This window comes from Crocodylus siamensis, chromosome 2 (assembly GCF_052110815.1).
Source record: "Crocodylus siamensis isolate JL-2025a chromosome 2, ASM5211081v1, whole genome shotgun sequence".
Classification (NCBI taxonomy): domain Eukaryota; kingdom Metazoa; phylum Chordata; order Crocodylia; family Crocodylidae; genus Crocodylus; species Crocodylus siamensis.
Genome location: NC_143396.1, coordinates 151,064,320 through 151,208,498, shown reverse-complemented (window position 1 = coordinate 151,208,498; position 144,179 = coordinate 151,064,320). Strand labels below are relative to the sequence as shown.

Sequence of the window (144,179 nt, the reverse complement as noted above, 5' to 3'; positions counted from 1 at the left end):
GCAGGGGCTGCTTGCTGGCTAGCCCGCAGTGAAGCTCCCTCATATTCCAAACCAGCCCCTCTCCAGCACACTGGCCCACTGCCAGCTAGGCCTGCTTCAGCTGGGCTCCCCATGCTGCACTTAAATCAACTGCAGAGCTTATTGCTCCAGAGTTAATTGCTCCCAGGTGCACATTCAAACAGTGTGCCTGGGAGCAGAATAAACTCCAGATTTTTTATGTGCACTAATTGCACATGTAGATATGCCCAAAGTTTAGTTTTCTGTAGCTGTTTCAAATAAAAGGACCATCAACTGTTTCACAGGCAAAGGCTTTCCATCTGTGTGCATACAAAAAGAACTACAAATAAACTATTATCCCAATATGTCAGCAGCAACTGAGAGGACATAGAGAAACTGGTAGAACATGTAAGACTTGATGCTTAGGAAATAGGAGCTGATTGTTTTACTAGAGGGAAGGCCAGAAACAGGATAGGTCTTGAGATAAGATTTGCAAGGCAAAGGAAATGGCTTCAGATGACAGAAATAGTGTGGGTGAGAAAGAAAGACTGTGGATACAGAAGGAAGAGGTACTGAAAAGCCAAGCATTCAAAGAGCATATCAGATAAGGCAGAGAGGGGCAAAAAAAAAAGTGGTCAGTGAACTTCTGGGTGATCTTGAAGAAATGGGGTCCAGCCTTATTCCACCTAATGTCAATGGGAGTTTTGACATGAATTTCAATGGGACAAGGATCAGGACTAAAGAAGAGTTTCTGAAAGAGATAAGATGTAGCCAGCAACTTCAGAGGATATAGGTAAAGCATTATTTCCAGGAGTGGGTAGAGGTACGGGTCACCTTATTTTGAGCAAACTGAAGTTTGGAGTGTTAGAGATAGAGGAAGGAACTAACTTTTTGAAGATCAGAAGAGATAAAGATGCTGACATAGGGCGTATCTAATGTTTACATGCATGTGGAAACCTGAATTTAAATACAGGTTTGGGGGGCAAGAGATAGCTCAAAACCAAGCCCACTACATAGATTCATGCTAGTATTTGAGATAAGAATCAAAAGGTGAAATATCAACAAAAAAAGGATTCCAAAATGGGACAAACAAACATCAGTTATCAGCAGGGATACAGGTTTTCCGTTTCCCATGGAAAATGGACAGAAACGTGGATCTCCCCCTTTACATGAGGAAAGTGCGGCTGACTAGCCCGCAGTGAAGCTCCCTCATGTTCCAAACCAGTGAATAAGTCCGTTTCTTATTTTAATGGAGAAACCACCAGACTTCGCAGTTCTGCAAAGAGCTCTCTGTAGGCTGACAGAGTTCCAGCCTACAAGGAGCTGGGGGGGAGGGGGATCAGGCAGGGAGTGCCATATGTATATAGACATGGCCTTGAAGCAGCCTGGAAAGCAGCTCCTGCAGGTAAGTCTGTCCATGTGGAAGTAGATTGAGGCCCATATAGGGAGGGAGTTGCACAGGGCTGGGACTGCTGTGCAGCATGTGGAGCTTGAGGTCCAGGGCTGCAATACACAGCTGCAGGGGCCTGGAGAGGAGTGGAACGTGGCTGCAGACAGCTTGTCTGAAAAGCAGGACTAGCTCCCTACTGCTGTGCACACATCCCAGGATCAAGGGGGACCCATGCCCCCCCCAGATCCGTGCATGGGGACAGAGTGGACTGCCTGCTGCAGGCTTGGGTTCCTGTCCTGCTATCCTCCTACGGGACTTCTGCAGCACAGAGGGTGCTGCGGGGCACAGTGGGGCTGTGCAGGGAAGCTCATTGCCATTGTGAGCTCCGTACTGCCCTAGTCAGGTGGCCCCTACACTCATGGCAGCAGTGGGGGTGGCAGCACGGGGTTGTGCCCTTCGCTGCTTTCGCATACACAGGGGATGCATCACCAGGGGAGCAAGGAGTTTGCAGTGGCAATGAGCTTTGCATGTGGCCCTGGCACTGCAGGGAACATCGGGTTGAACCCACTGGACTGTGGAGGCCCCAGAGCAAGGCAGCAGGGCAGGAGCCCATGCCTGCCCCTGCCCCACACACAGATCAGGGGGAATGGTTTCCCCAGCCCTCCCAGGATTGTGCATAGCAGTGGGGAGCCAGCCTGTGTGCCCCCCCTGCCTCACCTGAGCCTGCAGCAGGCAGCCAGCCAGCCATTTCCTGAGAGCACAATATGGTAATGATTTGCCTGCCTGAGACTTGGGTACTCATTAGTAGGGATCCTGATTTTCTGTTTGAAAAAACAGAAATTCTTGGATAAAAAGCCTGAAATCTGTGATTAAAATGAAAAGACACATACCCACACCAACTGAACACAATGTTTTATTGATATATTTACAATTTAAGGAATTTGGAAGCCTACCAGTGCCTCAATCATGATAATAAAGTCAAGTCCAAGTACCTATATGTTTTGGTGTTTGATTTTGGATTTATCATCATCAAAAAAAATATCAGAGCTCCCCCTGCCCCCTTCACTCACCAGGATGTAAGTCCATGCCCCTCAATCTCAAGCCAAAGCCCCCAGCTCTGCTGGTGCCCCTCATTTCCCACCTACAGCCCCGCACCCCTGTGGGTACCTCTCACTCCCCACCCACAGCCCCCCACAGCTCTGCCAGTGCCCATCATTCCCTACCCACAGCCATAGCTCCTCAGCACAGCTGGTGCCCCTCATTCCCCAGCCACAGCCCCCCCTGGCTCCCCCAGCCCTGCTGGAGGGGGTCCCCAACTGCCAGGGCTACAGGGCTGTGGACTCAAGTCCACAGTCCCCCTGCTCCCGCAGCAGTGTCTGAGCCCTTGCTGCTGCCTGTGGGAGGTGGTGGCTGCTGCTGCGGTGGTGTGGAGTGCAGAGCCCAGCTCCCCCTCCTCCATGGGTGGCAAAGCTCATGGGGGAAGTGGGGGGTGGACTGCCTGCTGCAGGCTCAGGCTCCCCACCTTGCTGCCCTCCCCCTGAGGCCTCCACAGCCCAGTGGGCAGGACCTGGCATGGCAGGGTAGAGTGGGGCTGGGCAGAGAATCTGGTTGTCACTGCTGGGAGCTCTGTACAATCACAGCGAGGCACCCTCTGCCCGCCTAACAGCAGTGAGGGACACAGCTCTGTGCCACCACCCCTGCTGCTGCCAGGCAAGCAGGGGCGCATAGCCAGGGCAGTGCGGGGCTTGTAGCTGCAAGGAGCTTTCCTACCTGGCCCTGCTCTGCCCTGCTGCACCAGGTCCCACCTTCTCCCCAGGGCCCCTGCAGCCCAGAAGGCAGTAGGGCAGGAAACCTGAGCCTGCAGTGGGCAGCCCACCCCAATCCTGTGCACAAATCTTTTTTTATATGTCTGCCGTAATTAAGCTCTGATCTGAGTTATCACTGTATGATAATTCCTTCACCAAACTTCTACTGAAAGGCTTTCCCAGCCCCAAAAATCAGTCTGCTCCAAGGGTGGTGCCCAGCAGCCATGGAAAACAAAGTCAGATAGCATAATTACTTACTAGACTAAATTCATATCGCAACTTACTGATGGGATTGCTAAATAAATTGCATCTACATGTGAAATTAATGCAAATCAATAAATTCTGGTGCATACCATGCTGGAGTTTATTGCTCCCAGGTGCAGCATTGACACACATACCCAAGACTACAGTATGTTGAGCCAGGGTGGCACTGTCCTGCCTGGCAGGGGAGCTGGGGAAGGTGGGCATCAGCCTGCCAGCCTGGACCTGCTTCCCCTGGCTTAATGTGCTCAATGTGTTGAGGAGCTGTTGAGCCTGTGGCATGAAGGCAGCCCCCACACTGTGGCATCTCTGTGCTCCAGCCAGCCCCATCACCATCTACATGTGTACTGTGGCCGAGTAAAGTACATCACCTCAGGATAATACCCGTGTCTGGCAGTACTATCCTGTGGTAGATTAACTTAACTTACTCTGGTCTAGTAGTGCCACCCACGTAAACAACAACATTTTACTGTAGAGCTGATTAGCCTACTCCGCAGTATGTGGTCTCATGTAGGTGCACTCAGAGAGCTATAAATAGACTAGAGCCCGAGATATGCCTAGAGGATCTATGCCAGTCTGGAGGTTGGGGCTGTTCTAACCCAGCATCTATGTTCTTATGGGATGTGGGACAGTAAAAAGTGTTGTGAACCCAAGTTAGGACTAGACTTGGTGGATGCCATGTCACGGAACTCTTTGGCACTTCTGCAGCTGATGCCTGCAAGACCCTAATTTAGGAGGCAAGGAGCCCTTAGTGATTTTAATCCCCAAACAAACAGATGAGGCTTCTCCACTACTAACCTCGCAGTCCGACTACTTAAAAAAAAAAAAATTGTTACTGACCAGAGTGAGGTTTCATTTGCTAGGGTACTGAACAAATAGTTTTATTTACTGTAAAATAAAAGTGTGCATGCACAAGCAGCTGGGAGTGGAACTGGAAAAGCAAAGAAATTGGAACTTCACCCTTGTACTCCTAGCACAGTGCTGAGAGCACTATAGCCAGGGCTGGACACAGGCATGGGCAAACCAGGCAGCTGCCCAGGACCTGGACAGAGAGGGGGCCTAAAATGGTCATTTTTATTATCATCACCATCATCTCCTTTGGTGAAGTATTGGGTCCCCCTAAGTTTCCCCAGGGCTGCCAGGAGTTTAGGTACAGTGCTGACTGTAGCCCTTGCTCAGTCCAGAAAAAAAGGACTTCTTTAGACTAGGACCAACAGCAGAGTTTCTCCTGAGCTAACATCTTTTGCTTTTCTTGATTTAGAAGAGAACAAGAAGAGTCAATGAAGTTGAAGATACAACAGTGCTTGACTGATGAGAAGTTCAAGTCTCTTCACAAGTTCTCAGAACAGCACCAGCCTCCGATGCAGAATTGTTTAGGTTGGGAATCTTGTACCTGCTTCCTTTCTTCTACTGGAAAAAAATATGCCTTCCTGAAGATGCCCTGCCCATCTAGCATGTAGAAAGAAAGAAAATATTTTGCTTCCCTCCCCTATGCCTTAATCTCAGACAAGCAAGCTACCTACTTGTCAGTCACTTTGGGATGTGGCTGGAGTACATGGTCGCTTGCTGTGTAATTAAGCCACAAGCAAGATCTATAGGCACTTCAAGCTAAACCCCTCTGGGACTGAATGGCTGGTTGCAGAGGTGGACCTGTGGTCGAGGGGCGGGGGAGGGAAGGGGTTACAGTGGTGTAGTTGTACCCCCCCCCCTTTGGATTCCTGTTTCACCCAAATTTTAAAACCAACTGCCTGGGAGGGGTAGCAGCATACATACATTTATTCAGGCAGCACTGAGTTGAGTCAACCAGCTTCATGGTTCATTATAGTCTACGAATGCCTGCTGATAGCGCTTCATTCAATAGGTGTTAATGACCCCAATGGTTTTGATGCTCCACTATTCAAACTACCCTTTCTTGTGAATTTTTGCCATCTGTTAGCCATTCCTGGTAATGTGTCTCTTATATCACAGCCCTGCAGACTCTTTTTAGCTCTAGCTAGAAACTTTAAAACAGAGGTATATTTAATATTAAACTCAGGTGTAGAAATGACTGCCTGGGAAATACTTGAAGCACTGTCAAGACTCTCAAGAAGACTACATTTTGTTCTTACTAATTTGAATAAGAGCTGTACTTTTTACTTTAATGACTACAGGACTAATGAAACGGTCTTTTTTGATTTAGACCATTTTTGCCTAGTTGTGTGTGTGTTAACTTTATATATAATCTAGAAAATTAGCAAACATTCCAATAAAACTAAATTTGTTTTTCCTCTGACTTTGTTTTGCTTGAATCTTGATATTAGTAAAGCTTCTAGTTTCTCTTTAAACTAAATAAAGATGTGTCATGCTTTTTCAAAATCCTGATCCACCCATGGCTGGGTAGTTCCAACTTGATAACTCCTTGTAGGGTTCCACATATACCCTGCATCCATCTCATCAACTAATCTAGTCTTTTTTGAGGATCGCTTTCTAGTTAGGAGCTAGAAGAGTTGCAGATTCACCATGAATTACTCAAGTCTTGACATCTGCCAGAAAAGCTATGTTGCAGAAGCCTTTGCAGTTTGTTGTCAAAGCAAGTTACAGATGCCGAGGCAGTGATCTCAAGTAAGCCTATCCTTTGCAGTAGGCCAAAAAGCTACATATAGCTACCTACTCTTTGGAACCAATCCATCAAGTAGAAGTGCTGAGTTAGGAGCTTCATCGCAGTAAGAGATACAATGCCTGTTAGTTCCCAAGTGCCTGTGTTTTGATAACACACATTACGTTGCAGACCCAGTGATTTCAGAAAGGACTGTTATTTGATAACAACAAAGCAGAGCTGTTCAACAGAGGTGCAGGTAAACCACAAATCCATGAAGGGTTTGCAGAGCAATTGTAGAAAGTCATTTGCCAGCACTTCCATTTTTGTGGTCTGGAAATGGCATGTTACTTGCTGCAACTCCTTGAGACTAGAGCATTTATTAGAGACATACCTATAATGTAAGATTTCTTTTCTTTTCTGCTTTGCTTATAGAGATCTCCAGTGAATAAAGTAGCCATGTCCTCCGATAAGCCTGTCAGGGAGGACAGAACCTAAGTAGGGGGAGCACATGGGGGGAGAAAGAGACCTTCCTGTTTTTCTTCTATTAGACCTGGGGGATTGAGGAGGAGCCCCCAGTCTTTGGGATCTCCTGTCTCAATGCTTTAAGGGCTCACTCATCCAAAGCTTCTGCATCCCCACCTACAGCAGTTCTGCCTCAGCATGCCATGAAGCCAAACATGTCTCATGGAGTCATTCCAGTGCCAATGCTTCAGTTACTGGTCTGCTTGTCAGTCCCTTCTAGCACACAGCCCAGATGCCGCTGCAAACCACATATATTCCTGTTCATCTCTCTGTACCCCAGATCCCTCCTCGTATTCCTTCCAACCCTATAATAGCAGGCAAGCCCTGAACACAGGGACAATTCCTGATTTTTCAGAGATGCAATACCACAAAAGGTAGGGATTGTGAAGAGGGGAGAAAGAACAACCTGACAGCAAAAAGGAAGAGCGGGGTAGGGGTGGAGAGCAAGGAGGTCAAGGGAAAAAAAGAAAGAAAGGGGAAGCGGTGGGACATGGTAGGGAAATTACCCCTTACAAATATAATTTTCATAAAAAAAAAACCCATGCAAAACTCCAAATATATTTTTTCTTTCCTTGGAATAGACTTTTAAAAATAAAAATAAACTATGCATTTAAAACAAGCATAATCCTGACATGATTTTTACTGGACAACTTGAACTCTTCACTAGACTGTCTGAGACAGGGATTTTAGAAAGTTTTCCTGGCTGTCTAATAAAAATGAATCAAGATCATGGTAAACTATTTTAACAGAGAAGTCTGTTCATTGCATTCTACAATTTAGAACCATGCTGAAAAAACCTCACTGGTGACATCTAGTGTTTTGCCAAGTTACAGCACGACTTATAACATTAAGTTTTACAGTAGTTTGTATACTTGGGGCTCAAGCTGTGTACCTAAAGGACGACATAGATAATTTGATAATCTTCCTCTGACCCTGCCCCCCCAATTCCAAATTCCTGGGTACAAGCTACAACAAGCCTTAGACATCCTTAGCATGAATCACAAGAAGTTACCCCTCTTATCCTTCCTGATGCCTCAGAACTACTGAAATGCAGTAAGTATAGATAATTCACTTTCCTCCCTAAAATGCCAAATTTATCTGGGAGCTGTCAGAGGAGAAGCCTTAGTGTAGTGATTCTCAGTGTTTCTACTCTCAATGCACCTCTTGTCCCTCAAGACACCCCTTGGAAAATGCAAGCTCTTAGTTTTCACTGGTTTTTTTACTCCAGAAAAAATAGACAGGGCAATTCTTCTGTTGCAAACAAACCCTCAGGGACTCCACAACTGGTTCCAGGATGTTTTTGCACCATGCATTCCTATTAGAAGCCTCTGGGTTTATCTTGTGAATCATATGTAGGTGTTTGCACATGTAAATAATAGTGCTGCAGGGCACTACTTGAAATTAGCACCTGTTAAAGGCTCTCACAGCACACCAGGGCCTACTGCACCCTGGTGGGGAATCACTGCTTTTGTGCTAAGTGTTTGAGTCCCAAACACTTGGCATTCCTCCACAATAGGATTTTTTTTTTCTTTGGGCGCTTTCACAGATGTCGCACATAGTTCAGAGCAGATTTAAGGATTTATCCCATGATTTCCAGAGCTATGACCTATAGTTTTTCTTGGCATGTTAGTCCTCTGTGCAGTAACATGAAGCAGCTTAAAGATTCCTTTGTTGCTATTTAGGACAGGTTGATCTTTTCAGTTTTCTTCCTCTGAGATAATAGTACCTATTTTTCAAGAAGAGTGATAATAGAACAAATAAGAGGTACCTTTTATGTACATACTTAGTAAACTTCAGACACATCCATAATGCATGCAAAACCAATAATTCCTAAGCTTTAAATGAAAGGGAAAACATGTGAGGTGCATATTATCTCCATTTTACACATAAGAAAAAAAAAATTCAGCCATGGAGAAGTGAACTGATTTGTCCAAGACTGCTGAAGAGTTGCTTGCATACAAAAGTAACAGAACACAGGGGTCCAGACTCTCAGCTCTGGAGAGTTAAGAGTGTGCTTTTTCAGTATGACATTTTTAAGGCACACTGCTTTGCCTTCATCCTCTGACACAATAAACAAATTATTTATATATGCTAACTCTCTTATTGAAGAGAGAGGGTATGTATGCAAGAGAATGATGTGAATAAGATACTTTGTTATTAAGTGTGTTACTTAACAACATTGCTAAGATAATGTTAGAGCCAACAAGCTGTAAGTCAAGGTACCTGGCTTGTATTTCCACCTTGGCCACTGAACCATTGTTTGGAGTGGTGCAAGTAATGCTCTGATCAACATTTACACACCTCCAAAACTTCACTCAAACACTTAAGAAGTGCTGAAAACTAAAGAGCCCCACTGAAGCCAAGGGAGTTACAAGTACAGTCTTTGGGCACTCATCTTTGAAAGTATGAAGCTTTGTGGTTCACTGTTTTCATACATGAACTGGTAATTAAAAAATAAAGTACTGTCACCAGAGAAGTCCTACAAATTACATTAATTAATGTTGAGTAATGCATGGTGAGACTCTGGCATGAAAGGCACTGGAAGTACAGAGAATTACCACCAGCAACGATCAGCAAAAGAGACAGACTTGTGATTGTGGCTATATAATGAACAGAAACCAGCACCTTAACTCCAGTTGCCAATTTGAAAAAAAAAAAAAACAGCCAAAATTAGTTTAGTGATTATTTCTAGCAACAGGTAGACAGAAGGCCTTTTCTAGGCTGTTTGACAGTGGGAAAATAATGCAATATAAATATTTAATCAGACTGCAGTATTAAAATAAACAGCTCTAGAAATGTATTTAAATACCTCTTTTATAATCAGAGGCAAAGAGAACAACTGAAAAACTAGATACAGGCCCTTACTGTAAGAATTCCAGAGATTCTTGTTCAAAGTTAAGGACTAGATTCTATAGTTTTGTTTGTTTTGCTTTTTTTTTGGGGGGGGGGGTGTGTGAGAGGGTGGAAACTGATCCAAAGAAGAAAACCAGTATTATTTCATAGCTATTGTATCCTCTCAGGTTTTTTGGGAGAAAGATGAAGAGTGAAATGAAGCACAAGTTTCTCAACTATATTTCTCAAGATACCCATCCAAACACACAGCAGAAAAAGAGGACTAAGAATAGCATAACATGCACTTAATACAGAAAGTGTCCAGAGCAGCATATGGCATCTTACTAAGTTACAAATACTGGATGACATCCACCAGAAAAATAAATAAAATTAAGGACAAAAATTCTATTGAAAACCTTTGTAGAGTGCAGGATGAGCATGAGGACGCTAATCCAGAAGGAGGAACAATGGGCTTTGTTCCTCTTTTACCCCCCTCCCTCCCCCTGCACTCCTTACCCATACATGCAGAATTAGACCCTTATTTTATGCTGATGCTAACTTCCCTGCCCTTGCATGTCACCCATTTAATTTGACCCAAACCTACAGACCTCTGTGTTTGGTGCAGATTAGTCCACACAAAATGTAGATGCAGAGTTTATGGCAGATATATCTATGGAGATACTGCAATAGAAGCACATACTGACACAGCCTCAGCCAGTCTGTTGAATCCTTACAAGTGCCTATTTCTGGGAAAGATTGTGGTTATTTCTCTCTCATCACCACTCCACACCCACAAGTGAACAGGCAATTGGGTATTTACAGCTTAGCCCTGTCACTGGGTTGGCAGTTCGGTTGATTTAAAGTGCAGTTCCATTACGAAAAGTGATTGTAAGTGTGACACTACAGGGCTTTGTTTATTGTGTCTTGATGACTTCCAGATCAAGAGTGCTTACTTTACAAGTATGCAGATAAATTGTTCTAAGCATTATCCCTGCTAACTTAGTCTGGTATCTGAACCAAGGCAGGCATGGTGCTTTCTTACTTGCACATCATCACCAGTAATTAATATTCTGTAGGTCACATTCTGTGCTCATTTACACCTGTGGAGCACCATAGTAATTTCTGATTGTGGAAGCATAATGAAGAGTCATCTTTAAGATAAGGGATACACAACCCTGTATTGTAAACTCAGTTATATAAATCTGTTGACATTGAATGAGTAGAAGCCAGCCACAAGTACTAACTACATATGCAAAATAGGAGGAAGAATAGTTCAATGGTTAGATGCTAGCAAGTGGTTATGTCCATACAGTACCGAGCAGCAATGCTCTCAGGCACCTTATGGTATTCAAGGCAAGCTGTCTCCTAAACTAGAAGTAGCAAACAAAATGGAGAGAGTCCAGTGGAGGGCAGTGAAAATGGTTAAGGGGCTGGAGCACATGTGAGGAGATGCTGAGTGAACTGGGCTTATTGAGTCTGAAAAGAGAAGACTATGGGGGGATTTAATAACAGCCTTTAATTACCTGAAGGGTTGTTTTAAAAGAGGATGGTGCTAGACTGTTCTCCGTGGTGGCAGATGACAGAACAAGGAGCAATGGTCTCAAGTTCCAGCAAGGGAAGTTTAGACTTGATATTAGGAAGAACTCTCTCACTAGGAGGGTAGTAAAACACTGGAACAGGTTACCCAGAGGGGCTGGGGACTCTGCATCCTTGGAGGTTAAGACCTGGCTAGACAAAGCCTTGGCTGGGATGATCTAATTGGTGCTAGTTTTGCTTTGAACAGGGGGTTGGACTAAATGACCTCCTAAGGCCTCTTCCAACCCTAATTTTCTATTATTTCCCTGTAGTCATCTTCCAGGAGGCACTGGGGAAAGGCTACTTAGCACTGCTCCAAGATGACCAGTCTGTCTATATAGACATACCTATGCTGCTTCCAATTTAAAAGGCAGCCTGCCCAGAAAAGCACAGCATTCTTGAGGGTGCTGCCACTGGGCACAGTATGTTTATCATTAGGCATAGCCTAAGACTTCAAAGACCAGGATTCAATTTCTTGATCTACCACTGCCTGAGTGCATCACCCTGGGTATTTTCTTTGTAGATAAATCCCCAGAAGGGACTTGTATGTCATCATGCCAAGCAGAATTCAGAGCCCAAAAGGTACTAAACCTCCCTATATAGTGTGGGCTGAGATTTAGGCATCTCAAAAGGGGAAAGTGTCCTACACAAGGCTATAGGTATTCTCCAACTCACCTGCTGATGCTGGTCTATTCTGCATACAGTAACTTAATATACATGGACCACAGGGAGAGGGAACAAGCAGGACTGAAGCCAGTGGTATCCACCTGAAGGTGGAAAGAGAATTAAGTTCAAGTCCATACTTCAAGGATATTAAAGAATGTTTGGATGAAATTCTTAAAACATCTCCCACAAACTAACTGAATGTATAAAGAGATGATCTCCCACAGCCCTTGAGTCACTGAACAAAAGTGCTGTTACATACATGTGGCCTGATCCTATTGGCATGCTCTGAACACATCTGCCCAATCAAGCTCTTTAGGGGACATATGCAGGAGAAAGTCTGGTTTGTAAGCGAGACAGGCAGAAGTAGAGGCATGTGTGGACTTTTGTTGCCTTTGAAGTTAGGGGACAGCTGAATAGAGGCTCTGAGGATTGCACTTTCGGATTTAGGAGCCAAAATCTTGACTACGTCTTTTTGTAGGTTTAACCCTTAGTGTCTTTGTACCCATGTTCTCCATCCATCAAGTGGCACTAACAGTACTTCCTTACTTCACAGTAGGTGTTAAAGATTGCAGCACGTTCACATATGTGATGATGAGCACCATAGATAGCGATGCAGTTCCCAAAGCAAGCTGATACGATGACTGAATGTACTGCACAATTTTTAGAGGCACATGTCAGAGTAGAGTAAACTTCTAACAACACACCAATCGCAGAGGAAGAATCAGTTCAAACAGTTCCCTAGTCTTCACTTGTTCACTTGGGGGGCGGGGGGAAGGAAGGGGCTGTATTTAAGCAACCCCTCATCTTGCTTAGCCCTCAGCCTTTCACCTAGGTAGCAGCATTGTTAGTCGAGTTGTTTGTTTTCCTTTGCCACCTATGCTAGGAGTACTGTCTTTGATTACTGTTGAAATGATTCATTGGAATATTACTTGGCCTGTGTTTTTACTAGTCCGACACTCTGTTCAGCTCAGTTGCTGGACAGCTGTCCTCAGATGGCAGAAAAGCTCTTGCAGTCATTTGTCATGGTATGACAATGCAGATAGTGGACAAAAAGAAGTGCTGCTGTTGCAACCTTGGCCTGTTATCTTCTCAGTATAAGGATATATATTCTTCCTCCTATCTATCTATTGAGAGAGAGAGAGAGAGATTTGGGACAATTTTAATTGACCTTATTTCTTCGTTTAAATTATGTTTTTAGGTCTGCCTCATTTATCCTTTTTGAAAAAGCTTTTGTATGCTTCAGGTACTTCTGTTTCCTTAACAATAGTCTCACTCCCCTAGCTACTTGCACTGAACCAGATTCAGCTTGCACAGCAACATAAATCACCAACAGCTCCACTGACTTCCATGGATTGGAGCCAGTATTAGATAAAGCAAAAATCAGGCTAATTTTCTCTCCATTAATCAGCTCCATGTGTTCCCCATTTTGTTTCCTATTAGTCAAACAGACATTTTATAGCTATGCTGCTGGAATAGGAGAACCCAGTGCTGTAATAAATTACAGAGAAGGAACAAGTAATTTATTTCATTCATTATAGTTGTTTGACACCAGCAGGATTTTAAGGCTGCATCTCCATTCTGTTTATGCATGCTACTAGAATCAAGACCATATGACACTGAAGTAGTGCCCAGAAAAAAAAAAAAATTACACACTAAAGGGAAAAAAATTTCAGATAAAGTCATTGAAAAAAAACTTTGATTTTTCATACGAACTGTATGATAAGTGCTGTTTTCCATGAACTGTTTTGTAAGTTTTATAGAGTGTGCTTTTCTCTTTTTTCCCCCCATTTATATTTTTCCCATTTAGTAAGACAAAATGAAGCCTGTCAAGGGATGCCCCCACCCCCTATTTTTTAAAATGTTTCCCCATTTCCTTTCTGTGAGTTTTGAAAATTAGGAAGTGTTTTGAAAAAGGTAGAGTCTGGCAAAAGAAAAGATCTCTTCTTTTACCCATTCCCTTCCATCAGTCCTAGATATAATTAAGACATAATCTGTGACCTTAAGTAGAAAAATTAAATATACAAATTTCAAAATTTGGTATTAAAAAAGCTTCCAAAAATAGAAAGCTTGTTTTTACTTTCATGTATCAGCTCTACTTTTGTTGTTGTTAAAATGGCCTTTTCAGCTTTCTAAAAAGTTAGCCTCCTGAGTAGAGGTGATAAATTTTGACCTCTAGTTCTTTCAACTCTCCATACTGAGGAAACAGACTGGGTACTCAGATATTCTTACTCATCAATTAATTAAAAGAAGCTTTTTGTATTTCTAAGAAAAGATTACAATGTTTTTTACATAAGGGTTAATTGTGTTCACAATTCATAATGAAAAAAAAATTAGTCCCACTGATGCAAATGTTTAGTGTTCAAGACAATATTTTGGTTTCAACCTCCCTTGCTTCTGCCTTGCTGTATTAGAGCTAAATCTCTTCTGAAGTTGGCCCTGTCGAGATTACAGTAAGGAGGGCCATTCTTTTATTTCTAAAATACTCATTTTCTTTCCAACTTACACATTTCTTCTGTCCATCTCTTTCAGCAAGATTAATGATAAGTTACAGCATGTACTAGATAGAGGCACTGAAAAAGATTAATAGGAAAGCATATGGCCATTATTAATAGCTACATTTCTCATGCCTCATGTTCTAGTGTTCATTCCCTTACTATATCTTATCCATTTTGTCTGGAGCTTGGACAGATCTGGACATCTCATTCATCAGGACTCATAGAATGTTCTGTCCTTATACTCAAGAAAATTCTTGGTAATGAAGAAAATGGATGAGTACTGCTAAAACAAAACAAAACCCAACAACCCCTCACCCCAAACTTATTTATCCTCTTTTCTTCTCTTTCACATTTTCTTCCACACCTCCCTCAGCCCTTTGCTTAATCTCAGAATCTCTTCTACCTTACACCTGGTTAGAACCAGAAAAAGGTGATGAGGACAACTGTTCAGTAGGTATGAAGCAGAGTAGGACAGTCAAGTGACGGCTAAAAAATGATCTTGCTCTATGGCACACCTTATAATGGCTGACTTGGAAATGCAGACTCTCTAGCACAGAGCCTTTAAAACCTTCACAGAATCTTCACTAATTTGTCTTTGTTTTTTAGATTTCATGGCAATAGTCTCCCAACCCCTATCAATCAAATTTGCAAGAACAGTAAAGCCATTTTAGTTCCTCCTAGTCATTTATTTCAAATAGTACCATTATCATCATAAATATAGATGCATGGGTTACAGGAGGCCTTCAAATCAGTCTCCAGTTTTGAGATCATTAATAGTTCCCAGTTAGTAGCATTACTTTCTCTGGAGGTAGAGTTGAGCCCATCACATTTGGACATCTCAAAGTGAAGAGGAATAGCCATGCAATTTGTAGGTATAATGAAATAAAGAGAAACCAGCAAACTCATCCTAATCCCTGGCAGGGATGTATTATTTAAGGTTAAATCCTTACCTCTTGCATTATTATTTTAAAGCATTTGAAGAGATAAAGTATAGGCTATGTTTCTCTGTTCACAGCAACAGAAGACAAATAGATTCTACAGATACCTCCTCAGGGCACAAACAAGACCTTAAGCCACTAGTCCATGACACTGACCTCCTGGGAGTGTCAGCTTAGTTCTTTGGGACTCCATTATAATACCTCTTCTACAGCTTAGTGAAAAAAGTACACAGTCAAGCAGAAGTGAGTAGAGCATGAACATCACCAATGAACATAAGCCACCAACATGATACTATAGTTGGCAGAGCCAACAAAACACTGGCATATATCTACCGATACATCTCAAGCAAGACTAAGGATGTCATCCTTCCACTCTACTTGGCCTCGGTGAGACTGCTGCTGGAGTACTGTGACCAGTTCTGGGTGCCACACTTCAAAGAATGTGGAGAAGCTTGAGAGTCCAAAGGAGGGCCACGCACATGATTAGAGGTCTAGAGAGCAGGTCATGTGGAGAGGCTGAAAGACATGGGACTGTTCAGACTGAAGAGAAGACTTAGAGGGGACTTGGTGGCAGTATACACGGGGCATATATCAGGGCCTGGGGAGCATCTGTTCATCAAGGCACCTCAGGGCAAGACAAGAAGCAATGGACAAACTGCCTGAAGATTACTTTTGATTGGACATAAGGAGAAACTTTTATGATTTGAGTGCCTAGGGTTTGGAACAGATTCCACCCAGAGGTGATACAAATCACCTGCCCTGGAGATCTTCAAAAAAAATGACTTGAAGTGCACCTTGCTGGGGGTCATCTGACTGTCATGGTATGGGGCCCCCAGGGATGGCCATGAGGACTCCAGGGCTCCATGACCATGCCTGCTCTGCCCTGTGGGCACCTTCTAATCTTGCCTGCCATATCTTGTCGGTTGAAATAATAAATTGGGAGGCTGCCCACAAGTTTCTGTGGTCACAGTCCTGCTGAATCCCACTAGATCCTGCTGATCTTTGATCCCTTACCAAGTCTCACTCAAAATCAGTGCCTCTCAAGACACCCTAAGCCTTATGGGCTAGATGTGTGGCCTCAAAACTTCCCCTTTACCATGCCCCATACCTCACAGATTGTATCCAAACATTGGATCTTTTGATGAGGCTGTGGTCTAGTTTGGCCTCCAAGGCCTCATCCTCCCCAAATAGCCACATCCCAGTCCACTGGTTTCAAACAACATAAATACAAGCCCCTGGGCTATAACAACATTGGAGATCACACCCTGCCACTTTAAGGAGGCAAGACTTCTCCCTCAAAAATGTATCACCTAGCTCCAAATATTTTAGGAGCTCCTAGAACCCATTAGCCTTACCAGGAGCAGCATAGACAACCAAGCATCTCTGAATAGCATTTCTGCAAGCACTCCTTCCTCCAGGCTGCTGACAGAGAACTAACCTCCTATCAGCTCCAGCCCTGGGGCTTACATATGCCCAGGGCCCCCTCCCCCCGGTTCCTTCTGGTCAGGTGACCAGGTGCAGGTGGCAGCTAATACCCCAGTTAGCTTACTGCCAAGGCAACCTGCAGCTGTGGAGCCCTGCCTTGCTCTCAGGGCTCCCTAGCTATACTGCCTCTGGTCTTGACGGAGGAGGCACACCTTAGTGCCCTGTGACACTGACCCCAGCAGTCTTCCTGTCCAAGTGCAGGGGGGCTGGACCATATGATCTCATGAGGTCCCTTCCAGCCCCTAACATCTATACGTTTATGAAGTGAACTACTCTATATACTTGTCTCACAAATTGCTATGCCACTTTAACTCCTACTCTGTTCCACTGACAGCTGCGACTGTTTAGCTTCAAAAGAAGTCAGCACACAGTAATCTGGCTGTAAGGGAGTCAGCTATTGGTAGCCTCATTTACCAGCTGTGCTGCTGAAGTGAACTTGGAGGCAGCAGGGAGTGATGAAGAAACTGCTCCTCCATACAGAGACATCCAAACTGAATAAACTTGGATTGTTTCCTACAAGAGTCCACAATATATATTGAGTTGGGAGGTTATGCTCCATACTATCTACGTTTGCTTCCATTTGCAAGGGCAATTACTCATATCTCCACATAGCTTGCCTTGCCAAGTTTTCCTTCCTTTCTGCTTCTTCCCTTTTGATAGGGCAACCTAACTATAAGCAGGTAGAGTTCCTCCACTGCTTTGAATAAAATGCTCACACCATAAACTTATGTAGGCACAGTTTTCTTAGTAACTCCTACAAATAAACCTCAACCTAGGCTTGCTATTCTGACTAGGTTACTCCTAGGATTCCATACAGGACCCTCCCTCTTCCAGCTCCAAGTTGCCTCAGAGAATAAAAGCAGCCACCCTTCATATAACATGTTTGGTGTTAACAAGATGCATCTACTACTTTTAGCAATAATTACCATGCACCTATGAGGAGGGTTTAAACATCTGAAATAAGAGTAACTTAAAACAGGAAACCTGCATTTTTATGAAGGAGTCTGCTACCAGTTAACACAAACTACAGCTTTTTCATAGTAATATCTTCATTGTTGTGCTTCCCTTTTTTCTCCACTTAGTTCTTTTACTTGTGTTCTCACTGACTGGTCGGCTATGTATTGCTTTTCAAAGTGTCTGCTTATTCTCTTGTAACTGTCTCTTGCTTACTTGGTCTGTAAATTTCATATTTTACGCTCCCAACACCACAGCCAAATCTCCAGATTTGAGTTCCACTTGTAGCTTTTCAGTTCAATTGTATATTGGTCTATACATTCTTGTAGTGAAAAAAGACATTCCTCCTTGAGGGACACAGATTCACAGAAGTTTAGGGCTGGAAGGGACCTCATGGGATCATCGGGGCCAGACCCCCTGCTCACATGTTGACTTAGACTCTCATTATGTCAGCTGGATTCAAGTTTCACCTTCCTTAAATATTGCTTCAGATATCTAATACTTTCCCTGTTGCAAGTAAAAACAGAGAGACCTTTTCTCATATTTTTCACCTACTCCAGTTGATATGTAGTATAGCTGAAACCTTTGCTGAGTGTTTCTGATTGCCCCTCAAAATACAAGCCAATTGTCTGCAACTGGAACCCTATAGTTAATTCATCCATTATTAATGCAGTAGAAGATATGAAGCTCATTAATTCACTTCGAAATTGAGGAATTAGATATGGTCTGTGTGTGTTACCTAAATTCAAGAGAAATCATGTGCCATGTAGCACAGTAAATCCATAGAAAGGGTGAATTGGTGCCTGATTATTAACATTTTCCTAATTTGAGTGCTTCAAAGCAGCGTTAAAATAAGTGGTTAAACTTAAAAAAACAAAATCAACTTTCCAAATTATATTAATATATGCGACTTTTCCCTGCATAGCTTTGGTATGAAGTCTGCTGAATGTTCACCATCCTTTGTCTTTGCATGAAATACATACCTATGGAAATATACATTGAGAAATCCATGAAAAATTCCATGGAGAGAATCAGTGGATTGTTAGACAGGGTCACAAGCCCACAGTGGGATGCTTGAACTGGTCATAAATGCCATTAAGCATAAGTCAGTCCTTCAAGAATAACCATTACAGAAAGGAAGAGGACAATCCTGCTTTCACTCTTTAGGCACGTACAGATGAGCGTGCATGTAGCTTGCGGTACTTCAGACCAAGTCATGCAGGATTTACCACGCTGACACCAGGAGATCCCAGTGTCAAAGAACCCACACCAGAAAAAAGTGGGGTGGTGCACATGGTGGCAGCATGCACCACTCAAAACTAGTGTCTGGCCAGCTGGAGACATGCTCTGGCTGGCAACCAGGCTCCATGCACCTAGATTGTTGCTATTGGAGCCATGCGAGGCCCCAGGACTCCAGATAAGGCTGCCGGGGCCAGCCCAGGTGCTGGCCCCAGCCTTCCCTACTCCACCTGGAACATTTTTCCCCATGCTAACCCCATGTGCGGGGTGTACACTGTGACAAAAAGCAGCAGCACAATTTTTTTTCTCCCATGGCAACCCACACCCTGGCTTGTACGGATGTGGCCTTTGTTTCTAGAAGGAAAAAATATAGTAACCATGGATGAATTCTGAATCTAGTAAGTGTCCTGACCATTGTTTCATAGTTCTGTATTATCTGTAGGAAGATTCCCTCACTTTAGATTTAGAACATCTCAAGAGGAGGAAAAAATCCCTTTAACCTGTGACATAAAAACATACTGAATCAGAGACCAAGGCACATCAGACAGCCCTTGAAGACAGTCAAGTTTTTTGAGTTCAGCATCCTTGTAAACAGGGAAAGGTTTCTTGTTGTCAGTAGCTTTTGATTAAGTCAGTTAATCTGTTAGAAATGCACTGACGATGTCTTTAAATACAGAAAGAATATGGTTCAGGGAAGGAGAAGGTAATAGTATGTTCTGATTGGAAGAAAAATCACCAGCATTTAGAGACTGACTTTTTCTTATTCTATCCTCTTTTTTGTCAGGTTGCATCTACACTCACATCAGTTTAATGCATGGCACAGTTACAACTTGCTGTAAAGTTTCTCTGGGGAAGAAACTTCATGTTCTCTGTTACTTCATGTAATGAATGCCAGGAAACCATGCCTGTTATTTTGATAGCTAGTATTCAGACTGGGAACAATTAGTACAGTATTTCAGATAAGGGGTAAGACCAGATATGCTTAAAAGCAATAGTACTATTTTCTATCTGTGTTGTTATCTGGTCCCCATCACTACAGTATCTGGATGTCTCTCAAGTATCTAAATATAGAGTGGTCTCTTTTTCTATTTTTCTTCCATTCCAACCTGTGGGAGAAATAGTTTGATTTACTTGCATGTGTGTGAATGAGTGTGTTGAGAAATTATTGGAGAAAAAACATTAACATTTGTGCAAAAGGAACACTATATCGTATTAGGCTGCAATGGTCACTTTGGGAGACAACATGTAATTACTCATATTACATTTTGGCCTTAATGTTGTCAAATGGGTCACAGGAACGTGTCATGACCACAGACAGGCTCCAAATCTCATCTGAAAAGTGGTACTAAACGGCATGTATTTCCCACACTTTTAATATTGTATTAAAGACTGAGCCAGCAGATGGATGTCACTTACTGAATCACCAATCATTCCCTGCTATCTCACACTGTCCTATAAACCCTAAACTTGCCCAAACTTGTTCTCTTACAAGATTCAGATCATCACAGATTTTGACGGGGTTTTTTTTAGAAATCAAGGGAATACTTTGTGTATGTTTGCTTTCTTTACTTATACTAGGTAAAGTAAAAGCATTATGATCCTAAATAGACAAAGGCCTTTTTCTTTTAGGTCTGAAAGCTTGATGCAACACTGGAGAGAGGATACTCCTTTCTTAATCTGATTTGTTGTACTATAAGCCCTGCACCTGTTCTCAGACTGTCAGTGTCAGCTAGCATTGCTCTGCTTGACGTAACATGAAAGGCTGGTACTGCAGGCTCTGATTATTCTCATATTTTCACCAGGTCAAGAAGAGGACACTCACTCAGGCATATTAATCAGCTTCATCCTGATGCCATGCTGGTGGTGGAAACACTGTTATACTGGTAGTTATTGATAGCCAGTGAATTTCTGGAATGTGAACAGCAGATCGCGTGGTTACAAGTACCTTACTCTCTAGGTATGAGTACAAATCAGCTGGCTGAAGCAGGGATAGAAAATGTTGGACATATGCCAAGCACCATGTACAGCAAACCTGCAGTGTGAAAGTCAAAATATGGTCTGAACTGTGGCAGTAACTTTAGTCATGCAGTGGCTTTTAGAACTGCCCAGCATATTTTACTATTAGGTCCAGGATTTGTTCCTCTAGAGGATTAGGAGTTTTAGCTGTACTAATATGGACTCTATCACTTCAGACAAGCCACAGTTTCATGATTTCCCTTATAATGAAATATCACACTGATAAATGGTTTCCAGAAATGACAGATGACAATGGCATGACCAGATGGCTTGGGACTCTACAATACTATCATAGTTTTAAAATAGGGATTGGGGGCTTATTGAACTGTGGATATGAACAGGGAAAGTAACAGCAAATCAGACACAATTTAGGGAAATTTTAGTAAAAAAAGTGCACTGAATAATAGGTTGGAAGATGAAGCTTTCAAATTATTTAAAAATTAAGTATAGGGCATTTTAGGGAATATTAGGACAAATTCGTAGTTTTTAAATAACCTTTCTTTGATTTCTTTGTTCCTGTTGTTATTACAACCATTATAACACACCCAGGAATAAAGAAACAAAGGTGAACTTTAACCCAGAACTGACTGCTCCAATCATATATGCTGCTACTCTGTAGCAAACATACACAGACATGTAGCACAAATTTCAGTGCTGAGTGAATACGTACATTTAGACTTCAGGGTTTATTCTGGCATGGACTAAAGAAAAGGGTCACTGCCAAAGTGTATGTTCAAACGAAGATCCAATACTGTATCACCAAAATGGCTGGGGTGTTTGGATACATTGTTCTATTTTAGCCCCTCTATAACTTTTTATATTAAACCTATTCCATGAACATTAGCACTGTTTTAGGAATGAAAGATGGTCTTGTAGTGAAGGCATTATCCTGGGACCCTGAGGAGCTGGCTTTGTTCCTAGGCTGCCATATGTCTCCTGTGGAATCCTAGGTAAATCCCATAATCTCTCTATACCTCAGAGGTACAACATGTAAAAACGTTATCTATTTGAGTCATGAGGCTGAATATGTTAATGAAGAACTTGCATACTATCTTAATAGTCCCTTATAAAAAGCTACAGGTCAGTCTCAGATACTGTAGATAGCTGGTAAGTGCTGACCTTTTAATAGCAGCTGCTGCTCATGAAATATTTATTTACTGTAACTACCTCAGCTATTATAAGTAAGGAGAAGAGCTCTCTTTTAAAAGATACAAACTTAAATGTATGTGAACTTATCCTGCAAGCCACAGTAACCTAGTCCACTGCTAATTTGTCTTCCCCCTATTTCTTGGACTAAAATAATGCATAGCTGCAACTAAAAAGAAAGCTTTCCTATGGTTTGAATCAAACTCCTTTCAGTCTTAACTCGGTTCTACTCAGCAAAAGTGTATTTCCTATAAATTATTTACCTAACTATGTGATGTACTGAAAAACAGTGTAGTGTGTCTTTATTCTTTGGGAACAATTTTCATATTGGTTTAAAAAAGTGAACAGTGCCCCTATCCAAAGGGCAATTATAAAAAGAGATTGACTTTTCTCTGTGGCTGTTGGGATCAGGACTCAAAGCACTCAAACTGCAGTTGAGGAAATTTAGGTTGGAGAGTAGGAAGAACTTTCTAACTATGGGGGTGATGATCAGGCACTGGAACAAGCTATCTAGGGAGGTTGTAGAATCTCCTCCCCTGGAATTTGCAAGAACAGGTTAGGCAGACACTTGCCTTAGATGGTTCAGTTATGCACATAGGCACCGACTCCATGGGTGCTCTGGGGTTCAAGTACCCACTGAAAAAAATTAGTGGGTGCTCAGCACCCACAATTCATGGCTATTTTGGTTTTACATATTATATCTCTGTGGCTGCTTGCAGACATTAAAAAAACCTTCAAAACCGTGCTTTACCAGTAGAAGCAATGCATTATTTCAATCCAGCTCTTCAGCAACTGTAAAGATTGGGTGCTCCAGTGGGGCTTTTTGAGCTTTTGGCTGAAGCTGATTCAATCAACTATTAGATAAAACCACCAAAAAAGCCCCACTTAAGTACCTGATATTTACAGGCATTGGGTGAGTCAGATAGAAGTAACATGCTTCCTCATTTGCGTGTGCACAGGATTCAGCACCCACCAGCAAAAAAACAAACTCAGTGTCTATGGTTAGGGATGATCCTACCTTGAGCAGAGGGCTTGATTTGATGACTTCATGAAGTCCCTTCCAGCCTTATTTTTATATGATCTTTTCTACAGAGATTTTTCTAGTAAAATCCGGTTTCTCATGGAGCATCCATGCTGGTAAGTTCATCTCCGCCCGTGTATTCTAGATGTGCAAAGGCATCTGTTGGCTGATCTAATCCAGCAGGCATTAAACTAGGCTTGTCAGGGGAAGGGGAAGATGAGGGCAGGGGAAGCCTTGGACCATTAAACCAAGCGGCACCCACAAGAACAGCCCAGCCTAGACCAACGATGAGCAGAACAAATACCCAGGTAAGCAACAGGGACCTAGGTAGTACTGGGATTAGGGGTCCAGTACATGGAACATCAGGAGGCCTCAAATGCCTCTACACTAATGCTCACAGTATGGGGAACAAGCAGGAGGAACTTATCCTCCTGCTGGCTAACACCAACCTAGACATAGTGGGGCTCACCGAAACGTGCTGGGACCCAACGCACGACTGGGCAGTGAATATCAAGGGCTATAGGTTGTACAGGAGGGATGAGAGAGGGAGGAAAGGTGGGGTGTGGCGCTCTACGTCAAGGAGAAATATACCTCCTCAACGAGTGGCACTGGGTCAGAGGAGGGGCACACTGAAGTGCTCTGGGCTAGAACACAAGGAAGTCGCGAGGAAAGGGACTTAACGGTGGGGGTCTACTACAGACCACCCAACCAAAGGAAAGAGCTAGACCAGGAATTCTTAAGTCAGCGCATGGAGGTAGTTAGGTCAAAGGATGTAGTCATCATGGGTGACCTGAACTTTCCAGACATCTGCTAGGAAGAGCAGTCAGCCAGGAGTAACCGCTCACATAGGTTCCTAGCCGAGATACAGGACCTCCATCTAACCCAGGAGGTGCACAACCCCACCAGGGGAGACGCCTTGTTGAACCTGGTCTTGGCCATGAGCAATGACCTGGTGAGGTGTCTGTGGGTGCTTGACCACCTAGGTGACAGTGATTATCACCTGCTGGAAATCACCATCCAAGGTGGCAAAGGCCTGCAGCAAGAGGACGGACTTCAATGAGGTAAGGAGAATAGTCAGGGAGGTGCTGAGGTCCCGGAGGGGAGGGGAGTTGGGTGTTCAAGAAGAGTGGTTGTTCCTTAAGAAGACGATCCTCCAGGCCCAAAGGGAGGTAATCCCAACATGGATCAAAGGGGACTAGAGGGTGTAAAAGCCCCCATGGCTCACCAAAAGCATAGGGGAATGTCTCCTAGCTAAAAAGGAGGCATACACCCAATGGAAGGGAGGGGCCATCATCAGGGAGGACTATACCTCAGTTGCTCGGGGCTGCAGGGGGGCGGTCAGGAAGGCCTAGATAGAGAAAGAACTGGGACTAGCCACCCGGATCAAAGACAACAAGAAGTCCTTTTTTAAATAGGGGGTAAAAAGAAGGTACTGGGTAATGTGGGGCTTCTGCAGGACACGATACGAAATCTGGTCATCGCACTAGACAGCAAAGGTAACCTATTTAACAATTTCTTTGCCTCCATTTTTCTGAGCAGGGACCAGGTCACCGCCCCCACCAGGACCCACGAGGGAGGTGCACCCAGGCGTAGGGTCAGTGAGGATGTAGTCAGAAAACTTCTGGAGGGACTGGATGTATTTAAATCAGCAGGTCTGGATGAACTCCACCCCAGAGTGCTGAGGGAATTAGCACAGGTCATAGTGGGACCTCTGGCATGGCTTTATGAGCACTCGTGGTGCTCTGGTGTGGTGCCAGGGGACTGGAAAAGGGCCGACGTAGTTCCCATTTTGTGCTCTGGGAACAAAAAAGGGAGGAAGGAGGACCCAGGAAACTATAGGCCAGTTAATCTTACCTCGATCCTGGGTAAGTTTTTTGAGATAATTAACCTGGCGCATGTCCACGAGGGGCCAGCAGGGGAGGTTATGCTTAGGGGAAACCAACACGGGTTCATTAGAGACAGGTCCTGTCAGACCAATCTGGTGGCCTTCTATGACCAGGTCACAAAATCCTTAGATGCAGGTGTAGCAGTGGATGTAGTCTTTCTGGACTTTAGGAAGGCCTTTGACACTGTCTCTCACCTCATTCTCATTAAAAAACTAGGAGACTGTGGCATTGACACCTACACGGTCAAATGGGTCGCTAACTGGCTGGAGGGATGCACCCAGAGAGTGGTGGTGGATGGGTCGTATTCGATCTGGAGGGATGTGGGCAATGGGGTTCCACAGGGCTCAGTCCTCAGGCCTACACTGTTCAACATCTTCATCAATGACTTGGACAGGGGTGTAAAAAGCACTCTGTTCAAATCTGCAGATGACACTAAGATGTAGGGGGAAGTGGACACATTGGAGGAGAGGGACAGGCTGGAATCAGACCGAGACAGGTTACAGGGGTGGGCAGATGAGAACAGGATGGTTTCAGCACTGACAAGTGCAAGGTACTGCACCTGGGGAGGAAGAACCAGCAGCAGACCTATAGGCTGGGGAACTGCCTTCTCATCAGTGCAGAGGCAGAAAAGGATCTTGGAGTCATTATTGATGCCAAAATGAACATGGGCCAACAGTGTGGGGACTTGGTCAGGAAGGCCAACTGTACCTTGTCGTGCATCCACAGGTGCATCTCAAGCAGGTCCAAGGAGGTGATCCTCCCCATTTATGCGACACTGGTCAGGCCGCAGTTGGAGTACTGCATTCAGTTCTGGGCGCCGCACTTCAAGAGGGATGTGGACAACATGGAGATGGTCCAGAGGAGGGCCACTCGCATGATCAGGGGGCAGCAAGGCAGACCCTATGAGGAGAGGTTAAGGAACCTGTTCAGCCTCCACAAGAGAAGGCTGAAGGGGGATCTAGTGGCCATTTACAAACTAGTCAGAGAGGACCAGCAGGCACTGGGGAAGTCCTTGTTCCCCTGAGCACTACCAGGAGTGACTAGAAATAACGGTCACAAGCTGGAGAGGGTAGATTCAGACTAGACATGAGGAGGTACTACTTCACGGTCAGGGCAGCTAGGATCTGGAACCAACTTCCAAGAGCAGCAGTGCTGGCTTCTACCCTGTGGGTCTTTAAAAGGAGGCTGGATGAACACCTTGCCAGGGTTGTTTGACCCCAGTACTCTTTCCTGCCATGGCAGGGGGTTGGACTCGATGATCTGACTCAAGAAGTCTATGGGCCAACGAGAGGCAAAGCACTGCTCGACCTGGTACGGGCTACGGGGGATGACCTAATCGGCGACCTAGTGATCGATGGGAAGCTGGGTGACAGCGACCACGAGCTGATCACCTTCACCATCCGCTGTAAAGCTGGCAAGTCAGTCAGCAACACAGAAGTCCTTGACTTCAGAAAAGCCGACTTTGACAAGCTCAAGAGGCTTGTCAGTCAGGCCCTCAGGGACCATCACCCCAGGGAGATGGGAGTTCAAGAAGAGTGGTTGCTTCTCAAGGAAGCGATCCTCAATGCACAAGCCAAATCTATTCCAACACGGAGGAAAGGCAGCAAGAAGGCACAGCAGCCCTCCTGGCTCTCCAGGGACCTAGCGGACCTCCTGTGGCTAAAAAGTAAAGCCTACAAAGGATGGAGGACGGGATTCACCTCCAAGGAGGATTATTCTGCACTGGTCCGGTCCTGCAGGGAGCAAACCAGGAAAGCCAAGGCTGCAACTGAACTCCAACTAGCTTCAGGCATCAAGGACAACAAAAAGTCCTTTTTCAGATATGTGGGGAGCCGGAGGAAAAGCAAGGGCAATGTTGGACCCCTGCTAAACCAGAAGGGGCAACTGACGCCCAGGAAAAAGCCAACCTATTAAATAGGTACTTTGCGTCAGTCTTTCATCAGTCCCATGGGACACCCATGCCTGCTATGGGACAGGGAGATCCAGGTGTTGGGGATCCCCTACCCTCCATAAATGCTGACCTCGTGAAGGAACACCTTGAGAAGCTGGATACCTTCAAGTCAGCCGGCCCTGACAATCTGCACCCCAGGGTACTCAAGGAGCTGGTGAGCGTCATAGCCCAGCCCCTGGCATGGATCTTTGAAAACTCCCGGCACTCTGGTGTAGTGCCCGAAGACTGGAAGAAGGCCAATGTGGTGCCGATCTTCAAGAAAGGGAGGAGAGTGGATCCGGCTAACTATAGGCCCATTAGCCTGACTTCTATCCTGGGGAAGATCTTAGAAAAGTTTATTAAGGAGGCCATCCTTGATGGACTGGCCCAGGCTAACATCCTAAGGGATAGCCAGCATGGGTTTGTTGCGGGTAGGTCTTGTTTGACCAATCTCATTTCCTTCTGTGACCAGGTGACCTATCACCTGGACGAGGGAGATGAGATTGATGTCATATATCTTGACTTCAAAAAAGCTTTTGATCTGGTATCCCATGATCACCTCTTGGCCAAACTGGCCAGTTGTGGCCTTGGCTCCACCACGATCCGCTGGCTGGGAAACTGGCTCCGTGGTCGGACCCAGAGGGTTGTAATTGATGGCAGTCACTCATCGTGGTGCCCTGTGACCAGTGGGGTCCCTCAAGGCTCTGTTCTGGGACCCATCCTGTTCAACATCTTCATTAACGATGTGGACATTGGAGTCAGGAGTGGACTGGCCAAGTTCGCCGATGACACCAAACTTTGGGGCAAAGCATCCATGCCAGAAGATAGGTGGGTGATCCAGGCTGACCTGGACAAGCTCAGCAAATGGGCAGACAAGAACCTGATGGTGTTTAACACCGAAAAACGCAAGGTTCTCCACCTTGGGAGGAAAAACTTGCAGCATCTTTATAGGCTTGGCAGTGCTACGTTGGATAGCACTGCAGAAGAAAGAGACTTGGGGGTCATCATTGACCACAAGATGAACATGAGCCTGCAATGCGATGCTGCGGCTAATAGGGCAACCAAAACGCTGGCTTGCATCCATAGATGCTTCTCGAGCAAATCCCGGGACGTCATTCTCCCCTTGTACTCGGCCTTGGTGAGGCCGCAGCTGGAGTACTGCGTCCAGTTTTGGGCTCCACAATTCAAAAAGGATGTGGAGAAGCTTGAGAGAGTCCAGAGGAGAGCCATGGGCATGATCAGAGGTCAGGAAAACAGATCTTATGATGACAGGCTGAGAGCCATGGGGCTCTTTAGCCTGGAAAAGCGCAGGCTCAGGGGTGATCTGATGGCCACCTATAAGTTTATCAGGGGTGACCACCAGGATCTGGGGGAACGTTTGTTCACCAGAGCGCCCCAAGGGACGACTAGGTTGAACAGTCACAAACTCCTGCAAGACCGTTTCAGGCTGGACATAAGGAAGAATTTCTTTACTGTCTAAGCCCCCAAGGTCTGGAACAGTCTGCCAGCGGAGGTGGTTCAAGCGCCTACATTGAACACCTTCAAGAGTAAATTGGATGCTTTTCTTGCTGGGATCCTATGACCCCTGCTGACTTCCTGCCCTTTGGGCAGGGGGCTGGACTTGATGATCTCTCGAGGTCCCTTCCAGCCCTGATGTCTATGATATCTATGTCTATGAAAATCTGCTCAACCCTACCAACTATGAAACTATGAACTATGAAACTATGAAGCACATAGCCTTCTCTCTTGGAATATATTATTGATAGCATGTTTTAAATGAATACATCCAGAATCCTGAGCAGATTCATTCATGAACTTCCCTGAACCATGTGTTTTCCCACTTAAACAGAATTGGGCTTGTGGTGGGTTTTGCCAGCTTTCAACATTTCAGCTTTCATTTTTTTTTCAAACATTTTATCCGACTGTGTGTTCTTAAAGGCCAAGCTCCTGGAATCGTGTTTTTGCTAGAAAAACTTTAAAATGAACGTCTGCAATGGAAAAGGCAGCATATCTTTTATTGGTTAAAAAATCTTAAGATTGGGGGAGAAAAAATAACTCTCATGATTTGAGAGGGCCTGACTTATAATTGAAAATTTCTCAAATTTGAGAATTTTCTTATTGGTAATACCAAACCAGCCTTCTTAAGCATTATAGGGGTGACAGATGCATGGACAGAGTGATGGAAGAAAAGCCTTTGTCCAGCATACTGAGAACCCATCAAAAGATTTTTGCATATGTGGTACTTGTGCAGTTATGTAGATTTGTTCAAAATCTTGTTCTAAATCTGGCACTTGAGCGCCTTGCTCTTAACACAGTATGAAAATACCACTGCCTGTGGAAGGGAGAGAAAGCCTCTGAGCTTCTTCTTTGGAAATCCTAGTAAATCAATCCAACCCTGATAGGAACAATGTGCCTATAAACTTAACACAACGGAAAGTACATCACCAGAATGTGTCATGACCACCAAACTGTGAAGGACTGTCTGCCAAACACCTTCAAGAGAGCTCAGAGGTTGTTCCAGGAAATATATTCATGCAAAGAAAATAAATCCAGCCTAGCACAAAAACAAAGGCTTTCTGAGGAAGCAACCAACACTAGAAGGAACACATACCAGAGTATCCCAGAAAAACACCACAACCACTCCCAAAGGGAGCAATATAAAATAATAGTACCTCCCTGTGGTTGTCCAACTGCCTTGGTCTAATAGATCATTATATCTGGCCTACTGCCATCTAGAAGCATTAATCTTGCATCAGAAAGCTCCAGAAAACTCACAAGAGGTTTTAGCATGTCTCACTACCCTCTCTGACACTGCAGAATGAAGTCTCAAGCTGCACTGCAAATGTATATGTAATTCTGGGCAAATAAATACTCAGGAGGCCAAACCAAACACTAACACACACTGCATGGACTCCTTTTGTAGCCTGGGAATGAAAAACAATTCTCCTACTTAGGAAGATGACATATTATGCCATTTGGCAAGAGAACGGGACACAAAAAAAAGACTCTCACAATCAGCTGAAGCAGAGTTGTCAGCATCTTGTAAAATAAACTTCCTGTATTCATGGGATCCTCTTCAGGAAAGGAACCCAGCTTTTAGAATGATGATCAAACTGTTTCCCAGTCAGAAAGGATAACAGAGCTCCCGTTCATTTCCTCTGCTATCATCACACTGTAAGACAGGGTTGTCCATCTTCTGAGTGGTCAGGGGCTGCAGGCTTCCTCACTCCCTTCCACACAGCTGCCCGCTATGTGGGCTGCACGCTGCACTTGCATTACACCACACGCCTCTCCCTCACCCCTCACTGCACTATGCCAGCACCCCCATCAATCCTACTATCTCTTGCACCCCCATGCTGCGTCATACTATGTGGACCCTGCCCTGTGTTGCATGATGGCTGCACACCCTCCACTGTACTGTGCCAGCACCCCTGTACCAGCATCCCATGCCATGCTACACAAGGTTCCTGGGTCCCTCCAAGCCACCAGGATGCATCCACCCCCATGGGCCACACTTTACCACTCCACCCAATCCCCCTCCCAGGAGAAGGGGCAGGAAGAGAAAGATGAAAGAGGGTGGGGGAGCCTAGAAATACCATGGCAGCAGCAGCTGGAGTGGTAGGGTGAGGACTCAAGGGGCATGTCTACACATGCAATTAATTTGCACAAATAAACTCTGGAGCTTATTGCCCCAGAGTTTTTTGCTCCCAGTCGTGCTGTTTGAGTGTGTGCATGAGAGCAAAAAACTCTGGAGTAAGAACTCCCTGTTAGGGCAAGCCATGCCTCTGGGGCTCCACCTTTGTGCTAGGAGAACACAGCAATCAATCATGCTGCCTCTGGCTTGCAAAACAAGTACTGTATCCCCTGAAATAATACCTCAGTGGTATGGCGGTGCCTGAAATGCAGCCACTGTGGACCCCAACCTTAGCAAAATGGGAGGGTGGGGTAGCAATTGCTAGAGAATGCAGGTATCAATCCCACTACCTCTGGCAGGCTAACTGATCCCCCTACCACTTCAGCTAGCTCCCCAGTGAAGAGGAATGTGACTGGGACTGCAGTCCTGTGGGTGTCTAGGGCCAGGGACTACTCTGCCCACCAAGGGCCAGTCCCGTACTGGCCAACAAAGGATAGGGCTTATGGGAGTCTGTTTACCTGCCTGCCTAGTTCAGCTAGTTAGAGCACAGTGCTAATAATGCCAAGACCGTGGATACAATCCCCACACTGGGCATCTGTTCTTTTTACTGCTGTGCCCAGCCACTACAGGCAGGCAAGCAAGCATGCATGGGCCTAGCAAAAGGGACCAGCACCTGGAGAATAGGGGCATCAATCCCACAGCTTCTCATATACAGAATAACCACTCTACAGCTTAAGCTAATTCCCTCTTCCTGCTGTTTCCCACCCAATCAGGACAAAACATACTCCTTGGGCTCTACCCCAGCATCAGAAGAATGTGGGCACCAACTACACTACCTCCTGCATGCAAAGTGAGCACTCTACCCCTTAAAATAATCCTCTGGAGGTGCCTTGGCCCCTGGAATACAGCTAACCTGGAGACTAGCCAGGGATCCCAGCAGGGCCATGGCCTCAGCAAAACAGAAGGATGGCACAGCACCCTCTGGAGAATGCTAGCATTGGTCCCACTACTTCTTGCATGTGAAGTGAATGCTCTACTCTTCAAATAATTCCTTGGCAGCACCACAGTGCCTAGGACACAGCCACCCAGGGTCATTCACTGGAGAACAGGGGCATCAATCCTGCTATCTCTTGCATGCAAAACAAGCACTCTACCACTTGAGCTAGTTTCCCCACAGCAATAAGAAGGACCAGTGCTACTGTCCAGGGGACATATGGGAAATAGACTGTACACCATGAGCCAGGCCCATACTGGCCAAAGCAGGATTGGGCTCAGGGGAGTCTCCTTTTCTTGGCCGCCTTGTGCAGCTTGTTTCAGTTTTTAAAAAAATATTTATATATATAACTGTACCTCTAACAACCTGTCAAGTGAACCCTGTGGTTCACTTTACAGACCAAAACACATGATAACAGTTTTATTTTAGTCCCGTTACAAAGTTTGCACGGTGCACCCATCACCATTTCAGTGTTTTCACACATCATCATCATCATCATATTCACTGTTGTCGTCATCACCATCGCTGTCCTCACCATTGTCCGTCTTGTTGTTCTCTTCGGAGGGTTTGCATCTGAAGAGTCTATGTCTGTCCCCTCTCTTCCATATGAGGTCCGCCATCTCTTTCCCATCATCCTCTTCTATCTTCCTGTAGTACCAGTACATTTCACTCAGCCCAATTTTAACACAGTCCTTGACTGTGGGGTCTGAGTGTGTCCCAGCCACCTGTGGAGGGCTTGGGATTGAGAGTATGGTCGGAGGTAGAAAAGTAAGAAAGGTTTATTGACTTAACAAAAACACAACTACACATAGTAACAAGACAAACAATGACAGGCAAGAACAATTCACATCAACAACTTATCGGCAGTCCCTTCTGATGCCTGATGCACAGCAAGTTTCTCTTTCCACAAAGTTCAGTGAAGTCAGGAGTCCCTGATCAGTGCTGTCTGAGGGGTACCAGGAAGGACCCTGGAATTCAGTTCTTGGGCTCCTTGAGGTCCATGGGCCCACTGATCCAGGCAACAGCTAACTAATTCTTTTCACAGAGCTGTATCTTCCTTCTGAATGGTTTCCAGATATTCCAGCTAATTTATAGCTTCTGAAGGGCACTGATAACATACGACCACTCAGATTCTTTTTACTTCAACTGTCCTTAGACTGACCAATAGTAGTACAAGCCTTGCATTCTTTTGATAAGGTAATTTTAACTACACCACAGGGCCTTACTACTTCTAGACTTTGCTAAATTTACTAGGCCTTACTTTATACAAGGCCTCACTACATGTTAAAATTTAATTAGGCTTTTAGCAACAACATATAGCTTAATATCTAAACAAATACAGAAAAACAGATGGTCTAATCTTCATAGAGCCTTCATCAAGCACCTTTATCACACAGGCATACTTTTCAGCTGTCACAGAGTGCCTGTTTGTAAGCAGGTTCCTGGCTTTCCACAGGGCATACCTGAAGCAAGAAATGAACTGATTGAAGCAGGCTGTTCAGGTCCCTTGCTGTTTGGTTAAGTGACAATAGAAGACAGCTTCTCTGGTCAGGATTCTGAAACCTGTCATCACCGAGAGGAGTACACATACTTTCTTCCACACCTCTCTGGCATATGGGCAGTCCCAGAAGAGGTGGGCGATTGTTTCTGCCTGCTACCAGCAGGTTTGCCTTGAGCAGGTCAATAGATCTCTCTGCCCTGCGCTGTTTCTCTCTGCCTTTATGGATAGTCCCCAGTGGGCTGTCTGCCAGTTCAGGTCTCTGTGTTCCTTCCTTGTGGAAGATGTGCTTCCACATGGTCTGGCACCTGTGCAGCTTGTTAGAGCATGGTGCTAATAAGGCTGAGGCCATGGGTCCGACCTTCATGCTGGCCACCTGCCTTTTTTACCGCTGTGCCCTGCCACTACAGGCAAGCAGGCATGTGTAGGCCTAGCAAAAGGGTCTGGCCCCTGGAGAATGCAGGCATTGATCCTGCTGTCTCTCACATGCAAAGTCTGTTGCTTGAGCTCATACCCCCTCACTGTTGCTATTCCTATCTGGGCAAGTCATGCCTCTGAGGCTCTACCCTGGCACCAGGAGAATGCAGGCATTGATCACAATGCTTCTCACATGTGAAGTGAGCACTGTACCCCTTGATGTAATCCCATGGTGCCATGGCCCTGGTAAACAACTTCCTGGGATCCTGGCCAGGCACATAATTTGGGCTGCAGCCTCAGCAAAAGGAAAAAATGGCTCTGTACTCACTGGAGAACATGGGCATTAATCCTGCTAACTCTCATAAGTGAAGCAAGTGCTTTATCACTTTAGCTAGCTCCCTGGTTATAGCAAATTGGTCTGGTATTACTATCCAGGGGGTATATGGGGCTGGGGAGTAGTGTGCCCATTAAGGAACAGGCCCATATTGGCCAAAGCAGGATTGGGCTCAGGGTAGTCTTTTTGGCCCTGGCGGGTAGTTCAACTGGTTAGAGCATGGTGTTGCTAACACCAAGGCTGTGGTTTTGATCTCTATGCTAACCACCTACTGTTTGTATTGCTGCATCTTGCCATCACAGGCAGCAGGTAAGTGCAGGCCCAGCAAATGAGGCTGGCACCTGGAGAATGCGGGCATCAATCCCAGTGCCTCTTACATACAAAGTGAATGCTCTACTGCTGGAGCTAGTTGCCCCTGCCCGGCCTTGCTCCCTGTCAAGACAATGCACGCCTTGGGGGCTCTACCCAGGTGCCAGAGGAATGGGGGCAGAGATGGCACTGCCTCTAGCATGTGAAGCAAACACACCACCCCTTGAAAGAATTCCCCAGCTAATGCTGTGGTCCTGGAACACGGGCCAGGGACACAAACCAAGCTGTGGCCTCACCAAAGAGAAGGGTGCCCGGCACCTGCTACAGAATGCAGGCATCAGTTCCACTACCTCTCACATACTAAGCAAGTGCTTAATCACTTGAGCTAGATCTCCAGCAGAAAGAAGCAGCACTGATACTGCTGCAGAGGGGGTGTGTGGGGCTGGAGACTGGCCTGCCAGGTGCAGACCAGGCCCAAACTGGCCAAAGCAAAATCAGGCTCATGAGTGTTTCTTTACCTGCTAGCCTAGCTCATCTGGTTAGTGTATGCTGGTATTCAGGCCACAATTCCCACACTGGAAACCTACCCTTTTTATTGCTGCACCCTGCCACCACAGCCAGGTAGGCACAAGCAGATCCAGCAAAAGGGACCAGTACCTGAAGAATGCATGTATCAATCCCACTGCCTCTCACATGCAAAGCGCTCTGCCACTTCAGCTAATTTCCCCTGTCTGGTACTGGTCCCCATCAGGGCACAAGATATATCTGGAGCTACATCTTTGCCATGGGAGAATGAGGGCAGCAACAACACTACCTCTGGTATGTAAAGTGAGCACTGTACCCCTTGAAATAATCCCCTGGTGGCACTGTGGTGACTGGAACACAGCCACCCTGAACATGGGCCAGGGACCTGAGCCAGACTACACCCTTGGCACAAACAAAGAGAGGTCCAGGACCCCTGGAGAAGATGTGTATCACTCCCTCTCACATGAAAAGTGAGTGCTCTTCCCCCACAGTAGTATGAAGGACCAGTGCTATTGTTTAGGGTCGGAGGGTGGAGCCAGGGACTAACTGACCCACTGAGTGCCCAGCCCATTCTGGCCAAAGTAGGATCAGGCTTGAAGGAGTCTTTGTTGCCTGGCCAGATATTTTTCCTCATTACAGCATGATGCTAATAATGTGGGTTTGATCTCCACACTGGTCATCTACCTTTTTTAGTGCTGTGCTCTGCCACCACAGGTAGGCAGGCATGGAAGAACCCAGCAAAAGGGGCTGGCACCTGGAAAATGCAAGCATTAATCCTGCAGCCTCTTGTATGCAAAGCAAGGACTCTCTCACTTGAGCTAATTCCCCCTACTAGGTACTAGTCCCAGTCAGGGCAAGGAACACTCTGGAGGCTCTAGCCTGGCATTGGGAGGATGCAGGCATCAATTGCGCTGCCTCTTGCATGCAAAGCAAGCACACCATCCCTTCAAGTAACCCCCAGCAGCACATGCTCACTGGTAGAGTACTCACTTGTATGCTAAGTGAGCACTGTACCACTTCAGCTAGCTTCTCACTGGTAAAAAGCAGGACCAGCACTGCTGTCCTCTTGACCTAATTCCCCCTGCCTGCTACTGCTCCCTATCAGGGCAAGGGACACTTCTGGGGCACCACCTTGGTGGTGGGAGAATGTGAGTATCAATCACACTGCCTCTGGCATGTGAAGAGAACACACTATCCCTTCAAATAACCCTGGCAGTACTGCAGCTGAGGAAGAATAATGCCAAGGCTGTGGTTTCAATCCCCATACTGGCCACTTGTCTTTTTTACTGCTGTACCCCGCCGCCACAGGTGGGCAGGCACATTTAGGCAGAGCAAATGGGCCTTTCACCTGGAGAATACAGTCATCTAACCTGCTGCCTCTTGCATGAAAAGTGAATACTCTACCACTTGAGCTAAATACCCCTGCCAGGGTTGTCTTTCCTCAGAGCAAGGCACGCCTCTGGGGTTGACAGCTGCATGCATATAGCCTCACTGGGCAAAAGCCTGGGCAAGAGCTCAGCATCCCTACCTTGGAGCATACACTGGAGGCTGGGAAGTAGGCAGAGTGGTCCAGGCCAGGAGGGGAGGAGTGGCTACCTGGCCACTGGGGCCATAGCACCTGTTGCTGCTGCTGCAGCTGGCTACAGCACAGTGAAGAAAGAAAGGTGGGAGGTGCCAGGAGCTAAGGCAGCCACAGGCCAGAATACAGTTCTCCTTCAGAAGAGTACCTGCAGGCCAGATAGAATGCCGTGGCAGGGGGGATCCAGCCCACAGGTCATAGTTTGCCCACCCCTGTTGTAGCAGCAGACATGAATTAAGAGCACTCAAACAATGCCAAACGTTGTTTTTAAACTTAGAACACCCAAGTCCACAGAGAAAGTGAAGACTGCTGACTTAAAGAAAGATAGACTTGGCTTATAAAGTCAATGGGACTGCTGTGGTTGGCTTTATGTGGGTGTTCTAACACACTTGGTAGGCATTTCAAACTAATGGTAAAATTTGGAAAAGCACAAGGTTAATATTGCATTGTAAGAAACTTCGTTATTTTGTGAAATTAGAAGGTTAGACTCAGAAAATCTCTAGTAACAGAGGAAAGAAAATTCTGAAAAATACTAAATGTTAAGATATCCCAAAATATATAACCTGCATTTCTGTGCAAGCTAGCCTTAATCACAGAATCCTGGAATTGAAGAACTGGAAGGGACCTGCAAGATCATCAAGTCTGGTCCCCTATCATAGGCAGAAAGTTATTGGGCTCAAACAAGCTCAAAAAGGTGCTTATCTTGAACACCTCCAAGGATGGCAATGCACTACCTCTGCTAGGAATATGATCCAGATTCTGGTAACCCTTACAGAAAAGGTTTTTTCGTATGTCGAAACTAAATTTTCCCTCTGTTAGCTTGTGCCCATTGGTCCTTGTCCTCCCTTGAGGTGCCTTCCTGAAGAGTTGCTCCCCTAGATCTTGATGCTCACCCTTAATGTACTTGTAGGTGGTTATCAAGTCACCTCTCAGTCTTCTCTTACTCATACTGAACAGGCTCAGTTCCCAGAGTCTCTCCTCATAGGGCCTATCCTCCAGGCCCTGAATCATATGGGTGGCCCTTCTTTGTATCCTCTCGAGCTTATCCACATATTTCCTGAATTATGGTGCCCAGAACTGGACACAGTGCTCAGCTCTGGCCTCACCAATGCTGAACAGAGAGGGAGAAGCACTTCCCTGGATCTATGTTCATGTTCATCTTTGGGTCAATTGTGACCCCCAGGTCCTTTTCAGATACTGTGCCAGCCAGTGTACCACCACCCATCATATAGTTATGGTGAAGGTTCTTTCTACCCAGATAAAGAACCCTGCACGTCTCCCTGCTAAACCTCATCTCATTCTGTTCTGCCCATAAAACCAGTCTGTCAAGGTCATCCTGGATCTTTACCCTATCCTCTGATGTGCCTGCATTTCCCAGAGCTCAGTATCATCTGCAAAGTTAATCATTGAGCTTTCTACTCCCTAATTCAAGTCATTAATAAATATGTTAAAGAGCACTGGTCCAAGCACAGATCCCTGAGGGACATGCAAGATGAAGCCATCCCATTGATTACAACTCTCTGGGATAGGCCTCTAAGCCAGTTGTCCACCCACCTCACTGTACACTTGTCCAGCCCAGTACTCACCAATTTAGTTGAGAGAATCCCATAGTAAACAGAATCATAGGCTTTACTGAAGTCCAAGTAAATGACATCAACCTCATGTTCCTGGTCCAGATGGTTAGTTACCTGGTCATAGAAGGACACTAGGTTTGTCAGGCATGATCAACCCTCAACAAGGCCATGCTGGTTGCTTCTTAATAACCTACCAGTCACCAGATAGTCTCCTTAACAAATTTTTCAAAAACTTTTCCCAAGACCAAAGTCAGAGTGACCAGACTGTAGTTTGCAGGGTCATCACTCTTCCCTTTTTTGAAAATGGGTAGAACATTGGCCCTCTTCCTGTCATCTAGGACCACTCCCGAGTTCCACAACTCTTCGAACTGCTTTGCCAATGGCCCTGTTATAAGCTCAGCCAGCTCTTTCAGGGCTCTCAGATGCAGGTCATCTGGCTTAGCAGACTTGAAAACGTCCAAGTGTTCCAAGAGTTTCCTCACCTGTTTGGGACTGACTTGATATAGTATGGTGGCCCGCATCGTCGACTGGGTGGGGACTGGCGGGGCTGTCAGCCAGAGCCAGAAGGGCTTTATGTTGACGGAGGGTTGCTATGAACACAACTTCCCTCTCCAGATGGCCCTGGACAATGCCCGGAGGACCAGGAAGCAGTGCGTGGTGGCATGGCTGGACATCTCCAATGCCTTTGGCTCTGTGCCCCACTGCCACATCTTTGGCATCCTCCACGAGCTGGGCTTACCAGACGGTGTTGCTGACTTGGTGCGAGAGCTCTACCACAGATGCACCATGACTGTCCACGCCACAGATGGAGAGACCATGGAGATCCCCATCCAGTCCAGGGTGAGGCAGGGCTGCCCTCTCAGCCCCATCATCTTCAACCTGGCTATGGAACTGCTTCTTCAAGCCATGGCAGGCGGCCCTGGCGGGCTTGACCTGTACGGCCAGAAGTTGAGCGTCCTGGCCTACGCCAACAACCTGGTCCTCCTGGCCCCCGATGCCACCCAGCTGCAGCAGATGCTGGACGTGATGTCTCAGGTGGCCAGGTGGATGGGCCTGCGCTTCAACATTGCCAAGTGCGCCTCCTTGTACATCGACGGCAGGCAGAAGAGCCGCGTCCTGGACTCCACCCTCATGATCCAGGGCCAGGCGATGAGGCATCTGCGCAATGGTGAGCCCTACTGCCACCTGGGGATGCCCACTGGCCACTGGGCCAGGCAGACGACGGAGGAGACGATCATCGGGATTGTGCTGGACTTGTCCCTGCTGGCCCCCTGGCAGAAGATCGACGCGGTGAACACCTTCCTCATCCCCTGCATTGCATTTGTCCTGAGAGGCTTGGCGGTCCCCAAGACCCCCCCTCAAGAAGGCAGACACCGAGATCCGGTGGCTGCTCAAGAATTGGCTGCACCTGCCGCTGTGCACCAGCAACGAGGTCATGCACATCCCCTACTGGCAGGGAGGCGCCAATGTGCCCTGCATGGGAGACCTCTGCGACATTGCAGTGGTCACCCATGCCTTCTGCCTCCTGACCTGCCTGGATGCAATGGTAAGTATCATTGCTGCCAGCGCCCTTGAGGAGACCACCCGCAAGACGATCGCATGGCAGTCGACCGGACAAGACTTGGCCACCTTCCTCAGCGGCTCACTGGAGGGCGAGTTCGGCCGAGATGGCGGGGACTTTGCCTCACTGTAGAGCTGAGCCTGCAATGCTACGTGCTACCTCAGGAACCACATCGGCTGTGCCTTGACCTGGACTGAGGAGCACTGGGAGCTGGGAGTCTCCCTGCGACCAGCCCCGACCGCATCACCATGACGCCCTGCACGAGGACCTTCCTGGAGAGGTTCCTGAAGGACACTGTCCACAACAAGTACGCCAGCGACCTGAGGGCCAAACCCGACCAGGGCAAGGTCTTCGACGTCACCTCGAAAGTGGGACACTAGCAACCACTTCATGCCCAGTGGGAGCTTCACGCGCTTTGTGGACTGGCGCTTCCTCCACCACGCCCGCCTCACCTCAACTGCCTGCCTCTGAACGGGGCCATGCGCTTCAGCCACTGGGACAAGAGGTGCTGATGATGCGGCTATGCAGCATAGATCCTCCCCCACATGCTGTGCAGCTGCAAGCAGCATGCCAGAACCTGGCAGCTCCACCACAATGCTGTCCAGGACCACCTGGTGAGGGCCATCCTGGTCATGGCGGGGGAGATCTCCGTGAATCGCACCGTCCCAAGCTGCAAGAGCCAGCTGCAACCTGACAACGTCATCACTGACCAAGAGGCCAAGAAGGTTGTGATCGTAGACATCACCCATCCCCTTTGAGAACCAGCACCAAGCCTTCACCGATGCCCAGGCTCACAAGTGGGAGAAGTACGCCCTGCTGGCCGACACCCTGAGGGGCCATGGCTATGACATGATGGTCGATGAGCTAATCATGGGAATGCTCGGAGCCTGGGACCCCAGCAATGAGAGCGTTCTCCATGCCTGCCACGTCTCCCGCCGCTACGCCAAGCTGATACGCTGCCTCATGTTGTCCAACACCATCCGTTGGTCCCGCGACATCTATGTGGAGCACATCACAGGCCACCGCCAGTACACTGACCCCACCAGATGACCCACCGCCGGACCGGACCCGGAAGGCACCGCCTGAACCGGCCCCCCCTCCCCCCCCGCTTCACTTCGAGAGGATTCTTCTACCACAGACGACCTCGCTTCACCCGAAGAGGACCCCCGTGATGAGACCATATGGACTGAGACGCTTCCTCTGAGCTGCTTCCTCCACCATTGCGGAACATTGTAACGGGTTTGTGTGTATCTATCTCCTTTCTCTCTCAGCGTCACGAATTCCCTCCCTCCCTTTCCCCCACCTCCCACCCCCAGGCTTAGTTGGCTAACATTGTATCGCCTGTAACCTAGTTGTGTTCCTCTCCTCACCCCCATCCCTCTATTGTTAGTCCCTTGCTTGGGCGCTCTGTATTTCCATATCAGCTTTGTGATCTTTTTTCTGGATTCCCAATCCTAAACATCTACTAAGAAAAGTCAATCTGTAATCTTCCCCATATTCCGTGGGCCTCTGGACAGGTAAACAGCCCGTGTTTGATTTCAGGAATACCAATATGGATGATGTATTTAGGAGCTCTGCCTTTTCGTGGGGATCAATTGTAGGGTGCCTCTCTGCATTCAGTAGGTGACATGCCAGTGGAACCCGATTTTTTTCTTGCTCCCATGTGTCTATAGAAGGACTTTTTGTTGTCCTTTATTCAGGTTGCCAGCTTGATCTCCATGCCTGTCTTGGCTTTCCATGTCTCATACCTGCAGACCCTGGTGATGTACATGTACTCCTCTCTGCTGAACCATTCTTCCATTGCTTGTTAGCTTTTTTTTTTTTTTCAATAGTTCCCTAATATCTCTGTTAAGCCAAGTGGGTCTCTTGCCTCCTTTCCCGCTTTTTAGCCATGTGGGAATGGCCTCTTTTTGAAGACTGAGAATTGCCCCCCCTTAAGGAAGCAGCACCATTCCTCAACTCCAAAATTGTCCAGTCACTAGTCACAGAGGGCCTCTTCAAGTAACCTCCTTAGTTTGCCAAAGTCTGCCCTTTTGAAGTCTAGGACTTCTGTTCTACTAGCTGATTTCCCAGCCTTTTGGTGGATGGTGAACCTAAATCAAGTTGTGATCACTGTCACCCAGAGTACCTCCAATCATCTATTATTATGTTAATTACAATATTATGATTGTAAACTTGTAATAAGGTAAGGTGACTCTAGGTATGAGGATTATAGGGAAGCATTTGGCATTATAATACTGTATTTACTCAAATGTACTATATTTACTCATATAAAACAAAGTTGCCTCTTCCTGCCCCAATCAGCAGGGGGATAAAATGCTCGTCTTACATTTGCACACAAAAAAACCTTATTACATATATTGTGTATCATTAAACTACTGCCAAAAGCAGCATGTACTGGGTAATATAAACCAGCTCTGAAGTTGATTAAATGCAGCCAACTCTGATCATGACTATAAAACACATGGGCCATATTAGGCAAACATGCAGAAGGGAACCTTTTTAAATTACAAAACAACTAAACAAAACTACATTAACAGAAAACTTGACAACCTCCACTTGGCAACAATATCTTGTTTTAATTATAATCCTTTTTACCATTGACACACTAACCTCTCACAAACCACCTGCCACCCAGGCAGAAGCAACAACCTGCACGCCATCTCTTTGTTCTTTTGGAAAAAACACCACCATGCCTTTTCCCTTCAACACTTCTCTGCCTTCTTTCCCATCTCATCTGCATCTTGATTCACTTAGTATTTCAGTTCATATTGTAACAGGGGCTCAGGCAGGAGCCCGTTACTAGGTAGCCATGGGAGCAGATAGCTACAGAGAGCACCTTGCACAGGTGAAGGGAATTACACACAAACCCATCCCCCTCCCCCCGCCCCTCTGTCTGCCTTCTTTGTCTCAGCTTCACAGCATGTGATTTCTTTCTTTTCCCAATTTGGCTGTCTTCTTTTTTCTCCTGCTCTATCCTTTCTCCATGTATTATTCTTTTCTTCATGTATTGTTCTCTTCTCTCAGTCTCACCTTCTTCTCTGTCTCAAAGTCATTTTCCTCTTTTTCCATCCTCTGTTGCCAGCTGCACCACTTTACCTACTGAAATTTCACTCTCTTCCTCTCCAGCTCCTCCTTCTTGTGGTGTCTCCATTCAGCCCATCTGAATAAGGGGTGAAAAATTATTTCAGCTGGTGGTCCAGTTTTAATGAGTTTTGCTGAGCTGTCTCAGGCCACACACATAAAGGAGACTTGGGGGTCATGATTGACTGCAAGATGAGTATGAGCCACCAATCAATGCTGCAGCTGGCAAGGCAAATAAAACCTTGGCTTGCATATACTGATGCATCTCAAATAGGACCCAAGAAGTCATTGTCCCACTTTATTCAGCCTTGGTGAGGCCACAGTTGGAGTACTGCATCCAATTCTGGGCTCCACAATTTAAAAAGGATGTGGAGAAGCTTGAAAGAGTCTAGCGGAGAGCCACGCACATGATCAGAGGTCAAGAGAGCAGGCATTATGAGGAAAGGCTGAGAGGCATGGGACACTTGAGCTTGAAAAAGTGTAGGCTCAGGCAGGCCTTGGTAGCAGCCTATAAGTATATCAGGGTGTACATCAGGATCTGGGAGAACATGCTGGAAGGCCGTTTTAGATGACATAAGGAAGAACTTCTTTACCATCTGAGTGTCCAGAATTTGGCATAGATTCTCCCAAGAAGTGGTGCAAGCACCTACCCTGAACATATTCAAGTTACGTTTGGATGATTATCTTGCTGGGGTCATCTGACCCGAGCTGACTTCCTGCCCTTTGGCCAGGGGGGCTGGACCTGATGATCTTGCAAGGTCCCTTCCAGCCCTAATGTCTATGAAAGTCTATGAAATCTACAAAAAAAGAATATATCATTTAAAAAAATTATAGATTAAAAAAGCATATACTAATAATCAGGCATCTGCTATAAGGTTTTTTCAAAAAATATTTTTTCCTGATTTATGTTTTTTTGAGTAGTGTATGTATAGATGATTGCATAACAACTCTAAATAATGTCCTGCTCTTGTATGATGTGTGTGTTAGGGTGTACGTGGGGCAATGTGTGTGTGGTGAGGGGGTTGTGCATCTGTGTGGGAGGCTGCCTGCACACTAGGTCCCAGTAGCTGGCCAGGACTGACGGGAGAGAAGAATGAGGGGGCAAGAGGTACATGCAGCAGAGCCTGCCTGAGCAGTGTGGTGCAGGTGCAGGTGCTATCTGTCCCCCACCTCCCATCTGACCTGAGGCTGCCCTCATAGCACACTACATGGTGATGATCCCTGCCTGCTCCTGCCCAGGGCAGCCAGTGCTGTGCTTCTGTTTACACCCACTCCGCACCCGCTGATGGCACTTCTCTTGCCCTGGCCGGCAAGCACAGTTTCCTGGTGGTTGCTACTTGGCTCCCCCTGCCTCTAGCGACTCCTCCTCCTTCGCCTCTTGCCTCTGCCATGTCACTCCAAGCAGCAGGTAGCACAGGGCCCCAGCCAGGTAAGGGGAAAGCGGCAGTCAAATGGCTCCTGCCCCAGTGCATGGGACTCCAACTTCAGCTTTAGCTCCAGCTCCAAGCTGCCTTCTACCCAGTCATCCACCTGGTGCAACGAGCAGCCACCTGTGGGTGGCCAAGTAGGTGGAAGGCACCCCTCCCCTCCTGGGAAGCTGTGCACACGGGCTGGGGTGGTGCTGTTGGCAGGCATATGGTGGGCAGGAGCACAGCCTGGGCTGCCATGGGCAGGAGGGGGTGGGGCTTGGCCCCACACAGAGTGCTGCAGGGGCAGCTGCAGGCCTGATATAATCAATTGGTGGGCTGGATCTGGCCTACAGGATGTATTTTGCCCACCTTTTCTCTATTGACTTAGAGTTTTTTGCACTTTTTTTCAGCTCACAGACTAGGCAGGATGTGGTTTTTTTAAGTTTAGGTTATGGTGAGACTAACAAATTACAGCACCTAAAAGGGAGGCAATAGATCTACCATAACAGTGTTTCTGAAATAATTCTTTCACGTGTCCTCTCCTATCCCATGGTAAGTGGAAGCTATACCATGGAAATTTAGGTGCATTTCATTTTGGATGTTCTGCCCTGGTTTGACTTTCACTAGCTGAAAGACAGGAACAAATACATAAAATAGTCATCATGGAGCAGCTGATGTGTGGTAGGTCCCTACCTTCCCTTTTAATTCAGTATAATTTGTTTCTCTCTCCATACTCTTGGTCTAAGTAGAGACAGTCAAAATGCCAGAGGCGGAATTGATTCAATCAATACAGCTTTCTCTAAGCTGCATAGATTGGACAGTTAATGAACAGAATACATGTTCACTCATCAGTTGGCAGGCTTGCATTGGCCAAAGCCAAAAGGTGAAGGATGCTCATGAGTGCCTCCCAGCTTGCTGGGCTGCAAGTGCCTCAGCTCTGCCCCCTCTCCAGCCCTTGGAGCCCCTTCTGCTCCCCCCTACACAGCCATGGTGTGAGCGGGTGGGGGGAGGAACAGAGTCCTTCGTCTCAGCCACCTGCAATCAGGGTCTGCACAGTGGATGTAGGGGAAGCCTAGGCAGGAGCTTTCTCTCCAACATCACTCCAATGGGCTGTGAAAGCCCAAGTGTTACCCCCTCACCACTCCCTGACCTGTCATTATGGCCCTTAAGCCAGGATCCATGTAGTGGCTGGGGTGTGAAAAGCCCCTGGTGTCAGGGCCTTCCCCCCATGCAACTCTGCCAGGCTGGCAAGTCTCCAGCCCCATGCCTAGCCAGCCCCTGCCTATCAGCTTCAGGGAATTCCCCCACCACAGTGCAGACCCTGGCTGGGGTGCTGGAATGGGTATCCATTCTCCACCCTGCCTGCCCCACCCCATGGCTGACAGGTTGGGGCTGGTGAGGCAGCACGGCTGGGACATTCACAGCCCAGCACAGCCAGGCTGTGAGGGGGAAGTCCCCATTATGTGGACTTTTCCCCACTGCATCATAGGGAAGAATAGAACAGAACAGAAAAGGAACAGAAGTCCTGGACTTAAGAACACATATTTTGCCAAACTCAAGATGCTAGTTGGAGAGGCCCGCTGCAACCAGGAACTGGACGATTTGGGAGTTCAGGAGCAGTGGAGCTTCCTGTGTTAAACGCCATCAGGTTCTCATCTGCCCACTTCCTGAGCTTGTCGAGGTCAGCCTGGATTGCCTTCATGTCTTCAGGTGTGGATGCTTTACCCCAAAGTTTGGTATCATTGGTGAACTTGGCCAGTCTGCTTCTGACTCCAATGTCACCATCATTAATGAAGATGTTGCACAATATAGGTCCAAGGACAGAGCCTTGAGGGACCCCACTGCTCACAGGGCACCATGACGATTGACTTCCATCAACCACCACCCCCTGGATCCAACCACAGAGCCAATTCCCCAGCCAGCAGATTGTGGTGGACCCGAGGCTGCAGTTGGTCAGTTTTGCCAAGAGGTGATCATGGCATACCAGATCGAAGGCTTTTTTAAAGTCAAGATATACAACATCAATCTCCTCTCCCTTGTCCAGGTGATAGGTCACCTAGTCATAAAAGGAAATGAGATTGGACTAGCATGACCTACCTGCAACAAACCCATGCTGGCTATCCCTCAGGGTGTTGCCATCAGCCAGTCCATTAAGAATGGCCTCTTTGGTAATCTTTTCTAAGACCTTCCCCGGTTTGAAGTCAAGCTGATGGGCCTGTAGTTTGCCAGATCCGCTTTCCTCCCTTTCTTGAAGATAGGCACCACATCGGCTTTCTTCAAGTCTTTGGGCACTTTACCGGAGTGTCAGGAGTTCTTAAAGATCTGTGCCAGGGGCTGAGCTATGATGCTAGCCAGTTCCTTGAGTACCCCGGGGTGTAAACTGTCAGGGCCAGTTGACTTGAAGGTGTCCAGCCTCTCAAGGTGTTCCTTCACAAGACTGATGACAGACCAACGCAAAGTACCCATTTAGTAGGTTGGCTTTTTCCTTGGTTTTGGTCATTAGTCATCTGGTTTAGCAGGGGTCCAATGTTGTCCTTGCTTTTTCTCTGGCTCCCCACATATCTAAGAAAGGACTTTTCATTATCCTTGATACTAGTAGCCAGTTGGAGTTCCGTCGCAGCCTTGGTTTTTCTGGTTCACTCCCTGCAGGTCTGGGCCAGTGCAGAGTATTCCTCCTTGGAGGTGGATCCCGTCCTCCATCCTTTGTAGGTCTTTCTTTTTAGATGCAGGAGGTCTGCTTGTTCCTTGCTGAGCCAAGGGGGCTGCTGTGCCCTTTTTCTGCCTTTCCTCCAAGATGGACTAGCCTTACCTTGTGCATCTAGGATCACTCCTTTGAGGAGCAACCACTCTTCCTGAACTCCCCTCCCATTGGGATCATGGTCCCTTAGAGTCTCACCAACAAACCTTCTGAGCTTGTCAGAGTCAGTTTTCCTGAAGTTGAGGACTTCTGTATTGCTGACTGACTTGCCAGCTTTAAAGTGGATGGTGATGGTGATCAGGTTGTGGTCACTGTCACCCAGCTTCCCTTCAATCATTAGGTCACTGATTAGATTGTCTCTGGTTCCCACTACCAGGTCAAGCAGTGCTTTACCTCTCATTGGCCGATAGACTTCTTGTGTCAGATAGAGGTCATCCATGCACAAGAGGAAGATTTGCGACTGCTTGGATTTGGCCGAGTGCTCTTCCCATGAGATGTCTGGGTAGTTGAAGTCTCCCATGACAACCATGGATACAGAGCACGCAGCCTCAGCCAATTCCCTGGTGAACTCCTGGTTAAGATCTTGCTTGATCCTGGGTAGGAGGTCTGTAATACCATTGGGTCCCCTGTGCCATGTTCCCCACTGATTTTAACCCAGAAGGTCTCCAGTCATTCACTCTGGTCACCAATATTGGCTTGCACGGATGCTTAACTCTCCTTAACATTCAGAGCTACACCCCGACCCCTTTTGTCCCCTCGATCTCTCCTGTACAGAGTATAGCCGTCTATACCCGTGGTCCAGTCATGGGTGGAGTCCCACCAGGGCTCCTTTATCCCTATGACATTGTAATTATTTGTGTTTAAGCAGGAGGACAAGTTCCGCCTGTTTATTCCCCAAGCTCCTGGCATTCATGTACAGGCAGGCAAGTGTCCCCTTCGGGGCCCCTGCCTTGCCTGCAGATTATTCCCTTAAGTGGCTTGGCCTCCTGGCTTTGCAAGGGTTGCTCAGTGGGCCAGCAGTGGCGGTGGTCCCCCTGTCCCCTGGCAGGCTTAGTTAGGAGCAGATCAGCCAATCTGGCTGAGAATAGCCTCCTCCCTGGCGGAGAGAGGTGGAGGCCATCCCTTCCCAGCGCTCACTGCCTCTCTCACCAAAGAGCGGACAGTGGTCATGGAAGCCAAAGCCTTCCCGATGACACCAGCACCACAGTCTTTGGTTGACTACCTGGACTCCCTCCTCAGCCCATAGCCCGAGACTGGGAGGATTGAAGAAAACACCACCTGTGCCCCTAGACCCTTTAGCCCTGCTCCCAAATCCCTGTAGCACTTCATGATCCAGCTGGGAGCTCTCCGAGATGTTTCATTCATGCCTACATGGATAAGGAGCATAGGGTAGTGGTCAGCGGGCTGGAGAAGTTTAGGGATCTTCTCTGCAATGTCTTGGATTTGGGATCCCAGGAAGCAACAGACTTCCCAGGCTAAGGGGTCAGGGCAGCAGATTGTTCCCTCAGGATGGATTTGGCTGAGTGCTCTTCCCAGAGTCGTGGAACTGGAGAGTGGTTCCAGATGACTGGAAGAGAGCCAATGTGATGCCCATCTTCAAGAAAGAGAAGAGGGATGAGCCTGAAAACTACAGGCTGGTCAGTCTGACCTTGGTTCTGGATAAAATCTTTGAGAAATGTATTAAAGGGGCCATCATTTGCAAGCTGGAAATGGATGGAGTTTTAAGAAGTAATCAGTATGGCCTTGTCTAGGGTAGACAACAAGGTAATTAGCCATTCGGATGAGGGACACCTGGTGAACGTGATTTACTTAGACTTTAGAAAAGCCTTTGATTCTCTTTCCCACGGGATTCTCTCAAACAAGCTCTAGGGTGCTGGACTTGACCAGTCTACAGTGAGGTGGGTGGACAATTGGCTTAGAGGCTGCTCCCAGAGGGTGGTAATTGATGGAATGGCCTCATCCTGGAAGGCCATCTCCAGTGGTGTCCCGCAGGGATTGGTGCTTGGACCCATGCTCTTTAATATATTCATTTATGACTTGGATGAGGGGGTGGAAAGCTCAATTATTAAGATTGCAGATGATACCAAGCTGTGGGGAAGCACTGTGGGAACACCGGCAGATAGGGTCAAGATCCAGGATGACCTCGACAGGCTGGACTCATGGGCAAAATGGAATCAGATGAGGTTTAACAAGGATAAATGCAAAGTCCTTCATCTGGGTAGGAAGAACCCTCACCACAACTACACGATGGGTGGTGGCTGATTAGCTGGCACAGCATTTGAGCAAGACCTGGGGGTTACAATCAACCAGAAGATGAAGATGAACCAGCAGTGCAATGAGGTTGCCAGAAAAGCAAATACAAATCTGACATGCATCAGCTGACATGTGTCTAATAGATCCAGGGAACGGCTCCTCCCTCTCTATTCAGCATTGGTGAGGCTTCAGCTGGAGTACTGTGTCCAGTTCTGGGCACCACACTTCAAGAAGGACATGGATAAGCTTAAGAGGGTACAAAGAAGAGCCACCCACATGGTCAAGGACATGGAGGATAGGTCCTATGAGGAGAGACTTGGGGAATTGGGCCTGTTCAGTTTGAGTAAGAGAAGGCTGAGAGGTGACTTGATAGTCACCTACAAGTACATCGGGGTGAACACCAAGATTTAGGTGACCAACTCTTCAGGAAGACACCTCAGTGGAGGATGAGGACCACTGGACATAAGCTTATAGTGGGTAAATTCAAGCTAGATATAAGGAAGAATTTCTTCTCTGTAAGGGTTGCCAGAATCTGGAACACACTCCCAGGAGAGATGGTGTAGTCACCATCCTTGGAGGTGTTCAAGAGGAGCCTGGACAGGCACCCTGTTGAGCTTGTCTGAGCCCAATAACTTCCTGCCTGTGGCAGGAGACCAGACTTGATGATCTTACAGGTTCCTTCCGGTCTACAATTCTATGACTCTATGAGGGCTTCCCCCCGCCCCACCTACTATGCAGACCTGGGCTGGGGGGAGGTGGGGCTACGATAGAGGTCTGTTCTTCCTCTCATCTGCCCCTGTGTCACTGCTGGCAGGCCTGGGGAGCCTGCCTGTGCTCTGTGACAGCCAGGGGACATGTGGGATAGAGTTAGTGGGAGGGTGCAATGCACCCTGGGATGCCATGGGACTGAGACCTAACTTGTGTCTGGAGGGGATCTGGGACAGAAGTTTAATAGACTAGTTTAAACTAAATCAGTTAAGACTGATAATGCATCCATCCATATCCATCTTAAACCAGTTTCGGCCATTTTGACACTGATCTATGTGCACTGTACTTCTGTTCTGTTAAAGGTTTAAACCAGTTTCCAATCACTTATACCATTTATGTGTAATGCTTGTCCCTAGCCTTAAAGATAAAAGAAGAAGAGTCAGAGAAAGTACGTTTGACTTTTTTGCAATATGATGAAATACTTATACAAACAGAAAAAATAAAGAGCAAAAATTTTTGGAATAAAGCTTCAATTTTTATATCAGATTATAGAGGAATAAAATAAATTTTCTTTGTGAAATATTTTACAAGGTGTTACTAGTTTCAGTTTTAAAGGATTACATCACTCTGCTAGCACTTTTACTGTAGTGTTAGACCTGGGCCTGAATGTATACAGCAGGGATTTTTGCAGGTTATTTTTCACATACTATAAGTAAATAGCACTTACAAGGAATGACATAACTGTAACACAGAATCTTTATAAAAAGGGTCAAAGGCATTATTTTGTGGTAACTTACATTGATATTTAGAAAATATGATAGAATCAGGAAGGATAAGCATCACAGCAGTAAAAAAAACAAACAACCAAACAAAAAAACCCTACTCCACTCAAAATAGTTTGAGTATGAATACATATGCTCGAATTATAGGCAAAATGTGAAATCACCACTAGCTTACATTCAGACCACCCACCTGGGACACTACTCCCATGCCTAATATCACCCCACACTTTATCAGACACATGTTCTTGCTGTACTAAAGAGACTATCGACTAGCAATATATTTATCTAAAACAAAATGAAACAAAATGTAATTTCATAGAATTTATATTTCCTATTAAAAATGTTTCCTCTACTGCTGTATGTCATCCAGAAGGAACAGTGAAATGGCAAAGAGTTAAAAAAAAAAATCAGAGAGAGGTTTAAAAGTAACGTTTTAGTATTTTTTCTTGGTTAAGTATCGCTTGTAGAGCAGTATACAATTATTTTTCAGAAATTACATGTAGGTTTTTACTGTGATGTTTACTGTGCAGCTAACTAATTAGCTGCACAGTAAACATAGTGTGTCTACACTTGTGCCCCTATTAGGTTGGAGTAAACTATTTAACTCTGCAGCAGGTTTGTACTTGTAAATAACAAGTATTAACCTGTTGCTGAGTAAAAATACTCCACAGCAGCACGTGTAGACACTGTCTTGGTTGTCTGGGGCACAAGGTGCCTGCCAGCTAAGTCCCACACTGAAGTGTCCTTGTGCCCCAGCCAGCCCCTCCGGAGCACATTGAGCTGAATCGGAGCAGTCCCAGGCTAGCAGGCCAACTCCCCGGAGTCCCCTACCAGCGGAGGCTGCTCTGTCCCGGCTCAATGTGTTGTGGTCCTGGGTACACATACAGACATGTGCCTGGGAGCAATAAACTGTGGAGTGAAAAGCTTCAGTTTACGCTTGCAAATTAATGGCATGTGTAGACATGCCCTGTTTGTCTTAAGTTGGTATCTTTTTAAATGAGAGGTGAAAGTACATTGAAGACAAACAGTGCAGATTAGCTAAGTCTTTCCAAGACAGAAAATCAGCAATATGATTATTTCCCTGCCCCAACATGGAGGAAAATATTTCAGCGTTCAAAGGATTTAAATATATTTCTTATTCCAGATCTTTTTTTTTACCATTGCTTTAAACTATAAAAGATTAAAACATAACTTTAGTGCACTGATTCATGGTAGAAGAAAATGTTTAATAGATCTGCAGTCTAAACCTGACTTTACACATGGATCAGTTAGTACTATAAAGCCATTTTATCTAGTGTTAATGGAAACCAAAAAGAGTCAGTTAATTATAATTCAGATTACCAGCTATCAGCTATTATTTATTGACTTTGGGGAAAAAAATCTTTCACATGCCTTTCAGATCAGAAATGTCGAACTGGAAGGGGACTCAGAAGGTCATCTAGTTCAACCCCCAGCTCAAGATGGGCTCATCCAGTCTAAAACCATTCTAGACAAGTATTTATCTAACCTCCTCTTAGAAACCAAAGATTGAGATTCCAGAACAACTCTAGGTAATCTGTTCCAATACTTGATCAGACTTACAGTGTAAATACAAGTACTATCCTGCTGCAGAGATTTTTACTCTGCAGCAGTGCACATGTAGACACTGTCCCAGCTGGCTGGGCAGCACGAGGGTGCTTCAGTGTGAGGGCTGCCTGCCAGCTAGCCCCATGCTCAAGAACCCTCATGCCCCAGTCAGCCCCTCTGCAGCATGTTGAGCTGGGTCAGAACAGTCCCAGGCTGGCAGGCTGATCCCCGGGGCCTCTGGCTTGGTTCAATGTGCTGTGGTCCTGGGCACATGTTCAAATAGTGTGCCTGGGAGCAATAAACTCCAGAGCAGTAAACCCCAGTTTAATGCTTCACATTAATTGCATGTGTAGATGTACCCCTAATATCCAATTTCCTTTGCTGCAATTTAAGACAATTACTCCTTGCATGCAACTGCCCTTCAGGTATATGAAGACTATTGTCAAATCCCCCTTAATCGTCTATTCTCCAGACTGAATAATCCGATTTCCTTTTTGTAAATCATGTTTCTCAGACCTCTAATCATTTTGTTGCTCTCCAATGGACACTTTCTAATTTGTCCATCTCTTTCTTGAAGTTTGAAGTTCAGTGCCCAAAATTGGACACGATACTCCAGATGAGGCCTTAGAATGTCCAGAATAGAATGGAAAAAACATTTCCTGTGACTTGCAAACAGCAGTCCTAGTAATACAACCCAGCATGCTGTTAGATTTTATTTTTTGCAACAACAGTACGCTATTGGCTCACATTTAGCTTATGGTCTAGTATACCTCCCTTTTTTGCAATACTGCAACCTAGCCAGTCATTCCCCAGTCTGATTATTGAGGTTTAATTATAGATCTCAATGGAAGTAGCCTGATTTCCAGAAGTGCTGAATGACTGATGCTGGGGGGACTTCAGTACTAGGAATCCTTGAAAAACCATACTAATTTTACTGACACCAAGGTCTTAGACCTATGCTTGCTTAAAACTGTGTTTAACCAGCACACTTGAGAGATCCTATACACTTCAGAACTATTGCTGATCTGAGTGAAACTATTTTCATACCTAAGTGTTTGCGGGATCAGGGGCCAAGTTTGAAAAACGTCACCTCTGTTTAAAGTTCTCTCTCTCCATTCAAACTATTTCTTAAAAAAACAAGACTGAATCTAGTATGGATGTACACCTAAGGGCTTTCTAAGGGGAAAGACTTTGAAGGGAGATTGGTTAAATGGGAGACTGAGTCAATACTGTACATTTTTCTGTTTCTCCTAATCAAAAAAGGCAAACAGAGGGGGTAAGAAAAATGTGCGTGGATGAACTCTGACTCAAGAAGTCTATGGACTGACGAGACACAAAGCACTGCTCGACCTGGTACTGGCAATGGGGGATGACTTGATCAGTGACCTAAAGATGGAAGGGAAGCTGGGAGACAGTGACCATAAACTGATCACCTTCACCATCCACCATAAAGCGGGCAAGTCAGTCAGCAAAGTAGAAGTCCTTGACTTCTGGAAAGCTGACTTTGAGGTTTATTTATTGAGGTTTAATTATTTATTTATTTCAATAAATAAACTGATCACCTTCACCATCCACCATAAAGCGGGCAAGTCAGTCAGCAAAGTAGAAGTCCTTGACTTCTGGGAAGATGACTTTGACAAGCTCAGGAGGTTTGTTGGTTAGGCCCTAAGGAACCACAACCCAAAGGGAAAGGGAGTTCAGGAAAAGCAGCTGCTCCTCAAGGGAGTGATCCTGGAAGCTCAAGCAATGTCTATTCCATCTTGGAGGAAAGGCAGCAAACGGGCACAGCAGCCCCCCTGGCTCTGCAGGGAACTATTGGACCTCCTGCATCTAAAAAGGAAGACCTATAAAGGATGGAAAGATGGATCCACCCCAAAGGAGGAGTACTCTGCACTGGTCTGGACCTGTAGGGAATGAACCAGGAAAGCCAAAGCTGCAACTGAACTCCAACTGGCTACATATATAAAGGGCAATAAAAAGTCCTTTTTTTAGATACGTGGGGAGCTGGAGGAAAAGCAAAGGTAACACTGAACCTCTGCTAAACCATATGGGTCAACTGACAACTGACACCCAGGAAAAAACCAACCTGCTTAACGGGTATTTTGTGTTGGTTTTTCACCAGCCCCAAGGGATGGCCCTGCTTAATACGGTACAGGATGGCCAGAGTGAGGGAGAACTGCTACCCTTCATCAGCCATGTGAAGGAACACCTTGAGAGGCTGGACACCTTCAAATCAGCTGGCCCAGACAGCTTACACCCCAGAGTACTTAAGGAGCTGGCAAGCATCATAGCTCTGCCACTGGCACAGATCTTCAAGAACTTGTGGTGCTCAGGTGAAGTGCCCCAAGATTGGAAGAAGATTGGAAGGCCAATGTGGTGCCTATCTTCAAGAAAGGAAGGAAAGTAGATCTAGGGAACTACAGGCTCATCAGCCTTACCTCTATTCTGGGGAAGATCTTGAAAAAATCATCAAAGAGACCATTCTTGACAAACTGGCTGAAGGCAACTTCTTGAGGGATAGCCAGCACAGGTTTGTTTCAGGTAGGTCTTGCCTGACCAATCTCATCTCTTTCTACAAGCAGGTAACATATCACCTGGACAAGGGAGAAGTGATTGATGTCATATATCTTGACTTTAAAAAAGCTTTCAATCTGATATCCCACAATCTTCTTATAGAAAAACCGGCCAACTGTGGCCTCAGCTACATGACAGTCTGATGGCTGGAGAATTGGCTTTGGGGTCGGACCCGGAGAGTGGTAGTTGATGGAAGTCAATCACTGTGGTGCACCATGACCAGTGGGGTCCCCCAAGGCTCTGTCCTTGGGTCTATTCTTTTCAACATCTTCATTAATGATGGGGACATTGGTGTCAGAAGCAGACTGGCCAAGTTCACTGATGACACCAAACTTTGGGGTAAAGCGTCCACACCTGAGGACAGGATGGTAATCCAGGCCAACCTTGACAAGCTTGGAAAATGGGCAGATGAAAACCTGGTGGCCTTCAATACCAAAAAATGCAAGGTACTCCACCTTGAAAAGAAAAACCCACAGCATGCCTATAGGCTTGGCAGTGCTATGCTTGCTAGCTCCATGGCTGAAAGGGACTCGGAGGTCATGACTGACCACAAGATGAATATGAGCCACCAATGTGATGTTACAGCCAGCCAAGTGAGCAAAACTCTGGCTTGCATTCATAGATGCTTCTCTAGCAAATCCCAGGATGTCATCCATCCACTGTACTCAGCCTTGGTGAGGCCACAGCTGGAGTAGTGTATCCAATTCTGGGCTCCACAATTCAAAAGGATGTAGAGAAGCTTGAGAGAGTCCAGAGGAGAGCCACATGCATGATCAGGGGGCAGGAAAACAGGCCTTATAATGAGAGGCTGAGAGCCATGGGACTCTTCAGCCTGGAAAAGTGCAGGCTCAGACGTGACCTGGTGGCAGCCTATAAGCACATAAGGGGTGTGCATCAGGATCTAGGGGAATGCCTGTTCACCAGAGCGCCTCATGGGATGACAAGGTCAAATGGTCACAAACTTCTCCAAGACCTTTTCAGGATGGGCACAAGGAAGAACTTCTTAACAGTCCGAGCCCCCAAGGCCTGGAATAGGCTCCCTCCAGAGGTGGTGCAAGCACCTACTCTGGACTCCTTTAAGAGTCAATTGGATGTTTATCTTGCTGGGATCCTGTGACCCCAGCTGACTTCCTGCCCCTGGGGCAGGAAGCTGGACTCGATGATTCAAAGATCCTTTCCAGTCCTAATGTCTATGAATCTATGAAAAGAAAACATTTGAAAGAGTAAAGCTGGGTCAATGGCATCAGACACATCTGTGAAATGAAGATGTCAAATTGCATCCACAAGGGAAGCAGTGAAGTTCATTACAGAAGTTCAGTCCTAGAAAAGATTACTGTATGGATCACCTCCACAGATACTGGATGGAGGGTGAATCTAGGAGAAGATCTAGAAAATTCTGCTTCCAGGAAGGGGAAAACTGAAGAAAGGGTTGTATTTTAATGATGGCATACAATTAACTGAATGGCCGTGTTCATTTCACACATACTTCCAAACCAGTACTATATACTTCAAAATTAGCTATCTAATGGTATTTTAAAGCTTTACCAGGAGGTTCACTTTTATCTTCTTAAAACAGCCCCTAAGTTTGCTTAGAAACCATTTAACTTGTAAGCTTGTCACAGAAGGGACTGTTTTTTAATGTGCTTGTACAATGCCTGACAATATAGGGCTTCATCTGTGGGTGGAAGGAGGTTGAGCTCTGTGCACTACTTTAATACAAATAATATTCGCATGGTCTGGTATCCTGATAGCTAGAGCATTAAAGAATTTTACTATTATTGTAGCAAAACGCCCAGTTTTTCTTTTTTTTTTTTTAACATTCGCTCCCCTTCCCCAACCATTTCTGACTTCTTTTCTCCCTCTATATTCCCTATAGATAAGTATAAGTAAGCTAAGATGTAGGATAAGCTAAAATGTTTTTATTTTGGTAGCAGGTCTTTGGTTTTGTATCCACTATTTTATATTGTATTATTATCATTTTTGTATTGATTTTTATTGTTTCATATGGATATTGTATGGTTTAGGCCTGTGTTTGTAAGTGAACCAAAGTCATGTCAAGTTTCCATTTTATATGTCAAGCCGCCATCTTGTGTCCTCTGCCTGGGCATCCCATGTTGCAACAATATGATTCATTGGACCCCTCCCATGTAAATTGGTTCCCCGATGAATGAGTGTGATTGGGAATGACTGAAATACAACGGTAGCAGGCCTCTACTGAATGGCCTGTAATGACTGGGCCATCACCTCGCATTGATCCATCCAGGAACCACAGACCTCACCCAGGAATAGAGACAAGACCAACATTTGAAAGACAAAAGACCCTGCAGAACCAGCAACTCTCACTATTATAGACACCCAAAACTGCACATCCCTGCATGGAGAACACAGGTTCAGTATGCCAGGAGCTGACCCTTGCCTGGGCATGCCTCCTGTCACTAGGGTCACACAAGGTCTTCCCCTATAAAAAGGGGCAGTGAAGACAAGCCCAGTGAAATGCCCTCTCCATCTGGACCAGCACCATGTCACACCACCTATTTACCCAGAGGCCCTGCCGGCAACCCCGCTCTGGACATCTACTGGACAAGGACCCCTTTCCAGCCTGGATAGGTAGACATTACCTGCATACCTCCTCTTACAATTTGGACTCTCTCTCTCCTCCTAGACTTCAGTGGACTTCAGCCCCTGCACCTAGCCTCTCTAACCCCTGCTGCCATTATGTGTGTATGTGTGTGTGTACAAGGGAACCAATAAAACATTGTGTCACCATCTCCCCTGTTCAATAAAACTGAGTTGGGTCATGTTTTACTGAATCCCAGTCCCTTCCCTATAGTAAATTCCAGCCTTGTTCTTTTTCTCTCAGCTCTAGTCCCCCCCGTCTCTGCTAGTTTCCCAATCTCCTCCCAATTCCATCTCTCCTTTTCTGCCAACTCTCAGCCTCCCCTGCTCCTACTGCCTTTTCCCTGTGACTTTCTGCTACCTTTCTCTACTTTCCTGCTGCCTTGCTGCCTTTCCTGTGATTTTCTGCTGTTTTCAGGCTTCTCTGGCACCTTCTGTAGACATCCCTTCCCCCCCCAGCTTCCCAGCTCCTTGTGGCTGTCCTGCAGTTTTCTCCAGCTCCCAACACCTACTACCACTCCCTGCAACTTATCTAGCTGTCCCAGAGCCATCTTCTGGCTCCCCACACCCAAAGCCCCTCTTTAACACCCACACTTTCCCTTAGTCCCATTTTCCCCCCACCCCATCTACCTTGTCAGCTCCCCCATAGCTCTGGCTCCAGTCCCAGACTCTGTGCCGGCATGCTTCCCTGTTTCGCAGGCTTTGGGTGTTGTCTTTTAATCAATTAAGATCAATTAACCTAAAGTTACCCCTGAGCCTCAGTTCTTCAGCCCAGGTGCCTATAGTCTACCGGTTCTAATCCCAGTCCTGGTAACTTTAACTTCCTACACTTCTACTTTCTTACCTTACCCTTTCCCCGGGTATCCCAAGCACACCAAGCGCATACATACATACATATCACAATACCCAACTTAGGAACTCACTTGTGTGTATGTGTAGGCGGGTGATATGCATGTAAATTAGTGAATACACACATACATATACATATATAGCTATTGTGTGTGCGTGTAGTATATGAATTAGTAATCCACATATGTGTATTGAATGTGCAGGTGTTGGTAACTAGTAACTGATTCTGTCTAAATTTGGTGTGTGTAGCGTGTATGGGATTAAACTGGTGATAGGTGTGCATGAACCTAAACTACTTATTTTGAACGTGCGTGTATCTGACTTGTTAGTGTGTGTGTGTGTGTGTGTGTATAAATGTATATAATATATATATGGCATTGTGTGCATGATATATTAATTAGTGATCTGTGTCTAACTTCTGGGGTGTATAGTGTATGTGCTTGAATTGGTAATAGGTATGCATGTGCCTAGGCTAGTTTGGATGTGTATGTGCCTGAGCTGGTAGTGTGCATGTGTGTTTGTATATGTGCAATTGTGTTACACTCTCCTGTCTAACAGTGCACTATTGAGATCCTGAGAGTTGGCCTGACCCCACAGGGCAACATTATTTTAAGTCCCAGTAGTGCAGCATGTCAACAAGTCTCAAAGGGCATTTGTACATGCCACAGGGGTTTACTTTGGTTTAATTCTCCCTAAATTGAAGCGGTGAGTTTTTAAAAACACTTCAATTTAGGGTGAAGGAAACCTCCATGGCACGTACACAAGGCTCAGACCTGACCCTTACCTGCCTCTCTGCCAGCGGGCTGAGTTGTCCTTGAGCTGTGGGGGGAGGGGCTGGTGCTTCCCTCCGTGGCAGCAGTGGCAGCCCCCAAGTGGCACCTGCTCATAAGCACCTGGCATGAGCAGTCCTGAAAGGCACCACAACTGTGGAGGGAAGCACTGGGCCCCTGTGCAGCTCAGGCAGGCTCTGAGGAAAAAAAAGAAAAAAGATCAGGTATACTGCTTTTTATTATTTTTTCTTCAGTAGAGCCTGCCTGCACAGGCTGGTGCCCAGCTGCCTGCACCGTCCCTGAGATGCATGTGGCCTGGTGCTTCTCTCCGCGGCAAACTAAACCACCTTGGAGATGTTTTATTTTGCTGCGTCCCAAAGTCATTTAACACGCATTACGCCACTGACATGTGCAAACAGCCCGCCATTAAAGCACATTATGCTGCCAACATGTGCAAACAGCTGCACCATTAAAAAGATGCAAAATGGCAGTAAGCTGCTTTCAAGGCCAATTCTGTGGTGTGTACAAATGGCCAAGGAAACCAGAGAGAAAAGTATCCAATCCTCAGCCATCTCACTAAATCTATTAAGATTTCTTTATTGACCACATGCAGCACATTACATGCTGCTCTTCTGGATGCATTTCAATCCATACTTTGATTCTTTCACCCCAGTACTCTAGTTTCAGTCCATCTTGACTGACTGTCAGTACAGTTGCAAACTCAATTTGGATTATTTTTGTTTTAAAAAAGCCTCTGACATCTATGTGCTTTATACATCTGGAGAAAAAAGCAAGGACTAGCTCCTATGTGGTGCCAGAGAATTGGGAAATGCTTCCCATACAATTTACAGTATAATATAGTCAGTAGTATAAAATGGGAATATGAAGATTATTTAGCTCAACTGCTTGTTGCACATGTGAAGGCAGTTAAACACATTAGACCATGAAATTATAGTCATATTAAAATACACCCAGAGTAACTGTTGTTTTCAGTGGAGTTAAACTTAGGTTGTGTACAGTCATATCATTTGAAGCTTCAAATACCTTTGAAATTCTTTAAAGGGCCAGCTGTATAGATATATGTTTTGACGATGCATCCAGAAACTGCAGAAGCACTACCTGTTGATTACCTGTTGATAGGCGGTGCTCTTTAGAAGTGCTTTATTTCCTATTATGGCTGCACAGCTATAAGGAGCAGAATAGAGGGTCTTTCAGAATCCAACAGGCTTTACTTTCCTACTCACTCCACAGGGGAGGGAGGGAGGATAGGGTGAACACTCTTACTGTCTGACTTACAACTTGTCCTGTCCTCCACCCTCATGTCAATGTACCCTGACTGTTGCTCCTGCTGCTGCTGCCACCTGAGATTCCTATATTCTGAGAGCACAGACAAAAGTGACAATTTTTGCCTGATCTGGCCACAGAATACAGTCTATACCCATGACCAAACAGAAGCGCATGGCTACAGACAGCTTCAGAAATGGTTGATTGTGGGAAAATCTGAAGCCCCACTGTATGAAGGGTCAGATGAAGATGAAGACATTTCAAAACAAAGTGTCTTCTGTAATTTCTGTCTGCACTGCCTGCCAGTCTATCACTGTTTTCAGAATGGAAGGGGGAATGGGAGTGAAGGGAGTTTGGTCTGAAGGCTTTTCAGGCCCTGCAGGAGGATGGGGCAGGTGTACTGGAACCCTGCAAGGTACGACCCTTAGAACAAGGGTGAACAATTATTTTGGGCAGAGGGCTGCTTACTGAGTTTCGGCAAGCCATTGAGGGCCACACGGCAGGCAGCCTAGGGCAGATTAATATTAATTTTCTAAATTTTTTAGGGGCCCCGCGGGCTGGATAGACTGTTCTGGTGAGCTGCATCCGGCCCCCGGGTTGCATTTTGCCCACCCCTGCCTTAGAATGAGTTCCCTCTGCTCCCTTTCCCCCCTCCCATTCTGAAAACTTTAAAGCCTTGCAGGGAGAAGACACTGGCCCTTGCTAGGGGAAACTAGCTGCAGACTGCTGTCAGCAGCTAGATTCCCCTCCCTCCTGGAACCAACAGTGAACTTCTGTTTGGTCTGGGGGTACACTGCAACTAAGAACACTTCTTGCAAAGCATTCTCAGTTGCAGCATGGAGCTGCACTTCTTTCTGCCCTGAATGCTGCTGCCCCCTCTCACAAAATACTAGAAGTGCTCTGAAGAGCTCTTGGCACTTATGCTGCCAGGGCGCTACCACTCCCAGCACTTGGGGTGTTCCTGGGTCCCCGCCATAGCTGGGAGACCCCACACCTAATTGCTACCACATCAAGACCCCCACAACCTAACTACCACTGTGAAACTGGCATACCCAACACAAGGATCCTGGTTTTCTAGCTCCCAATTTCCTTGTACCTCTCTGCTAGGGGTTGGGGAGGGATGCAGGAGAAGGGGGAGAGGGGGGAAGGGTGCTCCTGGAGTGGGGAGAACAAGTAGCAGGAGAGCACTGCATGAATATCCAGGGGCTGAAGTGGTACATTTTGCACTTGGAAGTGTTTAAAATGTTATGTCCATTTCCACTTCTATATTACTTAGAGCAGAGTACGCATAGACTTTTTTGTATCCCATTTCTGAGTGTAAGAGTGAATGTGAGAGACAGGAAGGATATATTAAATTAAAAGGGAAAAGACAGAGAAAGCAAAAAAGCTAAAAGGAACAAAATGCTGAGTCACGGTAGCTGGTGTTATGGACTGAGGGTGCTACTAATGCATCCCCAGAATATAGGACATCCTCTTGGTGGGGTGGGGGAACCATTAGTCCCTTTGGCCAATCGGCGAGGGGGGGAGGGCTCCTGTCACCTTGGCCAATCAACAGGGAAGGGTGGGGCTACCACAAAGGCCACCTCTCTCCCTCCTTCCCTGACCGGTTCAGACCCCTGCTTCCCCTGGTTATGCACTGCCTTAGATCTAGGCAGAGCTATAGAATCACGGGGACAAATAATTGACATATATTTCCACCAATGAACTGAAAAACAGTGCTTTTTGCAGTCTGTTCCTCATTTAGAAATGGACAGGGGACAAAGGGTTTAAAAACAGGATAGCCCAATAGAAAATAGGACCAATGGCCACCCTATATGGATTTAAGGAAGTATTATGAACCAAAAATGAAACTAGCAACCATTATCTATAAATCAAGCTATGACCCTGCATCCTGTAGCAAACCTTGCATTTATAGTGGTACAGCAATGAAATACAATGGTCCATTGGTGGGAAGAATGCCTGTTCGGAGCTCATATCAATCAGTGGTGGTCTGGAGGTCATTCCTATATAACAGAAGAATAGAGAAGAATCACTTCTGCCCCCACTCCTCCCTCCAAAAGGAGGCAATGGAACTATAGTGCTTAGGGTTTTATTTTTGTCAATGAGCAGTTAAATTGGTTGTGAGAATCTAACCTTTGAACAGAGGATTCACTGTGGTTCCACACATACTTAAACAAGACTGTACACAAGGGGCGCTCTGCTTCCGGCCTGTGGAGCCATGGCATCTGGCCCACAGGGCTCCCCACAGGTTGGGAAATTTGGCAATGGAGGGAGTGGTGGCAATACCCCCAGCCTCCCCCACTTCCAAATTCTTATTCTGGGAAGCCATTGTGGGGCCAGATTAGAGCCAGGCCATGCCCCTTTTCTGCCCCCTCTCCAGGGCCAAGCCACACCCCCTGCCCTCCATCACGCAAAGCTGAGTCAGGGCTGGGCCACATCCCTTTCCCCCTCCAGGGGTGGGTTGAGGCTGGGCCATACATTCTTCTTCCCCCCCACAAAGCTGCACCAGGGCCAGGCCACATCCCTTTCCCCCCAACCCTAAGAGCTTAGTTGGGGCCAGGCCATGCACATTTCCTTCCCTGCAGGTGCAGGTAGGGGCTGGGCCATGCCCTCTTCTCCCCCCGCCCCACAAACCTGAGTTGGGGCTGAGCCATGCCTTCTTCTCCTTCCCCCACTTGGGGCTGGCCATGCCCTCTTCCCTCCCCCATGGTGCAGTGAGATAGGGCCCCAGTATGCCCGACCTGGGTACCAGGATCAAGACCACCAACTGGATCTGGCCCACAGATGAACTGGGCATTGTCCATCTGGCCTGCTGTGCAAAAATGTTAGGCACCACTGTTGTACACGACAGGTGGCTAACCTGCAGCATTACTACAAGTAGCCCAGATATCCTCTGTGTAGCATGTGGTGGACTGGGGAGGGGTCAGAGAACATAGAGCAGATAGGGCAGAAAGCGGAGCAGCAGCAGGGAACACAGAGCATGAAGCAGAAAGCAGAGCAGCTGCCTGATTAGGGAGCACAGGGCAGGGAACAGAAAGCTGAGCAGCAGATCAGGTAAGGGAAAGGGATCAGAGTGGCACTTGGGGAGGGTGCAGGACTAATTGGTGGCATACCTGCCACAAAGACTGGCCCTCACTACTGTACACTCTTCAATGCCTTTGCAGGTTTTTTGTAGTATAGTATCCTACAGTCTGTCAGTAATCATTTTAGATGGGTTCAATGGCTGTACTAATGTTCAGATTTAATCCAAACCTCTATCCCTTATCTTTTTTACAGCCCTCTTCTAATAGCTACATTCATATTAGCTAGTTTAGCAAAATGCCTAAGAGAAAAATAGCAAGAGATAAATAGATTTGACAAAAATAGTAATATGATCATAAAGGTGTGTGGAGATTTGCCAGAGTTTGTCACTTCTGAAGTCAGTGGGTCCTGCAACACTGTAGGCCTGGAATATTGGTTAGTGCTAGTTCAGAGTTCTGGTTAGAACTAATTTTGGTGTACACTTTCACTAAAAGACTTATGCTGTGAGGATATTCCCTGAAGTACTGCCTTCTCAGAAGAGCAGTACACAGAATGATGCTGAAATATGAGATCGCATCCTAGCTACTTACACAGAAGTATGCATTGGGCACTAGGTATTTATTTCCTGCTGTCCATCCACCTGTATTGAAATCTATCAACAGGCTTCAGAAAGCTGAAGGTTGATTTAAACTATTGCAGTCTACTTTGCTACCAGATATTCCCTTGCTCATTTCTTGCAGCACATACTAAAAAGGCTGTTTCTGTTCCTGATGTGATCTGAAAAGGTGGATTCGAAGACTGTCTAGTGATCATTACCATGTAAATATAGAAGTCTGATGATTTAATCTATGAGACTTCAGTTATTTGGTATAATAAATACGGCGAAGTAGCCACGGAAATAATTAACACATCATTTTGTTTTTCTACACTTATGACAGAAACTTCTCAATTGCTTCCAGAATATCTGTGGAAGAGCCATTTTGTTTTTCTACACTTATGACAGAAACTTCTCAATTGCTTCCAGAATATCTGTGGAAGAGCCAAGCCCTTCTATGTCCAACAAATTACTAGTCTTGCTGTGAATGTTGAATAATTCAGTCTCTTCTTCCTTTTCATTTTCATGCTTTGCTTGTCCTTCAAATAGGTTGGTTTCTGAGGTAGGAATGATAATGATGCGTGGGAGGGTAGTACTAATGATGGAGTCCAGACTACCATTTTTTTGATTTCCTTGAGTTTCCATGTGTGAAGTATCCAAGCTGTCTCTGTTGCTACTATTCAAGGCAACAGGGAGAGAAACTGTTTTTAAGGAATTGGGAACAAAAACTCTGGGGGGATTAGGTAGGACTGACTTCCCATGCAGTTTTTCTAAGCAGCTGGAGGAGAGTGAAACCTAGGGTGAAAATAATACAACTTTTAGTTGACATATCACAACTACTGGTTAAGCTGCTCCACTGAAAATAGTGTTTCAAAAGTCATGCACCAGCCTATCGATATATTAAGTACTGATATCTTCAGTTATTTCTGTAAAGGTTTGACCACTGTCCCAAATAACAGAAAGTGCCAAATAATGGAATCAATATATTAAAACTTCCTAAACTGACAGTTTGGAAATGTGTGGCACATATTTATGTGAAAAAAATATTAAGAAGTAGAGGCATGCAATTGAGCAATCATTATAAAAAAATTATACACAGAAAAGAAAAAGAAAAGGAGGAACAGTGTAATCTTGCATCAGATGCATCATGCATGTTATTTTTCAAACATCTAGAAACATGTCAAAGTGTCATATTGTGGTACCCTTTAGAGTTTCATTAATTAAACCAAACTTTCTGAGAACACTGCAAAATACTAAGTGTCATAGGGAATTGATTGGTCATCGTCTAGTGTCTGTAAGAATTACAGTTGCAAAAGCCTGGAAGAGAAATAACACACTTAGAATCACTGAGTAGTTTAAAAAAAAAGTTTAGGACATTTTACTAATGGAAGAGTTGTCCTATCAAGTCAGTGTAATACAGGGCATAAAGGCATAAAGATGCCTATATGGAAATCTGGTGGAAATGTTTGGAATTTGGAATCTTCTTCTGCCTCCAAACCAGAAAATTTGAGAAAATTTTTTTCAGTATTGAAGTGCAAGTTCTATGAATGAACAAATTCAAAATAAATTTAGAATTAATTTAAAAATTATGAGCAAAAAAGAGAAGAAGACAGTGAGATTTGTGTTATGCATGGTTACAGGGGAAAGGAGGGAGTGAATTATTAGAGATGGAGAAAAACACAGGGACTTGGCATTGACAGAAACACTAAGGAACTGCTGGAGACTGGTAGGAGGAGAGGAAGAGAACACAAAAGACTTCTATGGACATTGATTCAGATTGTGGTAGCGCTGTTGAAAAAGTATTAATGCCTGTCCTTATGTATATTTTGCCAGATTTAAATGTTAAATATGTTATTTTATGGGTTGGAAGAATTATTAACCGAAGTTTTTAAAAAAAGTATGACATTCAACAAGGCACTCTGGAAGAATCTGCAAAAAATAAAAAACTTGAGGAATTAAATTCCATTTCCCCAGTTGCAAATGCAGCAAACATTTTCATAGGTGTCATCCAAAATGATTCTGAAGTATTTCTTCCTGCCAGTAGATGGCTCTACGACCACAAGAAACAGAGAACATCTTGATTAACACAAATTAAGGTAAGAGAAATTCCAGTGCTTTTGCTTCACAGATTATTCACTTTCATTTGCCTAAAACTCACAAGAAGATGCAGATGCAGTTGTTGGAGTATTTTAAAAAGCAGTCACTACCACTTTAAAAATGTAAATGACAATTTAAAGCTCTTGTAAAGTTATTAATATGTTTGGAATTTGCAATTGTTAAAAGGCTGCTTGAAGAACATGTAAAACTCTTTAATAAGCTCATCTGAAGAAACAGAGAAATAAGAGAAAAAAATATAGACCTTTGTTACAAAATCAAAATAAAACCTATTTTATTTCCCTTTCCTGTCATGTAGCTAGGAGCCAGGCATGCTGATAACGATTCTGAGATTCTGGCAAAGACTTCCTTCTCCGACTTTTGACAAGGCACATAACACCTTTGTCTCAGGGCTACCATATGCAAAATGAATCTAATACTTACGGGAATACTGTGAAGATTATCTAGTTAATGTTTAAACCACTCTAATGACTGAAAATATAAAGTATTAATATTGGCTTTCCTAAAACAATTACAATGATAGTTATAAAACCAACTTTGTGGTGACACTGTGCCCTTGACAGGATCCACCACTTGTTTAAGAAAGTAACAACTACCACAACTTTCTCCCACTCCAGAGAGGGATATTTACAAGGGCTGTGTGAAGCTTTGGTAGCTGATTCAATTCAGAGGAGATTCGGCCTGATTTGGCAGCTGAATCTTCAAATCCAAATTTGTCTTGGGGGCTGTGGTAATGTGGAACACTTACCTGCAGCCCGGGATGAGAGTCATGCAGAGCAGGAAGAGGAACCTGCGTGGCTTGTTAGCTGCCTTTTTGTACAGCTGCGGCCAGCCGGTGATGTCAGTGTCAGATGCCAGCCGGCAGAGTTAAAAATGGCGGTCGCTGCTCCAGAGGGGGAGGATAGCCTGGAGAACAGGCTGCAGCCAGTGCCAGCAGCAGAGTGGGCTCTGCGGGCAAGCTTCTGAGGATCCAGCAAGTCAGAGGGGCTGGTGGCCGAGGAAGGAGGCATCTTGGCCGGTTTCCAGAGCAGCGATGGGCCGACCAAGCGAGAGAAGGCAGGAGCGCCTGGGAGCACTGCGGGATCCTAAAGTGAGTGTTGGTATGGCAGACGTGGAGGATGCTGAAGAATGGGCTAAGAGCCGAGGACAACCCGGCAGGAGGGTAAATCAGGGCTGGATTGCCGCCGGGACATTCGGACATTGATGGAGGGGTCCGAGCCGGGCAAGAAGGAGCTGTTAGAGGGGAGTGCCCTCCCTATCCGTAAGGGTCCAGGGACAGGGAGTTGGTGGTGGCTCGGTTAGGAGTAGTAAGGACTCCAGAGTCCCTGAGTTAGGGGAACAGAGACCAGAGGCGTGCCTCATGTTGGGGGTTGTGGGGAAACTTCAATAGAGACAACGGTGAAGGTCCTTCACAGGATAGGGTTATGGCATATGACACCACAGGGTTAGTAGTGTCTCCCGTATTTGGCCCCAAGACATAGAGCGGTGGCCGAGGCCTGCAGGGAAAACCATGGGCAATGATATATCAATGCCTCAAAGGTGGTGTGAGGCCGGGGTGTAGGGGTGGCAGAGCCCCGTGAACAACCGTCAGGCCTTGCCCGGGCCACCAAGGGACCGGCGAACTAGCCCCGCCCACTGAGGAACATCAAGTCGTGGCAGGAGAGAACGGGGCTGGCGGCACAGGAGGAAGAACTACCCTGTCAACGAACAGGCCTGGAAGGGGCGGAGACAACCACAAGGAGATCAGAGCCGCCCTAGGGCGGCTGGGAAAAGCCTGGCGGTCACAGAATTGAATCAGGAAACCCATTAGTTTCTCTGTATTGAATCAGAAGCCTCCAATTTGATTTGGAGAGAGTCGACAATTCAGTCATAGACACAGTTTTATATGTTTTTTCTACATACCTTAAGGTACCAGGCATGGCTTGTGAAAGCTGAGATGCTAGAGTGGATGGAGCGTCCCACAAGAGCACGAGGGATCCCCTGCATGCTTGGCAATGGACCCAGAAGTGGACCAGAAGTACTTCCATTCCACTTCTGGGTCCACTGTGGAACATGCGGGGGACCCCCCGGTAACTGATGCCTCCTGGGTCTGGGGAGGTACCCAGGCGGTTCCCACCGCAGCCGATTGCTGAGCGGGGGGGTGTGTCTGTGTGTGTGTGTGGGGGTCCCCTGCTTGCTCAGCAGCAGACCCAGAACTGGAATGGAAATACTTCTGGTCCACTTCTGGGTCTGCCACCAAGCATGTGCCCCCCTCCCACACTCCAGTGGGATACTCCATCCGCCCTGCCATCTCAGCATTCACAAGCTGTGCCCTGGTATCTTGAAGTATGTAGAAAAAACATATAAAGCTGTGTCTATGACCAAATCGCTGGTTCTCCGAACTAGAATCAAATCTTCAGATTCAGCCAAATCAAATTGGGACAGTGATCCAAATCAGCGAATGGAATCACTGTTCCCTGAACTGGTCTGAATCTGAATCCGAATTGAATACTTCCCACTTCATCCCGCCCCCCTAATATTTACTGTAATAGTAGCGAAGCACAAGGATACTAAAGCCACAGGAAAAGGGAATTAGCTGAGTGAGCACTTCTTCTGTTTCGGAGGGTGTTTGCCAGTGAATTCCTATACATTCAGGCATGGAAAAAGCAGGCTAGTTCTTATACATGACAGGTAACATCCTCTGTAAAGTGATGAGACAGAAGAATTCTTATTAATTTCAAGCCCCTGCTGACTCACAAGAGTGTGACAAGCAGAGAGAGTGGGACAACAGCTTCACAGGACACACATATAAAGTTGTTGGCAATACATAAGTCTCAGCAAGTCACCTGCAGAGGCGAGAACATTGAAGAGGCCACAGTCTTTGAGAGCTTGTTGTTTTCCCTTGGAGCAGGAGACCTTCTTTTTTTAAATTTACCCTTTGGAGTAAAGGTAAACCATGAGCCTGCAACCTCAAGAATAGGTACAGACATTCAAAAGCCAGAGGCAGATTTGAACAGACTCATGTGGATTTCTCTAAATGGACTACATTAGTTAGGGAGTGAACAGAATACAACTTTGCCCCTTTTGGGGGGATGGGAATTGGGAAACAAAGGCTGCCTGCAGTGGTCAAGGCCATAGGTTGGGGGCATTCCTGTATACCTCCCAGCATGCTGGAGACTGCCAGGGGCAACAAAATGCAGCTGAGTTATAGGCCACCCCTGACTGGATGCTAGGCATATGCCCCCAACCCTCTTCCAAGGAGGAGCTCAGAACAGGTCACTATGTCATGTCCTCCCTGCTGCCACCGGCTGAGCTGCCTAGCGTGCCATGGTGATTTGCTCTGAGGCTCTCCTGGAAGGGGGCTAGGGGTATATGCCTGGCAGACAATCAGGGCTGGACTGGCCACTTCATTGAAAGAAGGATTGGAGCCTTCAGAGTACTGGAAAATTGCAGACAGCAGAAGCAGGTGCTCAGCACGATTCCTGCACTTGCAATTACTGCAATCATGTTGGGTGCCTGTTGCTTACTGCCCCCTCCTGCCTACCTCAATCACCTCTACATGCACTGAAGGCTAAACAGTTGGTGCTGTGTGCATGGCTGCTAAGACTACCCTCACTCCTGCCTTTGAAGTCCCAGTGGGGTTTGTGGGCTGGGCAGAGGTTCTGTCGGCCTCACGCAAAGTTGGGGCCTGAAGAGGAGCTGGAACAACCTGGTGAGCAGGAGCTAAACATAGGATGTTGCCCACATGCAACGTTTCCCTTCTCCACAGCTGCCCTATGTCTCAGACACATGGTGTAGTGACCCGGGGGAACCCCAAGCCAATCCTTGGGTTGGCACAGTCCCAGGGCCCCAGAGTGGCTGCTGTGTGTGGACCAGCCCTGGTATGGGTTACTAGTGTCTCTTGAGTCTGGTGGGGGCACCCACAGAAGCTGGCAGCAGCAATGGCAATGGCAGGGATGGGGCTGGCGAGCACCCACAGAAGCTGGTGGCAGCGAGGATGCCCTGTCAGGGGGGGCACGTGCTTTGCCACCAGTTGCCTATGAGCCCTGGAGTGGCATGTGGCAGCTCTGGGGCTGTTTTGTATGTAGTAGCTGCTCTGTGAGCTGAGGCTATCCAGGATGCTCTGCATACTGGCTGCGGGTCACTCTGAAACCCATGGGCAGTACCAGGGGTTGGATGATATGGCTCTACAGGCTAGATCCAGCCTGTGGGTTGTGTCTTTGATACCTCTGATGTAGTTGATATTGCTCTCTCTTAGGAAGTTAGGCACACAAACGAAGAATGGCAACTAGCTTGTGGGATTGATATTATGTACCTCTATAGGGACCACCTGGATTTTAGAATCAGGTCCTCTTTTCCCACTGCTAATATATTGTCTTTTCAATTACCACTTTACACGTGTTTTTATATAATTTCATATCTGACCTGTTATCATGTCAGCCCATTGTTACTGGCCACTTGGTTGGGTCACCCCTAGGGTGTGGCATAGCAGGCATGCTTTTCTAATTTGCTAGTGGGCTTTGCATTCTTTTTCGTATGGTGTCAGATATCAACATCCAAAGCTATGAGGCATTGTCTGGTATTATCACTCAATGTGTATGGCATAAAGATTCAAACTTAAACTGCACTCTATAATACCTGACTTCAAGTTATGTGCTTTTGTCATGAATATGATCTCTAGCAGATCATTTACACTCACTACTTCCCAAAGAGAAAAAAGCAGAGTACAAACTCAGAAGAATGGAGTTCCTCAAGGGTCAGTGCTAGCACCAATACTTTTAGTGACGCTTACAGTCGAGCATCTATAGATAGATGTCATCACTCTTCCAAATGGCCAATTGTTAAGCCAACAGCATGCTGAATATCAGAGTAGGCAACCACATCCTTCTCCATGAGTATACCCTAACTTACCTAGGAGTCACATTAGACCATTCCCTCACTTATAAACATCATATTCAGAAGGTCAGCAGTAAAACTTCTGCACAGGTAGCTGTCTTAAGATGTTTAGCAAGCATGACATGGGACGCCAACTTCTAAATGCTCAGAACTACTGCACTCACAATGGTGTATGCCCCTGGAGAATATTGTGTTCCCATATGGATTGAATCTAATCGATTGAAGCTGTACTTAACAGTGCACTGAGACCTTAACAGGCTATACAACTTATACACACACAGATTTATTCCCTGTATTTTTGGGCATTAAAACGAGTGATGCAAGAAGACAAACTAATATCATTATTGGCAATAGAGGCAACAGATGATGAAAATCACTGCTCCATCAACTGTTAACTGAAGACCCAAAGAAAAGGAAGCTTAAGAGGCTTAAAAGTTGAAAACCATTTTTCCAGGAGCTTGTGGGTTTCATATATGAGATACTGAACTGGAGATACTGAACCAAACCTATGGGCAGGTCTGTGAAAGGTCAGATCTATTCCTACAGCATTTCATACCAACACCAAATGAGTCCCCTTCGGGCACAATCTTGACAGAGAAGCATGTGTCAAGCTGAATACACTGAGATCTTGATATGGACACTTTAAAACAAAATGAACATCTTGGACAGCTCCCTGTGTGAATTCAATATCCAACTAACAGCACAGCACTTAATCGAAAGCTGCAATCTTTACAAATTTGCATGCTTGCTTTGCGTTATACCTTAAGCAATAACTGACCACCATACTCTGACAGACTGTTAGATTGTTTTTTAGCAACCCGTTTTCTATTTCATATTAAAAAATCTTGTAAAATCTTGTTCAGAATCAACTGTTGTGGATAGTTTAAGATACAATAGGTCTCCCAATGTTAGCAGTATGGTTGTGGTTTAAGATGAAACAAAGGAAATATGAGATTTTCTCCCTTACAAACTTTCATATATCAACAAATACACAGGCTAAATAACTCTTGAACTGTGAGGAACTTGCAATTAAAATCAATGGTAAGCTTTGGAGCACTGTAACTAAAATGCTGTCAGAGACAATCTGGTGAATGCTATCTGAAAGGAAAAAAAATGCCTAAAGGCTTTATGTTTTTAGGACAAGTAGATGACTTGATACTCAAGCAATCTAAATGATTTTGACAGAATATATTCTCGAAGAATCCATGCATTTTAGCTAGCACACAGAATAGCTTCTCACTATAGCAGGAGCATTAAGTGCAAATATTTGGAAAGGTGCATTAACCTCCTATCTGCAGCACTACAAACCGTACATATGCTAGTGAATAATACTGAGAGCAACAATGCACAAGAAACCTATTCAAGAACTACTTATCAAAAATCACTTACCAGTCATGCTTCTAAGCTCCTAACCTAAGAGAAATGGTCTTATCTTAAAAAGAAATTACAGTTACACTCAACTCACTTTAAGTCCCTTTTATATTATGTAAGCAGCATAAAGGGGCCATACTATAAATGAGAATTTAGCTTACTTGTAAAGCCCCTCTTTTTCCCTCTCACCCACCAAAAAAAATAAAGTGAGAGAATTGGAAATGGAGATGGAGACAGAAAACCCGGAAAGGCTGTTCTCCTTCTTTTAACTTTTCATAGCCTTGCGTATTCTGTCTAAAAATGAGTCTAACAAGGCGTCCCTGAAATAACTGCTTCCCAAAGTGCCTGAAACTACGGCCAAAATTTTAGTGAAAGGCATCTTCTGATCTCCTCACCAAGAGGAAGAAAGAATTGGAGGCTTGTACACACATGGCCAGATCAGAGATGCTGTAAATCAAGGTGGGCCTACTAACTTAATGGAAATATTTTAGTTCACATCAGTTAAGAATGTGGCCCAAAAGAATGAGAGCAGTAGAGTTTGGCTTCATATCTTCTAGTCATTCTTTCAGAGTTTCACTGAAAGCAGAGGACCAGAAGGACTTCTTGCTAATAAAGACAGGGAACACTGATCTAAGTGGTGAGATTTGATCTTCCAAGAATGTCTCGTTTGATTTTAAAGTGGTGAATCTAATTGACGTAATTTTGTGGTGACAAAAACTGAACAAGAGCAAAGAGTATGCTGTCAATAATAGGGGGAAAGAGGCATCACATTATACTGATTGATCTGATCGCTTCTTCAGCAATCCCTCACAGTTGAGAATGACCATCTTCCATGATTGTCTTATCTGTGTGTCTGAAGATGGCTCATGAGGCCTATCTAGGATTGACAGACTCGACTGCAGCTTAAACATGTATTTTGTGTGGGGTGGGTGGTGCTGATTCTTGATTCGCTTTGTGACATGCTCTTTTTGCCACTCCCGCTTTTCCGTCTCCTGTTGTTGCCATAAGGTTTCAAGTATTAAGATCCCTGGAGCAGACTCTTCTTCCATTTGGGACAGTCCTGGATGATAGCCTTCCACAAGCTGACATCAATGTGGTATTTTTCTAAGTTGGCCTTGAGGACATCCCTGACACACTTGTTCTGCCCTCATTTTGATCATATGCCTGGTCTGAGCTGGGAGAATAAAAAAACCCTTTCTTCTGGAATTCGGGAATCTGGAATTGGGCATCTGGATGACATGGCTGGCCCTACAAAGTTGATGTCAGATGATCATTGCCTCAATACTCACGTTGTTTGCTTGCAGGAGGACACTAACATTGGTGCATCTGTCTCCCCACTGGGTTCAAAGGATCCTCTGCAGGCAGAATTGATAGTATTTCAACAACTTTCAGTGTCTCCTGTATACTGTCCACGTCTCAGCTCTGTACAACAAGATGGGGATCATGACTGCTTGATAAATCATGAGAGCGTGGTTGCAGATCTGATGTTGTGATCTTCAAACACCTGTTTCTTCAGGCATCCAAAGGCTGCACTTGTACATTTGAGGCAATGTTAGATTTCTTTGTCGATGTCAGCCTTCTGTGAGGGATGGCTTCTAAGGTGCAGGAAATACCCAATGTTCTCCAGAGTCTCACTGTAGATCTGGATTACTGAAGTTGGGAACTATTCATTAGGAGCTTGTTAGTGGAAGACCTTAGTCTTCTGAATGTTATACATCAGTCCCATTTTCTTCTATGAATCAGTAAAGATGTCTGATGATACCTGAAGGTCTGCTTCCGAGTGAATACACACTACAGCCTCTTCCCTGTACTAGAGCTCAACGATTGAGGTCAGGCTGGTTTTGGTTTTGGTTTGGAGTCAGCTAAGGTTAAACAGCTTACCATCCATTTGGTAGTTTAGCTCCACTCTGGCTGGAAGCTTGTTGGTGGGTCAGATGTAGTATTGTGGCAAGGAATATTGAGAAATGTTGGAGCAATGACACAGCCTTGCTTAAGTCCCATTTTAACCTTACAGGCATCTTTTATAGATCCATTATTGAGAACCACTGCTTGCATATCCTCATGGAGAAGAGAATGCTGACTATTTTGGTGGGTTTCTGTACTTTAGAAAGATCCTTCACAACACTTCTTCGCTGATAGTTGAAAGCTTTCATGAGGTCAAAGAAGGCCATGAAGAGAGGCTTACGTTGTTCCCGGCACTTCTTCTCTAGCTGGTGAGCTTTCATGATCATGTCAGTTGTGCCTTTTGAGGCCCTAAACCCACATAGAGATTCTGGGAGGAACTCTTCAGGAAGTGTAAGGAGATGATTACGGAGGGTTCTCATAATGATCTTTCTTGTGGTGGACAGCAAAGTGATGTCTCTGTAGTTTCCACAGTCAGACTTGTCTCCTTTTTTGAAGACTGTCACAATCATGGTATCCATGAGGTCATCTGGGATTTCCTCATCATTCCAGATGCCTTTTCATTCTTCATCAGCTTGATAGCTTTCCATACCTCATCAGGGGTTGGAAGGATTCTGAGATCATCTTATTGCAGGGTGGAATTGAGAACACTCTCATCAATAACAGAGTCTTGATTGAGACGGTCTACAAAATCATTCTTCCAATGGGCATTGATGGCTACCCTTTCCTTGACCAGGTCTCGCCTATTTGTAGGTCTCAAAAGGGGTTGGTCTCCAAGTGCTTGGACTGTAGATGGCTTTGGTGGCACTGAAGAAATTGTGCACATCACAAATGTCAGCAAGATGTTGAATCTCCCTAGCCTTGTCTTCCCACCATTTGTTCTTCATATTACAAGTCCTCCCTTGGACCTTTGCCTTGGCTTGTTGGAGAGTAAATTTATTTTGCTTGAAGTCAGTGTCATTTTGCCAAGCACAAGAGGCCTCGCACTTGCAATCAATCAACTCCTGGATCTCCCAGTCATTTTCATCAAACCAGTCTTAAATGTTTCCTGGTACAGAATCCAAGTGTCTCTTCATAAATGTTGATGATGGTGGCCTTGATAGCAACCCACACACTACTGATATTCCCCCATTGTTTTTGATTGGAATTTCACCAGTTTTTCATCAAGGCACTGGTGAAAGAAGTCTTGCTTGCTTGCCCTTCAACATTGATCATTCATTGGTGATTGCTTCTGCAGCAGCAGTTGTTTGGGAGCCAGTTTGAATGACATAACAGAGTGGATGAATCAGTGATCAGTCCAGCAATCATCAGCTTCTAGCACACCTCAGGTGATGGAGACACCTTTGTGATTCTGGGCATGGATGACGTTATAGTCAATCAGGTGCCAATAGATTGTGGGTGTTGCCGGGATGTCTTGTGCCTGTTTTTTCTGGTGGAACAGAGTGCTGGTGGTACCCATGTTCCATGCTTCTGGTTAAGGGGAAGATGTCATTGGAGTTGATCTTTCCTACTCCTTCCTTGCTGATGGTTCTATTCCAGAGGCTGGAGTTCCTTCCGACTCTGGCATTGAAATTTTCATAGACATAGACATTAGGGCTGGAAGGGACCCCGGGAAATCACCAAGAATAAGTTGGCCTCCCTCTGGAATGTCAGAAAAGACTTGGTCAAAGTTGGCAGAGGATTCCTCTTTGGTTTCATAGGCAATGCTAAGAGTTGGGGCATACACACTGATGAGTCATCAGTGATGACACTGGCATATTGGCTCCCTACCAGTTTAAGATGGAAAGTCATGAGGTGCTCATTAATTACAATAGGGAACTCAAGCTGTTTTATGAGTTCACTCTTAATGGCAAAACTAACTCTGTGAAGTCAGCATTCTCCTTCCTGTTTACTCTTCCAAAGGAAGGTATAGCTGCCCCAATGTTCTTTGAGCTGTCCCCTCTTTCACTCGCTGAGTCTCAGTTCAACTACACTTATGTTGTATCACCCGAGTTCTTGGGCCATGATTGCAATGCAGCACTCCGGGCATTCACTGTTAGGGCTGTCTATGAGGGTCCTGATGGGATCATTCCAGGTCCCAAAAACGATGGTGCATCTTCACTGGTATTTTCAACTGCAGTAAAGGTGATCCCACTGGACACGGAAGAAGGTAGACAGGCTATGTTCAGGGCACCTTTTCTAGCCACCTACCCATGTAGGGTGAGCAGAGTGGATCCTGAAGAGGGCTCTCAGTGACAGTTCCAGCTGCCTAATCACACTCCTGTCTCATCCAAGTTAGACGACCTTCTTGTAACCACTGCCTTTATGCCAGTTCATGACTAGTACCTTCCATTAACTGGTTGCCACAGGGCTTGAGGAATGTGCTGGAAAAGCTGTTTCATGGAAGATATTTGTGCATGACTCCTTTTATTGTGGAGAAGATACTGCACATCAGCTTCCTCATGGCTCTTGTTAGAACAGGACCTTGATTTAATGGCAAGGAGACAAAGACATCTGGGGATCTCATTATGCTGCAGCTTTCATCTGCCTTCACAGCTGCTGAAATTTTAACATCATCTGTTGTGGGAAGATCCACAGGTGGCAGATAGTGGGAAGACATTCAGGGAAGGTTAGCTGTGAAATAAACAGTAGTGACTCTGACAAATAAGTATTCATGGACCGTGCAACGGCAGCACCGCCAGCAGATGGTGATGCTTTCCCTCCTGAAAAGCCACATATATTCCATGACAGTGCTGTGACATGATGAGTAAAGGTTGCCACCATAATAAGCCTAGCCAGGCCCCAGCCATGTGTCTACTAGTCCTCAATGGCAGAGTAGGCCAAAAAAGATGGATCTGATCCAGACAGGATGAGACCCCATAAAATCTTCATGTCACTCTGCAGCCAGTGACAATGCTTTTATTGGGTGAGAATTCTGTTTACACTGGGCCCCTTGGCACACCCCTAGAAGAAATGATCTCATCTTAAAAAGAAGTCATATGTATACTAACTTTAAGTCCCTTTTACAGTACATAAGCAGTATAAAAGGGACCATACTGTAAATCAGAATCAAGCCTTTTATTTACATAACAGCAACAGTGGAGGAAAAGCATTAATGTACAAGAGAAGAGGTTCTTGCCACAGGTAGGTTACAATTTAAATAGTTTCATAGTTGGTGGGGTCGGAAGGGACCTGAGCAGATTATCTAGTCCAACCCCCTGCCATGGCAGGAAAGAGTACTGGGGTCAAACAACCCTGGCAAGGTGTTCATCCAGCCTCCTTTTAAAGACCCACAGGGTAGAAGCCAGCACTGCTGCTCTTGGAAGTTGGTTCCAGACCCTAGCTGCCCTGACCGTGAAGTAGCACCTCCTCATGTCTAGTCTGAATCTACCCTCTGCCAGCTTGTGACCATTATTTCTAGTCACTCCTGGTAGTGCTCAGGGGAACAGGGACTCTCCCAATGCCTGCTGGTCCCCCCTGACTAGTTTGTAAATGGCCACTAGTTCCCCCCTCAGCCTTCTCTTGTGGAGGCTGAACAGGTTCAGGTCCCTTAGCCTCTCCTCATAGGGCCTGCTCTGCTGTCCCCTGATCATGTGAGTGGCCCTCCTCTGGACCCTCTCCATGTTGTCCGCTTCCCTCCTGAAGCACGGCGCCCAGAACTGGACGCAGTACGCCAGCTGCGGCATAACCAGTGTCGCTTAGAGGGGGAAGATCACCTCCTTGGACCTGCTTGAGATGCATCTGTGGATGCACAATAAGGTGCAGTTGGCCTTCCTGACTGCGTCCCCACACTGTTGGCCCATGTTCATTTTGGCATCAATAATGACTCCAAGACCCTTTTCTGCCTCTGTACTGATGAGAAGGGAGTTCCCCAGCCTGTAGATATGCTGCTGGTTCTTCCTCCCCAGGTGAAGTACCTTGTACTTGTCAGTGCTGAAGCCCATCCTGTTCTCATCTGCCCAGCCCTGTAACCCATCTAGGCCGAATTGCAGGCTATTCCTCCCTTCTAGTGTGCCCACTTCCCCCACCACTTCTTAGTGTTGTCTGTTAATTTGAACAGGGTGCTTTTTACCCCATCATCAAAGTCGCTGATGAAGATGTTGAACAGTGCGGGCCCGAGGATGAAGCCCTGCAGAACCCCACTGCCCATATCCCTCCAGGTCGAATAGGACCCGTCCACCACCAGTCTCTGGGTGCAGCCCTCCAGCCAGTTGGCGACCCAATTGACTGTGTAGGTGTCGATGCCACAGTTCCCTAGTTTTTTTAATGAGAATTGGGTGAGAGACCGTGTCAAAGGCCTTCCTAAAGTCCAGAAAGACTACATCCACTGCTACATGAGCCTAAGGATTTTGTGACCTGGTCACAGAAGGCCACCAGGTTGGTCTGACAGGATAAATAATATATAGAAGTATAGAGAATGGGATACAAAAGTACAGGCTTGTTATGGTGTGTAGCTTGTTATTATCATGATCATTGTTAAGTTTTGGTGTTTTGGGGGGAGGGGTTAATGTTGTTTACCACCTCCTTTGTGAACCATTTATTAGTAAGAGGAATACAGTTCTACAGTACTTCTGGCAAAAGTGATTTCTAAGGAGAGTTTTAAAGGAAGAACAAGAGGAATGCATTCAAGATTAGGGAGATCACTTCACTGGGAGATTTCCAGAGCAACTTCTGATTGAAACTAAGCTGTCTTCAATGATATTGCTTCAAAAAGTGCATGTCACGGGTAATTCCATGGCAACCCAAGTACCTCCAAACCTGGGAGTGTTTGTCTATTGTAAGGTTGGGTATTTTGAGTATTGCACCTTCGTCCACCATGTGGAAACACTGGCATGCATTTCCAAGACATTCATAGCAGCCAGGAACAGCGCATGCCCCCAGCGACTTCAGGGAGGCATGGCTGCGCCAGCAGCAGCAGGAGTTCAGCAGCAGAGGTGGGAGCCTGGCAGTGGGGAGCTCCTGCAGACGCTGCCAGCACTGTTGGCAGCGGAGGGGAATGGGGGGGTGGGGGTGGCGAGCACCAACCAGGGGCCGGTGACCATCTGTAAGCGCCGCCAGCAGTGTTGGCGATAGCCAGGGGTGATGGTGGACTGCCCACAGATGCCACCAGCAGTACCAGCAGCGGGGTGGCGAGCAGCGTCCACCTGCAGGCACTGACAGTGTCGGCAGTGTCTTTTTGCAGGGGGTGCACTGCCACGCTCAGGGGGTGCACATGCACCCGCATGCATCCCCTACATGTCACCCCGATAGCAGCAACATTTCTGAAACCTCTTAAAAAAGGATTTAATAAAAGTCTTGAAAAAGAGGCAATTACAAAGAAGGTGAAGATAGTCTTTTCACAGTGGCTATAAGGAACAGCAATAGCCTCAAACTGCAACAGAGGAAATTTAGGCTGAGGATTAGACAGAATGTTTTGAGGATATTCAAGCATTTGGACAGGCTACTTAGAGAGTTTGTGGAACCTCCATCCCTGGATATTTTCAAGAGCAGGTTAGGCAGACACTTAGCTGGGATGGTTTAGTCAGGGAAAATCCTGCATTGAGTGGGAGCTGTACCAGATGACCATATGAGGTCCCTTCCAGTGACACTGGAGCATTGAGGAGGTGATCTAATGTCATATTCGGAAGTTCCCTCTGGAAAAGTGACACTTCTAAGACTATGACACCATATTGCAGCAGTTTGGTCTGTATTTTGTTGCATCTACAAAAGATGCACTCTGTACTCACCATTTCTAGTTTCAATGAGACAAACATGGCAACTGACAGACTTTCCCACTCTCGGGGAAACATGGGAGTTTCCTTTCTTGTATTCTTCCACAATAAAGATAAAACATTTTTATATGTGCACTCACATGAGGAGGCAAAAAGATAAGTTTCCAATAGAGGTATACCAATACATTGGTCCCATATCGGATTGGCACCAATATAAGGAAAATTGACTGCATCAGCAATTGGATTTTTTGGCTGATGTGGCCAATAATGAGGCCGATAAATGCCACACACACACGCAGCTGTAGCACAGCATGCAGGCAGCCAGGAGTGCAGCCTGGCAGTACGGAGAGCAGCCGGATCCAGCTGGTAAGTCTGTTGTGAGGGAAGGGGCATGTGGAGGTAAGAGGCTGGGGGATGCAGATCGAGGCCCCTGCGATAAGGGAGGGAGTGGGGATGGGGCAGGCGCTGCACAGCCGGGGCAGAGCAGGAGATGGAGTTGTAAGTGCTATGTCCAGGGGGGTGGCTCTCGCCACTACGCGCACTCCCGGGAAGGCATGGGAGCATGTGCCCCCAGATCTGTGCACAGGATGAAGGATGGCTGCTGCTGTGGGCTGGGGATGGGGTGGCTCCAGGCTCTTCCTGGTGGGCAGCTGGACTGGGCTGAGCTTGGGGTGGGTGGTGGCAATGCTGGGAGTGGGTGTGAGGGAGTGGGGCCTAGGAGCAGCTGTGAACTCCCTAGCACCCCCTACCATCACTCAAGGCTGTACTCAGCATCCTCAGATTCTCACCCGCCACGACTTTGATCTTAAATGAGTTTTAAATGGGAGACTGCCTTTATCTCCCTGGTGAACAGTACGTAATGGTCCTGCCCCTACTCCATATGGGGTGCTTCTGTGCACCCCTCCTTAAGGGGTATACGTGGGACGTTGCGCAGTCCCTTGCCCTCTGGTGCTCTCTCTAGCACCCCAGGCTCATCACCCACCTGACGCCCCTGGGCCTGGCTCTCCGCCACCACCCTGTCGCCGGCGCCCCTTGGGCCTGGCTCTCCGCCCACTGCCCCGCTCTGGGGCCTGAATCACCCACCTCTGGGCTTTTGCGCCCTTCTCAGGGCCTCTACCACGCCTCCGGCGCCTCTCGGGTCTCTGCCGCCCTATCCGCGGCCGTTGCCCCCCTTCTGGGCCCACGCATGTGCTCCTCGCACGTGCTCTCTGCCCCCTCTGGAGCCTTGCCCTCTCTAGGGCCCACGCCGTGCTCTCCGCAGCCGTTGCCCTGCCTCTGGGCCTGCGCCGCGCTCTCCACATGTGCCCTCTGCCCCCCTCTGGGGCCTTGCCCTCTCTAGGGCCTGCGCCGCGCTCTCCACGGCTGTTGCCCTGCCTCTGGGCCCACGCCGCGCTCTCCACGGCTGTTGCCCTGCCTCTGGGCCCGCGCCGCGCTCTCCACGGCTGTTGCCCTGCCTCTGGGCCCGCGCCGCGCTCTCCACGGCTGTTGCCCTGCCTCTGGGCCCGCGCCGCGCTCTCCACGGCTGTTGCCCTGCCTCTGGGCCCGCGCTGCACTCTCCACGGCTGTTGCCCTGCCTCTGGGCCCGCGCCGCGCTCTCCACGGCTGTTGCCCTGCCTCTGGGCCCGTGCCGCGCTCTCCACGGCTGTTGCCCTGCCTCTGGGCCCGCGCCGCGCTCTCTGCACGCACTCTCTGCCCCCCTCTGGGGCCTTGCCCTTTCTAGGGCCCACGCCGCGCTCCCTGCGGCGGTTACCCTCCTACTGGGCCTATACCACGCTCTTCGCGCTTGGGGCTCAGGTGGCCACAGCCGTGCCTGGCCCCTTTGACCCTTCTCTGGGTCCTTTGCCCCACTGGGCAAACACCACGCCTCTCTCTGGCACAAACACTGTGCCTCTCCGGCGCAAACTGTAGTGCCCCTACTGGGCACCGGGAACCCCCAAGCTGCTGGGGAGCTCCCATGAGGCCTCCTCACTCCCCTACAGCCTCACCCAGTCCTCCGGTGTAATACTCAGAACTCCACAACTATGCTGGCTCATTCACATACCTCTCTCAAGGGTTCCCCCCCTCCCCTCGCATCATTGCAGCGGTCAAACTGCTAGCATAAACTCTGCTGCTCAGCTCTCTGCCGCAGAGCTCCTGCTCCTGCAGCTGCCAGAGAGGAACTGCCACTGGGCCCAGGCCTGAGCTGTTATAAAGGGCCCGGCCCTGCCCCCTTCCGGTCACCTGACCGGCTGGTTGTCCTAGCAACCCACAGCTGCACTGCCCTGTTGATTGGCAGCTCTGTCAATCCACACCTGAGCTGCCCTGGTGACTGACAGCTCACCTTATCTCCTTCTCAGGCACGGAGCACCCCAGTGCCTCCGTGACAGTGGGGTATGGTGAATTTTGGGGTAGCTGCAGACCCCCTCCCCTATAGCCTCTTCCTAGCACCACTGCTGCCTACCCCAAGTACAGCCCCAGCCCCACCAGGAAGAGCCTGCACCACCCCAGCTCCAGCCCACAACAGCAGCCTACCTTGCCCTGCATGCAGATCTGGGGATACATGCCCGCCCATGCCCTCCTGGGGTACATGCAGTGGCAGGAGCTGCCCCTTCCTGTGCCCCGAAATGAGCTGCTCATAGCCCCATCCCCCACTCTGCCCCATCCCTGTGTGGCACCTGGCCCTGCCTCTGCCCCAGCCCCACTCCTTCCCTCACCACAAGAGCCTCGATCTGCCCTCCCCATGCCCCTTCCTCCCCCCCCTCCTCTCCCTCACAACAGACTTACAAGCTGGACGTCACTCTTCATGCTGCCTGGCTGCATATCAGAATCAGTTCGCTATCAGCTGATATGGCTCGTCAAAAATTGCCCATCAGTACTGGCCCCCAAATTCTCTATTGGTTCACTGCTAGTTTCCACTGTTTCTCTCAAAACCCCACTTTTGTAGCAAATGGAGACTGACACAATACAGGGGCAAGGTACTTGGATTGGGAAATGGGGTGACAAGAACTAGAGTGAGGATAGGTATGCATGATGTGACAAGGAGGTCAGCCTGTCACATTTACCTTCACTGATTAAACTATATCTGCGTTTGATCCACTGTATAGTTATTATCTATTTGCCTGGTTTTTTTTCCAGCCAGAATAAGAAAAACAGAATGTGAGGTGTTGAGAGTAAAATAAATAAATAAATAAATAAATCAGTCTTAAAGAGTAAAAAAAAAAAATAAAAATGTGGTTTTGTAATGGTAGGGGGTGCAGGAAAACTATCGCAAAAAAAATAGTGGATAAGTGCCCTTGATGTATGAGTTGGGTATTGAATTTTAATGGATATGCCTGGATATTGAATTTAAAATTCAATATGGTATTGAATTTTAATGGGAAGATCAGCTACAGAAAACCTGAGAATTAAAAACAGGAAAAGAGATTAAATCCTTCCTTTACCTTTTCTTCAGTTACAGCATTGCAGCTACAGGCCTTCAGCAGCAGGTCCCTCTTCTCTTCTTCTCTCACACTTATAGAAACAGAGTTACTTCTATGAGCTGGCAGTTTGTTATGAACTAGCTCCACTGGTTCAAGCTCCACATCTCTCCAAGCCTAAAAACAAGTTGAAAATGACTCAGGAGGCCACATTCTTTCCAGTCATTTTATTTTTACTTTTTCCTACCTACAGGTTAGTAAGAGGCAGTCCCCTCATATAAGGAGGCAGTCACAAGGCTGCCATAGAACCATGGAGTAGCACTCATGGCTTAATGTTCAGGTGGAGAAGAATTTTCTCGATCAAGACCATGTGTGAATATTTTCAGCAGCAAGCCCAGTGCTTCAGGCTGTGCATTAAAGAGGGATTTGATTCCTTCAGGGCAACCCTGTTTCACTGCCATACAGTGTGCAATCAAATCCTAAAATAACTGTGTTCCTTATATATTCCTTATATTTTGTATCTCTAGAGTCGGAACCATAAGCAAATAAAGCCTTATTTTCCTAGAAATAATTAGTAAGGGGTATAAATAATCAATGAAAGAAAAGTGAGGCACTTATGTGTTCATTGTAGCACCAATGCAGGGTCTGATTTTGCTTTCGCTTATATCAGCTTATAAGTGAGAGCAAAGAGAGAGAGAGAGAGAGAGATGGAGAGAGAGAGTTTGGAATACAAACAGGTGCTTTTTCTAAGACCACAAATTGAGCAATTATCAAAAAAGCTCAGCCCCTCTGCTCCTGACTTTCAAACAAACCTCTAATCTTGCCCAATTCATCACCAGAAGCAAATTCTCCCCTGCCCAACAGACATCAAGTGGAACACAGCCATGACTTAGCAAGAAATGCTGAACCCGTCAATACATCTCTACTGCCACTGCTAACACCATACTGAAACCATCATGAATGAAACCATGGTTCCTACACCTGCCTTTACCAAATAGTGATATATCTGATTCAATACACGGTATGCTTTCATGGCAACGATGTAGCTCAAGCTAAAGAGCAACTGTGCCCCAGAATGAATTCTCATATTAAGAATATAAAGGACAGATGCATACAACACTAGGAGCACACTTCTCACAGAACAACCACTCCCTTTCTGACCTCTCTCTCCTGATGCCTGGGGCAATTTACTTAACACCTTTAAAAACGAGAACCTGAGAAAAAAGCACCTCCCCACTACTGCTTACACTGGCTCTGATCAGGACAGTCCCCAGCCAGCCCTGGGCTGTGCAGGGAAGTCTGCATGTGCAGCCAGGAGCTGGCTGGGGACTTCCCAAAACAAAACAGTCTCTAGCCACCTCCAGGCTGCAAGTGCTTCCCTACACAGTCTGGGGCTGGCTGGGAAGTGTCTCAGTCAGGGGCAGGTCCCAGCCAGCTCCAGGCCGGGTGGGGAACTGTCCCCAGGGGGGAGCTCCAAGCCCTGCTCTGTGATTGCAGAGCCAGCACTGGGAGATGAGGGTCTCCCAGCCTGAGCCCCGTAACCACAGAGCTCAGACTGGGAGATAAGGATTTCCGAGCCCAACCCTCATAGCCGCAGAACTCAGGCAACCATGAAGCTCAGGCTGGGAGATAAGGGTTTCCTTGGCCCCTACTCCCTGATAGCAATGGCGGAGCAGGGACTGGAAGATAAGGATCTCCCAGCCCCCACTCCCAGTCTCAGAGCAGGGGGCTTGGAGCTCCCTGCTTCTGAAGGAGGGGGACATAGTCCCTGCCCAGGCTTCTGTGGCAGAGCCCGTCTATACAAGCGCTACGACACCATTAATAATCCCGAGTACATTTGGGAGGTTTACTGTGAAGTAAGCATGTACACATGTAGACACACATGTTTACTTCACGGTAAACTATGCTAATGCAAAGTTAAGCAGCTTGTGTTAAGTTAACTATACTAATGCAAAGTTAAGCATGCAGCTTCTGATAACTAGTAATGAACAGTTTGATTTTCTTGTTAATTATTGCTTGGGATTCTGTCTTGATTTACACAACTATAAGAATGCTTTGCAGATGCTGAGCTAAAGGCCATAAAATAGGAATGAAACAGCTAACAGCGTGCTTCAAGAATGAAAAATCATTCTGACAAGAACTGCTACTGTGCCCAGCTGATCTTCTAGTGAATGGATCCATCCGCTGAGACGCCGACAAGACTGAGACCACCTCTTTGCCTGTACTGGTGAGATACTAATCACTTCTGCAGCTTAATATACTGGACTTTGCTTTGCTTTCGGCTCATTTAAGAGTGAATACTTGTAGTAAATAAAGCCTTTTTCTGTCATTCATCAAATGAATGGTCATGTCAATCCTTTATACACTAGTCCCAAATTCCAGTCTTTGATTTAATGGTTAAGAGCTCCAGAAGCTGCCTACAATTACTACTTAGCAAGGCCCTTAGCTATGAAGTTCCACAGTAGCATAACCAGGGATGAACAAGCAGGCCTGGGCACTGATTTAGAGGGGGCACCAGGATGGCAACCCCTGGGGAGCCTGTCATAGCATCAGCTGCTCATTGCTGCTGCAGCAGCCTGTGCATGGGGATGTCAGATTCTTCAGTGCTCAACATCTACCCCACTCGTGGCACCAAAATTCTTAGTTATAACTTTGTAGTTCCAAAACTTCACCAAGCATTGCGGTCATGCAACATGTACGAGCCTCTGAACTTAGCATTTATTTCATCTGCTGCTGATTTAGCCAGAAGCTACACAGCTGCACTTAACTGACATTTTAGAAACTATGCTTCCTCTTAGTCCTCAAAAAGACTGCCTCTGGCAGTGTCAGCTCAACAAAGCATTAAATTACCACACCAGCAGCAGCCACCACCGCTGTAGCAGCAGCTGTTTTGTTTTGAGAACTGTAAACAAAGATTATATCAAAAAGGTAGAAACCTTTAAACAAAAACATGCTTTAAAAGGAGGATGGCTTACAAAACAAAGACAAACACAACCACAATTCTAAATGAAGGAGGAGAAAAGTAATGGCGACTAACAGAACAAAAAGACACGTCTCAGCTCAGGAAATGTGCTTTTGGAGAAGAGCAGAGAATCTGATTTAGCATCCACTGGTCCACAAGAGACCTGCTGGGAAGGAAACTAGGAAGAAACTGTGGTTCATGAAAGCTTATGCATCTCCAATTCAGTTAATTTATAATGTACACCTCTACCTTGCCTTCTGCCTGACTTCAGACTAACATGGTTATCTACCTCTACCTGGGAAGAAAAGGAATCAAAAGTGAATGCAGAAAGCCCCACAAAAAGAAATATAGGAGAGAAGAAAAGATTAGAGATAAGTGAGCAAATTAGGATCCTCTCCTTTTTATATCTCTTCCTAATGTTTTATTCCTTTACAATCCATTTCCACTGTTACCTCCCTGTAAACACTACCTATAAGCCTCACATGATCAAGGCGTAATCATGTGAGGAGCCCCAGTTAAGTCAATGGAGTTAGATGCTGTGACAGGAATGCCACTACTGGAGTCCATCTATCAGTGACTCCACCCTCCTGTTATGGGCCAACCGCCTGCCTTCTTTCCTGCCACGCCTTGATCTTGATTAATTAATGAATGTTAATAAGCAGGAGGCTGCCCATTTATTTGCCCTGGTGCCAGGGGGTGCTTTCTGCGGCTCCTTCTTCCTTCCCTACACCACAGCCCAAGCCTTGCAGATGATACTGATGTGGCTTGATCTGGGCCTTGTAATTTGGCCCTCCCCTTTTCTTCCCTGGGCTTTCTACAGCCCTTTCTCACTCTGTCTCGTTCTGTGCCTTCCTGGTGCTCCGCTGCCCCCTCGCTCTGGGGCTTCTCATTGCCCTCCTCGCTCTGGGGCTGGGGTCAGTGCACCCCACATAATGCTGCACCCTCTCTGGCACCGGGGTCCCCACACCACTGGGGATCCCCTATGAGGCCTCCTCCAACCTCTAATAGCCTCATCCAAAGCACCGGTGTAAACAGTAAACAGAAAACACAAGCCCCTGGGCTATAACATAAAATCTCTAAACATCATTCAATCCCTACCAGGGAATTCTCCACCCCATAACAGCAAACAGGAGCTGTTCATGCAGTCAGGCTTCTCTCCTCTGCTTGCTTCGGCAGAGCTCCTTCTCCCTTGGCTACTAGTGGGGAACTGCCCTCCTGGCCTCACCCCTGGGGTTTATATGTGCCAGGCCCTGCCCCTTCCAGTCAGCTGACTTCCGGCAGTTGTCCGCACCTGTGCCTCTGCTCTGAGAGTAGCAGGCACCTTAATGTCCTGCTACAGATGCATATGTTCAAGTGCTTGGGTGTATAAAGGTCTTAAACAATCACATGGAAAATGCACCTCTCTCTGGTGTCTGAATGTTGATATGCTCTATATAAAAGTTTAGGTTTAAGCAAATAATTTTAATCTATTATAACGATTTCAATGCAATTACAGATACAGTATCATCCACTCATGAATAAAGCCCTCATGTATCACCCCTATTATCAGAACCCAGTAGCAGTGAATGGAAATTAAATCACACAGCTTGAAATTTCTATATTTAATTTACATTGCAACATTATTTGCTCATTCTTTCATGGCCATAGCATTCACAATCAATATAAAAATGAGTCATTCATAGGGATGGTTCAACCCCTTGCTCAAGGCAGGATCAACCCTGACTAAACTATCCCAGCCAAGCATCTGACTAACCTGTTCTACATAATCTTTTTGTTTTTCCAAAGGCTTCACAAATAGTTGGATTAGAGTTGGGCAGGAAATGATTTGCCCATCCTAAAAAACTGATTTCAAAAAATTTCATTTTCCACTTTGGGACAAACCCAAGATCTTTTACCTTTTTTATTTAAAAATAGGGGAAGTGGAGGAGAGAGAAGTAGATGATACACTCATGCAACCCAAAATAACTAATAGCCTAGTGGTTAGGGCTGGACTGTGAAAGAATAAGGTTCAAGACTAGACATCAGCAGACACTACTTCACTGTCAGGGCGGCTAGGATCTGGAATCAACTTCCAAGCGAAGTGGTGCTGGCTCCTACCCTGGGGGTCTTTAAGACAAGGCTAGACAATGACCTTGCTGGGGTCGTTTGACCCTATGGCAGGGGGTTGGACTTGATCATCTGCTCAGGTTCCTTCTGACCCTACTAACTATGAAACTATAAGACTCCATTATATCTAATTCATGCTAGGAATATGAACCTAAGCCTCCTATATCCCAAATAAACGCTGTAATGATTAGTTTATGCAGAAGTGGATGAAGGTTTTTCTTTCTCCCACAAACATTCACAAGCTTTCAGAAATTTCATCCTTGTTCAATTTGGTACATATCTTCCCCCAAACATTTTAGCTTGGATAAACTGATATTTTGACAGGCAACTATTTTGTTGGAAAACTCCTGTCCTGATCTACCTCTATGTATGTTTTTACAGTATTGGGTAACTGGGAACTTGACAGGTTTTACACCTGCCTTCCTTCACAAAACCAAGAAAAGACTTACTAATTCTCCAGCAGATATTGATGAAAGACAACTAGCCTTCTTCTTGGAAGAAAAGGATTGATGACTGGAAAGAGAGGTCCTGAATGAGGATTCATTTATGGAACCTGACAAAAGATCACTCTTTGATATCCTTATTAGAAATCGTAAGCATGGAACAGCACTGCGAATAGTATTCCTGAAAGAGAACAGAGAAGTAAAAATGTTAATCTGCCCAACACTATAAATGCCAACAGCAATTTTTGGAAAATGGTCTGACAAAATCCCTCTCTCTTGTTGCAAATTTCAGTACAGTTCTGACTTCATAAAATGTTGAAGATTACATAGAAGCAGTTTACAGTAGCAACTGCTGACTACTCAATAGGCCAAATACATAGACATCAGCTGCCCTGAGATTTTTAAATGGCAAGACTATGCTGGGAAGCCTGGATGAAGTGAGAGTTGAGAACACAATGTATTTTTCTGGAATATAACAATTTAAAACAAGGAGTCGCTTGACTAAAAATAGGAGATCAACATAAAATCACAGTTGCATACTTGGCTAAATTATCTCCTGCTCAGAGATCTGCCCTAGAAATAGGACTGTAACAGTTATAACTTCTTTATTCTTTGGGTCAATCTGCATCAGCCTTGCCACAGTATAAATTAGAGCAACCAACAGGGTTCTTCTAATCTATATCTTCACATGACCATACACCAGCTGAGCATTTGTAGACCACCTTCATACTCTGCTCCTCCCAGCATATTTCCACAATGGTAGAAGTAGTTGGCACAGGGCTTAAGTATCTTAGCTTTACATAATTCTTATTTGGTTAGCTATGAGCACAGTCTGGATTTTTTGGTCTATGTAACAGATTTGAAACAGTTGGTTCAAGGACAGAGAATCTGGCCCACTGTCCTGGTGCTTGGTGTAATAAATCTACAATCCCATATCATTCCTGATTAATTCTACGAATTGGAAAAACAGCAGCAAATACTGGAACCAAAATACACATCCTACAAGCAAGTCAGAGTAAATTACATCTAAAATATGTGAAACAATTGCAAATTACATGATTCAAAAGGAAGCCAAGACATATATTAACCACAAGAGGCAGCATGGTAGAACTGGATGACCTGCAACAACAATTAAAAAGCTTGAATATGAATTTAAACTTCTAAACTCATTTGTGTTATGTTTATAATTTGTACATAAAATGGAAGCAACAGGCTTCTCTCAATGAAGAATCTTACAAACAGGAAAATATGAAAAAAATAAAATTTTAGCAAATGTTCCACTACACAGTGAAATAAAATGTTACATTAGGAAAAAGTGTGTATTGTCCTCAAAAACTTGATCCTGGTTGCATCTACACATGCAATTAATGCAAAACAATAAAATCTGGTGTTTATTGTGCCAGAGTTTATTGCTCCCACGTGCTGCATCCTCATGTGCACCTGGGACCACAGGCAATTGAGATGGGTCAAAGCAGCCTCAGCTGCCAGCCCAGCTGACTGGGGGCCTTGGGGATCAGCCTGCTAACTGGGGCTGCTCCAAGCTGGCTGGGGTATGTTTCTCCTTGTACTGAAGTTTACCCTTTGCAGTAAACGTCTTGTGTAGATGTGCCACCCCCTGGGCATGTCTACATGTAAATATTAACATGCTGCAAACACATATTAACATGCTGTTTACACATATGCCTGGGATCACAGCATGTTGAGCTGGATCAGAGCAGTTTTGGCTGGCAGGGGGCACAGGTGGTCAGCCTGCCAGCTTGGGGTTTTTCCCTCTGGCTCAACATGCTGCGGAGGGGTGGCTGGGGCATGAGGGTGCTTCAGCATGGGGTTAGCCGGCAGGAAGCCCTGACACTGAAGTATCCTTGTGTCCCAGACAGCATGTATATGTATGCTGCTGCAGACTAAAAGTCTTTGTATTTACAAGTACTATCCTTCTGTGGAATAAATTACTTTATTCCGGCCTAATAGGAGTGCACATGAAACATGTGGCATTTACTGCATATCTAATTAGTCAGCTGTTCAGTAAGCATCTTAGATTAACCTACAAAGATTGAATTGATTCAACCTTGGGCTTTTTTGACTGCCTATAAGTTTGGCACTATGGAGACATGGTTGACTAGCTGGGGAAAATAGCTGCAAGAGTTTAGTGTAAACCAGATGCAGGGACCTCTAAATTCTTGCTGGATGCTGATTTCCCAGGTTCTCAATTCCTCATTCTCCCCAGGTACATAATTACTGATATATAACCATTAAAGACTGTATCTACACGTGGATTGGGTATATATTAATGAAAGGGATTGGTCATGAAGACTTGCCTTTCTCTACCCCCAGCTAAGTGCAGAATTTATAATAAGATATTTAATCCAGGTGCCCAAAGGTGATGAGGTTATCAGTTTTTGCCTTCATATTAATTGTTTAACAACTGTTGAACTATGACAGTCTTTAGAAGTTATCAGTTTGGTTTTGATTCTTGACACAGATTGCCATTCCTTATGGTAATGGGTTAAATGATTTTATGTTACTGTGATCAAGCACTTAGTATTCTCCTGTTTAACTCGGCAAAAAGATGGGATCTGGCCTCGCAAGTACATCTTTATACAAGGTTAACTCAGAATTTCTATAATTTTAGTTAAAAATGTATAGCAACAGTACCAATAAAGTTGGGAAGATATACACAGGATATACACTTATGCAAAGACTTCTAATGCAGGACTCAGCAACATATGGCCCACAGGCTGGATCCACCCACAGAGGTCAAAGGGTTTACCTGTGTCTGCACCTGCACTGAGGTTAATCAGTGAGGAGCTGTTCCAGGGCTGAGCAACTTCTAGTTGCACCTTTGCTGCGGATTCCTCCTACCCCCTAGCCTGCTCCCAGATACAGTATGGGCAGCCGTCCTGAAGCTGGGCACATTGCTGTCACTTCTTCCTCCCACATCCATCTCCCCCATATCTCCACACTGTGGTGCAGAAGTGACAGTAGCATAGATACAACTTTCAGCTGCTTGGTTCTGGCAAAACTCCGCACTGGTAGGAAGCTGCAACCATGTCCCAGACAAGGAGCAAGGTTTTGGGAGAAGCAGCAATAGCAGCATGGTTGCAGCTCTCAGCTACCTGGCCCTGGTATGGGTGTAGGGAAAGCCCATTGCCTCTGACAGGACATGAAAGCCACCCAACCTACATTTGATCAGAGCCTAATTGTTCCAGTCCATAGCTAGGAAAAGGTTGCTATTCGCTGCTTTGATATATTCCTTACAAACAACTCATATTATGCAAGTTAGCATTCACTCAGAATTTTTGCCTTTCTAGCAGATGTCTAAAACTGAAAGGCACAAGGACTAAACACCTAAAGGCACAGACAGAAGTGACAATTTTTGCTCGATTGGGCCCCTGAAAGCGCTCTACAGCAGTGACCAAACAGAATTGTACAGTTGCAAAATGCTTTAAAAGGGCCAAATTGCGCAAAAGTCTAAACCTTCATTGTGTGAGGGTTCAGATGAATACATTTCAAAACACAGAGTCTTCATTAACTTGTGTCTGCCTTCCTCCCAGCATCAGAGCTGTTCTCAGAAAAGCCAGAAAGGGAACAGAGGGAGTCTGGTCTGGGGTTTTTTCAGCCAGCAGTGGAGGGTGGGGCAGGTGGATTGGAGTGCCCCCACAAGGTGGGGGCTCCAAATTATGTGCCCTACCCTTCAGCACTGGCTTGGGAACCTCTAAAATGAGCTCCCTCTTTTGCCTTTCCCCCCATCCATTTCTGAAAACAGCACTCGGGCTGGCTGGAGGAGATGCTGTCGCTAGGGAAAACCGGCTGCAGGCTCGCAGCCAGCAGCTAGATTCCCCAACCCCCCTTGTCCCTTGACCCACCAGTGAACTTCTGTTTGGTCCAGGGGATCACTGCAACTCAGAACACTTCCTGTAAAGCATTCTGAGTTACAGCGGAGAGCTGTTCTTCTGTCTGTGCCTTAAGAAAGCAAAGAACACAGGATCTACAGCAGAGGCGGGCAAAGTCCAGCTCGCAGGCTGGATCTGACCAGCAGTGGACTCCATTTCCCAGCAGCCCTTGCCACATGGCTTCATGGACACCCCAGCTGCTGTGTTGTGATAGCACAAGGCTGGGGTTGTCATGGAAACCGGCCATGCTGGCAGGGTGCGTGGCACCAAGGTCAGGGGGCTGCTCCAGAGCCACTGGGACCTTACAGACCCAGGGTCGGGTCAGAGTCATGATCCCAGCAGCTCCAGAGCAGTCCCCTGTCCTGCCACATGTCCTGTCAGCATGGCTGGGGCCAATCTCCATGACAACTGCAGCCTTGCACTATCACAGCGCAGCAGCTGGGGTCTCCAGCCCCAGCCATGTGGCCAGGGGCTACTGGGAAATGGAGTCCAGCTGCCAGCCAGATCCACTGTTTTGCTCACCCCAATCTACAGGTTGCCAGCAGAGCTAAATGAACATGTATACCTTTAATAGGAAAGAACTTCCTGACATTGGCTGTGCAAATTCTGTACCTGTAGTCCACAAACCATTCGCTATTCGATGCAGTTTTTTGGGTTTCGGTTTACAGCAAAATGTCCTGTAAAAAGTTGTTTCATTTTTTAGATTTGTTAAAAATACTCCAAAACTTCCAACCAATTTGAACTGCATCTGAACCCTTTAGCTCATGATTCCTGACTCATGCATACTATCTAAACTCATCACAATCAAAAAGGCTAAAAAAAAGAAGTTGGTCTGACTCAAGTAAGTGAAATGATGAAAAGATTTTTTTATTATGGTGAAATAATAACTATAACGTCTCATCTTTGTAGTGTTCACAGCTGAAATATTGGCAGTATTTGCAATTCACCATTTGTAAGTTATCCACAAATAGACTGTTTTCATATATTTGTTCTTTATTCAAAACTATAAGAAAAATCATTTATGCAAATATATAGAACCTATAGCCTACTTGGAAACTATTCACTGGGTGCTTATGTCAGAGTTCGTTGTTTCCCGGGCACCACAGAATCATAGAAAGTTAGGGTTGAAAGGGACCTCAGCAGGCCATCTAGTCCACCCCCTGCTCTACAGTCACTAGAAAATAGTGCATTAAACTAATCTACTGCACAATAATTGCTGTGCACATGTAGACACTGATGCTTTACTGCATATTAGATTATTTTAATGCCCAGTAAAATGTCTTATGTAGTAGCAACCTGAGTGGAACAGACCTTGATCCCAAAAAGCAAGCAATATTTGATTCACAAGTATTTAGCAGAGCTGCTTCAAGATTTGGATATTGAAAGAGTGTTCGGCTATGCAGCCTCTCACTGGATCAGAGCTGGGTCAGCACTGTTTACATGTGTGCCTGGGAGTGCAGTATGTTGAACTGAGCTAGAGCAGCTGTGGCTGGCAGGGACCTGGGGGACAGCCTGCAGTTGCTCTGACCCAGGACATCATGCTGTAGAGGGGCTGGCTGGGGCATGAGGGTTCTCCAGTGTGGGGCTAGCCCACAGTCAGCCCTCACACTGAAGCACTGTCATGCCCCAGTCAGCCCCTCCAGCATCTACAAGTGTGCACACTAAAGAATAAAGTAAATACAAGTGCTTTCCTGCCAGGAGTTAATTAGTTTACTCCTGCCTAATAACACTGCATGTGTAGATGCAAAACATTTACTACGGAGCTAATTCATCAGTTCTATCTCATCTCAATCTCCATCAACATCTCATGCAGACGTGCCCAGTAACTACTAATTAGGCTTTGTACCTTACTATTTGTGCTTCATAATTTATTCACCTAAGTAACATGAGGACTCCCCAATCCACAATAGCTGCACAACCACTTACGGTGTCATTACTCCTGGAAATGCAGATTGGAAAGGAAGGGAGAAGATTCACATAGGGTGGGATTTTCAGAAGATCTAATTAGTGTCCTAACTTTGTTCCTATTTAAGGCTCTAGGAATCTTCTTCTAACTTAGATAAGGGTCAGAGCTAGTCATGGAGTCTAGCCCTGAGAGCCACAGGGAGAGGAGTTCTGGGCAGCATGACTGCAGCCAGGCTCCTGGTTAACAGCTGAGCTGGGATACGCGGCATTTGAGGCTTGTAGAAGGTACTATGGGGTGGAGGCAGTCTCAACTGGCCCAGGAGTAGGGAAAGAGGCCTGGGAGCAAGACTGGAGCCCAAGAACAGGGCAGAGAGAGCCAGAGGACTGGGAGCAGGACTGGAGCCCAGGAACAGGGAAAAGAAGCTCAGTGATTGGGGCAAAGGAGCCTGGAGATCAGGGCCAGGGGCCTACAGCCTGGAGAGGCGCAGAAGCAGGGTAAAGAAGCTCAGGGATTAGGGAAATGGAATCCAGAGAATGGCGCCAGGGCCTAAAGCCCAGGAGGGGTGACAGAAAGAGCCTGATAGGGTGGGATGTAGAGGCCAAGAGTAGCCTAGCCCACATAGGCAAATTGCCCAGGTGGGGAGTGAAGGTAGGGAGGCTGTGTTCAGGACAGGCTGTGTTCATGCAAGGCAAAGTTACTGGGAGAGACAGGAAAGCCTGGAAATCACTCCAGGGAGTTGCTGAGGTAGGTGAAGTGCCTGGGCAGGGAGGTCCAGTCACAGGGACTGAGGCCATGGCACAAGAAGGATATGATTGCTACCATCTGCAAGGCATGGGCATGGTGTAATGGGTGGTTAGAGCCACATAATTAGTCCTTAAGGCAATGACCATGGACAACTGTGGTTATGACAGTAAGATCAAGCTTGGGAAGCCCTGGGGCAGCCTTTCTTTTTTCTAAATAGATAATAACTTCTAGGCATGGTGGGTGAGTGAAGGGGAGAGTGCCCAAAGAAAGCCAGACTACGCAAGGGCTGAGTGGCTACCCTTGGGATGAGTGCTTGTTATGCCTACCCATGCTGTTTTGGTTCCACGCTTGGCAATTAGCCACTGGGGGACCATCCCCCATCAGCGATCTGGTGCCTCCCTCCCCCGCCAGACTTGGGAGAAACCAGTTGCCCATGCTCCTCCATGTTATAATTAGAACACTCCAGCATAGGCTTACGACATTTTTTTAATGGTTGTGGGGGCTCTTTATCTAAACCTCATCAAATGAGGTTTTGATAAAGCGTCCCATGGCCATTTTTAAATGCATGGGGGCTTAATACACATATTGGTGAGGCATTTTAATTAGAGCAGCTCTCTGGGAACTGCTCTAATTAAAATGTGCCTCCTCCCACCTCCGGAGCATGTGTATAGGCAGCCTTAGAGACTAATTCGTTCAGAGGCATAAGCTTTCATAGGTGACAACATCTGATGGAGTAGGCTTATACATTTTTGAATGAGTTAGTCTTTAAGCTGCAAAAAGAGACACTATGGACACATCTACATGTGCATATTAATACAACACAAATTCTGGTGTTTATTGCACCAGAGTTTATTTCTCCCGGGCACCATGTTTGCATGTGGGTCTGGGACAACAGAGTGTTGAGCCAGGTTGGAGCAGCCTCAGCTGGCAGGGGGTCCCAGGGTCAGACTGCCAGCCAGGCTCAACGTATTGCAGAGAGGCTGGCTGGGGCATGAGGGTGCTACAGTTAGCCAGCTGGCAGCTCTCTGCACTGAAGTACCCTCATGCCCCAGCCCCGAAAGTGTCCACATATGTGCCGCTGAGCATGAACAAACTTCACAGCATGATAGTACTTGTATTGACAAGCACTAACAGGCTGCGGAGTGTATTAGTTTCCTGCCGCCTAATAGGACCACGTGTTTAGACGCCAAAACATTTCCTGTGGTGCTAATTAAGCAACTCTACAGTAAATGTCATATATAGACACACCCTATAGAAACTTCTCCCCTTCCCTGACAAGAATGAAATCTTAGACAATTAACACTGCCATCTAGTGGTATTATTATTCATATATTATAAGTACCTCTTCCATCTGCTTTGGCCAAAGACTTGTTAAACCGTCGCTTTATAAAAGATAGTCTTTAAAATACTTGCTAATGAGCCAAGAGAAATCCTGAAAAAACACTGATATAGAAGACATTCTTTTTCTATACAATAACGCCTTTTTATTTAAAATGGGTACAAGGACATCAGTTGCATGAAAAGAGGTATTTTCACTCGATTCTTGAAAGCCAAATGTTTTAGGATTTGTACAAATAGAATTGCTTCAACATCTCCTGAATTTCTCTCTCTCCTGACTGGAATAAAATTAAAAAAACCCCCAAAAACAACAAGAACAATGAAGAAAAATGATTACAAAAAAAATACAAAGTAGAATTTTTTCTTTTGCCCTTCCCAGCTTGGCAGCTTGCTTTTCACTGGCCAAGAGAAATTTCCATATCATGTTATATAATCAGATATGATAATTAGCTATATAGCATGTCCTGTGACACATGACATTCTTAAGGCCAGCGGTCTATTTGGGAACAATTTTATGGCAGCTGTCCACAAAGCCTCTAGGTTAGGCAAAGTTTGAGGCTTAAGCAGCTTCTGGAAAACGCAGTGCAAGTCTGCCCTGGCTTGATACCAGTCAAAGGGATACCACATTAGCTTACTCAGTTATTAAGTACATTTTATGTTCTTTTGAGACAGACCACTGAAGGCCCAAGCACTTGGATGTATCCATATACAGGTTTTTCTCACTTTATGCTGTACCTGCATTCCTGGAAAACAGCACATAACTCAAATTCACATAAAGGGAACCCACTTTACACTGTAACAAATAGGGATAAGTTCCAAGACCTTGACTGTACTGACCCCCAGACCAATTTCTACCAGTTTTACAAGACAGTTTCGGTACTCTCCAACAGCAGACAGTACATGCAAACACATCATGGGGATGGCAACTACAGAAACATGTGTCGCAGGCAATGAGCAAGGAGCACAGATCAACACAGGAGACTATATTTTGGTACTCATCACTCCCACAGTGCACCGCACAAAGCAGTTGACTGCAGGTTTCCACCACACAGATCGCATAAGAGTGAATCCGCACATACAGAACTCATGTAAAGTGAGGGAAACCTGTATCCTAGATTCTAATAGCTGAAATGGTACTGTTTCAGCTATTTACACATCAAAGACCAAAATGTATGACATTCATAATTCTCCCACGCTCTTTCCCTCCTCCCCACAACTACATCCACCTCCCCTACATTTCTTTTGTTAGCAGGAGAAGAAAGAGCTGCATGTTATCAGGAGTCATCTCCTGTCTCACCGAGATCATAGGGAAGTATATTTACCACCGTAAGTACGTGCTTTACTGTACCTGTATTTTGGGTGAATTATTGCATAGATGATAGGGTTGTAGATTGTAGAAGCTTTGGCAATAATAGCAGGCACAGATTTAGAATATGGTGTTAGGATGTCACCCTGGCTAAAATAAAAAAGTAACACAAAGTTACATAATGGATTTATATTATCTAAATTACTAGAAAACTATAACGCTTTCCTAAATAAATCAGTGCTATGATCCTTTGACAACAACTACATTTGAAAAGTTTGTTCCCTAAATTGCATTCCTTGCTGTGAATAAAAACAAGCGGTACTTGGCATATTTTGGTTACATTAATTAATTTGGGGAACTGGATGAGCACCCTGCAGTGTGTATTTTTTTTCTATTTCTGTGCTAGCTGGAAACAGAAGTGGAGTCTGTAAACATCAAGAACAAGCGAATGGTAATAATCAGAAGGCATTCAAAATGAAAATCTCTCATGTGGCCACACAATACTGTTGCTTTCTATTCTGCATAATTAAGGATGTCAACGGGTGCATCAACATGAGATGGTTACTGCAGAGCTGCCTAATTAGCTCTGCAGTAAAGTCTCAGCATCTACATGTGCAGCCCTATTAGGCTGCAATAAACTAATTAACTCCACTGTAGGTTAGTACTTGTAAACACAAGTACTATATTACAGCAGCATTCTTTAGCATGTAGCAATGCATGTGTAGATAATAATGGGGCTGGCTGGGGCACAAGGGTGCTTCAGTGTGGGGACTGCCTGCAAGCTAGCTGCCACACTGGAGTACACTTGTACCCCAGCCAGCCCCTCCACAGCATATTGATCTGGGTTACAGTAGCCCTGGGCTGGCAGGCTGACCACCCCCTGGGCTGCTCTGAACCAGCTCAATGTACTGTGGTCCCAGGCACATGTGTAAAGGTAGCACCTGGGAACAATAAACTCTGGCATAAAACACCCTGGAGCTTTTTGTGTTGCATTAATTGCACATGTAGACATGCCCTATGAGACTGAAATTCCAGTGCCAAAAAAAGGAGGAGAGCGAAGAGGAAAAACAGATTGAGAATAACTTTTACTGTTTTGTCATAAGTTATTTTAGCTGCAAGGTATTATCTAGTCACCATCACTATCATGGACCTTTCACTAATATCAGTGGACTTGAACATGGACAAAGAGAGGAAGGGGTTCCTTATGGGGAAGATGCTTTTCAGGAGGCTAGAAAAATATACTTTCTTCTCCCTCTATTAGTAACTGTCTCAAAGATGGGTATTTGGGAGAGGTCATATATTAGAAAAGTGAGAAAAAGAGCATCTACTGGATTTATTGGCAAGGTTTATGCTACAAGAAATCAGAATGTATGCAAAGAAAGGAGGGGGAAACAACTTAACTACAAAAAACCACACAAAGTTAATCTAAGTATTGAAATTGAAATCCATTTCATCCATAGGGGGTACATCTACATAAGATGATTTATTGTGCATTAGACTAATCCAATGAGCAGTAAACCATCAGTGTCTACATGTGTGCAACAATTGCTGCTCAGTAGATTAGTCTATTGAGACATTTTCTAGTACCTGTAGAAACAGGTACTAGAAAGTGGCACATTAAACTAATGTGCTGAAGTGCATATATAGATGTTGACCAGAAGTAAACTGCTCCTGGTCAGCCTAGCCAGCAGGGAACCACAGGGGGTGGGGAAAATTGTCCCAGCTCAGCGGGACACTGCCTCCCAGCCATGTGGACATTGGGACCAGTCCCAATCTCTACAAGGTGGGGAGGCAGTTGTCTAGCAGCCAGGATAGCTGTTCTAGCCACATGGAGGTCAGAATGGGTCCTAATCTCCATCTGGCTGTGAGGCAGCTGCTCAGTAGTTGGGACAGCTCTCCCCCATCCCATGGATATTGGGACCAGCCCCTAAGGACCCCTGCCAGCCTGAGGCTGGCACCTGGGGGAGCTGGAGATCCCTCTGGCTGCTGCAGGGGGGCACATCAGGGCAGAAGCATCCCTAAACTTAACTGCTCCCACTGGGAGAAAATTTGCTCCTGACAGGCACATGTTCAGATGCATAAGGAGGCCCAGTCTAATGCTCTTGAATTTTCCGTGCAGAAAATTCAAGCGTATTAACTGCACATGTAAATGTGCCCTGGGATATTCTGAGGAATGCTTGAGGAATGCTACATTATCTCTAATCTTGTGTCAATTTAAAATCCTTTTAAATGCAGACACCCACTTCTTTTAGACTGCCACCCTAATAATACTTATCTTCATTTACAAACCAACAAGACAGTGTCCACTTACCCTGCCCATCCAATCAAAGTGACACAAGCATACGGAGACCAGGACACAACAAACACAATAATGACCACAAAAGCAATTTTTGCCAATTTCCATTCATTCTTCATGGAATGTGAGAGGTACGACTTCCGACTGTAGGACCCTAGTTTCTGAACATGTCTGTGAGTAGAAGAACACACAGAAGTTAAAAAGAATGAAAAAATGTTGGGAACAAGATGCAAAGCAATAAGTAAATATTGCAATAGCAATAAGTAAATGAAGCTCATGCCTTTTTGTTTTCAGTTATTTAGCATTTTAGATAGAAAAGTTTTGCTTTGCTACCACCTTATAGAGGGGAGAGCATAACAAAATGGCCCCAGAATACTCCATGAGATTAGAAAAGGAAGTCAGACATGGTATGCTTCCATGATATGCAGCCCCAAGAACTTCAGGACCTATCCCAATCACCACATGGCCGGGAGAGCTGTCCCAGCTGCCTCCCAGCCACGTGGAGATTAATATGCACATGTAGATATGCCCAAAGAGATCACTATTAAATAGGTAAAAAAAGAAGAAGCTTTTACACATGTGATTAACTTTAAGGACACATTTATGCATATAATTAAGAATTTCTGCTAATAAGAATGGACCTAAATCCCCTTCAAGTCAATATGGGTTAAACATGTGCTTAAAAGGGTGACATAGGTTTTGTTGAAATGGGCCAACAGAACCTCATCACATTGAGGTCAATGGAAAAATAACTTCAACAGGCTTTGGATCAGTTCCATAGCAAGTAACATACAGAAACTGAGAAGAAAACCAACAGGGACAGATCTCCCCAGCTGATCTCAATACAGAATGTTTAGTTCAAATCAAGCAGAGACTAACCCATGTACACAATGTATGCCCCTTCTGTCATTTTTGCATGAAATGTGGCTAATTGCATGCATGTATGGATATTTTATATACCACTATTAATGACTTCTCCCCAAGTTCAGCTGAAACTAAAACAATCTCTGTAGAGTTCATCACAAATATATATATTTTTAATACATGAATATTTCCATCCATTCTTCATGGAATACATGGGGTAGGACTTCTGACAGTCTGCAGAGTGTTCCAAACTCAGAGAATGCATATCCTGCACTTTGCTAGATTTATTATCATACTCTCCTGGAGCTGGCTTCATCAAAGTTTTTGAGGCCATCCTTTAAGCACCGGAGAAAATGAGAGGCAGCTGTACATAAGAAAAATGTAATTTCAGCTTCTGTTTATTTGACCAAGTGAGGGCCAGCCTTTTTGGCAGGTTTGCCATAAATTATTCCTACACTCTCCGTGAATGCCACTTTGATTCCCTTCCTTTGCCTGATCAGCTGCCCTGCTTTCTGCTTCCTTCTCTGCACTCCCTCTGCAATTGCTTTGCTTTATGCTTCTTTCTTTGTGTTCCCTGCCTTATCTCCTGCTCTTTCTTTAGCTTTCTGGCCTATTGGATGCTGTTCAGCCTGTCTTCTCCCTGATCTGCTATGTGCCACATACAAAGGCTGTCTGTGACACTCATCACACTTGTGCCACACGTTGGCTCCCCCAATTTGACTCGATTGCTATCTGGAGCACAGAAGTAGAGATTTCCGGTTGTGATTATCTAGTACAGTAGCCAGCAACCTGTATAAGCTGCAGGCTGGAACAACCTGCCTTTAGTGTGATGTGGGCTGGGATGCTTCAGCGGTGCACTGGCAGCAGGGTGCTTTAGCTGTGTGCATGCCAGAGCCAGACAGCTAGGATCTGAGCCCACACTGCCACTGGTTCTCCCTACCCCCTATATATCCTAGTCTTCCAGCTGCAGTATGGGCACAGCTGGAAGCTGCCTGGTTCTAGTGCTGCTCCACACTGGCTGCTTCTAGGGTGGGGAGTGATATCAGCATGGGCACAGCACAGCTCCTCATTGCTTAGCCCCATCATGGGTGTGGGCACAGGCAAAGCCCTCTGGCTTCACAGGCCAGATCCAGCCCACATGCCATATTTTGCTGAGCCCTGTTCTAATACATTAAAAGAGAATATAATGTTCATTGTAAACAGCGTTATTTATTGATCAGAAGTCCAGTTTTATTTTCACTCAAAGAATATAAATATATGCTTCAGCACAGAAGGAGAAGAGCTTGAACTATTCTACTTGCCATGCCTACCTGCCAGTATTTCTTATGGCCATAAACATAGATAAATAGCAATGGAATATTATAAACAGAGGAATGAAAAACACACAGCAACACAGCATCATGGTATAAGTTCTGTTTGCTGGGGTAGTGGTTATGTAGTCCCAGGTACAAGATATCATCAAACCCTCGGGCACATAAGAACCTAAGAAATAAGAAAAGTAAACATATTATTTATACCCAAATTTGAGCACAACATTTGTATAGTGACTGGTCAAATACCTGGGCAATTAACAAATATATGGCGATGTTACATTATACACTGTCACACTCACGACTATACTATATCGCATAATCATTTATTTGGCAAACTGTTTAAATCCTCTCCTGGGATATGAAAAAGTGCTATTACAGAGAAGATACTGCCCTGCATCTATTCTCCCTACAAGTAAGAGCTTATTTAAAAAACTGCATTGTGCACAAACAAGAAGAAAACTGTTCATCTTCCATGAACAGCCTTTTAAAGCATTCCACACAATCAATGATGGCATACTGAATCCTACCTGGGAGAATTTGTTGAACCCTACCAACCAGCTGCTTGCCAGGAGGTCATTTTCAGTAGCCAGGTCTTTAATAAACTTTAAACAGCAGATGTCTTTTAGAATTTCCTCTCCTAAAGCCATTTTAACCAAACATCTTCCGAATTTACTTCAGGGAAGGTTTCTCATTTTAAAGTGTTCATAGAAATCACCTGTCCATATTCTATTCAAGTTGTATGTCCACAAAAGTCTCATTCTACAAAGAATTCCCCACTAGTTTCCTTTACTAATCCATGTATCCCAAAGCAGCTGAAAAGATATACAAAGTAGCCAAGATCTCTCAGTGCTAGGGACATCTTCTGCTGTAGTCCTGAGTTTTGGTCTACTGACATAGTAGGCCTGACCCAGGATAACATACATTCAGATACACACTTCTACGTACGTGCATATTAGAGCAAAAGGAAGCATCATTAGCCATTGCTAAAGCTGTCAACCTGCTTCTTTTTGGTCTCTGAGAACTTAAGTCTCTAGTCCCTTATCATGAATTGGAAACATGAAACGCGTAGTGCTATAGTGATAGCACCATAGCAGAACCACAGCGATATAACTTTAGCATCAGAATAGGAACCAGCACAGATGCCAATTAAAAAGAAAAAAATGAATTAAGGTAAAAGAAAACAGTTTGAAGACACTAATGCTCACTTTTCTTTAAACTGTTGTTTTTATTCATTGCAAGCTAAATTAGATATCTTCATTGTCACATTTTCAGTGCTGGAAAACCCTTTTTCCTAGATTAAATTAAATTAGCATTTTAATGCTTACTACCTCACTATGCTAACAGATGTCAGAGTGTTTGTCCTAGAAGCCTTGCTGTCTAATATCAAGCCAAGGAGAATTTAATATTTCTGTTTTAAACATCTCACTTCCTAGACTTCCCTATAGCAACAACTGTAACCCCTAATTATGTGCTTTTCATTCCTTTACTCAGGAAAGAAGAACAATGGAGGAAGTTGGCTCTATTCTCTGAAAAAAGGAAGAAAAATTACTAGCGTACTGGTGTAGTCTAATACCTGCCATATTTTCCTTTGCTTGGTATCCTACTGTTGTTCTGTGTATGTCCTTGAATAGGCCACTCCAAATAATTCCTGTCAATTCTTGGTGGTTACATTCCTTAAAAAGCAGTATTTGGTAGGCTGTTTGTTAAACATATCTGTCCTGCCTGTATATAACTTTTCCTATAATGATGTTTGTTTCACCAAGGGACTACACATGAACTTTGATGTGAAGCTCACCAAAAAAAAAAAAAATCAGTGAAAGGATTCATACTAAGTTCAGCATGTGAGCAAAACTTAAATATATCACTCTTTGCCAGATAAACCAAGAGGCCATAGTAAGTTTGTTACATATGTCCACAATTCTCCTTGCATTTTCAACTAAATATAGTATTTTTCTTTTCCTGGCCAAACTTTATAAACAGGATTGCTGTACACTATTCAAAAACTATTCAAAAGAGGGAGAATTGAATTGTTCACAGTTAGACATACCTTAATTATATTATACTTCTTTAGGGTGAACACTGAGGTTCACTATTACCTAGTTTCAATAACTTGGCCCCAAGTCTGTTGCTAGAAAAGCTCCATATCTGAGATGGGCTAGAAACAGATGTCTTCCGTGGAGTGCAATCAGCTGAAACACAACATGTCATGGCATAGCTTATCGCAATCCAGGGATGTCTATAGATGTCCCTGGTTGCTGTGTCCCCGGTGTTGGTGAGCAAGAGAATCCACTGTGAAGTGGATTTCTCCATGGTTGTAGGCACACCTGGGGAAATCCTCAGCAGGAGGATTCTGCCTGCACAGGGTGTATGCCTGCAAGCAGGGAACTTTTACTCACAGACATGCACCCTGAAGCCCTGCATTTTCCTGCTTAGTGAGACATCTGGGTAAGTGGCAAAAGTGAGGTAGGTATACTCCAAGAGCTTGAGGGGGCCAATTCTGCCCAGGAATTTCCATAGTTTGCAGGACTGGGCCCCTCAAGCCTCAGAAACTCTTGCCCCATGGAGGCTGAAGAGCTCAGGCAATATGAAGGCAGCAATAGAGCAACCCAATTTATTAGTACCTTATGTCACAGCAACAAATTAGAACACTTGTGGCATGGCAGAAGGCACGGACATCTGTTTGCTTTCACTTTGTGCTGCCGTAACATTTTTTATGGCGGCATGAAGATGATGTCTGTTTCCACCCTTAGATACTGTTAGCAACAACTTCAAGGACTAACACAGCATGTGCTAAGGTACACTTTCATTCTATAAGATTGTTTGCTCTGCTTAAGAATAGCTGGTAAAAAAAATGAATGTCTGTAATCTTACACTTCAAACTCAGTAGAGGGTAAAGACTTATATTAGCTACCTATGCATAGTATCACAGTGTGCAGAGAATAGAGATTGAGTAAAAGATTGCAAAGGTGTGTTGGCAAGACACAAATATACTGTACAGTGGCAAACCTCTAGGTTGGGGGTGTCAAACCCATTTGGTCCCATGGGCTGAATGAGTGGCATGGGGCCAGTCTGCAAGCTGCGCTAGACCTAAAGACCAGCCCTGCATTCCAGATCCACAGCTGCCACAGGGCTGTGCAGTGCAGTCCTGGAGCTGCCATCACCACCAAGCTATACAGCATAGACCCTGCACCCCAGAGCAGCATGGGAGGTGTGAACTAGAACGGGTGCCCTGTGCAGCATACAGAGCTATCCAGCAAACCCCGTGTGCTGCCCGTGGGTCACTTTGAGACACACAGGCAGCGCCAGAGGGTTGATGATATGGGTCTACAGGTTGAATGTTGACACCCCTGTCCTGGGTAGTAGCTATATCCACTCAGGAATAATACATGAAAACTGGCTGTTTGCATGCATCTCTGACAAAGCAAAAAAGTGCTACAAGTATTGAAGTGAAGAATGTGCAGTGTAAAAAAGAGTAAACAACATACTCCACCCAAATAGTGGAGCCATGCTCCATCCCAGTGAGTAAAGCCAGACAAGAACAATGATCTGTGCCGTGCGTCTTTTTGAAGTCCATCGTATGGATTGCAGCGGTTTAGTGATCACAAGGTAGCGATCAACAGAAATAGCTAATAAAGTCATCATTGAAGTGATTCCAAAGAGTGCTCCACAAAAAGCATACAGCTCACAACCTGAAGCAGAAAAGGGGAGTGTAAATTTGGGGAGGGTTTAAACAAATGTATGTCCACTCTCAGAATCTGAGGCAGTAAGTTTCCCATTTGTGATCACTCTCTTCTTGACCTGAGACTTGTCTTCCATTAGAGGAAGACTTACAGATCTCTTGTATCAATTTTTAAAATTATTTAATAAAACAAACATAAAAATAGAGGTTGTGAAGATATCTTCTCCCCATCTCTACCACAGGCGGGGACTGAAAACCCCTGGTCAATGGAAAACTGCCTCAAAGAAAATTCAATACAATTTAAGCTACATTTTCCTGGACTACTGCCCAGTATAATGACCTTAACTGGACGGAAACATTTATTTGCCTCCTAATGACAAGAAGAGATACAAAAAAACAAAAAAAACAAAAAAACCAGAAACCCCTCTGATTTACATGAATTAAAAGGAGTACTGGCTCTTTTTATTTTATGGCTATTTAAAACACCAAATGGAAAATATAGCCATTGGTTCTATTAAATATTGAATTTTTTTAAGTTCTATTTTTACTTTGAAACAAAACAATTTTCCTGCTACACAGACAAAGACAGACAGAGCTTCAATTTACATGATTTGATCTGAGAACAGAGCCAAACAGTCAATTGTTTTTTGGGATTTTCTGTGGTACCATCTCATCACAGATGATAGTATACCAGGCAGAGGACATAATTCAAATGACACAGTGGGTGTGTCTACCTGAAACCTTTTACTACATATTAGATTAATGCACAGCAAAGCATCACCATCTACATATATGCAGCAATTACTGCACATTAGTCTAAGGTGTCATTTTCTAATACTGGTAAATACAGGTACTAGAAAAAGGGGCATTAAACTAAGGCATCAAAGCACACATGTAGATGCTGACTGGAAGCAAACTGTTCCTAGTCAGCCCAGGCAGCAGGGAGCCACAGGTTGGCCCCAAGCTCTGCTCCCCACCTGCTCCCCAGAGCAGTTCCAAGCCTCGCAGAACTGGGAGCAATGTCAGGCAGGCAGGGAGCCGGGGACAGCTAACCACGGAGTGGCTCTGAGCCCTGTGGAGGTGCTCTGGGGAGCAGGTGGGCAGCTGTCCCCAGCTTCCTCGCCACTACTCCAGGACTGACTGGCCCATGCCCTCTGCTAGCCTGAGGCTGCCCCCAGTGCCCCCTGCCAGGAGGATGCTTCAGGGGGGCAGAGCAGAGCAGGAGATTCCTAGAGTAAACTGCTCGCAATGTAGGTGTACATTCAGACACGTTCCCGAGAGCAGTTTAATGCACCTGAATTTTTTGCACAGAAAATTCAGGCACATTAATTATGCATGTAAATGCACCCAGTTGACACCAAAAGTAATCATGTCATCATCAGAAGCATGGAACTTAAGTTGCATAAAACAAGCAGGATTATCCTGACAAGAGGATGATTTATATGAGAAAAGCAGACAGGCTTTGGAGTGGTATTTAACTAAAAAAGAAGACAAGACTAGCAATATTGTGAATTTTATTAATATATCCCTGTTGCTGGTGCAAATAATAGGTTGTTTCAGGACTTAATTCACCACTGTGCTATTCAAATTGTATAATGTGTTTCTATTGCCATCAACAGCCTAAAAGTCAAGTGATGCAATGGTGAATGAACCTTTCAGTTTTGAACCAGAGTTTGCACTATTTTCGAACTTAAAAATGACATTTTTTCCTTGTTGTCAGAAACAGTCTCATTCTGTGACACTTTCCTTGGTTTATGGTTCCTAGGCCTAGTAATGGGTACCAGAGGACATTTTTGAATAAATGCATGAATTTCAGCCAATCAAGGGGAAGAAAATCTATCTTAGCAAAACCATCCTACCAGTGAAGGCTGGAGTGATATAAAGTAGAGTTGAAAAGTACCTATGTCTCCAAGTATCCATTCTTTGTGCAAGCTGTTGATAAAGGAAACAGGAGCCTGAGAAGCAGCCATCAGAAAGTCACTTATAGCCAAATTCATTATGAAGTAGTTTTGTGGTGTCCTCAACTTCTTGTTGCTTAAAATTAAGACAGATAAATGTATGAATGTATGAGTATGAAAGGAGATCAAATGATACTTTATTCATGAGTCTCACATTATAAAGCCACAGAACTGTTCATAGAGAAAACTAGTGTCCACATAGCTACAAATAGCCCAAATATAACAATGCAGCATGTCTTCTTGTTAGCACTCTAGTGTTACAATATTTGCTCTATTTTCATGCCCAGAGAACTGTTACATCACAGTTACAAATCCTTGAAGATGTAGGTTCAGTATGGAAATATTGGGAAGTCTTTACTGCCTTAGTGCTATATAACGTAACAGGTGAATTCTCATTATCATCATCATGATGACCGTGTTCACACCATAATCTTTCCATGACCTGCTGAAATACATCACAATACAAGTACAGCAGCCTGCCTTAACCACTGTATTTCCTTAAATAGAAGACAACACTGATTATAAGATGACTCCCCAATAATTAGGTTCTATATATAGAAAACTTACAATTTAAAAAAAAAATCCAAGTATAGAACCTAATTATTGGAGATTCTCCTTGTTTTTGTCCCATGCAAAAAATGGGAAAGAGGGGCACAGCTTGGGTCTGGGAGTGAAGAGAAAGTAAAAATGTATGCCATTTAGTGGCTCACTATGACTTGAAGAGGAGTTGGTGATAAGGGGGACTGCATTTAATGGGCACTACTTTATGCCTTATTTAGTTAGGCTGCGCTGATCTATTTTTGTGGTAGCGTTCCATCAGCATATTTGCCCAATGTAGGCTATGTGTTTTACAGTCATATTCAGTGCTGGTTGCAGTTAATCAAATTTCATAGATGGTTTCCATTGCTGAGCACGTGCTGCTTTTAGTAGCAGTTTAATGACAGAAAATGCATTTAGTGAGATTTCCTTGTATGCAATTATGAGGGGCTTGTTTTGAAAAAAAAAATCTCATCTTGTATCTGAGTAAATATGGTATTTGGCATATCCCTTCTCTGAATATGCTCTCCAGGCTGGCCACATCCCTTTTGAAGTGCGGCGCCCAGTACTGGATGCTGTACTCCAACTGCAGTCTGACCAAAGTCGCACAGAGCGGGAGTATCACCTCTCTGGACTGGCTTGAGATGAACCTTTGGATACATGACAAAGTATGGAGGGCCTTGCTGGCTGCAGTCTGGCATTGGCAGCTCATGTTCATCTTTCTGCCTCTGTGCTTTCAAGACGGGAACTCCCCAGCCTGTATGTATGCTGTGGATTCGTTCTCCCAAGATGCAGCACCTTGCATTTGTCTATGTTGAACCCCATCCTATTCTCATCTGCCCACTTTTGTAGTCTGTCTAAATCTATTTGCAGCCTCTCTCTCCCTTCAAGTGTGTCCACCTCACCCCACATCTTAAGTGTCATCAGCAAACTTGGACAGCGTGCTTTTCACCCCCTCGTCTAAGTCGCTGATGAAGGTGTTAAACAGTGCAGGCCCAAAGACCGAGCCCTGAGGTACCCCACTGCTCACATCTCGCCAGTTTAAGTACAACCCGTCCACCACAACTCTCTGGGTGCGCCCCATCAGCCAATTTTTTACCCATCCAACTGTGCAGGCATCAGTGCCACAGTTGCTTAATTTATTGATGAGGATGGGGTGAGAGACAGTGTCAAAGGCCTTCTTAAAGTCTAGAAAGACTACGTCCACGGCGACACCATCATCCAAGGATTTAGTTACTTGGTCATAAAAGGCAACCAGGCTAGTCAGTAGGACCTGCCTTTGATGAACCCATGCTGACTGCTCCTGAGCATGATCTCCGCTGCAGGCCCCCACAGATGTGCTCCTTGATGATTCTCTCCAAGATCTTCCCGAGCACTGAGGTGAGGCTTACAGGCCTATAGTTACTTGGGTCCTCCTTCCTCCCTTTCTTGAAAATTGGGACCACATTAACCTAACCCCTGGCACCTGGGCAGATGACCACAAATGCTCATACAGTTGGGCCAAGGGCTCTGTGATGACCCCTGCCAGCTCCCTCAACACCCTTGGGTGGAGGGCATCTGGACCTGCAGATTTAAAAATGTCTAGCCCTTGCAGAAGATCCCTAACTACATCTTCACTGACTGAAGGCCTGACAGAGCTATCCCCAAGGTTGTCCCTACCTCTGGTAGGTGGGATATCCTGGTCCCTGTTCAAGAAAACAGAGGCAAAGAAGCTGTTAAAAATATCAACTTTCTTGTGTGGTGTAGCCACAAGATTACTGTTTGTATCCTGCAAGGGCCCTACATTGCCTGGTGCCCTCTTCTTGCTCCCAATGTACTTGAAAAAGGACTTTTTGTTGTCCTTAATCCCGGACGCTAGCCTAAGTTCCATCTCTGCCTTGGCCTTCCTAATAGTCCTCCTACACTCATGGGCTGAAGAGTACTCCTCATTGGTGATAGCTCCTCGCTTCCACTGGTTGTATGCCTCCCTTTTAGCCCTCAGGCACTGCTGAATGCCCTTGCTGAGCCAAGGGGTTTTCTGAGCACCCTTACCTCACCTTGCTTCTCTCAGGGACTGTTATCCTTTGGGCCTGGAGGATTGGCCCCTTAAGGTATGACCATCCCTCGTGGACTCCCATCTCCTCTACCTTCTGGGCCCTCAGTACCTCCCCCACTAGTCTGCTAAGCTCATTGAAGTTAGCCTTTCTGAAGTCAAGGGCTTTAGCCTTGGTGTGAGCTCTTGACACCCTACATTGGATAGTGAAATCCAGCAGGTGATGATCGCTATTGCCCAGGTGGTCAAGGACCTGCAGTCCCCTCACCAGGTCATCCCCTGTGGCCAGGACCAGGTCCAGCAAGGCATTAACCTTAGCGGAGCTGTGCACTTCCTGGATAAGGTGAAGGTCCTGTAATACAGCCAGGAACCTACGTGAGTGGTCAGACCTGGCTGTCTGCTCCTCCCAGCAGATGTCTGGGTACTTTAGGTCACTCATGACAATAACATCCCTTGACCTAACCACCTCCATAAGTGGACAGGAGAAGTCCTGGTCCAGCTCTTCCCCCTGGTTGGGTGGTCTGTAGTAGACACCCACCATAAGGTCCCTTTCACCATGCCCCCCTTGTAGTTTTACCCATAGTGTCTCTGCCCGACCCTCCTCTACCCCGAAGCTAATCCTTGATGATGTGAGGTGCTCTTTGACATAGAGCGCAACCCCCCCACCTTTCCTCTCTGTCCTGCCTCTTCTATATAGGGTGTATCCTTGAATGCCCACTGTCCAGTCGTAGGTAGGGTCCCACCAGGCTTCTGTGAGCCCTACTAAGTCTGGGTTCTTACTCACAATCAGGAGGCACAGTTCCCCCTGCTTACTCCCCATACTACGAGCATTAGTGTAGAGGCACCTGAGGCCTCCTGAGGGTGCATGTGCCTCCCTCCCACTCCCAGGACAGTATACTTGCCTGTATACTAATGTTAGGGGGTTGGGGAATAAACAGAAGCAGCTAGTCCTTCTGCTAAACAAAAACAACTACGATCTCATAGGGATAACAGAGACCTGCTGGAACTCCTCTTATGACTGGACTATGGGTATAAATAGCTATACTCTGTACAGGAGAGATCATGCTGCAAAACGGGGCAGAGGGTGTTGCTCTCTATGTGAAGAAGAGCAACAGGTCCCTACAAGCTGAGATTGGCACCCAAGGAGTACAACTGGAGACCCTTTAGGCTAGAATACGAAGGGAACATGGTGAAGGGGATACAGTGGTAGGAGTCTACAACAAACCTCCAAATCAGGAACATGAGCTTGACCAAGAATTCACCAAGGAACTGGCCGGGGCTGCATGCTCTCGGTGCATGGTTGTCATGGGAGACTTCAACTACCCCAACAGCTCATGGGATGAGCACCCGGTCAAATTCAATCAGTCTCAAAGCTTCCTTACATGTGTGGATGAGTTCTACCTGTCTCAAGAAGTTTATGGGCTGACAAGAGGTAAGGCACTGCTGGACCTGGTATTGGCCAACCTAATCAGTGACCTAAGAATCAAAGGGAAGCTGGGTGACAGTGACCATGAGTTGATCCCTTTCCATGAGCTGATCCATTGCAAAACTGGCAAATCAGCCAGCAAGGCAGTAATCCTCAACTTTAGAAAAGCTGACTTTCATAAGCTCAGGAGGCTTGTTCTTGAGGCCCTGAGAGGCCATGATATCACAGGGAGGGGAGTTCATGATGAGTGGTTGCTCCTTAAGGAAGTGATCCTAGAAGCACAAGGGGAGTCCATCCCAATCTGTGGGAAAGATGGTTAAAGGGATCAACAACCCGCTTGGCTCAAAAGGGAACTCATAGACCTCCCGTGTGTAAAAAGAGAGGGTTATAAAGGATGGAAGACAGGAAGCATCACTAAGGAGGAGTTTTCTGCAGTAATCCATACCTTCAGGGAGTGAACTAGGAAAGCCAAGGCTGTAACTGAACTCCAACTGGCTACACAAATCAAGGACAATAAAAAGTCCTTCTTCAGACATGTGAGGAGTGGAAAGAAAAGCAAGGGCAACATTGGACCCCTGCTAAACCAGCTGGGGCAGCTGACTACTGACACCCAGGAAAAAGCCAATCTGCTTAATGATTACTTTGTGTCAGTTTTTCACCAGCCCAAAGGGACCATCCTGCCTAGCATGATGTGGGATGACCAGGGTGAAGGTGAATATATGCCCACCATTGGCATGGATCTTGTGAGGGAGACTCTTGAGAGGCTGGACCCCCACAAATCAGTTGGTCCAGATCGATTGCATCCAAGAGTGCTAAAGAAACTGGCAGACATCATAGTGCAGCCACTGGCAAGGATATTCAAGAACTTATGGCACTTGGGCGAAGTACGTGAAGATTGCAAGAGGGCCCATGTGGTGCCCATCTTCAAGAAAGGGAGGAAATGAAGACCCGGGAAACTACAGGCCAATCAGTTTGACCTCAATCCCTGGGAAGATTTCAGAAAAAATGACCAAAAAAATCCTTCTTGACAAGCCAACAAAAGGCAACATTCTGAGGGATAGCCAGCATGGGTTTGTTGCGGGTAGGTCTTGCCTGACCAACCTCATTTCCTTCTATGACCAGGGGATGTATCACCTTGACAAAAGGGAAGAGGTTAATACATTTTATTTTGACTTTAAAAAAGCCTTTGACCTGATGTCCCATGATGTCATCATGGAAAAACTGGTTAACTGTGGGCTTAACTACTTGACAGTCCGATGGCTGGCAAACTGGCTCTGAGGTCAGACCCAGAGGGTGGTAGTTGACAGAATCAAATCAATGCATTCAGTGACTAGTGGTGCCCCCCAAACCTCCATTCTCATACCTATACTCTTTAGTGTCTTCATAAACGATCTGGAAACTGGTGTCAGAAGTGGACTGGCTAAGTTCACTGATGATGCTAAACTTTGGGGAAGAGTGTCCACACTTGAAGATAGGCTGGTAATCCAGGCTGACCTCTATAGGCTTTCAAGGTGGGCAGATGAAAACCTGATGGAATTCAATACAGAGAAATATAAGGTACTCCACCTCAGGAATAAAACCCTGCTTCACACTTTTGGCTCAGCACTGCTACACTTGCTAGCAGCGTGACCGAAAGACACTTAGGCATCATGACTGACCACAAGACGTACATGAGCCACCAACGAGATACCACAGCTGGCAAAGTGAACAAAACTCTGGCTTGCATTTACCAATGCATCTCGAGCAAGACCCAGGATGTCATCTTCCCGCTGTACTTGGCCTTGGTGAGGCTACAGCTGGAGTACTGCATCCAATTCTGGGCTCCCCAGTTCAGGAAGGACATGGAAAAGCTTGAAAGAATCCAGAGGAGAGCCACGTGCATGATCAGAAGGCAAGAGAATAGGCCTTATGAAGAAAGGCTGAGAGCTATGGGATTCTTCAGCCTGGAGAAGCACAGGCTATGGGGTGACTTGGTGGCAGCCTATAAGTACATAAGGGGTGTGCATCGTGATCTGGGGGAATGCCTGTTCACCAGAATACCCCAAGGGATGACAAGGTCCAATGGTCACAAATTCCTGCAAGACCATTTTAGGCTGGACATAAGGAAAAACTCCTCTAATGTCTATGCAATCTATGAAACACACCTGCATTGCCACATACGGATGCAGTCATGCGTCCTCTGTACTGCAAGGGTGCACTGCCCATGCACTGCTCCACTTTTTTTTCATGGGGATATCCAGGGGTCAAAAAAACCTGCATAGAAAAAAAGGCAGAGCACCACATACATGGGCACTGCTGAAAAGTGGAGTTGGGCTGCCTAGAGCAGTACTGTGGATGCCAGCCAGGCTCTGCCTCACAGGATCACCACTGCTGTAATCCCAGGAGGCCCCCAGGACTCCAGGTAAGGCTGCTGGGTCCAGCATAGTGCTAGCCCCAGCTTCCCCTACAACCCCCGTGGTAACTTGCTGCACACCGAAGCGCACGTAGCATGGGCATTCCCCAGAGAGAAGCAGCAGGAGTGCACCTTGTCCCTAGGGAACCAAATGTATGTGCTCGTCTGGATGCAGCCGTGCAGACACTGACCGGGAGCAAATTTGCTACCAGTTAGCCCCAACACTAGGGGACCACCGGAGACAGGGAACTCCCCTGGTTCTAGCACTGCTTATCTCCTAGATTCCCCCAAGAACCAGAAGCCAGGCAGCACCAGGCTTGGGTTGAAGTGGAATAGCACCAGGCAGCCCTTCTCTGTGTGAAGAAGCCCTCTGGGTATGGGGCTCTACAGCAGCAGCTATCTCCCAGCCCCATACACATCAGAACTCCTCCTGATGTGTATGAGGCCAGGAAACAGCTCCTGCTGCAGCTGGCAGAATTCTTATGGCCCTGTGCACATTGGGACTGACCCCCATGCTCCCTGCCAGCCCCCAAACTAGCACCCAGGGGATGCCTGGAGCTGTATCCTTGGACCAGGCTGATCCCGCTTTTGCCAGATCTGCTCCCAACAGGTAGCTTGTGTATACATGCTCCCAGGGAAGGCTAACTGCACAGTATTTTACTACATAGTAAGCCTTTATGGCATTAATAGTACATGTAGATGCACCCACAATAAAGCTAGGTTATGCAGGTTACAGAAATTTAATGCTTTTTCATCCTGAATTCATATCAAACATATCATTTTCTACCTTTATATTTGTACTGGACTATGCTTATTGTGTATATTACAATATACAAGATAAAACCTGTGGGCTTTGAAACTTTAACTTTACGTATTGGGACTGTGCACCCTTCAGTGGCTGCATGACAATGTGTACAGTATCAGAAGAATAACATAGGCTTTTTCCCCAGTAGACTGTAAACCCTTCTGGTCAGGGATTACCAATCTTCTGCCTTTGTAAAGAGTTTATCATACTAGGTGTCACCAAAATATACCGTATTTTTCGGACCATAAGACGCACTTTTTTCCCCCCAAAAGTGGGGGGAAAACGAGGGTGCGTCTTATGGTCCGAAGGTGTGTGTCCCGGGGAGACGGGGCGGAGCTTGCCCGCAGAGGCGGCGGAGCCCGAGCAGGACACCCGCCGCTTGTTTATGCCGTGTCCCGGGGAGACGGGGCGTAGCTTGCCCGCGGAGGCAGCGGAGCCCGAGCGGGACATCCGCCACTTGTTTACACCGGAAGCCGGCGCCCGTGCCGGTGGCCGGCAATAAAAATGGCCGGCCACCGGCACACATAGTCTCTCCTGCCATAAAAACTGGGTGCGTCTTATGGTCAGGTGCGTCTTATGGTCCGAAAAATACGGTATTTACAATTTTTTAAAATACTGACAATTTAAAGGGTTTTTTGTTGTTGTTCATTCTAAAAAGAAAGATCTGAGAGAGTAATTAGCACTTATTATGCCAATTACATAATGAAATTCACAAGTCACTGTACTGAATTGGCTACAGGAGATCTAGAGAGTTAGTTTACACCTTTGCTGCTGCTATCATTTAACTGAGGACAATATTCTACAAAAACAATTTAACAAGGCAGCAGCACTAAACATGATTGTACACTAAAAGTCTTATCATAACAAATAAAAGGAACAACAAACTATTTTCAGTAACAGGTTCATTTGCAGAATGGATCAAACATTAAAAAAAAAAAGGTTGACATTACTCTAAAATTGCTGACCTCACAATTTTCACAAAACCCAAACTTTGCCAAGCTTTTTCCTATGCATGAAATTAAAGGCACATTCCCATGTTTAAAAGGTAATTATTTAAAATAACAATTAATACCATTTTATGTTATGCTATTAAACTAAATGGCTTTTTAAGAACCTTATTAACTTTCATATGCTTGCACTTCCTTCAGACTGAGAAGTGATAACAGTCAGCCTATTCTGAAGATTACTTATGCACTAGAAGTAGGCATGTGATTCAGAACTCTGATGAACTGAGAGGCCTAAGGCACAGGATACTAATTTTTGATGCACAGAGAACAGTACTTTGTTTACTCCTCCCTGCTCTACTCTAGGGATATTTTTATACAGCAAACAACAGTTTCTTGAAATACTCCAGGGGTTTTCAAACTTTTTTAGTCCAAGTACTCCTGGCAGTCAGACCCTGAGCGGGGGGTGGGAGCAGATGGGGTAGCAAGTGGCCAGATGCTAAGCCAGGGACAAAGGGGATTGGCATGCAGCCAGACGCTGAGCAGGAAGGTGGGGACGGCACGCAAGCGGGCAGGGATGGAGCAACACTGCCTCCCAGAAGCAGGGCTGGGGTGAGGCAGGGAAGCTCACTGTGGTGGTGGCAGCTGCCATGTGTGAGCTTTCCTGCCCCTAGGAGGCAGCGGCACTTCATCCCCACCTGCCCACGTGTACCCCCTAGGACTGGTCCAAGTACTTCTGGTTGACAACTCCTGAAATACACCCCTGCTGCTTTGCACAGGCTGCCATCTAAACTGGAAGCAGTGTAACTGGTTGTGTAGTGCTTCATGTAAGATAATTAACCCTGCTTAGTGACAGTGCCAATTAGACCATGCCTACACTCACTGGTGGATCTAGGATTCTGAAAATGGGGAGGGGGGTGCAGATGGTGTGGTGCATCATCTCATATTATATGGCATTTTTTTCAGTGTAAGAGAAACTAGAAGTTGTATTAATATGCTAAGGGCCCAGGACTACATTATTCAGTTTAAAATCAAAGCAAAAACAAATATAACTTTATCAGAACACATACCAGTCGTCAGATTCTATGTTAAGTTTAAAAAACAAACTGAGCAAAAGTGGTCAAAATAGTGAAAAGATATTGTTTCATTATCGCTAATTGTACATCCTTTTTTCAAATTCATAAAATAAAATCTAGTCTTCCTGAGCATCTTGACAGTGCCACCAATACTTCACCGTTGGTCATTTCTACACCTGAATTAATATTACTACACCTGAGTTAAGGTTTTTTGCTACAGCTAAAAAACAGTCTGCAGGGCTCGAATATAGAAGACGCACGTTACCAGGAAGGGCTAACAGACAGCAAAATAGAAGAAGAAAGGATAGTTTGAATAGTGGAACATCAAGACAGTTAAAGAGGATAGAGAGCCATTAACACCTAAGGAATGAAAAAGGTTAGAAGGAATTAGGTAGATCATAAGGAGCTATCAAATCAGTTGACTCAGTCAGTGCTGTCTGAATAGAAATGCCACTGTCTCTCCTGGGCAGTTCATTTTAAAGTCTGGATAGAGCAGGAATGAAAAGGGGTGCAACTGCACCTCTGCAGAGTCCTGTCAGATTCTCCCGTTTATGCTTTTTAGATGAGCTGTAGAGCTGCAGAAAATGCAGCTATGCTGCTCCAAGTTTGGGAGACAGTTTGTGCAGAACAATGTGGCACGTTTTGCATGGTTGCCTGTAATGAACACTTTGCTGTGCAGGCACAGCTTGAGAACAGCTACCACTGAACCTGACAGGGTAGACAGAGAACACATGCACCGTGAGGTGAGTGAAAGCAGGACTTCATTAGATGCTTTTTTAGCAGATGTGTATTTAATACGTTCAAAAATGATTCCCCCAAAGATACCCCAAAGTGCTTAGCCACACCCTTGCAAAAGGAGCACTATTTGCTAATTTGGCCACATCTGTGTAAGATGCTGACTGCCCAGTAGCATATTACTACTTGTCATGGAAATTTTTTGAGTATGTGCTGACAGTACAGAAGAGGTTAAACTGACATGTGCGGTTTGAAGCTGTGAGTGGAAATTTCCAAGGCTCACCCAGTCCTTGTCCCCTGGGTGACCTGCGGAGCTGTCAATCATTGTTGACCTACTTTCCCCACAGAGGCATGCTCAGACTGTGTCAGCTCCTGACTGAGAGCATGCTCAGTCAGAACCTGACATGAGGTAATCGGACTAGAAATTTCTCTGCGGAGAGCACGCTGATTGGCTACTAAATTGATATAAAAGTTCTGTGAGCCCCTCCCTCGGGGTAGTGTGTGTGGTGGTGTGTGGTGTGTGAGGGGAGATCGCGCGGACCAGAGACAGAAGCTGCTGCTGCAGGGACTGTTCTCTGAGTCAGGCTTCAAGGCCTATTGATCTCCTCCTTTGGCTCCGTGGCTTAGTTCTTCGTATTACTCGTTGTATTGCGGTTTTGACTACGATCATCTGGCTCCTGACTTACCTTTTGAACTGATTAACGGCTTACGATTTCGGATCACCCTCTGGACTTTGTTTAACCCGGTTCTGGATCATCGACCTCGGCTTTCTTCACCACCTAAGACTCTGCTCATCCCTCCAACTGACGTCTCCGCTGCATCACCTTCTGGCTCCTGACCTCGGCTTTCTCATTCGACCACCCGATTTGTCCATTGCTGTGGACTGGCGTCACGCGGTTCATCATCACCGTGTTACAGTTCGTTTTGTTATTTGTGATCCCCATTTATGAGCTGTTGACCAGCCCTGGGACTAGGTCTTCGGACTGAACCTCGTGGGCCAACAGACCCCTTTGTTGTTAATTGTTTGTTTGTGTTCCAAACTGTAACTGAAGACCTTTCTGCCTACGCCTGAAGCGTAAGTCAAATAAATTCACCTGTTCTTTCTCAATCCGCTCCGAGTCCCTAACTCCAGACTCTACACCGCTAATCCCACCTGTCCGTATCTAATTGCCACCCCGGCCCACCGTGACCTTGGGGCCCGATCCTTCGGTTTTCCCCGACACTACTGTGTGGTAGCATCACATGGCATGAACACTGGTTACTGCATAGTCATTTAGTATTTGTGTAAGTACTAAATGACTGCACGGTAACAACTGCACAGTCAGCGTCTTGTGTAGATGCAGCTTTGTTAACTTAATTTGTTGACTTGTTAGTCAAACCTTACAGTTTAGTCATTTGAAACATTTCTATGAAAAGAAAACAATAAGATCAGTGGTAAAATTTTTGCTGTTGAAAAGTTTATCAATATCTGCCTAGATCAGGGGTGGCCAACCCGCAGTCCTGGAGTCTAAACTTCCAAGTCCAAACTAAGTTATGCACTCAGTGTGAGCAGCCATGTGACATGACATGACATAATGGCTACGAAAGCTGGTCACCTTGTGCTTGTGCAAAAATTCAAGGAGATGCATGTTAACTTCTGAAGAACTGCATGTGGCTCCAGAGCCATGTGTTGGCCACCCCTGGCCTACAGTATGCCAAACGACTGGGTAACATTCACTCTGCTGCTCGAAGCAAAAAGACAAAAGCCCTGAGTTTCCAAGTTGAAAGTTTCCAAGTGGAAAGTCATGGACTGTAGGGCTGGTGATTCCCAGTTCCATGGAAGCATTTTCACAGGCATTCAGTTCCCTTCTCTGGAGGCAGGCCTATCTTAGTTCTATTGCCTTTGCTACACCAGTCCTCCTAGACAAAGTTAATGCTGCTCCACCAGCAGTGACTCAGGCCCTTTTCCTTACCACAGAATTTGGACCATCTTCAAGAAGGTTTACCCTTTGCAGCAGTGTGTAGCAATGCACAAGACACCTATTGTCTATCTGAAGACTGACGGTGCTGATGATTGTATAATGAAATGTATATATGTTTCCTTGATTCCCAACTCTCCCCTTGCACACTGTGTTGACTGCATGTGTCAGTCTTGGCAATACCTTTTACATCTTCTTGGGTGATAGAGAAGGGTGGAAGTCAAAGAGAAAGAGAGAAAAATATAACGGTGCATTCAGGAAATTGTTCTTCAAATTTTTAGAGAGAGGTAGTTAGTCATGTTTGTCTCAAGTCAAGCAGAAGGCAGGATAGAGGTACAACTTAAACTAACTGAATCAAAGAAGCAAAAAGCTTTTGTGAGCCAAACCTGTCCTGGCTCATAGACTTTTATCCTCAAATGGCATTTCTCAAGCACCAGACTACCTAATTCCTGTTTTCACTGAGGCACCAGGCTTTGCAGTGGACACAGGCACAAACTGTGTCCCCTCATCAGTACAGGGCTTGTCATCACTGGACCAATAACTCTGATTATAACACTGAATATTCATTCACCTGCACATCTACCAACATCACACATGACACTCCCTGGTTACAGTGCCTCTCTACTGCCTACAGTGAACAGAAGGGGCAGTCCCTGTATGAAAGAATGAGGGGCACTAACCTAACATCAAATCTAAAAGACACACAAAAACCTGTGACAGAACACTTGAGCATCTTTGATCTAATTAGTCTATATTGTTCATCTCTACTCTGCCATTAAATTTGTAGGTATACTCTATCAGAAAACAAGTCCCAAGCTTATTTTCTCAATGTTTTAAACTAATCAGAGGGAAAGGAGATCAACAATAAATCTCCAGGTAATTATATATATATATATATATATACATATAACCATGAGTATTTCTATGACCAATAATTGCAGAGTTAGTAATAGAGGAAACTGATTCAGAAAGATCACACATGGAACGCACACCTATATACACAGAGAAGACAGAACCTCAAGTCATTGTCTCATCTGAAACTGAATTCTTGTACCTGTAAAATGCATAAATAACTAAGAGGTTGCCTATAATTCCAATGGATCCGATTACAAGAATACAGGTTCCAACTGTGTAAAGAACATGATCAGGAACATCCAATTTGGCCGCAGTAGGGTGCTGAGTTCCCATATCCAACATCTGGAATGAAAAGCAAAGGAAAAATTACCACAATCAGTGCTTTAGTTTAACAGGATAAGTAGTCCATATCCTGTATATCCCTCCAACTACTGATAACACAACATAAACCTTAATAAGACAAGGAAAAACTTATCAAGAATTTATTTTACTAGTAGCATTGACAAGTGCTAACTTTGTTATTTCTTCCCTAGACCTTTAACTTGACTTTTGCAATAGGAAAGGCTCAATCTCCTGTGCTTCTCCCAAGTGTTCTGAAAACTCTACATAGACAAGAACAGCAGCTGTAGCACACCCTCTGAAAGCACAAGCTTATTAAATAATTCTGACCTCTGCATTCTTGTCACTGCCTTAATAAAAAGTAACCAGTTCCTTATATGTTTTTCCTTTAAGTTTAAATTTATTCAGCAAAATACAGTTGGCAGTTAATCAATTCAGCTCTTATTAGCATTGTTAATGAGAGCTTTGTGAATTACCAAACAGAGATTATTTACTAAATCATTACAGCTACATCATGTTGTGTAATTTACAAACATACAGAAGACCTACAACCTAGTTCAGATACATAGAGCTTTAATAACCAATGGGGCTATGGCAATTTATATCTATTGGGGATTTATCTTATAACAACATTTTGCCCTGCTTTACACTCCAAAGTTATACAAAATGCGAGGCAGACAGATTGTGGCTCATAGGATCTTAAATTAGGTGATAATACAATCTTAAACAGATCAAGAATATTTGGGGTCTTCTCTGAAATGTATTACAAAACTAAGGGGACTTTGGAAGGGGAGTTGAAGAATGCAATGGGAATTCTTTTTTTTCCTTTCATTTGATTATCCCATTCTTGTGACATCTTACATCTCCCTTTATCCTTCTTCTTCTGACCGGTTTCCATTTTCACTTCTCAACTCTTCAAATCACCAAGCAAATATCCCTTTCTATCCAAAATGACTTAAAACTCTAGTCAATGAACAAAACCTAACTAACTACATGAAACTATCAGCACATATGCCTCTCTCATCTGCTGCTAACCCATTGTTTTCTGTGGTATCACTCCTTGCATCTTGCCTATGATGGTGCAGTAAGATCTTTGGGGGAGAAGCTGTCTTTAATTTGTTCTTGGAGGCATGTAGTCTACTTTTGTGTACTGTGAAAAATAAGGATAGGCCAGATAGCACCCCTTCCTGTGAGAAGAGTGTAAGCAGACACTCAACATGACATACTTTCCTTGCTTTCACCAAGGCACCAGGCCTAGCAACAGACCCATATGCCACTTGTGCCCCCTCATCAACACAAATTACATCATCACTAGACCAAATAACACAGATTAGAACACCTGAGGTTCATTCACCTGCAAATCTACCAACATCATATATGCTATCACTTTCTTACAGTGTCCTTCTGCTGTCTACATCGGACAGACAGAAGGAGCCCTAAGCATAAAAATGAATGAGCAGTGATCTGATATCAATTCCATAACAATACACAAGCCTGTGGCAGAACACTTTAATTTCCCAGGACATTCCATCACTGACCTCAAGAGTAGTTGTTCTTAGAAAAAGTTTAGAAACCAACTTAAACAGGAAATTGCAGAACAAAAAACTATCCAGAGACTGAATGATGCTACATAGGGTCTATACATAGACTACGGATTCTTATCCCATTACCTGGATTAGTTTTTGTGACCCATTTGTTCCTATGGATTTATTACTTGTTTTCCTTTTCCAGCACTGCACCCACTCCCCTCCTTATCTTTTGTAATCAGACCACAGCCTCCACTATATACACTACTCTGTGCATGTCCTTTCACAGGCTCCTTTAAAGTGAGATTGGGCTCCTGAAACCCTATGCTACATATCTCTCATTTAGTTAGTACATCCTGCAAGAGGCATATATAAAAGTTCTCCAGCGAGATTCAAACTTTTAAGGGACCCAACTGAAGTAAAACTTCAGTTGGGACTCACTCTCTGGTGGAGACACATGGGCAGAAGCCTGTCATACCCCCTGAGAGCCCCGGCGGACCCCCATGATCCCCAACCCCCAGCACGGAGCCAGGAGGTAAGCGGGGGACCATGTCTGGTAACCAGACAGTGGTGGAAAGCAGCTGACAGGGGCCAAGGAGGGCCCCCCCCCACCGCTACTTTGCCCAGCCCCCAGGGAGTTGCGCAACCGGAGCCACACAAGGAGGCATGCTCTGGGCCCGGCACATGAGTCAACACAGGAGTTTGAGCAGGAGGGTGTGTGGAGGGGCCATCAGCAGGCATTCTCAGCCCTGAGATGCCCCCCAGCACACCCCATGGCACACCTCATGTCTGTTGCACCCCCAGGCAGCCGAAGCCTCCCACGCCATGGGATAGACCTCTGACGCTGGATCTCGGGTAAACGGGATAAGGGATCAGCCCTCCACACTCTCCAGGGAAGACCCCATGGACCTAGGCACTCCCCCACTTCCTCAGTAGGCCAGGAAGCCAGGGAATCCTCCTGTGGGCAGCTATGTGAGCCTGTCTGCCAGGCCACAGCAGCAGCAACAGCTGCTGGAGAAGGCCATGTGGGAGTAATTACACCCACCTGGTCTCCTACTCAAACAAGCACCTACAGAACTGTGCAACCAGGGCCCACCATGTAATATGGTGATGGGCACATGCTGCATCTCTAGGCTTCCTGATCTGAATGGACCCCCCTGACTTGGTACCTCCAAGGTCTTTACCCAGGCAGAACCTATGGTCCCAACCACCAGACGGAGCCCTTCACTCCAGGCTGCGGAGGCTGCCTGGCATGTCTGCTGGATACTGGGATCTGTGGTTCAAGCACTCCCATTTGTGGAATGTGCTCGCTGGTGGAGACTCTGGAGGGCCAGTGAGGGAGCTTCAGGAGGATGTGAGCAGACTGCAAATCATCAGGGAATACAAGGCACATATTGATGCTTACTGCCAGGCCCAATATCTGGAGAAGGATGTCATGGAGACCAGGCAGAAGAGCGGGGTTGAGCAAGATGCCCCAACCTATAGTGGATGGAAACTGGTCACATCAGGCCCAAAGCCATGATGTGCAGGGCTATTGGTGGAGTAACTGATGCACAACAACTACACAGCCCTCACACCACCAGCGGACAAGGCATCTATATCCTTGCACCTATATTCCTGGCACTGAAGACAGGACAGGAACAGCCACTCCCACCAAGAAAGCAATGAAGGGTGATTGTTGTGGGAGACTCTGTGCCACAGGAAACAGAAGGTGCTATTTGTCATCCAGACTCCCTTGCTCAAGGAGTCTGCTGCATTCCAGGAGCCAGGATCCAAGATGTAATGAAGAGAATCCCAAAGCTGGTCAGCCCTATGGACCACTACCCCATGTTCTTGTCCATGTGGGCACCAATGACATGGTGAGAAACAACCCTGAGAGAATCATGACTGACTACAAGACCATGGGGGCAAAGCTCAAGGAACTAGGGGCACAGGTGGTCTCCTTCTCAAACCTCCCAGTTAGAGGCTGTGGTTGTCAGAGGGAGGAAGTCAACTGAAGGGTTTGGAGATGGTGTCACAATGTTGGTTTTGGATTCCTCAACCTTGGCAGGAAGTGCTGTGGAGCATGACACAGAAGAGGCACTGGCATGCCCAGCAGGTACTCTGGAAGGAGGACCAGGAAGTGCCAGGGAGCATGGCACAGGAGAGGCACTGGCATACCCTGGATCCTCTCTGGGAAGAGGACCAGGAAACACCGCAGAACATGGTAAGGGAGAGGTGGGTGGCACGGAGGCAGGGAGGAATGGGCTGCATGCTGCGGAACCCCTGGGGAGGGGTGAGAGCCAGGGACAGCAGGACAGGCTTAGGGACAATGGAGCTATGATAGCCCAGGGCCTGCACAAGGCGGAGAGCCATGTTGGGCTGCCAAGGTGAGTGATGGGAACACTGGCTGAAGTGACTGGGACAGCCCAGGCTCAGGTCAGACAGGACCAAGGCGGGAAGAGGCAGGGACCCAGAGAAGGGCCCTACAAGAGGACTGCCAGGGGTGCAGCTAGGAGCTGCTGAGCCTGCAAGGCAGCTCTTAAACAGGGGAAGTCAAAAAGCCCCACCCAGGGGAGGCAAGACCCAGGGCCCATCACTGGATGCTGATCATTTTCTGTAGTCGTTACTCGTTGGTTTCCTGTTACAAAAGTTTCCTACAAAGAATTGATGGCCAGGAGGTTGCTGAACTTCTGAGGTGGAAGTACACAGATGAGATGTTATTATCTATAAGTGAGACCTCCAGAGATTGATGCCCATCTCAACTGTGGATATGGTAAGGGTGGAGTAAAGGGGAGGTTGGAGCCCCATGAAGAAGCCCAGGTGAGAGACCCAATGGGCTACCTTCCAGGAACAGGAACAACAACCGGAACACATAGGTAGTGCAAAATTAGGGTCTCACCTTGATATTGCTGTAGGGCAGGGCACTGGTTAAGTGCAGACCTAAGCCCTACGCCTACCAGCACCCAGTCCTCTTCTGGCTGCTTCTCTCCGGGGCAGGAAATACCCATTCTTGTGCTCCCTCCACCAATCTGGAGGGAGCACACACTATGAAAATGTACTCCTTGCTTCAGCGCACTCACTGTTCCAGCCAGATAAGTACTTCTTCCTGCTCAAGTTTCTCAGGGCTTTTCTCCTGTCTGCTCTCTTCCCCTCATACTTGCCTTAGCCCCAAGCTCCTGAGGAAGAGGGACAGCTGTCCCTGGCTCTGGGGGCAGCTCCAAGCCACATGGAACTCAGAGTTATTTCTCTTAGACTAAGATTGCACCTTATTGGGTGCATCTCCACGAGATGGTTCATTGCACATTAGGCTAACTTAATGCACAGTAAAGCGCCACCATCTACATGTGTGCAGCAATTACTGCACACTACATTCATCTAATGCACCGTTTTATATTACCTGTATATATATTTATAGTACCTGTGTACATATATAAAACAGGAATTAACTAATGCACCATACTGCACAACTAGATGCTAGCCCAGACAGCAGAGGTCCATAGAGGGAGGGGAGAGCTGTGGCGGGACACAGGCAGATTGGGGCACAGGACTGAGAAACTGTCCCCTCCTCCAGCAGTTGTTTCCTAGTCCTGTGCTCCAAATGGTAGATCGGGCCACAGGGCTGGGAAACTGTTCCCTCCCAGTAGGGACACAACAGCTTCCCAGCCCTGTGCCTCAGTCTGCTGATCAGGGTATGGGGCTGGGAGGCAGCTGCTTGGGGAGGAAACAGTTCCCCCCACTCTTTGCTGCCATTTGCTCCCAGTTAGCTGTCTACATGCGTGTTAGACAATGTGCAGATAATCTACTATCTTCTTCCAATTATTTGGATAGGTCATTTCTCATATAAAAAAATGTACCAGAGAAGGGAAAACAAGATCATGATAAGTCTGAGTGTGACTTGATGATGGGGGGGGGATAAACAAATCAGAATAACCAAGATTACTTGGTAGTGAATAGAGAAGAACTAGCTACTTTATATGGTATATAAGCCATTCTTGTGAAGGGTATACACCAAAAAAGTCCTCCAAAATGGTTTGTTCTCTAGTTCGTTGGGACATGAAAAACAAAAATTTCAGATGTTTCAAAAAATTCACCATCCAAACTTTCACTTAACGGTCACTGGAAAAAATTTTTTTTGATAAATTGTTAATTGTCAAAAACTGGAGGAAAAACCCAACTTTCATATTTTCATATACAACTGATATCTCTTATAAATACTTATTTTGATAGGAAAAAAAGCATACAGCATTTAAAAAACCCCATACACTTGAATGAAAATTTTTGAAAATTATATACATATCTAAAGGGATGGATAATCTCCATTTCATTCTGTCCTATGAAACAGGAACAAGGATTCAGTGAATAAATTTAATAACAGGTAATTATAGAAAGAAATAAAAAGATTTTTCATAAATGATGATGCAGTTAGTGAACAATAAGGAATCCTATAATTAAGGAGAAAAATAAATAAATTACTTACAGTATGAAGACTCATTGAAGGGGTAAAGGTGAAGCTGAACTTGATGTGTGGCAGGACCAAGCTCCATTTGCTAGTGCAGGACAAGATTGGTCAAGGCAGCCAAAGGGAAGGTGGGACATGCAGGGAGCATCTACATGAGATAATTTACTGTGCAGTAGCCTAATCTACCATGCAGTAAAACCTCATCATCTACATGTGTGTGGCATTTACTGCACAGTAAACTAGGCTACTGCACAGTTAGCTACTACCTGTAAATACAAGTACTAGATTAACTGTATAGTAGTTATTACCTTGTAGCGCTCGCATAGATGCTGACTGGGAGCAAATATGATCCCAGTCAGCCACACCGGCAGGGGTTTACAGGAGATGGGGAAGTTCCCTGTCCCTGGTCCTGCTCAGCTCCCAGCTCCCCCCAGAAGCCAGGAGTCAACCAGTGCCAAGATGGAGTCACTTTCTGGGCCGCCCTGCTGCTGGCCCCGTCCTGGTATTGTATGATTTCCAGCTCCCCACAGGGGCTGGAAGCCAAGCAGCAGTGGGACTGGGGAGCTCTCCGCTTCCCTGCTCACTTAGGGACCCACCAGCAGCTGCCCAGCTTATGGGGAAGCTGCCAGTGAACCCCCTTCCAGGTGGGGATTCCTCATCCAACAGGGAGCTGGCTGGGACCTGTCCTGGGGCAGCTGCCACCCAGCCCTTGGCTGGCTGGGCGGGGTGCTGTCAGCTGTGTGTCCCAATGTGTACAGGGCTTGGACAGCCCTGCTGGCTGCAGTGGCAGCTGTCTTCCAGCCCTGTGCACATCAGGACTAATGTGCACAGGGCCAGGAGACAGATGCTGCTACAGCTAGCAGAACTTTCCTGGCCCTGTGCACATCAGGACTGGCCCCCATGCCCCCTGCCAGCCCTCAGGTTAGCACCTTGGGGGAGCCTGGAGCTCTCCCTGGCCGCTGCAGGTGGGCAGAGCAGGGTAGAAGTAGCTTCATACTGGGATCCTGCCATTGGGAACAAATTTGCTCCCAACAGGGTGTACGTGTAGTAGATGTGCTCCTAGAGAAGGCTTACTGTACAGTATTTTACTGCACAGTAAGCCTATATCACATTGATACCAAGTGTGTAGATACACCCTCAGTACATCAGATCTTGAAACCTCTTTAGCTATGAACAAATAATGCTCTTCAGTGGCTGAGCACTGCAGCATCTTACATCAGGTCTGCCCATGTCCCTTTGGGATTGTGTACACAGATAGCCACAGTAACTGCCTTTCCTCCTCCTCCCCTGAAAACTCTCACATGCTCTGTTTGCATTAAATAGGATCTAGACATTGCTGCTGGCCATGTATGCTGCAGAGACTAATTGGGTAAGGGTGAATGGGGAAAAGGAAGCTTTCCATTTTCTTCTTGTTCAGCATCACCATTCTGTATGTGTCAGGATTTATTCCTAAATTACGAGACTGCCTTGCAAGGAAATAAACAGGACCCATCAATTAAGCACATCCAGATTCAGTGCACTTCCTCATGTGGGAAAGGCAAGAATTTAGTTTTTAAATGTTATAACTTTTATACCTTAAATATGTTATTGTAGGAGACGATTATAAAGTTCACATCAAAAGGTAACTTCCCTTGTTTGCCCTGTGGAAAGCAACAAACTTCTTGGGCATTCTTGTCCCGATTTGTTTTTCATTCATAATTTTCCACTGAAGGAAATTTCATAAGCTGCAGAATTTGTAGCGCTTTCAAAATTCAAAATGTGATTCCTTCTTTATTTCTAGCAATCCATCCACATTCATTCCTAGAGAAAAGCTGTAATTCAGAAAATAATAAATATTTCAGTTTGAACAGCTCCTGAGATCCCTGTATTTCATAATGGCTTTAAAGTATGATTTCTGATCTCACTAGACCAGCAGTTGACCACATTTTCCAGGTGGCAGGCTGGAATGATGCAGGTTAGGTCTGAAGCAGACTGACAGTAGGAGGACCACTGCTACCACTACCACCACTGTCATTTCTCTGCAGCATTGAGTAATGTCAAGGCCCTTGTCTGCCAAACACCACCAAAACCTCCTGCTGACCCATGATCTGTAAGTTGCTGACCCTGAGTTACACTGCAAGGGTCTTAGAGTAGGGACCTTGTCTTTTTAGATATATAAAAATTCCAAGTCCACTTTTGGCATCACATATATAGTGATAACCCTCACAGAGTTTCCTTTGAAGCATTGCAGTGATAACCTTCTATATGGGATTTTTCCTAGTAGCAACAGTAAATAAAGAGGGGTTTTATCTTGAGAGCTAGGGTAACCCTAACATAATTGAATAGCTGAGCAAAGTCAAGGAGGGAAAAAATCTTGTACAAAATTTGATGACATGAACAAATGTGAATAAAAGTCATATTATACTGTGTTAATAATATACATGTGGCCAAACTGATACAAAGTTAACATAAGAAAAATAAAGTTAACATAAGAAAAATAAAGACTAAAAGGCTACTTAACTCTTAACCTAAAACTAAATAATAAAGCTGCATTAGAGCAACTGATATAAATAATAACTAAAATACTGTAATGAAATCCCACAATATCTGACAAAGTAGTGCATCCATTCAAGCTACAAACAGGTATTGGATTTGTCCCAGGATAAATCATTTTCAATGGATAAGAAGCACTGGCAGTTGGTCCCGGGACATTGCAAAGCATGTCTGAATGGCTGTCCCAGGATTGCATCACTGAATTAATGGCAGAAAAGTGGCAGTGCATTCAGCCTCTCACTTAATTCTGATTGGAAGGGTGATGTGTATGTATGCCAATCCTGGGACTTTTTATTTGGGGGCAAACACAGGCACAAATGCCTCTGTTTTGGGACAAATGCCATGGCTAGAAACATTATATGCTATTTGTCCAAGTGGACAGAAGATTAGCAAGACTATTAAAAACATGAAGCCACTACTTCTACTGAAATAAGAGAAGAGAGAAGACTAGCACCAACTATGAACAAAACTAGGTTGCCAACAGGTATCATTCAAGGACACCCATTAAAAAATTTGCACTAGTTTAATTAAATTGATTTTAAATCAACCTTGTGAAACTAGTTCAAACACCTAATTGTTGGTACATTTAAACTTGTTCAAACCCCACTTTACTGATTTATGCTAAATTGATTTATTTGCTGGAATGATTTTAAGCCAGGAATAAATCTGTTTGAGTGCATCTGGCCTGGAGATTTGATTGATTTGACACAACTTTTCTAAGACAAACAAGTTCTTAGCACAGAAAGACAACAAATGATAACTGTTAATGAGAAATTAGCATTACACTTGAGCCCTTTACCTTAACGAGTTTAATAGAATTCCAATGTGCTTTTCCTGCATTAAAGAACAGTTGAATACTACATTGCCTAACACCTGCACAGAGATTGTTCCTCACCCATTAAGTTTTGAGTGACAGGGGCCTGCCAGTTTGAGGTCTGGTAATTTTGATTGAAAACCTAGGCAAAACCTGTTAAAAATATTTTAACATATATGTAGAAGAAAATAGAATCAAGAACACAGATACAAAATGAGTGACAACTGGGCTGGATGACAGTACTGTAGAGAAGGATCTAGGAGTCTTAGTGGATTACACACTTCTATTGACGCTGGAGTGTAATGCAGCTGCACAAAAGGCAAGTACAATTTTTGAGCTGTATCCACAGGAACATTAGATGCAAGACACTCCTGTATCTGTTTACTGAGCACTAGTTAGGTCTCATTTAGAGTGTTGTGCCTAGAGCAGTTGTACTCAATCTTTTTTTTACCAGGACCCATTTGTAAAAAATGATAGCTAGTCCCAACCCAGCAAATAGTGTAAGTAGAAAACAGCTCCCTGGTCCTCCTACCAGTGCCCTTTACTTCTGACCTGCTGTCCCCACCCCCAGGCCTCAGCCCTCCACTGTGTGGAGCAAGGGGTGGGTTTGTGGGGCATGGGGGCCCTACGCAGCCCCTTGCAGGCTAGAATTCTGGTTTTTCCCTTGCAGGGTGGCAGTCTCCCATGTTTTTCTCTTTTAAAAGAGAATCCATTTTTAAAGTCTGTTTATGACCCTTCCATATATTCTTGTAATCCACTTTTGGATGACTCACGGGTTGAGAAATGCTGGACTAGATGACATTTCAAGCCCTGCTTTTCTGATTCCATGAAGAACAGCTGAGACAAAATGAAAATTCAGTCTGGCCATAAATCTCAGCTTCAAGACTGTTTGTCTCAAAGTTGTAAAAATGCTGTTATATCTTAGTAAGTGTTGGTTCTGCTTTTACTTCCTTTACAGCAATGAAAACAGCAACTATGGCTACTTACGTAAATTAGACTATAAAAGAACCATCACTAATTAGACTATAAAAGAACCATCACTGGTTCCTTTCTCTACAGTTCAAACTTTTTCTGATCACTTGTAAATCAAGGCAATAGTGAAGCAGAGCAGGTTTACAGTTGCACTATACAGTGATTATCATATATTCTTGCTTTTTTTCCTACAACCATATATATATTGATCAGACAGTTGGCTGATGTAAAATCAATTCACACAAAAAAGGAGGTTGGCCCTTTATACTGAATTTAGTTAGATTTATCCAATCTTATTTTCTGTATCCATTGGTTGCACCTCTGGGCACACCTACATGTATTCATTTACTGTTCAGTAACTGAATGTACTGCACAGTACAGGAACACATCTACATGTGCACACCCATACTGAGCAGTAAATATGGATGGCAACCTACACAGACTTGACTGCCCAGTTAGTTACTGCACAGTAACGCAGTATAGATGCCTTACTGCTCAGTAACACTGTGTGTGAACTGACTTGGTACTAACTTTAGTCCCAAGTCAGTCCACATACAGCATTCATGAACTTTAAAGCCTACACATGTAGATGCCGGCCTAGTCCCATTTACTGCACAGTAATTTACTGCACAGTAAATTTAAGCTGGCGTAAACGAATGTGTAGACATACCCTCTGTGGACTACATGTGTAATCATACTAAACACTGTTTTGGCATTCTCACCACCATATTAAGGCAAGAGCAGATCTAGGATTTTGAAAAGGGGGATGGAATCAGAATCAGGCTTTTGTCCTCTGAGACTGGCAGGACATAGCAAGTATCACTGGCTGTGCAGCTGACTCTGGAAGAGGGGCCCAGCAGCCTGGCTCCAGCAGGATCCAGTCCTTAGCTCCTGCAGACTGCAGGAGTGGAGGAGAAAAAAAAGATCAAAGGAGTGTGTGTGTGACTGCACTACCCATTGATTAAGGATATGCAGGGCAGGAGTGACTGCATCTCCTGTTGATTAAGGATATGCAGGGCATCCCTAACTAGCTAGTTAATTTGGGTTTATAGCTGTTCTTACACCACTAGAGCTAGAGCAATGTCTCAAAGAGCTTACAAAAATGAAAACAACGTGAAGGATGTGTAATTATCCTGCTTAACTCTTCTCCCTTTCTTCAGCTATATAAAGAGATGTTGGTGACTCATTCTACCCTATCCTGCCCACCAGGGGTTCAGTCTTGTTTGCCACACCTTGCTCTTGTGTTTGGATTCTCTATTTATGTTGCTGAGTGGCATGGGTCAACGCAACTCAGTGGTCCCCCCCAGACAAGTGCTTCATTAACATTCTCTCTCCTCTCTTCATAGATGTTTCCTCCAGGTTTCCTCTTGGTTCTTCAGGACCCACCAGTATGTATGAAACAGTTCTTGTGTAGAGCTATCTATGTCCACTGGCAGCCAGAGTCATTTCCTAGTACCTGCATCTACAGGTACTAGAAAACGGTGCATTAAACTAATATACTGTGCAATTATTGCTGTGCACAGTAGATGGTGATGCTTTACTGCACATTACATTAGTTCAATGTGAAGTAAAGCATCTCGTGTACATGCATCCTTTGTTGAACATAGCTATTACTCCTATAAAAAGTTGCTAGCACCCTCTTCTAATCTATACTTGATTCCAATTCCTCTAGTGTGTTATGCCAGCTTAGACAGTCCTTGGACGATAACAAATGGGTTTCAACGGTATAACTATTGTCAATTTGACACTGCCAGGAAAACAAATCAGTTCTATCCCTGACATCATCTACTAATAATCCCACGTTCCCTGCCCAACCAATTTCATGAATCAATGCACGCTGGAAGTATTACCAAAATCAGCTATTTTGTAATCCATGAGACATGATTCCCATGAAAACATTAGAGTGTTCAGACCTAATCAATAAAATTTTAAGTGCAGTGAGTAATAAAGGTTATAATTTTGCTTTGCTTATTACAATGTGATATAGTTTTTTCCACATCCACTGTTTCATGTCGCCTGAAGCTTGTGTGAACCTTGAAGTAAAAATTCTCCTCTGAAAATTATATTAAAATGGAAACAGATTTGTTTTCTATATGCATCCAACATCATATCTATCTGATTACTTTAATGATAAAAATAGGTTTTACTTCTACCTACCCTGAAAAATCATCACAACAATGAAACCCTAACTGGACTCCATTTATTATGCAGCATCATATACACTGCTGTGGCAGGGACAAGAGTCCAAGGGAAAGCACTGGCTACCTGATAGCCTGCCCCAGGCAAACTGTCAGGGAGCCCTGTGGGGACCCTAGTGCTGCTTGAACACTCTGGATGACTGGACTGTTCAGGCAGCAGTGCCAATTCCTCCTCCTTCCCACCCCCTCACTGAAAAGACCCAGACCCCAGATCTGTGTAATGGGTGGACAGGCATTTGCCTGCAGCTGCACAGGTCAAGCCCTAGGGGAATGCCCTTGTCTCACCAGCTGATTGGTGGGATGAAGAGGGAGAGGGGGTTGGGGAAACATTCTCCTTGGCTTAACTTGTCCTATGGATCCAGGAAGGTTTCATCCACAGCCACTTGTACCTCCTGCTCTGTGCACAGTGCCAGGTCACCCCAGAGATGTGCACAGGACTTCAGGGAATGGGGAAAACTCTCCTGAAATTGCAGAATGGTTCAAAATATAGGTACATGTCCTCCTGCTCTGAGCACAATTCTTGGTCACCCTAGAGTTCTGCATGGGGTCTGGGGGATTCTCTCATAGATGGACCTGTCCCTGTCCCAGGAAAGATCTAGCTGCACTGCCTCTGGCTCCCAGGGATGGCTCCAGTCTGAGACGGGCTCCAGTCTGTTCAAGGGGCAGGAGGCAGAGGCAGTGCAGCTACTGTCAACTGATGCCTAGACGGAGCTGGGTATGGAACTGATGCAGCTGGAGGCAAACTGCCTGCCACAAAGACAGGGGGAATAAAGAAGCAGCTCCCTATCTCTCCCTGGTCTGAGAGCTCACCTTTGAAGTGATTTGTTGCTTTTCAGCATGAGGGCTGGAATTGTTCACACTTTCCCTCTCTTGACATGTTTTTCAGCAACACAAATTTTGCTGAAATTTGAAGTACCAAAATTGAATGTCTGTCTCTAGCCTTTATTTCTCTACAATTAATTCTCAATATAGCATCGTGACACCTGGGCACTGATGCATGCCTGAGGGTTCTGCCTGCACGCTATGGGGCCACTTCCATTCTATGACTGGTGTATATATGTAATTAGACAAATTACACCTAAGATATGCTCTCCTCAATTTCTTCTCCAGTGGGAAGCTGACCTACAAAGTTCTGCTGTTGCTTATTTCTTGGCAGAGGGATGACAATATAATTCTTTACTAAGTTCTTATTGCACAACTTATAACATACACCTGCACTAACAACTTGGAGGCAATGAAGTAGCAGAAACATCACTTATGTAATTTGGCCTGCAGAGCCTTTAGTACTGGTGATGCTAAGTGAGACAGAAAAAAAAGTTCAAATTTTTCTGAAAATTCCAGATGGAGTTTACAGAGATGACGTTGCTGAAAAATTCATTTTTCCATGGAAATTGAACACATTTGATCTGGAAATCAAAGACACACCATATTTTCTTGTACATAACATGCCCTGGAATATAAGACACACCTTGGTTTTGAAAGACAGAATGAAGCTGTTTAAGACTGATCTCCACGGGTAGATCTATGATATTGAAAAGAGATAAAAAGTCTCCAGGCTGTGAAATATGAGGAGACAAAACAGGAGGAGCTAGAAAACATCAAAATTGCCAGAAGAAAAGTTAGCTTTACTAGTGGAACATCAAGACCATTAAAAAGGAGACTAACATGTATACCTGGGGAGTAAAGAACAATAAGCCACTAAATCAACTGACTCCTTCAGCTGCCTAAATACTAATGCCACCGCTGCTTTACTGTGAACTAGGAATCAAAGCAGTATGTTTCTCTCCTGGGCAAATAATCCGCTTCCCTTCTTAATACATGCATCCCAATTTTGGGCAGCTGATTTTGGTGAAAAGATGCATGTTGTATGTGAAAGAATATGGTACAAGTAGAACTCAGTAAAGCCATTTCTACAGTCATTTTCCAGAAAAGAATTGCATTTTAAATTTGCAACAAATGCTATGATTCTACAAAAAAAAAAAAAAAGTAACACCAGAAGTTTAGTAACACCAGAAATAGCAGTTTAAGGTTGCACATGTATTTTTCTCTCTTTAGCACAGATGATAAAATGTGTATGTCCATTAGTAAATAAAATTGGTAAAAAAAAGGTATTTCTTAAATGTCTTCTTCTGAACTTAAGAATACACAGATGTTGGATGATTGGGCATAGTTTCAAATGTGCTTATCAACTGTAGTGTGGTCTAGTCCATGTTGACTAGGACTAGGATCAGATTGTTTTAGTCAATCTGCCTTTGCTGCTGCTTTCTTATATAAAGCATTACTGTGGTCCTCTTTTGGCTTGTCAGAGAGGCCCTAAAAGACCACAACCCAATGGAGAAGGGAGTTCAGGATGAGTGGTTGCTCCTCAAGGGAGCAATCCTGGATGTGCAAGCAAAGTCCATCCCATCTCAGAGGAAAGGCAGCAAAAGGGCACAGCAGCCCCCTGAATCTCCAGGGAACTGGCAGACCTCCTGCGTCTTAAAAGGAAGACCTACAAAGGATGGAGGACTGAAACTGCCACCAAGTAGGATTGCTCTGCTTTAGTTCGGACTTGCACAGAGCAAATCAGGAAAGCCAAGGCTGTGATGGAACTCCAACTACCTACAAATATCAAAGGAAGTAAAAGGTCCTTTTTTAGATATGTGGGGAGCTGGAGGAAAAGTAAGGGCAACATTGAACCCCTGCTAAATCAGATGGGGCAACTGACAACTGACGCCCAGGAAAAAGTGAACTTGCTAAATGGGTACTTTGTGTCAGTTTTTCACCAGTTCCATGGGATGGCCCTGCCCATTATGGGTCAGGGAGGCCTGGGTGAGGGAGATTCCTTGCCCTCCATTGAAGCTGACCTCATGAAGGAACACCTTGACAGGCTGGATACCTTCAAGAATGTTTTCTCAATAATAAGTGTAAGCAGATGGAGGACAAAGAAGTGGTCAAGAGAAGTTAAATATGGTGTGGGGCAGTGGCATAGCAGAACAGTGGTACAATCAGCAACTGCTGTGGGAGTGGTGGTTACTTTTGTGTTGCCCCTACAAAGGTAGCACCCAGGGTTGCTGTTCTGCTCTCTCCTGCCCCCCACCCTCAACCTGTATACTACTAGTGGGGGTGCTAATACGAAGTGACAGACATTCAGCACAAATTGGGAAGAATCCAATTATTGTTTCCATATAACCATTTTTCAAGACTACATTGAAGTATAATTATATTGAGAAAGAAATCAATCATTTGGTTTTGTGGTGTCTCATGTACACACAAGCAACATACATGAATTGGACCAATATCCAAAGGCATATTCTAAGAGACACTTAGATAGTCAGCAGAAGTTTCCTTTGCTCCTTGATAAAGCCTTGTGTACATTTTTAGCACATATAGCAAAACCTAAGTAGACATGCAACACAATTCCAGGCACGGGGAACAGAGTCTGACAGTGGAACTCAAGCCAAATTAAAATAAATAATAAATAAATAACAACAACAACAAGTTATCCATTGTTTTCTATACCCGACTGAATTTGGTGTCCAACCTAGCTTCCACTGCCAAAACTCTCCTTGACAGTAGCAGCAGGGCTTTGCTGTGGAAGCTGGAACATTCCCTCCCTAATATGCATTTTGGATGTTTATAGCTGTTTTGTCTGATTCGACTTTCTGACATATGCATATTAAGGTAGCTGGAATTAGGAATACAGATCTGAGGGCAAAACTGGGTCCACTAACAGATCTAACCAACTCAAACAAGTCATTTAGTGTGAAGGAACATTTTCTCTCAAACAGCTGTCATTCCATAACATCAAGGAATAATTTGTCTCTTATAATTTATTTTTTTCTCATATTGCATGAAAAAATGAGTTATAGAAAGGAGGGATAAAAGTGATGAGTGAGTCCAATTCTTGCCCCCTACTCTCCTGCCAGCCTGGCCACCTCTCCCACAGCTGGCGGGGGGGCGAGCTTCCAGCAGGGCCTGAGCTGTGGGGGGCCCCAGTGCTTGCCTTCGTGGCAGCAGTGCCCCCCATAACCACCCGAGTGGAGTGCCAGCAGGTGGGTGCTGCCCAGGGGGCACTGCTGCCACAGAGGGAAGCACTGGGGTCCCCCACAGCTCAGGGGCTGCGCGACCACTGGCAGCTCACTCCCTAGCTATGGAAGATGCAGGCAGGCTTTAGAAGGGAGGGGAAAAAAAAAGAAAGGATCAGGCCCCTCACCACTTCCACCCCGGCTGACCCCCCAGCACAGCCTGCTCACGCGATCTGTTGCCGGGTCACACAGCCCCTGAGCTACAGGGGACCCCAGAGTTTCCCTCTATGGCGGTGGTGCCCTGCAGGGCCGCCTGGATGGGGTGCTAGCTGCCTGGGTGCAGCCCCAGCTCACAGGCAGCACACGCTAGATCCAATGGTGCACAGGACACTGGAAGCCCAGGCATGCTCAGGGAAGCTCAGGCTTGACTGGCTTTCTGCACCCTGCCACCTTCCTACCACCTGGGACTCCCTGGGAATTGGCTGGCTGCCCTGGGAAGGTGGCAGGAGGGTGGCTGGGTGTTCTGGCAGCCAGAGAAGGCAGAAGGGATGGTACATGGGGCACCAGAAGCTGGCTAAGCCTGAGCTTCTTCGAGCACGCCCAGGCTTCCAGCGCCCTTTGCACCATCCCTGCTACCTTCTCCAGACAGGGCCCTTGTATACGTGAGGAATTTCACTGTAATTTGTTACATAGCATATGGGATTAAAATACAAAGGGCAATTAAACCACTAAAAGGGGCAATTTCCTCATGTGTACAAAGGCCCTCTTATTCTACAACTACAAACAAATCACAAGGTCCCTCTTATTCTATGACCACAAACAAGTCACAAGGTCAGACTTTTGACAAAATATGTATTTATATTCCTAAGCCTGTGTTTACACATGGATGACTTTATGTAGCCTTTTTGAGGGTGAAAAGTTTTGATTCCGTTAAAGTATTCAGTCAAAGGATAACTAAAAATCTTGTGCTTAAAAAAATACTTTTGCAATAAAAAATTAATTGTAAATGTTTTGTGGGTTTCTGCTAGTTATAAACTTTAATCTGTTAATTTAGACATGCCCTCTCCAAACAACACCCTCGCAGTGGGAGAACGTGGCCAGTCACACTACTGATCGCATGCGAAGGGAGCGCTCTGCCCCTTGAAGTATTCCCGTCCTGAGGCTGAGGCCAGGGAGCCAAGGCAGACCTTGGCCTCAGCAAAAGGGAAGGACAGCCCAGTACTCTCTGGAGATCATAGGCATTGATGCCACTACCTCTCACATGCAAAATGAGTGCTCTACCACTTGAGCTAGCTCCCTGGGCAAGCAGAGAGGTCCATACTGTTGTCCAGGAGAAGTACAAGGATAGGAACTAGCCTGCTCATCACAGGCCAGGCCCATTCTGGCCAAAGCAGGATTGGGATCAGGGGAGTCACCTTTTCTTGGCCACCTAGCTCAGCTGGTTAGAGCAGGGTGCAAAGCTTTGGGTTCAACTGCCACACTGGTCACCTGAGCTTTTATAGTGCTGCACCTTCCACCTTAGGAAGGCAGGCACATGTGGGCTCATCAAAAGGGGCCATGCATGGAGAAAGCAGGTATGGATGCTGCAGTTTCACACATGCAAACTGAGCACTCCACTACTTGAACTAATTCCCCATGCCTGGCATTTCTCCATTCAGAACAAAGCAGGCCTCTGGGGCTGCACCCCAGCTTCAGAAGAATGCAGACATTGATTGCGCTGACTCTGGCATATAAAACGAGCACTCTGTCACTTGAGGTAGCTCCCAGGTTGGAGAAAAAGGACTGGCTCTACTGTCCAGGGGGTGTATGGGGCTGGGGACTGGCATGCCCACCTCAGACAGGCCCATATTAGCCAAATTATGATTGGACTCAGAGCTATCTTCTGTGCCTGCTCCACTAGCTCAACTAATTACACCATGGTGCTAATAATGACAAGACCACGAGTAAGATCCTCATGTGGCTCAGGCCAGAAGCTGGGGTAAGGGCTAGAGCACAGCTCTTTGGCTGCACTTCCTCTTCCTGCTGTCCCCGTGGTCTTCAGGACTTTGTAGTCCAGACTCACAGCAGCAGGACTCTGCAGGTTGCTCATCACTTCCTCTTCCTGCTTCCAGGTGCCTCTGGGATTTGTAGTCCACAGCTGTAGCCAGTAGTAAGGTTCAGCAGGGGAAATGGTATTTAACCTTCCTCCCTGGCCCCAGACCCCAGCTGGAATTTGCCTGAAGGGGGCTTCCCCATTCGGCCTCCCCCTCCTCCCCACCCCCCGTCAGCCAGGCCTCACTGCTCCAGCTAGGGAGAAGAAGTCCTCGACTTCAGGAAAGCAGACTTTGACAAGCTAAGGAGACTTGTTAGAGAGGCCCTAAAAGGCAACAACCCAATGGAGAGGGGAGTTCAGGGTGAGTGGTTCCTTCTCAAGGGAGCAATCCTGGATGTGCAAGCAAAGTCCATCCCATCTCGGAGGAAAGGCAGCAAAAGGGCAAAGCAGCCCCCTTGGCTCTCCAGAGAACTGGCGGACCTCCTGCATCTTAAAAGGAAGACATACAAAGGATGGAGGACTGGAACTGCCACCAAGTAGGATTATTCTGCTTTAGTCTGGACTTGCAGAGAGCAAATCAGGAAAGCCAAGGCTGTGATGGAACTCCAACTACCTACAAATATCAAGGAAAATAAAAAGTTCTTTTTTAGATATGTGGGGAGCTGGAGGAAAAGTAAGGGCAACATTGAACCCCTGCTAAATCAGATGGGGCAACTGACAACTGACGCCCAGGAAAAAGTGAACTTGCTAAATGGGTACTTTGTGTCAGTTTTTCACCAGTCCCATGGGACGCCCTGCCCACTATGGGTCAGGGAGGCCCAGGTAAGGGAGATTCCTTATCCTCCATTGAAGCTGAAGGAACACCTTGACAGGCTGGATACCTTCAAGTCAGCCATCCCTGATGGGTTACATCCAAGGGTACTCAGGGAGCTGGCGAGCATCATAGCTCAGCCCCTGGCATGGATCTTTGAGAGCTCTTGGCACTCTGGTGAAGTGCCTGATGATTGGAAGAGGGCCAATGTGGTGCCTATCTTCAAGAAAGGGAGGAAAGTAGATCCGGGAAACTACAGGCCCATTAGCCTGACCTCTATCCTAGGGAAGGCCATCCTTAACAGACTAGCTAAAGGCAATATCCTGAGGGATACCCAGCATGGGTTTGTTGCAGACAGGTCTTGCTTGACCTACCTCATTTCCTTTTATGACCAGGTGACGTATCACCTGGACAAGAGGGAAGAGATTGACGTTGTATACCTCGACTTTAAAAAAGCCTTCTGGTATCTCATGATCACCCCTTGGCTAAACTGGCTAACTGCAGCCTTGACATCACCACTTTCTGCTGGCTGGGCAGCTGGCTCTGCGGTAGGACCCAGAGGGTCATGGTCGAAGGGAGTAAATTGTCTTGGTGCGCTGTGACCAGTGGGGTCCCACAAGGCTCTGTCCTAGGGCCTATACTGTTTAACATCTTCATCAATGAAGTGGACACTGGTGTCAGAAGCAGACTGGCCAAGTTCGCCAATGACACCGAACTCTGGGGTAAAGCATCCACACCTGAGGACAGGAGGGTGATCCAGGCAGATCTGGACAGACTCATGAAATGGGTGGATGAGAACCTGATGGTGTTCAACGCTGAAAAATGCAAGGTTCTCCATGTTGGGAAGAAAAACCTGCACCATGCTTATAGGCTCTGTAGTGCTATGCTGGTTAGCACTACAGATGAAAGGGACTTGGGGGTCATGGTTGACCACAAGATGAACATGAGCCTTCAGTGTGATGCTGCGGCTAGTAAAACAAGCAAAACACTGGCTTGCATCCATAGATGCTTCTCAAGCATATCCCAGAACGTCATTCTCCCGCTGTACTCAGCCTTGGTGAGGCCACAGCTGGAGTACTGCATCCAGTTTTGGGCTCCACAATCCAAAAAGGATGTGGTGAAGCTTGAGAGGGTGCAGAGGAGAGCCACATGCATGATCAGAGGTCAGGAAAACAGACCTTATGATGAGAGGCTGAGAACAATGGAGCTCTTTAGCCTCGAAAAGCTTAGGCTCAGGGGTAATCTGGCAGCCACCTATAAGTTTACCAGGGGTGCTCATCAGGATCTGGGGGAATGTCTGTTCACCAGAGCCCCACAAGGGATGACAAGATCGAAAGGTCACAAACTCCACTGTGACCGATTCAGGCTGGACATAAGAAAGAACTTCTTCACTGTCCGAGCCCCCAAGGTTTGGAATAGACTGTGGAGGCAGTTCAAGCACCCACTTTGAACACCTTCAAGACACGTTTGGATGCTTATCTTGCTGGGATCCTGTGATCCCCGCTGACTTCCTGACCCTGGGGCAGAGGGCTGGACTCGATGATCCTTCAGCCTGGCCTGCAGTGGGCAGTCCTGCACCCACTGGAGAATACAGGCATTGATCCTGCTACCTCTCATGTTAAGCAAGCTCTCTACAACTTGAACTAATTCCCCAATTCCCCTATCTGCAGTTTCCCCCCAGTCAAGGCAAGGTATGCCTTGTGAACTCTGTCTCAGGTGCTGTAGAATGCAAGCATTGATCTGACTGCCTCTCGTTGGCAAATTGAGCACTCTGCCACTTGATCCAGTTTCCTCCAGTGGCACTTCCTCCCACCACCAGAACAGCTTTCCTGGGGTCTGGGCCAAGGAACAGAGTCAGGCCACAGTCTCAGCAAATGGGCAAGGTTGTCTAGCACCCACTCGAGAATGCGGGCTTTGATCCCACTGCTTTGCACGTGCTACGAAAACATTTTACCACTTGCGCTTGTTCCCCAATGTGAGGCAAGCAGACCTAGAGCTGTTGTCCAGTTGGCTTTTAGGGCTGGGGCCAGCTTTCTGAGCTGTGGGTCAGACCTGTACTGGCTGTAGCAGGCTCAGGCTTAGTCTCAGGCTCTGGCTCAGGTGGGGTCCCTCCAACCACCCTGGTATCTCCATTGGTTAGTGCAGAGTTGACCAATTATTTGAACTGGAGTGCCACTTACTGAGTTTTGGTGAGCTCTTGAGGCTGCACACATGCATGCATATGTAGACTACACACCACATACACAAAATCACATGCTCAGACACACATGTACACAGACACATGCAGAGATGTATGTGCACAGACAGACACACACACACACACCTGTTCTCCCTGCATCTTTTCCTGTGCTGCCTCCCTCAACCTGAGTCTCTGGCTTGCAGCCACATTGGGCAGGATCTGTGCCTACCCACCCCAGTAGCACCTGTGTGGCCTGAAGTGGCACATGGAAATGCAGAATGGCACCGGCACGACTTCACCAAGTGCCCGGGACTTGGGGTGGTAAGGGGGTGCAGGGAGAAGGGAGCTAGGAGCGACATATCTGGGATCAGCCAATCCAGTGTCACACTGTTTCCCCCTTCATCCTGCAACATCTCCCATGACCCAAGTACCCAGCACATGGCAAAGCTGGGTCCATGCCACTCTGTATTCCCATACAGAACGCTGGGCCATATGGGTACAGCTGGAGAGGCTGGCATTGCTCCTGTCTGACTTGGCTACATGTTGAGGACTCAGGGTCAGGCAGGAGCCATGCCAGCTGCTCAAGCTGTGCCCATGTGGTGCAGCCCAAAGTGCCCATACCAGGCCCTGGCCCAGCTCAGAAATCCCACAGCTCCTGGCTGTCTCCCTACTGCACTCCCTCCCCCACCAGTGGGGAGAATCATACCTGAGCTTCAGCTCTTGCCAGGGCCCAGCTGCCTGGTCTGCAATCAGCTGCAGGATGAGAGCTGCATGCAGATAGCCTCACAGGGCAAAAGCCTGACCAGGAGCTCAGTGTCCCCTGTCTTGGAGTGTATTCTAGGGGAGGGGGGACAGGGAGGGCTGGGCCAGGGAGAGGAGGGGCCATCTGGCCACGTTAGCCAGAGCACCTGCTGCTACAGTTGGCAAGAGACAAGGGCAAGAGATGCTGAAAGCCAGAGCAGCCACAGACCAGATACAATTCTCCTTCAGGGGAGCAGTTGCTGTCCAGATAGAAAACCTTGTGGGGGCCAGATCTGGCCCACAGGTCATATTTTGCCACTCTGTCTTTTCCCATGCCCTCTGGTTGTCAGCTCTGGATTAAACTCTGCCCTGAGGATCTTTACCCCCTTGTGAGGGATGGAAACCCCAAGAGGTGACAGGTCCCTGAGTTTATCCAGAACTAGGCAGGTGCTTTTGCTCACGTTGAACTACAGTGGTCACTTGATAGGTTGCTAGAGGTACAGTTATATATATAGAAATAAATATTTTTGTAAAAAAACCAAAACAAATGTCTGAGTTGTATTGTTCCCGAGGCCAAGAACCTTCTTGAATGGTGTTGTGTAGCAAAGGGTGGAGACCCGTACAATGCACTACAGACAACGCCCCCTACAAGAGTCTACTATAACCTCCCAATGGGTAAATCTTGGCTGCATGCCTATTTTATAGAAATGGGGGATTTCTCTTTAGCTTGTTCCTTTGGACTAAGGAGAAGTAAGACTTAAGGATGTCCAAACTCCAATATCTCCATTCTTGAGGTCTGCATGTAGGATGTCTGCCATGCATTTGCGAGTATCTGAAGCCCCAAGCTGAAGAGTCAGGGTAGGAGGAAACTTGTCAATGGTAGAAGCCATACAGACTTGAACAACTGAATTATGTTCAGTTGATAAAGTTTGGAACCGATTCAGCTACTTTGACCCGAGATACAAAATTTAAAAAAAAAAGGGAAAAAAAGCATAGCTTATGCTATATATAAAGAGGTAGAAAAAAAGTTGCCTATAAGTGTATTTATGGAGCACCTGTCCTTAAAATTTTAAAGCACTTCACAAAAGGCAAAATGCATCGATTCCGAATTAATGAAATTACTATAGGCAATGGCATGTCTGTTTCTAAGTCAGCAGACACATCTATATGTGTAAATAGGGAGCGGCAATATATTACAGAGCAATATTGCTCCCTAGAAGCTCCAGGGTATGCAGTTTACATGTGCGCCTGGTCTGGAGCACGCTGAGTTGGGTTGCAGCAGCCCCGGCTAGGGTTCTGAGGTC

At 45.8% G+C, this 144,179-nt stretch overlaps 1 protein-coding gene and 1 pseudogene across 1 annotated transcript; one reads left to right on the top strand and one right to left on the bottom strand.

The window, feature by feature from the left end:
* Positions 1-63,769: 63,769 nt before the first annotated feature.
* Positions 63,770-120,625, bottom strand: LOC149870909 (melanopsin-like). Its single transcript, XM_090034781.1, has 9 exons — positions 120,483-120,625; positions 107,466-107,599; positions 105,372-105,575; positions 101,884-102,055; positions 99,725-99,880; positions 97,456-97,563; positions 88,236-88,410; positions 82,743-82,895; positions 63,770-64,165 (listed from the first exon to the last, which is right to left on the bottom strand). The coding sequence occupies exons 1-9, from the start codon at positions 120,623-120,625 to the stop codon at positions 63,770-63,772; spliced, it is 1,641 nt and encodes a 546-aa protein (XP_089890907.1).
* LOC149870910 (uncharacterized) lies at positions 111,398-112,410 on the top strand (annotated as a pseudogene).
* Positions 120,626-144,179: the final 23,554 nt, after the last annotated feature.

Coding starts and splice junctions, on each gene's coding strand:
- LOC149870909 (XM_090034781.1), bottom strand. CDS start 120,625: ATGTTGGATATGGGAACTCAGCACCCTACTGCGGCCAAATTGGATGTT. Junction 102,056..105,371: donor GGCTCCACTATTTGGGTGGA/GTATGTTGTTTA, acceptor CTTATTTCTTAG/GTTCTTATGTGCCCGAGGGT. Junction 97,564..99,724: donor ACTTTGATTGGATGGGCAGG/GTAAGTGGACAC, acceptor TTTTTATTTTAG/CCAGGGTGACATCCTAACAC.